Below are 144,179 nucleotides of genomic sequence, written 5' to 3'. Positions count from 1 at the left end.
TTGTGTCATTATTTAAGGGTATGACTCTTGGAACATCAGTTTGAGTTTATTACATATGAACACATTCCTTGAGAATTTAATATAGCTGTTGATTCATTAGCAAACTGTGTTAGATTGGAATCTGTCTCATTCATTATAGATACATGTATGAAAGTAAATATTTACACAGTTAAAAATTTACAAAAACACTTAAAAAACATTTACATCATAAAAAACATTTACATTTACATCTATATATATATATCTATATATATATATATATATATATATATATCTATATATATATATATATATATATATATATATATATATATATATATATATATATATATATATATATATATATATATATATATATATATATATATATATATATTGAATCTAGTCTTTTACTTCAGAAAAGTTCCCAAAACTTGGGTGTTTTAAGTACAAAATGGCTACTAAGCCTAGCTATAAACACCAGATCGATACACCACACGTCTGCTAACAGAGCCTATTGCTCATGAAAAGACAACATTGCTCTAGATATCCTCTGAAGAAAAACCAGAAACCAGCTGAGGCACACCAATTGTGTGGCTGCATATGAGCGGAGATCTCCCTCATAGGAAGGGGTCACACCCATTCTCAAGCCCTCCAGGTTCCTTAGAACCTCCTGAAGACTCTCAGCATCACCCCCACCTTCAGGTAGGTTGCGTCCACGCCTGCAGGTTGCACCGATGCCACACCTATGTTAAGCAAAAAGCTTCATGTCAGTACTTGTTCAGCCATAAAATCAATAAAAACATAACATAAACATTCAAAAGCTTAAAAATACTTTAAGTACTCTCAAATAAACCTTCTTACCTTGAGGCCCCTAGTTTGTACCAGGCGGAAAAATCAAGTCAGGGTCACCTGTGAAGTCCATGCCCTCGTAGGCATAGTCGTCTATCATCACAATCTAACCACTGAGCCATTCGAAGAAATCTTCTTCGAAAAAATGTCGGATGGGTCCTCCTCCTATGTGAGGATCAAGCGATGCCCATTGCCTCTGTCTAGGCTCCCTCGGATCGAGGGGACCTAAGCTCATCCGTGGGCGCATAACTGGCACCCTCTCAAGTATGAAGGAGACAATGAGAGTGCCATACCCAAAACTCTGTTGGGTTTGGGTCTTACATGTAGTCAACTCTACCTTCAACTGACGAAGCACCACCTCACACTAGTTGAATATCTACAGCTGGACACAATCAACTGCAAGCAACAGTTGGGCCTTTGTTGCAACATGGGGACTTTTAGACACTAGCAAGCGCACATTTATCAATAAAATGGCCCTCATAGATCTGGATATAATCCTCTCTATAGGGACTCTGTGTCTGACGAGTCTGCTCTCAAGGATACAGTAAGCTCGGACTATCTCTAAGGTGGATCGAGGATTAGGCCTACCACTGGTCAAGTTTTCTCGTGCTCCTCTACACGATAAACCTATCAAGAAATAAATATCATCTCGGTCAATGGCCAACTCATGGTCCCCAATCCAAAACACCTGTTCGTGTTCATCCCAGAATATTCCAGCTCAAAAGGTCCTCCTAACCTTTCATCAAGTCCAATTGAGTATACTTCATCAAACCACATCGGCGCAATGCAAGTATGCAAGCTGGATCATTTCGCATCAACAATTCTTGTCAATCATGGGCCCGTTCTCTCCATAGACTAGTCATAATGGCTCAAAACCTGTACAAATCAACCCAAAAATCAGTGCAAATGGGGCAGAAAAAAGCACACGAAATCACTGCCTAGGGTTTTGGGGTGTACCCTCATGCACTAATGCCCTCTCCCAGGTCGTAAAGGGTGTTTTATGCTCCTTACAAGCCTGGAAGGGGGCATTAGGCGTAATAAATGATATAGGGCTCCCCAGATCTCCAAAAATCCACCCCAAAAGTAGCTAAAAAAGGTTGAATAATGCAATATTAGGGTTTTGGCATCTACTTGGGATTGACAACACGTCGAATGGTCGCCCGGATCTCCCACAATTGTCCGTGGAAAATCTGCTCCTCTTTAGCTCCAAAACTCTCTCATAGCTCTCAAATGATGCAAATGGTGAAAGTGGAGGCTCAAGAACTCCCTTATAGTCACTTTGGAGACATGACTTATCTTAATTGAAGTCATTAAAGTAGAATTAGTCCATTTCCTATGATATTTATCATGCGCCATGACCCCATATTCGCAGAAATTGCTCATGTTTTGATGAAAGAACTTTCAGGATTGAATGATAGAAATGACCATGTTCGATTCTAAATGAACGCTTTCTTTAATAGGATGTTTCATCACTCTAAAACTGAAAAATGTCTGATTTTTTCATTGTCGGGCTCATTAAACAATTACAATGATGGTCTGCGCAACTCTTTTTCTAGCTCACTAAACTGAAAAAGATCGACTGAGCGTTCTTTTTTGGGACCTTTTTCTCGCTCATAAAATTGGAAAAACCTTGAGTTCCTTCTTCAAGCTCGTTAAAAACATATGAAGAAGCTTCGAGCATTCTTTTTAGGAACTTTTCTTGCTCGTTAAATTAAAAAAACCCTGAGTTTTCATCATTGGGCTTATTAAACACTTATGACGATGATATGAGCGCTTTCTTTTTTGGGACTATTTCTTGCTCTTAAATCAAAAAACCCGTGAGATTTTCCCTTCTTTGGGCTCATTAAATCTATGAAGAAGGAATGAGCAGTTCTTTTACCTCTTTTTCCTCGCTCATTAAACTGAAAAGATACCTTGATTTTTCTTCATTTGACTCGTTAAAATTCGATGGAGGTCTATTGAGTTTGTCATCGTGTGACTCATTAAAATTTCATGACAAGTATTGAATTTAATCCATTTCCTCATACTTGTAACAAATGAGGCAAACATATATTGAGCATATGTTTCTCTTTATCTGGACTCATTAGATTAACTTACGGAGAATGAACTATTCTGGGTAGAATATTAAACCTTTGTTGCACTCAGTTAAATACTATGGCAAAGGTACCACCTTGGAGTCATTCTTTACGATGTTTTCAGACTCTTGAAATATGAAAAGACCACCGAGTTGTCCCGTCTGGACTCATTAAATTAAACAGATGCGGAATAGAGTCGCTCTTTTTATGATCCTTTTTAGACTCTTAAAACATGAAAAGATCGATGAATTTGCTTGTCTGGACTCATTAAACTAATCAGATAGGGCATAGAGCCACTCTTTTTACGATCCTTTTTAGACTCTTCAAACATGAAAAGATCGATGAGTTTACCCATCTGGACTCACTAAAATAATCGGATGGGGAAATTGGATAATATAATTTCTTTGTGTTCAGTATTGTGAAAAGAGTTTTTTGGTAGCAGTCGCTCCCTTGAACATGGCACTCCCTCATATAAACCTTCCTTGTGACTGCCTCTCAATATGAATCTTATCATCCTATGAGTTTAGCCTATATACCTCGATGTTCTTGCATCTTTGTATCCTAACACTCTTTGGTGTTCATGAGTTTAGTGCTGCATGGTTAAAACTGTTGTCATGCCTTCCATTTTTCAAGGGAAAACCTTTATCTTCTGTTTCCTCCATCAAACGATCAAGCATATCCTATCATCATGCCCTCTATCGCTTTGACCCAATGCTCAAAAGATTCCTAAAAAAAAATCATTCTTGTTTCGTTTTGTGTCAACTGATGTAGGATACCTTATTGCCTACCTTTCGATAGGTCTCTTCCTATCGAATTCAACATTCTATCTAGGAAGAGGACCCATAAACACTTCAGTGTCTTGGTAGTTGCAAACATCAGTGGCAGGTCACCTTGTGTTTGGTTAGGGGTTTTCATTATTGGATCTTGTTTAAATGATTCTACAAGTGTTCGACAACAAAAATATCATTCACACTCGCTATATTTTACTGTGCATCTTGGATACCATCACCATTATCGGTGGCCATCTTCGCATCTGTTAACGGTCTCCATTATTGACTGGTAATCAGACGATTTCATGCATGTTCGACCCCAACACCTATATTGAAATGTATCAATCTACGTTTTTGCGATGAAGTGGAAATCAAGACCTTGGGTATAGGCTCGCATCACTCAACCTTGTTTCCTCTCCCAAGTTGCATTTATTTTTTTTGGAGACAGCTCATCAGAATGATCCTATTATGACACAGGTTCTGCATTATGCTTATTGGTGGCCAACATCATCATATCTCTTTATTAAGAAAATCACTCTGACATAGCTACTCAGCATGGGAATGGCTGACTTAGGACATGATTTTAGTTGTTTTTTTTTATATATGTGTTATATCAGGTTTCTCGTACCACTCGAAGCTCCGATCCTCTCTCTCTCTTTTCCAAAAAAGGACAGTTAAATATAAATTATTTTGGCCATTGTCACAGCCTCTGATATCACACTTTAGGGGGAATCTATTATACAGGAAGATGACCTCCTCACCAGCTCAGAGGAGAAATACATGATGACTAAAGGACTAGCCAAGTTCATAGGCCTACTTGTCAAGCTAATGTTGTCTAAACACTAGAAACCTGCTTTATAAAGCTTCCTAGCAAGGCTAAGGGTGCATTACTGCCTAGAGTAACTCTGTCTATTACCTCGAGAAGAGTGTTAGTGAACCTTAATGAGTTTCTATGGTTCAAGGGAACAAGTTGACTGAGAAATATCCCAAGATTCTCTCATATGTCAGCTCACAAAAGCAAGGAAACATCAAAACTTGACCTGTTTGGAGGAATTACTAATTCCTAATGGAGTCTACAAATGGGAAAGAGAACAAAGGCATGGAAACATCACTACTTTTTCCTAATGGAACTCATGAAGGACTTGGAAACCCTATCCTCACATGCTATATATGCAAGGCTAGGGCCATTGTGAAAGAGGTCAAACCATGTGAAAGGATTTCCTATTTGACTGTTGAGAAGGGTATTAGACTAAGGAATCATAAGAGGTTAAGAAGGGAGAGAGAGAGAGGAGCTAGAGGGGTAAGGGAAGGCTGATAAAACCAATGGTTGTAATCACTCTTTCTACATCAATATACAACTGCAATTGTGTTGTCCACTCCGTGGTGTTGGCAGTGTAACTTGTTTATATGTTTATGCAATATCATTAGCATGAGTGGCTTAGATATGTGAAACTAGATATATTTATATGTTCATGCATTGTTTATCAAGGTTTTATGATGTGATATTACACTTGTCTTTTCTATGTGTAGGTTTTCATCTGGAGCTGGCTCAGGGGTCTTCTGCCTAACTACATTGCGCTTTCCAGCAACACCACACTAAGACTCGAGGTAATAATTCCTTCTTGCTTTGATATTCATTTGTTAAGCATAGATGTTCATGCATCTTTGTGAAAACTGCAACTAATCTGACTATCTGCCAAGGATCCCGGGAAGATCCTTGAGGATTTCTACATCACCAAACACCCATGCATTAATCCCTATAGCTAAGACCTAGATGAAGCTCGTTGCATATAAGGGAGGTTGAAGGCAAGAGTATGACAACTGGTGTATTTATTTGGGTCCATTAAGGCAAATGGACGATGACAGAAAAACATGGCAAGTTTGATAACCTGTGGTTTGGACCTTTAGCTATTGTTGAAGTAAAGGGAAACAACACTTTTGTGCTACTAAATCTTGAGGGACTATATTCCACTTATCATGTTAATGGAAGGTTTCTCAAGCATTACATTCAATACTGAGAATTTGAAGTAGATATCATTGTAAAAACTCCGGTTTATTTTAGTTTTCAAGTTGTCAGTGTGATTTTTACAGCAAAGACTCCATAGCTCGAGGATAAGGTAGATGGATCTGCAGGTTATCTACATTCTACGGGAGAAATCAATCCCCAGTTGGAGCTGATGTTGTAGCATTTTTTTTTTTTGGTAAGTTAGTATAAATTAGTCAAAAAATGAAAATATATTTCAAAAAAATGTTAAGTTAGGATATGGACAAAAATAATATTAAATAAAAATTGTTAGGGATATTTGATGAATAAGTCCATATCAAATGAAATGCTAGAATAGATTCCCTAAAAAATGAAGGCAAAAATAATATGTTAGGATAGAAAGAAAAGAAAAAATAATAAACTCTAAAAGTGTTGCAAATCCAAATGCCACTACTCTTAGTCAATTTTATTTTTGCAAATAAAGTTTGTGTGCAGATTGTTTAAATCCCACACTAGTTCATACAATCCAATTGTACATTTTAATCATGATTGGATTTGATTTAAATTGTTTTTCAATAGGTAGCAAATAAAATTGGCTCAACAGTTTAATCTAAGCCAATGGAAGAAATAAGGGATAGAAGTATATTAGTCATTAAAAGGAAAATATTGAGTTGCTAGTCTAAATGCACTCGGAGAACTAAGTGGGAAAATGTTAGGAAAGATAAGGGTACGTAGTCAAATGGAACACAATTGGAGCATGAAAGGATTTTATCCTAAGTTATAACATTGCAAATATGTGAATATGGTATGGGCTTTAATTAACCATAATCCTAAGTACCAATGTAATTTTACGAATATTCTAACTTCATTCATTCATTTTCCCAAAACACCAAATTGTCACATCCACCATAAAGCTTGACCCCACCATCAGTTTCCACTTCATGATGTTAAATCCTTTTCATCTTACCTTACATCCCGCACACTCCCCGAGATCCGATGGCCCACATCGCTCCATGGCCCTCATTTTCTGTTCGAACTTTATCAATGGGCCGGGGGGCGGGGGTCGAAGTGGGTAGTTTTTGAAACTGCCCTCCGAAACTGCATCTCCCCGTCCTAGTCTTTCGAGACTTAAAATATTGAAACAACTTTCCACCTGAAGTTGCTCCCAAACGTTGTTTACATTTGACCGTTTACAACCGCTCCAATGTCACTGTCCACGTTTGCTCCATGTCACTTCCTCCATCCAATCATTTACTGCCTATCCATTATTCATTTAATTCTCACTCCCATGAATTTATTCCCCATAGACCCGTTTATTAATACCATTGGATTACTAATGAAGATTTAGTCGTTCATTAAAAACACTCCCGGTCCATTTTTTCCATTAAAATCCCTTTTCCTTCATGAAAACTCTTACACAATGCATTTCTATAACTAAATTGAATACTGAAGATTTCCTCCTTGCAGCTCAACGATGGTTCACCACTTAAGCAGTTACTTTTTCCTATTCATAGGAAAGCTGTCATCCAGGTCCACTTGTCTCTTTTTAGTCATATTTTTTTTACTATTATCACTTAGTTTCAAACCGATTTTTTTTCCATTTCCATCATTTTCAATCTGCAATTCATTTGATAAGATGCCTCCTAAGGGAAAATAAATTGCATAAATCCTAAATCCTCTTATTCATCCGTAAGTTGACTTCCATCATACTCCCCTAGTCGACAGATATTGTAAAATCATTGAGTCTTCTTCTCAATTTGATTTATATGAAATTTACTGCTGGATGGAGGATCAATTAATTGATTATAGAAATCAAATATGAATTTGGGACTCCCACCTTCCCCACTAAATTTTCCCTTAGATACACAGAGCACCTAAATTTGTTTGGTAATGCCATGAATCCTATGATTCCACTCAAATAGCAATCATTTCACCCACAAGATAAATCCTTTGTTTCATCAATGCTGAGTCCATTGAAAAAATGTTGCAAGCCCCAACTATTGCACCAACCCATCCTTTTTCTCATGAAAGCCTAATAGAAGCTTATCAAAAGATAGATTTTACTAAAAGATCCCAGACTCTTGAACTTTTCCTAGCTATAGATAGTCCTCTGCCTAAAAGAAACCCTCCCTATGATTCATCCATGTTCCCTGACAGAACCAAGCAAATCACCACTATTTTGTCCTATCTGCTTGGTTACAATTATGATCAATATGTTAATGAAGCCATCTTAGGTTTCTTGTCAATATTTTCTGTTGATTATAAACCCACTGTTCTTTATAACTTTAGGCAATTCCTAGCTGAAGCCATACATGAGAAATTTGTCGAGATTAAAACTGAAGAAGTATTCAAGTATGCTTTAGTACTCGTATAACTTTTTATATATTTTCAAGGAGACAAATTTCCATTCACCTTACAAAAGCTAGATGAGGAAGGCAACTAGTAACCGGTGACCTTTTGGAATACAATGGGGATGAAGGATAAAGAATAATATACATATAAACAGTTCATATAATTGTTTATTCATCCAGCTATTAGTCTTATGAGAAGCACTCCAGTGCCAAGAATCAATGATGAAATTATGAAAGTGGTGCAACTAGTTGATCAAGCCACAATAGGAGACTGGTATCTTTACCAAAACTATACAGAAATCAAGGTTTATGGTTGCGAGCTTCCACCCTACAAACTTCCCAAGTACCTCCCCATCAGAATCTTTGCACTGGAATATATTAGGCAGAGGTTAAATGCAGATGAAGCACGCTTTGTGGCTGCAAATAAGAAATCAGAATTCAAGATAAAAGCTCAGGTCAGTCCATTCATCTACAACACTGGAGCAGTAGGAGAAGAAGCAGACATGTTATTAAAGGAAATGAATTTTGGTCTCAGTTTCACATGGTATTATGACCCAATGGGAGTGATTTCTAAACCCAGGGTTGAAAATAAGTTTATTGCATATCACGACACAACTAGACCTAAAATAGAGAAATACAAAAATCAGTTGGAATGGAAAGAGAACACCCTTCAAGAAGCTGAATAGCAAGGGGTTTTTACTTAAAATGTGCAAACTTCACTTGCACAAGAAAAGACAGCTAAAAGAGGAAGGGAAGAACAATCATCCCCTACAACTAAATCATCAAGCCAAGGTTTTAGGATTGTGCATAGAAAGAAGAGACATAGGATCTCTGTAATTGTTGGTGCAACAAATGAGTATCAAAAAACAACATTTGATGGACTTGGAGAGACTATGCTCTATACACAGTCTGGTGGATAGTCTACCCAGTCCCCAACTCATTCCACTACTTCTCAGGAACAACAGGTAATTCAAACCAATGGAAGCATTCAGAAGGACAAGGAGGAGGACATCTTTCATGTTTTCAATGAGATTAAAAATAAGAATGAACAATTGAAATTGAACACATATACCCAATTCTAGAAGCATTCCTCCAGATCTCAAGCTAGACTTCTTTCATCCTTTGACTCTGAGAAGGGAAAGATGAAAATGGCTTTCTTGCAAGCTCAAATTCCATAGCCCAAGACTCATGCACATTATCAGAAGCAATCCTCATTTAAGTTTAATGTAAAGGATGTGCATCCAATTGATCAAACTGAGATGCACAAACAAACTGGTCAGATGATTTCTTCCACTTTAACTCATACTGCCATGAGTTTGTCAAAGTTGCAAGTCACCTTCACCAATACACAATCACAGATCAAGTTGGAAAAATTTTCCTCACTGGAAAAGGACACCAAGATCAAATCCTTGGAAGATCTGGTGCTAAAGATGGGATATGATCCCTCAAACATAAATGCAACAGAAGAACTTGTTAAGAAGAAAAATGTTGAGCTCTCAGCATTAAGGAAGCAACTCAAACTGCCAGCTTCTGAGGATCCAATGGCCAAGGAGATTGAAGAAAATGAGACTCGTAAATCTAACATGATGAAGCTCATCATGGAACAAAATCTGCAAATAAATCAGATGGAGGGGAAAATGGATAAGTTTGTCAAAGAGAAAGAAGAAGCTGTCAAGAGGACTGAAATTCCAATGGATGTAGTTCCTATTTCAACAGTCCCAATAACCATACTATCTACTTCAGGCATAATATAAACTACATCTACAACAAAAGGAGTTGAACAACTTGCAGAAGCTGTTCAAAATTTGTCCATTCATATAGTTGAAATGAAGAAGTTGTAGGATGAACTGAAGGAGTTAAAACATATGAATTCAGTTGCAGACAATTCACATGCAGCGGAGTTGCAGAGGAAAAAAAGTCAAATTGAAGTTTTGTAGAAGGAAATCAAAGAGTCTTACCTTGGAAACAAACTAGGTTTGGCAAAGGAGATTCTATGGGAAGAAATTATTGAATCAGTCAAGGATATCTGGCCCTATATCAAGATAGTCTTTGATCAAATAGACCTGCTGGAGAAAGCTTAGGAAACTGTTGAAATTATTTCTAAAGAGCTTGAGGACATGCCAGAAATTGGTTTTGAAATAATCAAGTTCCTAAATTCTAAAGACAACTATGAGCTTGAAGAATTGGGTATAAATTCAAGGACAACAACTATAATGGAAGTAAAGAAGATCAATACCAAGAAAAACCTCATCCTTCAGTTGGAGGAAAAGTGCGGTAGTGTGAATAATATAATTCAAATATCTTTCAGTAGGTTAGAACCCTTGACTAGCAAGGGTTTGCCGTCTATGCTTGTGATAAATGACAAATTAATGCCCATTGAATATTATGTTCAAAAGCTTACAGAGGTGAGTAATAATGCAGCTTCAGTTTCAAACATAAGAGGTGCAACAACACCAAGGGTTGTGCTAAATGCACTTAGAGATTCCTTTTTCATTCTGAATGAAATCAAACATATATTTCTAGAAAAATTGATTTCTACTAAATATACAGAGATGGATGAAGTTTATAGAAGGGTAAATAAGTTATCTATCCCATATAAGAAACGCTGGGAAGAATTAACTGATTTACTTGACTAAAGGGTGATCAAACAATATTTCGTATTTTTAGTAACAGTCATCACCATCTCAATAGATCTTAGTTTTTCCAACAATAGTCATCAACAACTCAGCACCAAAATAGTGACAGGTCAACTATCAGTTTATATTCTTGATTTTGTATTTATCTATTTTCTTAGTTCTAAGATTGTATAAATAACGCTCTTTCACAAGTTATTAAGGGTTTCACTCTTGAAGAAGCATTTCTAAACATTGAATGTACTTTACTTTTCTGAATCATTAATACAAAAGAAAATGGATTCTGAATTTTGATTCATACAATTTCCTTTTTACTATAAGATTTTCTAGTTTTATTTCACAGTGTTTTCTTCATATTCTTATGTTTTACAAAGACAACCAAAGAGGAGTAATTGTGTTTTAATTATTCCTATAAGCTTCTGAAATGATTATCTATAAAGACAATGAATTATATAAACTGTTTGTTTTATTAATTCCCTCAAAATCATAAAATCATAAGCATCTTTTGTAAGCTTAAGCATATTTTGTTAAACCTTCTAAACATAGTTTAAAGGTTTTCTTACTTATGATTATTTAATTTTCAATTTGAAGACTGTCATAGTCATACCATCTCTCTATTTCTTCTCATCACCATGCAAGATATATTACTTTGTGAATTTTAATAGCAGCCCTATACTTAAATATTAATACTATTCAAAAGGTTAGGCATCATTTTTTTAAATATGTTTCATAAATTGGTCCTCCAAATTAAAACAAAACCCCCAAAACAAACATCTTAGATGCCCTGCAATGATAGTTGACCATTATCATCTCAGAGATACAACATCAATCTAGCGTCGTTGCTGGGGACTCAAATTTCATCAAGTTTTCTTAGGCCAACGATATAAATCCTATTCATTTAAGGTGACTAAAGGTCTAGATAGGTCAAAATCTTTCACTTGGAAACTCCACTGGGGAAAACTGGCACCTTTTAAGCACACAAGATCCCATTCTAAATCTGACATAGTTAGTCCTCTGTCAGATCTAGAAAGACTTCTGGGAAAGGCTTGTTACAAAATAAGACATCAACCATCTTCTTCCACTTCAACCTTGCAGTCTGAAGATATATTACATTTTGATCCATATAGTGAAATTCCATCCAATCTAGATTACACTAACCTATCACCTAGGGTTGTTGAACTCTTAGATAGGGGAGTTGATTTCAAATTAGCTTTCCTTATTCGTTCACTTGAATCTCATCGAGAACCCCCACTTCCACCAGGATAACCTAAATTTGAGTCTGACTTGGGTGTTCATCTACCTGAATACAAACCTACAGACTTTATATCCCCTAATACTTATTCATTTCATTCCACCTCTAAACCACCATAATCTTCTACTTCTAAACAACCTGAAGGGACCTTTGTTATATATTCAAATCCACTTTTTGAAACTGAAGAGGATATTCATTCTCAGGTCCACGAGTTTGTTATTAAAACTCCTTTCAAATCATTCAGGAAGTCTCCACCTTCTTTATCTCCTCCTTCTTCAGCCCCACATACTAATTAACCCCTTCAATCACCATCTTCCTCTCCCCTATCATCATCTCCAGAAACATCCCATACATCATCTTCTACTATGGCATTCCAACCCATTATAAAGGCAAGATATGCAACTTTAGTTTTACCTCCAATCCTTGATGTTTTCCCTAATGGATATTTAAGGCACCTTTCTAGATATAATGGAGAAACTAGTCCCTATGTTGAGGATCATCTTCAAGCATTTCTAGACTTTGTAGGTAATGTGAACATAGAATAAGAAAATATTTACATGAGGTTGTTTGTTCAATCTCTTGAGGGAAATGTGAGGACTTGGGTTAGGCAGTTAGCTGCAAATTCCATTAGAAACTGGGAAGAACTAACAAATATATTCAAAAATCAATGAGGAGTGAAGAAAGATTCTCTTTAATTTTTAACTGAGTTTGAAGAACTTAAAAGAAACTTTGGTGGACCTGTCTCTAATTTTATCAAAAGGTTCAACAAACTTTATCATAAGATGCCCCTTGATTGCAAATCACCTATAGTAGCAACTAAATCTAGGTTTTCAAAAGCTTTTGAAAATGACTTTGTTGTGATGTTAAGAGAAATAACTTCAAGGACTCTTGAAGACATGCAAACTAATGCTATAGAGGTGGAAGAAAATAGGTTTGCCTCAGGCACTTTAAAAGCTAAAGAGGAAAAAGCCCAAAGAAAACTTAATTCAAGTCAAGACTCTAAAATAGATGAGATAACTTCACTTCTTAGAAATCTATCTAATAGAATTTCCAAGATTGAGACTCAACGTAGAACAGTTCAACAAATAGCCACTCGACCCCAAAATCAAAATCAAGGTCAATACAAATTAAATCCACCACTACAAATTCTTCAAAGGTCTAGTAATTATTAGCAAGTTCCAACTCCTTTACTGATACATGATCAACAACCTGATGACGACACTATGACTATCACTGAAGATATTAATAATATGGATACCTCTTTTGGTCAGATTGCTATTATTCCTCTATCACAACAAAAGCAGGTTCAACACGATCAAGACTCCCCACAAGCTTCCAAATACCATGCCTTCTTTGAATTCCTAATTGTAGAACTAAGCAAAAGATATGATCTTAGGCCTATACCTGGTCCAGGAAGACCTTCGAAGGAACCTCCAACAATTGAACCTCGTACTAAAACTGTTGAAACTCAAACAACTATTATTCGACTATTAAATCAGTCAATTGATACTACTCGAAATGAAAAAAACTCTTTTAACTGCATTTAATGTTGAAGAGGAGCTAAAAAGAGTTAAAATACCTATACCACTTTCAGAACATTCCAAAAACCTTGGATATAAAAATCAAGTCTCCAAATGGATACAAAACACCTCGGTTGATGCTGAAAGTGATATCATTAGTCTTCAAGATGAAAAACTAGTAGTTGTCTTTAGTCCTAGCTCAGATATGGTAGATGAAATGGTACCCCCTTTCTATGTGACTCTTAAACTATATGTTATACAATTGTATGCTTGATTCTGGAGCATCACATAATATTATGCCAAAAACTATCATGGATCAGTTAAATCTTGACATAACTATATCCTATCAAGATTTGGACATCTTTGATTCGAAAAGGGTGCCTTGTATATGATTGTTTAAGGATTTAGCAGTCACTCTTGCCCAAATCCATGTAAAAAGTGTAGTGTTAAATATATTTGTCATAGATATCCCTCCCAAATTTGGAATGCTCCTTTCAAGGTCTTGTTGTGCCAAATTAGGGGGAACTCTTCAAATGGACATGTCTTATGCCATTATACTAGTTATGGTGGACAGAAACTTAGGTTGTATAGAGAGGTAAGATTTGTTCACATTGTTTGAAAAACATATCAACCAAGGAACCATCCCATTTATGCAATTGATCAAGATTTTGGTTGTTTTTAAATCTCTTCAAGCCAAACACATGAAACTAACATAAAAATTGAATATGGAATTGAGAGTCTTGTACCAAATCAAACTGATGTATGGAAGTTGTTCTTTGATGGTTCTTGTACAAAGGATGGAGCAAGAGCTGGGGTAGTACTAATCTCACTGGAAAAAGAAAACATTACACAATCATGCAAACTTGATTTTGAAGTTACAAATAATGTAGCTGAATATGAGGCTTTCCTTTTAGTATTACAGTTAGCCAAGAGCTTAAAAGTACAAAACCTGAGTGTTTTTAATGACTCAGAGCTGGTTGTTAAAAAAGTTACAAATATCTGCCAAACAAAACATCCTAGGCTTAGATCTTATCAAAATGATGTTTGGGATTCAGTTGAAAATTTCTTTAATGCTTTTAATTTGACTTATATCCCAAGGGATAAGAATATTCATGCAGATTCCCTAGTTGTTTCTGCCGGTTCATTTAAAATCCCTGGTCAAACTAACGTGCTCTACCAAATACAAGTCAATACATGCCATCCATATCAAATAATCTAAAATACTAGCAGATATTTGAAGATGATGAACAGTTAAAATATTTTCTGCAGGTTATAGATGAATTTTCAGTTCTACAAATTGATGAAAATAGAACATAAACAATTGAGAATTCAAATGAAAATTATAATTCAGATTTCAACTCAAAAATTTCTAGTCATGATATCATTCAGCTGACTAACAATTTTATTCCCAAAGATTTCATTCCTTTAGAGAAATTTTTTGATCAAAATGATGTCCTTAGAAACCTGCAGTCAATCTCTCCACAAGATGACATAGAGGAGGTAAATATTAGAACAAATGATGACATTAGGAGCTTCAAAATCTGTGCATCCTTAGATCCTATAATTTAAGCTCAATAACTTAATTTATTTGAAAAATACAAGGATGTTTTTTCATGGACCTATGCTGATCTAAAAACTTATGACACATCACTGATACAACATAAGATTCCTATAAAACTAGAAGCAAAACCTTGTCAACAGAAACTTAGGAGGATTAATCGAGCACTTCTACCAAATGTAGAAAAGGAAATTAAGAAAATGTTAGATGCCCAAATTATTCTCCTGATTAGATACTCTAATTGGGTTTCTAGTTTAGTTCCTGTCAGACAGAAGAATGGGGAAATCAGACTTTGTGTGTAGTTTAGGAATTTGAATAAGGCATCGTTAAAGGATAATTACCCTTTACCCAAAATGGGTCAGTTACTTCATATGGTTTCGGGAGCACAAAGACTTTCCATGCTTGATGGTTTTTCAAGTTACAATCAAATAAATGTTGATCCAACAGACAAAGATAAGATAAACTTTACTACACCCTAGGGTACCTTTATGTATTCTAGAATGCCCTTTGGCTTATCCAATTCTGGAGCAACGTTTCAAAGAGCTATGGACATAGATTTTGTGGGTCAGGTAAACAAATTTGTAGTCATTTATCTTGATGACATAACCGTTTTTTCTAATTCTGATCAGAAACATCTAAAGCACTTGATGAAGGTTTTTGACAGGTGTACGAAATTTGGAATATCCTTAAATCCTAAAAAGTCTTTGTTTGCTATCAAAGAAGGAAAACTGCTAGGCCATATAATCTTAAAAGAGGGAGTGGGGATTGATTCCAAACATGTTTCTGCAATAAAAACATTGTCATTACCTAGAAAAAGAAGGAGATTCAAGCTTTTCTAGGCAAGATTAAGTTTTTAAGGAGATTCATCCCAAATTATGCTGAAATTTTGAAAGACATAACTAAAATGCTTCGAAAGGATCATGAAGTTAAATGGACTGTCTCTTCTAGGTATGCATTTGACTAAATCAAGAAAGCTATCTCTGAAGCCCCAACTTTGGCCAGTCCTGATTATACCAAACCATTCAGTATCTTTTCGTTTACCTCTAAAACAACCCTTGCTGTTGTTTTATTACAAAAGAATGAAGATTACCATAACCAACCTATAGACTTTTTTAGTAAGGTTATGGGAGATGTCGAGCTTAAGTATGACATAATTGAGAAGCAAGCCTATGCCCTTATATAGGCCCTGAAATCATTCAAGATGTATGTCTGACATTCACCTATTACTACTTATGTTCCTAACAGTGTTGTGAAGATTTTTTTAACCCAACCTGACACTAATGGGAAGAGAGGTAGATGGATCACTCAAATATTGGAGTTTGATCTAACTATCAAAACTACAAAGCTAGTAAAGGGTCAAGGATTAGCTAAGCTTCTAGCTGAGTCCAACTATAAAGTGCTCGGAATCAATTTTGTTTTGGAAATATAAGGGAAGAATTCACAAGAACCTTCTCAAAGTTTAGATAAGAAGAATCCACAAGAACCTTTTGTTCTTGCAAAAGGGGATAATCCACAAGAACCTTCCAAAAATTTGAATGAGGAGAATCCACAAGAACCTTCCCTTCATCATGAAGAAAAGAATCCACAAGAACCTTTACCTTCAAATCAGATTATCCCTTTACACATTAATGAAAAAATTCTCTTATCAAATTGGTATCAGGATATTGTAAATTTCTTGATCCATTTTGAGTGTCCAGCATCATTCTCCAAAAGTTAGTATAAAATTGTCAAATTTAAAGAATTCAAGTACTGTGTCATAAATGCAAATCTATACTGGAAAGACTCACTAAATATTTTGTTATTATGTTTAACAGTATCATAGATTGAAGGAATCATTGATCAGTTTCACATAGGATTTTGTGGAGGAAATTATGCTTGGAGAGAAACATCGTATAAGATATTAAGAGTGGGATTTTATTCGCCCACATTGTTATTAGAAGTAGGAGAAAAGGTCAGGATTTGTGTCCCTTATCAGATGTTTACTGCTAAGCAAAAAAAAACAGCTATTCCACTAATCCCAACAATAGTCTCAGCACCTTTTCTCTAATGAGGATTAGATTTTATTGGAGAGATTCATCCTACTTCAAGTAATCAGCACAAATGGGTCCTCACTGCAACAGACTACTTCACCAAATGGGTGGAAGCAATTCCAGTAAGAAATGCTACTGATTCAGTAGTAATCAAATTCATTGAAGGAAACATTTTATCTAGATTTGGTTGCCCAACTCAAATTGTCACTGACAATGCCACAATATTTTCAAGTGTTAAAATGATTGAGTTTTGCTAGAAGTATCAGATTCTACTACATCATTCAACTCCATATTATCCTCAAGGTAATGGTCTTGCAGAATCATCAAATAAAAGTTTGGTAAAAGTGATCAAAAGGACTTTAGCAGATCAGAAAAAGAGTTGGGACTTTCATCTAATTTATGCAGTCTGGGAAAACAAGATTACTCCAAAGAGGTCTACTAGAAAATATCCTTTTCAGTTAGTCTATGGGAAAGATACAATGTTCCCTACCAACTTGGCCTTTCCTGTTTTAAAGTTTTTGCAGGATTTAATTGATGAACTTGATGATTTTTCAAGGAGAATAAATCAGATTATTGAACTAAATGAAAACAGAGATGAAGTTCAATATAAATTGAAAAAGTATTTGAATAAGATGAAGAGCCTGTTTGACAGAAGAGCCAAGGAAAGGGACTTCAGGAGGATGATCTAGTTCTAAGATGGGATTCCAGAAGAGAAGGTAATGAAAAACATGGCAAGTTTGATAACGTGTGGTTTGGACCTTTAGCTATTGCTGAAGTAAATGGAAACAACACTTTTGTGCTACTAAATCTTGAGGGACTATATTCCACTTATCCTGTTAATGGAAAGTTTCTCAAACATTACATTCAGTACTGATAAGTTGAAGTAGATATCATTGTAAAAACTCCGGTTTATTTTACTTTTCAAGATGTCAGTGTGATTTTTACACAAACACTCCATAGCCCAAGGAGAAGGCACATGAATCTGCAGGTTCTCCTCATTCTACGGGAGAAATCAGTCCTCAGTTGGAGCCAATGTTGTAGCATTTTTTGGTTTTGGTAAGTTAGTATCAATTAGTCAAAAAATGAAAATATATTTTAAAAAAATGTTAAGTTAGGATATGGACAAAAAGAATATCAAATAAATTTTTTTAGGGATATTTGATGAATAAGTCCATATAAAATAAAATGTTAGAATAGATGCCTTAAAAATGAAGGCAAAAATAAAATGTTAGGCTAGAAAGAAAAGCAAAAATAATAAACTCTGAAAGTGTTGCAAATACAAATGCCACTACTCTTAGTCAATTTTATTTTTGCAAATAAAGTTTGTGTGCAGATTGTTTAAATGCCACACTAGTTCATACAATCCAATTGTATAGTTTAATCATGATTGGATTCGATTTAAATTGTTTGTCAATAGGTAGCAATTAAAATTGGCTCAAAAATTTAATCTGAGCCAATGGTGGAAATAAGGGATAGAAGTAGATTATTCACTAAAAGGAAAATATTAAGTTGCTAGTCTAAATGCACTTGGAGAACTAAGTGAGAAAATGTTAGGAAAGATAAGGGTAGGTAGATAAATGGAATACAATTGGAGCATGAAAGGATTTTATCCTAAGTTATAACATTGCAAAGATGTGAATATGGTATGGGCTTTAATTAACCATAATCCTAAGTACTAATGTAATTTTATGAATATCCTAGCTTCATTATTCATTCACCCACAACACCAAATTGTCACATCTGCCATAAAGCTTGACCCCACCATCACTTTCCGCTTCACGATGTAAAATACTTTTCATCTTACCTTACATCCCGTACACTCCCCCGAGATCGGATGGCCCACATCGCTCCATGGCCTTCATTTGTCGTTCGAACTTTATCGGTGGGGGGGTCTGAAGCGGGCAGTTTCTGAAACCAACCTCCAAAACTGCTTTCCCCATCCTAGACTTTCAGGACTTAAAATCCTGAAACAACTTATCACCTGAAGTTGCTCCTGAACGTGGTTTTCATTTGACCATTTAATACCACTCCAACGTCACTGTCCACATCCACTCCATGTCACTTCCTCTGTCCAATCAGTTGTCACCTATCTGTTATTCATTTAATTCTCACTCCTACGAATTTATCCCCCATAGACCCATTTATTAATCCATTTGGATAATTAATTAAGATTTAGTCGTTCATTAAAAACACTCCTGCTCCATTTTTTCCAAAATTCATTTTCCTTCATGAAAACTGTTACATAGTGCATTTCTGTAACTAAATTGATCACTAAAGATTTCGTCCTTACATCTCAATGACAGTTCAACACTTAAGTAGTTACTTTGTCCTGTTTAGAAGAAAGTCGATATCTAGGTCCACTTGTCTCTTTTTAGTAATACTATTTTTACTGTTATCACTTAGTTTCAGTCTATTTTTTTTCCATTCCCATCACTTTCAATATGCAATTCATTTGATAAGATGCCTCCTTGTTACACTAAAAAATGTCACCATAGCTATTTACAGTCGGTATGGCTCTATCAACAGTCATACTACCCTCTTGAGCAAGTCTTATGCCTCAGCTATTCATGTCAAACTCCAAGAAAGAGAGAAAGTCTTTAAAAATATGTTTATCTCTGGGTACGCAGGTTCTCTCAAGCCTTGCCTGCGGGTACGCACCTTTTGTTCATAAGGTCTGCGTCCAAGGATGCTTTGTATCTAAAGGGGCAGGTGCGTCCCTCTGAAAAGGTTAAAATGCGCAAGTTTTATCTTCAAAAACTTACTTGTGGTCATTTATAGAGCATTCTAGAAGGTTGTTTGATGTGTATTGAGCGCCTCCAGATGGTTCATGCACTCCTATCAAAGAGGAACTTATCCCATCAATAAGGGAGTGATCCCATCCAAAGAGGGGACTATCCCATTGATGGTGGACCTGATTAACTTCCTCTTGAGCACTATAAAAAGAGGCATTGAGCCAGAAGGAAGAAGGTTGAAAGCTATAGATTTCTAAGGGTAAATGCTGTAGGAATTAGGACTCCCATTTAGAAGCTTGTGAGGAGAGATTGTCATCTTTACTTGTTCTATTTGGAAGTGGGTGAGCTTTGTCAAAGTAGAGGAAGACTCTTGTGGACCCTGGAAGGAGCTTGCACAACACCAAGGCTCAGGTTGTAATGGTTCCTTTTGATTACCTTTAATGCAAATTGGTCCATTCTTCTCAATAACTTGTTGTTAATGGGTTATTTCATGTACTCCTTGGTCTATGTGTTGAATATGCTTTGTTTTATGTTATAATCAGGTGTTATTTAATTGTTTGACTGTTGGTGATTGCAGGTTTTGGAGAAAGGGAGGAGCTCATCCAGATCAACAAAGCTTGGACTTCTACAACAGCGTTTGGACAAAGGTAAGAACGAAACACTTGATTTCTCATATCATAATGTATGTTTAGAGAAGGATAGCTCCAGTTTGTTTTGTTTGTCATTAGAATGTCTTAGACTTCTAGGAAGGTCAGCTGTGTCCGCACCCTTGACTGATTCCGTGTGACACTCCTAAGGGAAAAGAAATTTCAGAAATCCCAAATCCTCTTATTCATCTGCAAGTTCACTTCCATCATACTCCCTTGGTCGACAGAGACTGTAAAATCATGGAGTCTTAATCGCCTTTGAGTGTTTTTATTTGATCTTTGGAACTCTCACCCAATTTTCTCGACTTGCACTTGATTGGTTCTTGGATTACATTAGAATCATCTTGTGTTTGAGAATTCTCTTGCATAGATCACATTTGCATAATTAGAGTTCTCATTTTCGGAATATGAATGAAAAATGTGCATAGATTACATTTGCATACTTTTCAAGTGAATTGTGCATAGATTACAATTGCATAGTTTACATTCTGAAAAATCAATTGTAGATTTAGATCAGCTTTCTTTGATTTGAATTTACACAAAAATAAAAATAAAAAAAGGGTTTGGAATTGATTTGCATTAGTTTTTCTTGATGAAATTAGTGCATTAGAGAATTTGTTATATTTTCTCTTAGTGATCAATTTTTTGCATTGTTGGAAGTGAATGGAAACTCTCTCCTTACTCTAGTTAGGATTCATCGAATTGAAAGGATTGCATTATCATATTCGATTGCATTCAGTTGAGTCGGGTCATAACACCATTGGTTTCATATCCATTTACCCATTTGAGTAATAACAGCCTTAATAACACAGCGCTTAATTAAAATTCATCTAGTAATTTTTACATTTCTAGGGCTCTGAAGCACCAACATAGCTTAGGCTAGTGTCTTGGAGTAGGTGAGTACTTAACTCTCCAAGACAGTAAAACCAAACAAGTAGCTGATCTTGTGATAGAATCAAATCCAATTGTTACATTTACACTCTGGGAAAGCTCCTCTTAAAGGAGAAGCACGAGCTCGTGTCCGAACCAGTGAGGGGATCCATCCTCCCTCATTGGGAAAGACGCCAGACACGCACGTATTACAAACGGTAAACCTCGGATTAACCATTGTCGAGGAGCCAGGGGTCACTTATCGGTAAACCTTGGATTACTGTCAAGGAGCCGGTAAGGGGATTGAGCTTGCTACTCTGCCCTTGCGTGCTGTCGGAGTTTAGACTGTTCCCCCAGGTGTACTTGTGGCCGTTGGTAACCTTAGTGACCATAATCTTTAGGATTCTACCCAAGGTGACGGTGGAGGGAAGATCCCACTGTACCTGGAGCAGACGTCGGTTATACTCACTTGGATTTTCCGGGGGGTTCGCTTCACTTCGAGACGGTTAAAGTGGAGGAACTTGTGCCGGTCTATTCATTAAGCAGGTTGCCGGGGTAACTGTTCCACCCTCCACTTCTATACTGAATTCGGCGATGTTGGATTTCATCACCAACTAGTGTTTTCGGTCCGGAAGGCTACTGTTTGTGTATGGTTTGACTTCTAGATTTGATAGCACGTGTTAATTTGTTTGTTTTTACTTTTAGAGACCATAGGTGTGAATTGTGAATTTTAATTGTTAAGTGTGAATTGTGAATTGTTAATTTTAGTTTTAGTTATAAATTGTTAATAAAATTCACTGAAGTTGAATATAATGGCAAATGTTCCGGAATTTATCAACCTAGGAACCCCTCCTAATGAGAATCCTAGTACTTTTCCTTACTTTGGAAATGTTGGTCCTCCTTATATGGCTACTTTGTCATTACCTGGATTTACAATAGGATTACCGATATGGTTGTTTTCAACTTCGTTGGCCCAAAGTACTCCAATTGTTCCACCTCAACCAGATGCTTCACCTCAACAGAGTTCACCATCTCAACATCACCAACTTTCAGTTGACCCTTTACCTTCTTCGCCTAATTTTTCTTCCTCCATTTCTTCCTCTTCGCCTGGTAAAAGCCTTGATGCTAGTAACCAGGAGGCTAAGAAGAAGAAGAAAGGGAAGAAGAAGAAGAAGAAGAAGAAGCAAGATAAGAAAGAAGTCAACCAACCAACCATGGCTGTAAGTGTTAGTTGTGTTGAGGAAAATTCCGACATGCACCGTAAACCCAAATACCCTTGCAGGCTTTGTAAGGGTGACCACTTCCTTGTCAATTGTCCTGGTATACCAAAGGTCTTGGAAGTATGGTCAGAAAAATCCCATCAACTTTCCATTGATCCATCAACCAGTGATAGTCAAGTTCCTGGGAAAAAGGGTAAAGTTAGGTTTCCTTGTAAGTTATGCAAAGGGAGTCATCAAACTCACATTTGCCCTCACATGGATGAAGCCTCAACATTGTTGGAAAACCTTACTGTTCCACAGCAAGAATTTCCAACTGGTTACCGTAAACTTTCTCCCAACCTACCGTCAACTGACGCAGTGATTGATCTAAATTCAAGTACAGTCAATCACACTCTTCCATTGGAGAGTGAAACTCATGTCACTCAGGTTGATGATCCATTAGTTGATCAGCTGGTCGATTCAATTTCACATTCGGTCGATCCCACTTTCCGTTTAGAGAGTGAACTTCATACCGCTCAGGTTCTTCTTGTTACATCAGATCCTTCTATGCCGGGGGGCATTTCACCTGTTTCTACAGAACCCCCTCCAAGTACTGAGGTCTTTTCCTTTGATTGGAATAGACTGACAGAACCTCGACTTCATTCCTCCATCCCTTTCCAAATCATTATCAAGGCTGGTAGTAGGGACATACATCGTACTCAGGTAGATGAAGGTGCTTCTGTTAGTATTTTATCCTCAACTGTTTGGAAAGCTTTGGGTTCCCCTCAGCTTGCGCCTATTACGCAGAATCTGAAAGCTTTTAACCGAACCATTAGTGAACCTTTAGGGATCCTTCCTAAGTTTTCTATTACCTTGGAAGGTAAAACTGTCTGTATTGATCTTATGGTAGTTCGAGGTCCCTTGGATTTCAATTTACTCCTTGGGCGAGACTATGTCTATGCAATGAAAGCTGTCGTATCGACACTTTTTCGCGTGATGTCTTTCCCTCACAATGGACATATTGTGACTGTAGACCAGCTTTCGTTCCCTAGTCTTGTTTCGACTACCAATAATATGACAGCCCTAAATGTTCCTGATTCTAAAGTGGTATCTACCCTGCCACGGGTTAATTATGTGGCAACCGGTCCCATGTTTTCAGTTACCGATGTAAGTGAGCCTCTCACTGTTGATTTAGATCCAGTAATTGACATGGAAAACTCTACGGGATTATTTGAACACAATGTTCTTATCCCTTTTGATTCCCTTGACGTGTGTTCCTTCCAAAAAACTATTCTTCCTTCGGATGAAGACCTTTTGGAAGCCATGATCAAGGTGTGTCCATTGACATGTCTTTCTTCCAGTTGGAAGCCGTGATCAATAGTACGAGGATAGTTTGTTCCTCTCTCAACCTCGTTAAAAAATGAAATTGGATGTTACGAGGAAAGTTCCTTTTACTGTGTCGACCTCGTTAAAAAATGAATCAGTGAGCATGAGGATAGTTCTTTTACTGAGTCAACCTCATTAAAAAATGAATCAGCTAGATTTTAGGATATGTAGTTAGATTGTAGAAAGTAGGGTTTTGAGGATAGTTCCTGTTACTGAGTCAACCTCGTTAAAAAATGAATCAGGTATGAGGATAGTTCTTTTCTTGTGTCAACCTCCTTAAAAATGAAACAACTCCCTTTTCAAGTTAAATATTGAAAGTAAACCTTCATTTCATCCAGCCGGTTGAATGCAATGAAGCCTGGGGGGCATGTACCTCGCTTTGCATCATTATGCTGGGGGCATGCGAACTTTTTGAGCATAGTTCCTTGTCTTGTGTCAAGCTCGTTAAAAAATGAAACAAGGGTAGGTTAAGTAGGTAGATTGTAGAGAGTAGTCATGAGCATAGTTCCTTATCTTGTGTCAAGCTCGTTTAAAAAATGAAACAAGGGTTTTGAGGATAGTTCTTTTCCTGTGTCAACCTCACTAAAAAATGAAACAACTCCCACAATTCTTTCCAAGTTCTTGAAAGTAAAGCTTCATTCCATCCACCTCATTGAATGCAATGAAGCTTGGGGGGCATGTACCTTGATTTGCGTCGTTATGCTGGGGGCATGCGAACTTATAACAAGCATAGTTTTTCGTTTCAAGCTTGCGTAAACATGAAACCGAATCCGAGCATAGTTCTTTTCCTGTGTCAAGCTCGTTAAACAATGAAACAAATCCTCCTCTACTTAAGTCGAGAGTTTGACTAGATCTCGTAAATGTTAAGTTGTATATTTAGGTTAGTTATGTCAGTGTTTTGTATAATTTTCTTACAGTTTTAGGTCGAGTCTTTCAAACGATCTCGTTCATGAACCTTCATTTCATCCAGCTTGTACATAGTTGAATAAAATGAAGCTAGGGGGGGGCATGCACTCTAGCAGTTATGCTTAGGGGGCATCAAGCACAGTTTTATCTCTGTTTCAAGCTTGTGTAAAAATGAAACTACTTTGAAGCATAGTTTTTATCTGTTTCAAGCTTTTGTAAAAATGAAACCTATTTCGAGTCAATTTTAGTTATTTTCAAGACTCGTTAAACTCATGAAAATCCCGAGATTATTTTGCTATCTTTCATTCTCGTAAAACAAATGAAAATGCCGAGTTCTTTCCGTCTTTTCCTACTCGTAAATTAAATTGAAAGTCGGCCATATGAGTACATTTTTATCATTTTTTCGAACTCATTAAAATTTACGAAAAAATGAAAACCATGAGTACATTTTTATCCCTTTTTCAAACTCGTTAAAACTTACGAAAAAGTGAAACCTCATAGTCATCTTTTAAGCTCTTTTCTGACTCCTAAAATATGAAAAGATTGCCGAGCGTTTCTTTTACGCTCGTTAAAATGGAATTAAAAGACGGTCCCCTTATAGCCCTTTTCTGACCGTAAAATCAGGAAAAGATTGCCGGGTTTTTGTCGTTTCAAACTCGATACGGAAATAAAACGACGTGTCCTTGATCGCTTTTTACTTTTCAGGTCAGTGGCACTAATTATTAAAGTACTCATTGGTCGCAAGATCAAGCGGTTCCCCCAGGTATTATTTTATACTTTTTCGGGCTTGAGGGACACAAATTTACGAAAAAGTTCAACTTGGAGTCTTCTTAAGTTTTTCAGACTCTCTAAAAATTGAAAAACGCCGAGTTTCTCCTATACTGGACTCGTTAAAACTTCACAGTAAAGGACCTGTTCAATTACAAACAGGAACGAACCACTCCTTCCTAGGGTTCGAATCAAAACTAGGTTGGACTCATCCGAAGGATGAGCTTATAATCAAGCATATGTTATCCTCCTCAAGCTTGTTAAAAATAAAGAGGTACTTGCCAGAAATGGTGGGGGAAAAGAGAGAATAATGAGCCTATTTGTTACCTTTTGTCTCAGAAGAAACTTTATTACCACTCTTGGACACGACACTTTTCATTCACCTGGTTTGGGAAATCCTTTACCTCACAATTGATCAAACCACTTTTGAAAGTCTTCAACCGGGTTCCGGGGATTAACTTTGAGTCGTTTATCACCAAGCCATCTGTCGTGTCGTTATGTGTTCAAGAGGTCTGCAAGAAAAAACTTTCATCTGCAAAATACTTGTCATCCATTTGACCATCCCTGAGTCAGTCCTTACAACAACATTTCTTCAACTTGAACAATGATTTCGTGTTGTGGGCTTGCCTGCAACGGGTCACTTTCTATCGACATCAGCACATTACCTAGAGAGATGACTTAGAAATCGTCAGTACCTTGAAGTCTGCATGCATCAATGGCAGGTTTCTCGCCTTTGACGTCAGTTTACATCATTGACTTTCGATCGAAGGATTCCGTGAAATGTTCGACATCAACTCATTCATTCACATCTCATGGATTGTACTGGGTACTTTGAGAACCATTGACATTACTGGTGGTCTCTCTCACGCTTGTTAACAGTTCACATCATTGACTGGTAATCAAGTGGTTTCTACCATGTTCGACATCGACTCATTTATTCGCATGGTTAGAATCGTACCAATTCGAGAAGTAGGAATGAAGACCCTGGATCGAATCTTTACCATCCAGGCTGTGAGGAGTTTTGTATTCATTATCTAAGTAGACTAACCATAAACAGATGGTTGCGCCCATACTGTGTCTACAAAAGTCTATGATTATGATGTACTGCAAAATCATTCCTGTATCAGAGTAGTTAGTCTGTTAGTTAAAGTTTCAATCTAAGTATGGGAATGCCTACCTCAGTGATGATATAATCTTATACATGTATTTTGTGTTGAAAATTGCAGGTTTTGACCAGGTTCTCCACGAGATAATCCTCGAAATGATAAAGCGCTTCACCCTTCCTAGATAATACAAAACCCTAATCTATTCCAGGTTTCGCACTTTAGGGGGCAATCTGTTACACTAAAAAATGTCACCATAGCTATTTACAGTCGGTATGGCTCTATCAACAGTCATACTACCCTCTTGAGCAAGTCTTATGCCTCAGCTATTCATGTCAAACTCCAAGAAAGAGAGAAAGTCTTTAAAAATATGTTTATCTCTGGGTACGCAGGTTCTCTCAAGCCTTGCCTGCGGGTACGCACCTTTTGTTCATAAGGTCTGCGTCCAAGGACGCTCTGTCTCTAAAGGGGCAGGTGCGTCCCTCTGAAAAGGTTAAAATGCGCAAGTTTTATCTTCAAAAACTTACTTGTGGTCATTTCTAGAGCATTCTAGAAGGTTGTTTGATGTGTATTGAGCGCCTCCAGATGGTTCATGCACTCCTATCAAAGAGGAACTTATCCCATCAATAAGGGAGTGATCCCATCCAAAGAGGGGACTATCCCATTGATGGTGGACCTGATTAACTTCCTCTTGAGCACTATAAAAAGAGGCATTGAGCCAGAAGGAAGAAGGTTGAAAGCTATAGATTTCTAAGGGTAAATGTTGCAGGAATTAGGACTCCCATTTAGAAGCTTGTGAGGAGAGATTGTCATCTTTACTTGTTCTATTTGGAAGTGGGTGAGCTTTGTCAAAGTAGAGGAAGACTCTTGTGGACCCTGGAAGGAGCTTGCACAACACCAAGGCTCAGGTTGTAATGGTTCCTTTTGATTACCTTTAATGCAAATTGGTCCATTCTTCTCAATAACTTGTTGTCAATGGGTTATTTCATGTACTCCTTGGTCTATGTGTTGAATATGCTTTGTTTTATGTTATAATCAGGTGCTATTTAATTGTTTGATTGTTGGTGATTGCAGGTTTTGGAGAAAGGGAGGAGCTCATCCGGATCAACAAAGCTTGGACTTCTACAATAGCGTTTGGACAAAGGTAAGAACGAAACACTTGATTTCTCATATCATAATGTATGTTTAGAGAAGGATAGCTCCAGTTTGTTTTGTTTGTCATTAGAATGTCTTAGACTTCTAGGAAGGTCAGCTGTGTCCGCACCCTTGACTGATTCCGTGTGACACTCCTAAGGGAAAAGAAATTTCAGAAATCCCAAATCCTCTTATTCATCCGCAAGTTCACTTCCATCATACTCCCTTGGTCGACAGAGACTGTAAAATCATGGAGTCTTCTTCTCAATTTGATTTATATGAAATTTACTGCTGGATGGAGGATCAATTAATTGATCAGACAAATGAATAGGACTTTGGGACCCCCACCTTCCCCACTACATTTTCCCTTAGATACACAAAGCACCTGAATTTGTCAGGAAATGTCATGAATCCTATGATTCCACTCAAACAACAATCATTTCACCCACAGGATAAATCCTCTATTTTATCAATGACGAGTCCATTGAAAAAATGTTGCAAGCCCCAACTATTGCACCAACCCATCCTTTTTCTCATGAAAGCCTCATAGAAGCTTATCAAAAGATAGATTTTACTAAAAGATCCCAGACTCTTGAACTCTTCCTTGGTATAGATATTCCTCTTCCTAAAAGAAACCCTCCCTATGATTCATCCATGTTCCTTGACAAAACCAAGAAAATCACCACTATTTTGTCCTATCTGCTTGGTTGCAATTCTGATCAATATGTTAATGAAACCATCCTAGGTTTCTTGTCAATCTTTAATGCTGATTCCAAACCCACTATTCTCTATAACTTTAGCCAATTCCTAGTTGAAGCCATACATGAGAAATTTGTCCAGTTTAACACTGAAGAAGTATTCAAGTATGCTTAAGCTTGTATACCTTTTTATATATTTTTAGGGAGACAAATTTCCATTTACCTTACAGAAGCTAGATGAGGAAGGCAACCAACAACCAGTGATCTTTTGGACTACAATGGGGATGAAGGAGAAAGAAGAATTTACATATAAACAATTCATAGAATTGTTTATTCATCCAGCGATTAGTCTTATGAGCAACACTCCAGTGCCAAGAATCAGTGATGAAATTGTGAAAGTGTTGCAGCTAGTTGATTAAGCCACAATAAGAGATTGGTATCTTTAGCAAAACTATATAAAAATGAAGGTTCATGGTTGTGAACTTCCACCCTAAAAACTTCCCAAGTACCTCCCCATCAGAATCTTTGCACTAGAATATATTAGGTAGAGGTTAAATGCAGATGAAGTATACTTTGTGGCTACAAAGAAGAAATCACAATTTAAGCTAAAAGCTCAGGTCGGTCCATTCATCTGCAAAACTAAAGTAGCAGGAGAAGAATCAGATTGGTTATTAAAGGAAATGAAGTTTGGTCTCAGTTTCACTTGGTCTTATGACCCAATGGGAGTGATTTCTAAACTTAGGGTTGAAAATAAGTTTATTGCATATCACCACACAGCCAGACCTGAAATAGAGTAGTACAAAAATCAGTTGGAATGGAAAGAGAACACCCTTCAAGAAGCTGAAGAGCAGGCAGTTTCTACTTCAAATGTGCAAACTCCACTTGCACAGGAAAAGACAACTAAAAGAGGAAGGGAAGAATAGTCATCCCCTACAACTGAAGCATCAAGCTAGGGCTTTATGATTGTGCATAGAAAGAAGAGACCTAGGATCTCTGTATTTGTTGGTACAAGAAATGAGTCTCAAAAAACAACATTTGATGGACTTGGAGAGACTGTGCTCTATACACAGTCTAGTGGATAGTCTACCTAGTCCCCAACTCATTCCACTACTTCTCAGGAATAGTAGGTAATTCAGACTAGTGGAAGCATTCAGAAGGACAAGGAGGAGGACATCTTTCATGTTTTCTGTGAGATTAAAAAGAAGAATGAAGAATTGAAATTGAACACATATACCTAATTCTGGAAGCATTCCTCGAGCTCTCAAGCTTTACTTCTTTCAGTCTTTGACCCTAAGAAGGGAAAGATGCAAATGGCTTTCCCGCAAGCTCAAATTCCATAGCCTAGGACTCATGCACATTATCAGAAGCAATCCTCATTTTAGTTTAATGTAAAATATGTGCATCTAATTGATCAAATTGAGATGCACAAACAAACTGGTCAGATGATTTCTTCCACTTTAACTCATACTGCCATGAGTTTTTCAAAGTTGCAGGTCACCTTCGCCAAGACACAGTCACAGCTCAAGTTGGAAAAATTTTCCTCACTGGCAAAGGACACCATGATCAATTCCTTGGAAGATTTAGTGCTAAAGATGGGATATGATCCCTCAAACATAAATGTAGTAGAAGAACTTGTTAAGAAGAAAAATGATGAACTCTCATCATTAAGGAAGCAGCTCAAACTACCAACTTCTTAGGATCCAATGACCAAGGAGATTGAAGAAAATGAGACTTAGAAATATGACATGATGAGGCTCATCATGGAACAAATATGCAAATAAAACAGATGGAGGAGCAAATGGAAAAATTGGTTAAAGAGAAAGAAGAAGTTGTCAAGAGGACTCAAATTCCAATGGATGTAGTTCCTCTTTCAGCAATCTCAATAACCATAGTTTCTACTTAAGGCACAATATCAACTACAGGTACAGTAGAATTGTTTCTGGGAAAACTAGTATTTCTAAGAAATGCTAGCCCTATAGGTTTGGTAGCTAACCTAGAAACAACAGTCAACTCAATTCACTATCTTTCCTATGAGTGATAGATAAGAAGGAGATTATGAAAGACCAACCTGTAACTTTCACTTGAATCCTCACTTGATCCCCCTCAACTTTGGCCGATCCTGTAACTCATCCCCGTACTTAACATGCTTGGAGAGTACCTGCACAGCTATAGAAACAAAGACCTGTCAAATAATAATGATCCATCATAGAATAAACATCATAGAATCACAAATATGATAAACAAATGAATGTATTTACAGTTAACACAATCAACTGGGAAAACTATTGAAGAACTTTATTGATAACAAGGAGAATTACTACCCATAAGAAGTCTGATCCAACACCATCCTCCCAGCTTCAAGCCTTTTTCACCTCATGAATCAGCAAGAACATACCAAAAATAACACAATGCTCTTACCTTAATACTGAAACTAGCAACACTTCCTTACAACTCAGAATAATTCAGCCTTCTGATCTCTTGGATGAGAGATCCTTTTATAGATGATTACAGGAGGTTGAGTCATCAATGGGGATGATGAATGCCTTTCTATTTTTAGGAATTGGTTCCATGAAAGAGGGGAATTGGAGATGGTTTCCTAATTCCTTTAGTCATCCTTGGGCGAACTCAGAGGGGCAGGTGGCATAGGAAAAGTTTCTAGAAGTTTCCATGAGAAACCAACTCTCAAACTCTCCCAGAATTTTGTCCTACCTCGCCCATCGCACCTTCTAGAGGGCCAAAATTTGATGCATAACACTTTGATAGTGTATTACCTACTATGCATAGCACCCTAACATAGGGCTTTCAGCAATGATTCATTTTAGGCACTTTCTAGATGATTTTTGAGATGGAACTTTTGGGGAATGAGGCATTTAGATGACTTAGTTCCTTTAGGGCATAAAAAAACTATTTTAGGGGTTGATGAACCCTGATAGATTGACATGTGAGTTGGGGTTGATGTGCCCAAATATGTCTATAATAGTTGCCCCCTAAAGCATGAGGTCATAAATGTTCATGTCAGATGAAATGCTTTATCATAAGGATCAGAAGTTTCGAACTGGAAGGTGACCTGCATTAATTACAATACAATACATCATGATAATATGAATTTTCATGAACTAGCTGAGGGAGGCATCCCCATGCTCAACTTTATAAACTTTCATTACATGTACATAGATCAGATAGTCATCTGCAGATATAGACTTGTAATCCATGATTAGGATGACCATATGTGTAAAGCCTGTGTATATTTGATGCTTTTGGTACTCCTGAATATATCGTAGCCCAGATGGATGAAACTAGATCTAGGGTCTTCAAACTCGTTCAATCTTCACTCAATGTACAAGTCTAACCATGTGAAAATATGTTCTGAGGTCAAACATGGAGATACATTGCCTGATTACCAACCAATTATGTGAGCTGCTAACAGGCGCGAGAGGGATCACCGATAATGATGATGATCCTCAAGGTACTACAGTACATTTCATGTGGTGTGAATAGATGATTCGATGTCGAACACCATGCAAAATATTTCGGTTGAAGGCCATTGATGTCAACCTGTCGCCGGAAGAGAGAAACTTGCCATTGATGTATGCAAGCTTCAAAGCACTGAAAGGGTGTTTCTAAGTCAACTTCTTGGATGATGAGCTGATGTCGACAAGAAGCGACTTGTCGTAGGAGGGCCTTGATGTATCCCACATCTATGACATGAAACGAAGTAAATGATTTTGGAGATGAAAACAAACTGACAACACAAGGTTCAGGAATGGCGGTCCTGAAAATGAAGGTTTGTGATATTGCAATGGATGAGACTTCAACTAGATGACTTCTCCTGAACCGGCTACACTGAGATGAATTGGTAGTGTTAACCCAAAAATATGGATGGTGTGATAGACCAATGGTATGATGACCAGCAAACGGAATAACCCAACCTAATTCAATCACGGAGATGAAGTGAAAGTGTCATGTTCAAGAGCGACTTGCTACCATAAGTTTTCAAGTTTTTCCCATTTTCCCCAATCATTGCTGACCAGTACCTATTTATTTTTTATCAAGCTTGAGGAGGATAACATATGCTTGTCACATAATTGGCCCTTCGGGCAAACCCATTGCTATTTGATGTTTTAACAAGTACAGCAACAGTGAAACTTGGTCTTGTCTAGATGGAAAAGTTTGTCGCTATTATTTTAACGAGTTCAACAACAAGGATAACTCGGTCCTTTTCATGTTTAGAGAGTTTGAAAAGATACGAAAAATAAAAATCCATAAGTTATTTTTTGTAAAATAATCCCTGAAGTCCGAAAAAGGATAAAATAATACAAAAGGGATGTCATTTCCAATACTTTAACGAGCTGGAAGAGACAAGTGCTTGACTATATTTTCTTATTTAAAGAGTCTGAGAAGAGTTTAAAGAAGAATCTATAGTTTTCTTTTCATTTCTAAAATCAAAGCTCGAAAAGAAAACAAAAAGTTTTCTTGGTGGTCAAATATGCACAATTTACCGTCAGCACCTCAGATTTTGTTCTCAGTTGTTCATCCTGCTCAAAACTCCATCAAAATGATTAAATATACATATTTATGGATGAAAAGTGATATCATTAGTCTACGAGATGAAAAACTAGTAGTTTTCTTTGGTACTAGCTTAGATATGGTAGATGAAATGGTAACCCCTTTCTATGTGACTCTTAAAACAAATGATTCTATGTTATACAATTGTATGCTTGATTTTGGAGCATCACATAATCTTATGCCAAAAACTATCATGGATCATTTAAATTTTGACATAACTAGATCCTATCATGATTTGTACACCTTTTATTCTAAAAGGGTGCCTTGTCTATGATTGATTAAGGATTTAGTAGTCACTCTCGCCCAAATCCCTATAAAACGTGTAGTGTTAGATATAGTTGTCACATATATCCCTCCCAAATTTGGAATGCTCCTTTCAAGGTCTTGATGTGACAAATTAGGGGGGAACTCTTCAAATGGACATGTCTTATGTCACTATACCCGTTTATGGTGGAGAGAAACTTAGGTTGTACAGAGAGGTAAAATTTGTTCAAACTGTTTCAAAATATATCAACCATGGAACCATCCCATTTATGCAATTGATCAAGATTTTGGTTGCTTTCAACTCTCTTCAAACCAAACAAATGAAACTCCAGTAAAAATTGAAGATGTAATTGAGAGACTTGTACCAAATAAAACTGATGTATGGAAGCTGTTCTTTGATGTTTCTTGTACAAAAGATGGAGTAGGAGCTGGGATAGTATTAATCTCACCAGAAAAAGAAAACATTACACAAACATACAAACTTGATTTTGAAGTTACAGATAATGTAGCTAAATATGAGACTTTCCTTTTAGGATTGCAGTTAGCCAAGAGCTTAAAAGTGCAAAACCTGAGTGTTTTCACTGACTCAGAGCTCATTGTTAAACAAATTAGAAATCTCTACCAAAAAAAAAGTCCTAGGCTTAGATCTTATCGAAATGAGGTTTGCGATTCAATTGAAAATTTCTTCAATGTTTTTAATTGACTTATATTCCAAGGGATCAGAATATTCATGCAGATTCCCTAGCTGTTTTTTCCAGTTCATTTAAAATCCCTGATCGAACTAATGTTCTCTATCAAATACAAGTCAAATACATGCCATCCATCATAGATAACCTAAAATATTGGTAGATATTTGAAGATGATGAACAATTAAAATATTTTTTGCAGGTTATAGATGAATTTTCAGTTCTACAAATTGATGAAAATAGAACAGAAACAATTGAGAATTGAAATGAAAATGATAATTCAGATTTCAACTCAAAAATTTCTAATCATGATATCATTCAGCTGTCTAACAATTTTATTCCCAAAGGTCTCATTCCTTTAGAGAAATTGTTTGATCAAAATGATGTCCTAAGAAACCCACAGTCAATCTCTCCATAAGATGACATAGAGGAGGTAAACATTAGAACAAATGATGACATTAGGAACCTCAAAATCTATGCATCCTTAGATCCCAAAATTTAAGCTCAATTCCTTAAGTTATTTGAAAAATACAAGGATGTTTTTTCATGGAACTACGCTGATCTAAAAACTTATGATACATCACTGATACATCATAAGGTTCCTTTAAAACCAAAAGCAAAACCTTGTCAACAAAAACTTAGTAGGATTAATCCAGCACTTCTACCAACTATAAAAAAGGAAATTAAGAAAATTTTAGATGCCCAAATTATTCTCCCTCCTAGATACTCTAATTGGGTTTCTAATTTAGTTCCTGTTAGAAAGGAGAATGGGGAAATCAGACTTTGTGTGGACTTTAGGAATTTGAATAAAGCATCATTAAAGGATAATTACCCTTTACCCAAAATGGATCAGTTACTTCATATGGTTTTGGGAGCACAAAGACTTTCCATGCTTGATGGTTTTTCAGGTTACAATCAAATAAATGTTGATCCAGCAAACAGAGAGAAGACAACCTTTACTACACCTTGGGGTACCTTTATGTATTCTAGAATGCCTTTTGGCTTATCCAATTCTGGAGCAACGTTTCAGAGAGCTATGGACATAGCTTTTGTGGGTTAGGTAAACAAATTTTTAGTCATTTATCTTGATGACATAACCGTTTTTTCTATTTTTGATCAGAAACATCTAAAACACTTGATGAATGTTTTTGATAGGTGTACGAAATTTTGAATATCCTTAAATCCTAAAAAGTCTTTGTTTGCTATCAAAGACAGAAAAGTGCTAGGCCATATAATCTCAAAATAAGGAGTGATGATTGATTCCAAACGCGTTTCTGCAATAAAAATATTTTCATTACCTAGAAATAAGGAGATTCAAGCTTTTCTAGGCAATATTACTTTTTTAAGGAGATTCATCCCAAATTATGCTAAAATTTTGAAAGAAATAACTTATATGCTCCAAAAGGATCATGAAGTTATATGGACTATCTCTTCCAGGTATGCATTTGACCAAATCAAGAAGGCTATCTCTGAAGCCCCAACTTTGGCCAGTCTTGATTATACCAAACCATTCAATATCTTTTCCTTTGCCTCTGAAACAACCCTTGCTGTTGTTTTATTACAAAAGAATGAAGATTACCATGACCAACCTATAGACTTTTTCAGTAAGATTATGAGAGATGTCAAGCTTAAGTATGACATAATTGAGAATCAAACCTATGCCCTTATATAGGCCCTAAAATCATTCAGGATGTATGTCCAAAATTCACCTATTACTACTTATGTTCCTAACAATGCTGTGAAGATTGTTTTAACCCAACCTAACATTGATGGGAAGAGAGGTAGATGGATCACTCAAATACTGGAGTTTGATCTAACTATAAAAACTACAAAGCTAGTAAAGGGTCAAGGATTAGCTAAGCTTCTAGCTGAGTAAAACTATAAAGTGCTCGGAATCAATTCTATTTTGGAAATACAAGGGAGGAATTCACAAGAACCTTCTCAAAGTTCAGATAAGAAGAATCCACAAGAACCTTTTGTTCTTGTAGAAGGGGAGAATCCACAAGAAACTTCCTAAAATTTGAATGAGGAGAATCCACAAGAACCTTCCCTTCATATTGAAGAAAAGAATCCACAAGAACCTTTACCTTTAGATTAGATTATCCCTTTACACATTGATGACAAATTTCTCTTATCAGATTGGTATCAGGATATTGTAACTTTCTGATCCATTTTGAGTGTGCAACATCATTCTCCAAAAGACATTATAAAACTCTTAGATTGAAAGCATTCAATTATTGTATCATAAATGCATATCTATACTGGAAAGACCCACCAAATATTTTTTTATTATGTTTAACAGAATCAGAGCCTGAAGGAATCATTGATCAGTTTCACATAGGATTTTTTGGAGGACATTATGCTTGGAGAGAAACAACATATAATATATTAAGGGCAAGATTTTATTGGTCCACTTTGTTCTTACAAGTAGGAGAAAAGTTCAGGAGTTGTGTCCCTTGTCAGATGTTTACTGGTAAGGAAAAACTAGCAACTCTTCCACTGATCCCAACAATAGTCTCAACACCTTTTCTCCAATGGGGATTAGATTTTATTGGAGAGATACATCCTACTTCAAGTAATCAGTACAGATGGATCCTCACTACAACATACTACTTCACTGAATGGGTGGAAGAAATTCCAGTAAGAAATGCTACTGATTCAATAGTAATCAACTTCATTGAAGAAAACATTTTATCTAGATTTGGTTGCCCAACCCAGATTGTCACTGACAATGCCACATTATTTTCTAGTGTTAAAATGATTGAGTTTTTCCAGATGTATCAGATTCTGCTACATCATTCAACTCCATATTATCCTCAAGGTAATGGTCTTGCATAATCATAAAATACAAGTCTAATAAAAGTGATCAAAGGGACTTTAGTAGATCATAAAAAGAGCTCAGACTCTCATCTAATTTATGTAGTCTGGGAAAACAAGATTACTCCAAAGGGGTCTATTGGAAAATCTCCTTTTCAGTTAGTCTATGGGAAAGATGCAATTTTCCCTACCAACTTGGACTTCCCTCTTTTAAAGTTTCTATATGATTCAACTGATGAACTCGATGATTTTTCAAGGAGAATAAATCACATTATTGAACTAAATGAAAACAGAGGTGAAGTTCAATATAAATTAAAAAATTATCTGAATAAAATTAAGAGCCTATTTGACAGAAGAGTTAAGGAAAGGGACTTCAAGGAGGGTGATCTAGTTCTAAGATGGGATTCCAGAAGAGAAGATAAGGAAAAACATGGCAAGTTTGATAACCTGTGGTTTGGACCTTTAGCTATTGTTGAAGTAAAGGGAAACAACACTTTTGTGCTACAAAATCTTAAGGGAATATATTCCACTTATCTTGTTAATGGAAGGTTTCTCAAGAATTACATTCAGTACTGAAAAGTTGAAGTAGATATCATTGTAAAAACTTTGGTTTATTTTACTTTTTAAGATGTCAGTGTGATTTTTATAGCAAAGACTCCATAGCCTGAGGAGAAGGCACATGGATCTGCAGGTTCTCTGCATTGTATGGGAGAAAGCAGTCCCCAGTTGGAGCCGATGTTGTAGCATCTTTTGGTTTTGGTAAGTTAGTATCAATTAGTCAAGAAATGAAAATATATTTCATAAAAATGTTAAGTTAGGATATGGACAAAAAGAATATTAAATAATAAATGTTAGGGATATTTGATAAATAAGTCCATATCAAATAAAATGTTAGAATAGATGCCTTAAAAAATGAAGGCAAAAATAAAATGTTAGGATAGAAAGAAAAGAAAAAATAATAAACTCTAAAAGTGTTGCAAATCCAAATGCCACTACTCTTAGTCAATTTTATATTTTTTGCAAATAAAGGTTGTGTGTAGATTGTTTAAATGCCACACTAGTTCATACGATCCAATTGTAAAGTTTAATCATGCTTGGATTTGATTCAAATTGTTTATCAATAGGTAGCAAATAAAATTGGCTCAACAGTTTAATCTGAGCTAATGGAGGAAATAAGGGATAGAAGTAGATTAGTCATTAAAAGGAAAATATTGAGTTGCTAGTCTAAATGCACTTGGAGAACTAAGTGAGAAAATGTTAGGAAAGATAAGGGTAGGTAGACAAATGGAATACAATTGGAGCATGAAAGGATTTTATCCTAAGTTATAACATTGCAAAGATGTGCATATGGTATGGGCTTTAATTAACCATAATCCTAAGTACCAATGTAATTTTATGAATATCCTAACTTCATTCATTCATTCGCCCACAACACCAAATTGTCACATCCGCCATAAAGCTTGACCCCACCATCACTTTCCACTTCACGATGTTAAATCCTTTTCATCTTACCTTACATCTCGCACACTCCCCCAAGATCCAATGGCCCACATCGCTCCTCGGCCCTCATTTTCCGTCCGAACTTTATCAAAGGGAGGGTCCGAAGTGGGTTATTTCTAAAACCGCCCTCCAAATCTGATTTTCCCCATCCTAGTCTTTCAGGACTTAAAATACCGAAACAACTTACCACCTGAAGTTGCTCCTGAATGCAATTTACATTTGACTATTTACTGCCGCTCCAAAGTCACTGTCCACGTCCGCTCCATGTCACTTCTTCTGTCCAATCAACTGTCACCTATCCGTTATTCATTTAATTCTCACTCCCACGAATGTACCCCCCATAGACTTGTTTATTAATCCTCTTGGATAATTAATTAAGATTTGGCCATTCATTAAAAACAGTCCCACTCTAATTTTTCCATTAAAAGCACTTTTCCTTCATGAAAACTGTTACACAGTGCATTTATGTAACTAAATTGATCACTGAATATTTCCTCCTTACATCTCAATGATGATTCAACACTTAAGAAGTTACTTTGTTTTGTTCAGAAGAAAGCCGACATCCAGGTCCGCTTGTCTCTTTTTAGTCATACTATTTTTACAGTTATCACTCAGTTTTAGACCGATTTTTTTCCATTTCCATCACTTTTAGTCTACAATTCATTTGGTAATATGCCTCCTAAGGGAAAAGAAATTGTAGAAATCCAAAATCCTCTTATTCATCTGCAAGTTTAGTTCCATCATACATCGACAGATATTGTAAAATCATTGAGTCTTCTTCTCAATTTGATTTATATGAAATTTACTACTGGATGGAGGATCAATTAATTGATTAGACAGATGAAATAAGACTTTGGGACTCCCACCTTCCCCACTACATTTTCCCTTAGATACACAGAGCACCTTAATTTGTTAGGAAATGCCATGAATCCTATGATCCCACTCAAAGAGCAATCATTTCACACACAGGAGAAATACTTTGTTTCATCAATGCTGAGTCCCTTAAAAAATGTTTCAAGCCCCAACTATTACACCAACCCATCCTTTTTCTCATGAAACCCTGATTAAAGCTTATCAAAAGCTAGATTTTACTAAAAGATCCTAGATTCTTGAACTTTTCCTAGCTATAGATAGTCCTCTACCTAAAAGAAACCCTCCCTATGATTCATCCATGTTCCCTGACGGAACCAAGAAAATCACCACTATTTTGTCCTATCTACTTGGTTACAATTCTGATCAATATGTTAATGAAGCCATCCTAGGTTTCTTGTCAATCTTTTCTATTGATTCCAAACCCACTGTTCTCTATAACTTTAGCCAATTCCTAGCTGAAGCCATACATGAGAAATGTGTCCAGTTTAACACTGAAGAAGTATTCAAGTATGTTTCAGTGCTTGTATACCTTTTTATATATTTTTAGGAAGACAAATTTCCATTCACCTTACAGAAGTTAGATGAGGAAACCTTTTAGACTACAATGGGGATGAAGGAGAAAGAATAATTTACATATTAAAATTTCATAGAATTTTTTATTCAACCAGCTATTAGTCTTATGAGCAGCACTTCAGTGCCAAGAATCAGCGATGAAATTGTGAAAGTGTTGTAGCTAGTTGATTAAGCCACAATAGCAGATTGGTATCTTTGCCGAAACTGTACAAAAATCGGGGTTTATGGTTGTGAGCTTCCACCCTACAAACTTCTCAAGTACCTCCCCATCAGAATCTTTGCACTAGAATATATTAGGCAGATGTTAAATGCAGATGAAGTACACTTTGTGGCTGAAAAGAAGAAATCACAATTCAAGCTAAAAGCTCAGGTCGGTCCATTCATCTACAACACTAGAGAAGCAGGACAAGAAGCAGACATGTTATTAAGGAAATGAAGTTTGGTCTTAGTTTCACTTGGTCTTACGACCCAATGGGAGTGATTTCTAAACTCAGGGTTGAAAATAAGTTTACTTCATATCACCACACAGCCAGACCTGAAATAGAGCAGTGCAAAAATCGGTTTGAATGGAAAGAGAACACCCTTCAAGAAGATGAAGAGCAAGAAATTTATACTTCAAATGTGCAAACTCCACTTGCACAAAAAAATACAGTGAAAAGAGGAAGGGAAGAACAGTCATATCCTACAACCGAATAATCAAGCCATGGCTTTAGGATTGTGCATAGAAAGAAGAGACCTAGGATCTCTGTGATTGTTAGCGCAACAAATGAGTCTAAAAAAAAAACATTTGATGGACTTGGAGAGACTGTGCTCTATACACAATCTGGTGGACAGTCTACCTAGACCCCAACTCATTCCACTACTTCTCAGGAACAACAGGTAATTCAGACTAGTGGAAGCATTAAGAAGGACAAGGAGGATGACATGTTTCATGTTTTCATTGAGATTAAAAATAAGAATGAAGAATTGAAATTGAACGCATATACCCAATTTTGGAAGCATTCCTCCAGCTCTCGAGCTAGACTTCTTTCAGTATTTGACTCCGAGAAGGGAAAGACGCAGATGGATTTCCAGAAAGCTCAAATTCCATAACCCAGGACTCATGCACATTATCAGAAGCAATCCTCATTTGAGTTTAATGTAAAAGATGTGCATCCAATTGATCAAATTGAGATGCACAGACAAACTGGTTAGATGATTTCTTCCACTTTAACTCATACTGCTATGAGTTTGTCAAAGTTACAGGTCACCTTCGCCAATACACAGTCATAGCTAAAGTTGGAAAAAGTTTCCTCACTAGCAAAGGACACCAAGATCAAATCCTTGGAAGATCTGGTGCTAAAGATGGGATATGATCCCTCAAACTGCGAGCTTCTGAGGATCCAATGACCAAGGAGATTGAAGAAAAGGAGACTGAGAGTTTTGACATGATGAAGCTCATCATGGAACAAAATATGCAAATAAAACAGATGGAGGAGATAATGGAAAAATTGGTCAAAGAGAAAGAAGAAGTTGTCAAGAGGACTCAAATTCCAATGGATGTAGTTCCTCTTTGAGTAGTCTCAATAACTAGAGTTTCTACTTCAAGCACAATATCAACTATAGGTACAATAGAAGGAGTTGAACAACTTGCAGAAGTTGTTCAGAATCTATCCATTCATACAGTTGAAATGAAGAAGTTGCAGGATGATCTGAAGGAATTAAAACATATGAAGGCAGTTGTAGACAGTTCACATGCAATTGAGTTGCAGCGGAAAAAAAGTCAAATTGAAGTTTTGCAGAAGGAAATCAAAGAGACTTACCTTGGAAACAAACTAGGTTTGGCAAAGGAGATTCTATGGGAAGAAATTACTGAATTAGTGAAGGATACCTGTCCCTATATCAATATAATCTTTGATCAAAAAGACCTGTTGGAGAAAGCTCAGGAAATTGTTGAAATTATTTCTAAAGAGCTTGAGGACATGCCAAAAATTGCTTCTGAAATAATCAAGTTCTTGAATTCTAAAGACAGTTATGAGCTTGAAGAATTAGGTATAAATGAAAGGACAACAACTATACTGGAAGTAAAGAAGATCATTACCAAGAAAATAACTCATCCTTCAGTTGGAGGAAAAGTGTCGTAGTGTGAATGCTATAGTTCAAATATTTTTCAGTAGGTTAGAACCCTTGTCTGGCAAGGGTTTTCCCTCTATGCTTGTGATAAATGACAAATTAATGCCCATTGAATATTATGTTCGAAAGCTTACAGAGGTGGGTACCAATGCAGCTTCAATTTCAAACATAAGAGATGCAACAAAACTAAGGGTTGTGATGAATGCACTTAGAGATTCCTTTTTCATTCTGAATGAAATCATACATATATTTCTCATATAACTGACTTTTACTAAATATACAAAGATGGATGAAGTTTATAGAAGGGTAACTAAGTTATCTATCCCAGATAAGAAACATTGCGAAGAATTAACTGATTTAGTTGACTAAAGGGTGATCAAACAGTATTTAGTATTTTCAAGAACAATCATCACTAGCTCAATAGTTCTCAATTTTTCCAGCAACAGTCATCAACAACTCAGCACCAAAATAGTGACAGATCGACTATCAGTTTAAATTCCTGATTTTGTATTTATCTATTTTTGTAAAATAGTTTAAGATATTTTCTCTGTTCTAAGATTGTATAAATAAATCTCTTTCATGAGGTATTAAGGGTTGCACCCTTGAAGAAGCATTTCTAAACATTGAATGTAATTGACTCTTTTGAATCATTAATACAAAAGCAAATGGATTCTGAATTCTGATTCATACAGTTTCATTTTTATTGTCAGTTTTTCCAATTTTATTTCACAGTGTTTTCTTCATATTCTTATGTTTTACAAAGATAACCAAGGAGGAGTAATTATGTTTCAATTATTCCTATAAGCTTCTGAAGTGATCATCTATAAAGAGAAAATTATATAAACTGTTTGTTTTATTAATTCCCTCTAAATCATAAAATCATGAACATCTTTCATAATCTTAAGCATATTTTGTTAAACCTTATGAACATAGTTTAAAGGTTTTCTTACTTATGATTATTTAGTTTTCAATTTGAAGACTGTGATAGTCATACCATCTCTCTATTTCTGCTCACCACCATGTAAGCTATATCACTATGTGAATATTAATAGCAACCCTTTGTTTACATATTAATACTATTCAAATGATTAGGCATCACTATTTTAAATTTGTTTCATACTTTGGTCCTCCAAATTAAAACAAAACCCTAAAAAAAAACATCTTAGACACCCTAGCATGATAGTTGACCATTATCATCTCAGAGATACAATAGTGTGCATGCAGTGTTGTGTATATATAGTGTGTGTGCATGCTTTTTATGCAACACTATGTACAAATGGTGTTGTGTACATGTTGTTTATGCAATACTATGTACAGATGGTGTTGTGTACATGTTGTTTATGCGATGTTTTGTATAAACAGTGTTGTGAAAATGTTTATTATGTAGTGTTGTTTATAGATGGTGTTGTGTACATATGGCGTGGTGTGCATGTTGTACATATGGTGTTATGTACATGTGGTGTTGTGTGTATGATTTTACATGTGGTGTTATGTGCATGTGGTGTCTTGTACATGTTGTACATGAAGTGTTGTGTACAGGTGGTGTTGTGTACATGTCATGCATGTGATCCTTTTTACATGTGGTGTTGTGTACATGTCATGCATGTGATCCTTTTTACATGTGGTGTTGTGTACATGTTGTGTAGATGGTGATGTGTACACGTTGTGCAAGAGGTGATGTGTACATGTGGTGTTGTGTACAAGTCGTACATGTTGTGTTGTGTATATGTGGTATTGTGTTACAAGTATTGTGTAGTTGTGGTGTTGTGACATACGTATTCGTGGTATTGTAGAGTGTGTACGTATATGTATTATGTTGTACACCATGTGTAGGTGTATGTGTCATGTTTTACACGGGGTGTAGGTGTATGTGTTGCATTGTACACGGTGTATGTGTATATGTTGTACAATGTAATGAGACAAGCAAGTAAAATATTGTTCGAGCCTTATTTTTTCTATTAAAGGTTGAGGTGGTTTAGTCTTGGGATACCCTTGTTGATATTAAGGGCTTAATTGGTTTAGTCTCAGGATAATCTTATTGCTGATATTGAGGGAGGAGGTAGTTTAGTCTTTGGATTCCCTTGTTTCTTAAAGAGAAGGCATTGGGTGCTTGTTAGGCTTGGCAACCGATTCACTGTGTGTATGGAAAGGATAAAGAACAAAGGAAAAAGTAAATAATCATTTGAAAGATAAGTATACGTATTTTATTTCAGTTTTTAATTACGCATGTGATCTACAATTTTAGTTTATGATGGTTGTGTTTCAAGATAATTGGATGTGATATGTTTATACATGATGATTTTATCAAACAACTAGTTTGACTTGTTGTGAGAAGAAATGAATAGAATTACAAGTGTACCTTATTGATGTGCCACCGATGAGGTATGATGGGAATTTATTTAAATTTATTTTGAATTTAATGGAAGTTATATGCTTGGTGTAGAAGAGCATGAAAATTTATGGATGGGTGATTGGAACTAATTGCAAGAATTAGCAGTAATGGAAGGAATTGAAATAGGTAGTAGTATGTTGGTAAAGCATTTTAAGAACAGGTCCATTGTGGGACACTGGTACCCAATAGTGTCCATTGATTTCCATGAGCATGATATGACCATTATGATGGTTTTGAGGTAGGTATATGCCTTGGTTGTTTTACCTTCTTATGTGAGGAAGCCTTTCCAAAGGATGGATCACATGAGAAAGGGGATGCTAGGGAACTTGGAAGGTGAGTGACTGCATGGAAGGGGGTGACCAAATTGCCCGAGGGAATGTGTAGCATAGAAGGGAAGGTTGGGGATGGATTTGTTTTGGTCATTAGAATTTCTAGATGGACTCAAATGCACATTAGGATTGTGCCTTGGAATAATGAGCCAGTAACTGTTCACTAAGAGGACAATAACGTAGCATGGTAGTGCTGGACCTTGGATGAAGATTTGACTTTGACAGTGGATTATGGACTTCCTAGGAAGGAGGTGAGTCCTATTATTATTTTGAGGGTGGAGGTGTGAGCCTCTGGACTCCCTTGTTGTTCATATAGGCATCATATATTTTTATTGGTTGGTTGTAAAAATGTGCATATGTATATACATGTTATTATTGTAAATATTGTAATGATATGCGTTTATAAAGCTCCATAGATAATATGGTTATTTGTTGGTTAAAGAAAATGTGCATGAGTATATGTGGTTGTAAATACTGTAATGAGTTGTGTTATAAATCTCCACTAAATGGTATGATTATCATGTTTTAGCAGGTTGTTCATTGTAAATACTACAACAAGTTGGGTTATAAAGCTCCATAGGCAATATGTTTTGCTTTTCAACAATTTTGTTAGTTATAGGTGTCATTGAACATCAAGAATAGTGTTCCCCTAAGGGGGAGAGGTCTATAACAACCTTAGCTTAAAAGTTCATATAATAAAAGATAATAAAGGAAAAATAAGACCACAGTCAAGGGAGATGTATTCCATGTTGAATGTTGGGAAAAGACATCATAATGGGTGTTCACTTTGGTTTATTATGGCTAAGGAAATTGGCAAAGGCAATGGAAAAGGCTTTGGAAAGGTATGAGACATTAATTGGAATTTTATTTATGAAACAAAGGAAATTAGGAGAAAAGGAAGGTGAAAGGTCACATGTTACATGTGAGGAGGAAATTGAAGGGAAAATAGAAGAAATTGAAGAAAATAGAGGCATCAATGATAAAAAGGATTATGAGGATAAGTTCATGGGTTTTTCTACTTTAATCGTTTGTTAGTTTAGTTTTTGGATTAGTCTTAGAGGGGAGAAGAGAACCAAGAGGAGAAGGAAAGCAAGAAAGCAAAGGAAGGACAAGGAAAGCAATGATCAAGCAACGAAAGGTTGGATCAAGAAGCTGCAACAACAATACTTGCAGGTAATAGGTTGCATGAATGATTTCCTAGTTGGTTTCGACATGCATGATATGTAGATGTTGGTATTTGGTTCTTTTGTTTCAATTGGCATGGGTTTTTCTAGGTTTGGATAGTGGATTTTAGCCTTGCCTTTCCATTTCCAGATAACCATGGTGTGTTGGGATTTTTCTCAGTTTGAGCTTTGGATTTCCAAAATATTTTGGATCTGGGTAAGGTGGTCTCAGGAAAATTCCCAAAGGCCTATGAATCCATTGATCGGTATTGGCGAGATACATGGTAAATATTGAGGTGGAGATGGGAAATTCCTCAAGGTATTGGAGAAGAAATTCTGACGCATCCAAGCTCGATTTGTTTTTGTGATCCCGACACCATTTTAGGTGAGATCATGGTATGGTGAGGGTGGATATGGTTTAACCTTTGGATTCCCTTGGTTGTTTATGGATTTGTTTATCCCATGAGATCCCACATTCATGATTGGAATTTGGCACGGGGGTGATTCGATGAAAGAAATATTTGGTTCAACCAATCTATGGTTGGGTGGTACATGGAAGTACCAAACCTAGTTCGATTTTGCCTATGTTTTATAAGTGATAAATTTATTTTTCTTTTATGATTAAATGTACTTGTTATTATGTGAATTTTATGGTTTTTCTATCATTTTATTTATCTAGTAATATGTCGGTTATATGCATGGTTATTTAACAGATCTTTTAGTCATAGCCCTTTTCATGTTTCTACTTGTAAATGAATGGAAAATGTATCAATGACCTAATTGTTATTATGATAGCTAATGCTAGAAGGTATTGATCCTTATTGTTAAACCTCAAATAAGTTTTCAGTTCCTTATGTTCATTTTTGCATTCATGACATGTAGGGTGCATGTTTACCAAGTGTTTGACGAAATGTCAATCCTGGTTGGGGAAGTTCAGGTAAATTCCTGGTTCCAGGTTTGGTTGATAAGAATTGTTTCAATGTTACTTATCATTTTTGAAAGTTTCACTGAGTTCTAGGCAAAATCCTTAGTCCTGGCCTTGAAAAAGTGGCTCAGAATTCAGGGTCATTGGCATAGAATTGAGTATAAAAGTCCCTAGTCACTGGCAGGCATGCCTATGGGAGAAAATGGAGATATATTCGCTTTCATGCATTGTAAATGGAGCAACTAAGGCTCTAATTTAGTGAAAAAGAGAGTTATCTCAGGGGTTGGACACCTAGAAGGGTTAGTTTTCTCCTAGAGGTCTTGTTGCACCTGAGGGAAGTTAGTAAGGTCTTGAGTTATCGAATCCATTTCCTTAATGTCATATAGGAGGTTGAGTCTTATCATAGTGACCCTCATCTCATGTTTACCTCAGGCAAGCCAGTGAAATTGGGTAAATGTGGGAGGAGGCAGTTACAACCTGGTGCAAATAACAAGCTTCTGTATCATAAATGCGGATAATTCTTTCAACAATTTATATGTTTCCTATTATTATTGTGATAATTATGAGATACAATATGTCATAAGCACAAATATTAATTTCTCTAAAAACAACTACAATATGAAACACAAAAAATTGATAAATGAGACTTGATATTGTATATGGCTTTGATATTTCCACATTTACTCTTTGCATCCAAAGAGTAGTTCTGTAGTCATTCCAACAAAAAATATAGAGTGCAAAGTTCTTAGTATAGAAAACCTATTTTCACTTAAGAGCATAAGAGCATAAACTTAAAGTTAACATGCAAAAAATCTATGAGCTCTTATATTGTTATTTAACTATGCAAAGCGAGCTCGAAATGTGGATGTATGTGGGTGTGAAGGTTTGTGTTCCCTGTTCCACATACCATCCTTCCACACATATTTTAAATTGTTGTATTGTCATTTCAAAGAAAGAAGGTTGACTTATGATCCAATTGTAATAAAAATTATTTAATAATAACATTGAATCTAATGACTATTGTATTCAGCATAAGTTATACGAAGGTGTATTTATTCTCATATGATTACCTGATAACCTAGTGTTGACAGTCCTGTACCTGCCAACATGTCAGGGGATCTCCCCGATAAGAAGTCTTGTTGACATTGATGGACCCACCAACATGTTAGGGGATCTCCACAGTAAGAAGTCCCAATTAGACCTCGGACCATTTGGTGTAGGAGTCCCAGCAGTGGGTCGTATGGTAATTCCTTGACCATGATTTCACACAGAGGCAAGTAAGATAACTCTATTGGTAGCAAGGGTATGATAGCTATAATGAGTCAAGGAAGGTGCATGAGAGGATCTAACACATGGGGGTTTAGATGAGCGTGCCCCTTGGAAACCTGTGATAGAACTTGGCTTGGAAGGGAACACACGAGCAAAGATACATCACAACATGGAAGGCAAGTTAATGATTAATCCAAAATCATGGTTAAACCAACAACACATTTCAGAAAGATTCATACATACTTATATAGAATATTCTATACATGCATGCGTAAGAAAACCAATACATATATCATTTAGAGTAAACTAGATAGCATAGAATATAATACAACATATGCATGAAACATTCTGGCTCTTATTATATAAAGAAGTGTAAGTTCCAGTCATACAATACATCCATGTACAACCACTAGTTTCACTAGTGGAATGTAACAACCACATCCGCTTGCTCCTCCAAAGAGATGTACTAGCTATGCATAGTGGAGAAGCCAAGGCTTGTTACAATATTGTCCAAGCTCTCTCCAAGGTAATCTTATCGGAAGCTTGGATGACCAATAGCCTATACAATGAGTTATGAGGGACTATTTATAGCAAAGGGTGGGGTGACCCTTGACATTCCCCTTTGTGATAGTTCAACTACCCTCATGATTGTTCATCTACTCTACAATTGCTACATCCAACTATTAACACTTGGCTTACACTTGACAAGACATTACATTACAATGCACATGTACCCATGTGAAACAAAATGGCTTGAGCAAGCCATGCTAGACATCACTCTGACTTAGACAACCATGGAAGTCCAACTCCTCAACATCCCCACGTTGATCAACAGTAACATATTGATGCCAAGATCAGTAGTCCTTGATGGTGTCCATGTGCTCCGTAGTGAAATTTGTCTGGAAACTAACTCTTACCTCCATAACATCTAGATACACTACTAGGGCTCCTTTGTCCAACTCGTCTAAAAGCATGTGCATCATTGTCTTCTATGTGGTTGGACCAACAACATACTTGTGCATGATGTCTGCACTAATGGGCAAGTCTGGGCTCATGGCAATGCACATCAACTCTTCGAAGTACGAGTCAAGCTCTAGTTGGACCTGTTTCTTAGTCTTCACCTGGGTGAGAGTTCCAATAGATGGGATCACATGTGTGCACACAACAACATCCATACTCTTGGATACTCCTACATGAGAAGACTATATTCTAGTGATGAGTTGCGGGAGCTCTTCATAGTTTCAAATCTAACTCTGGATACATGCCTTCAGCTCAACCGCTTTAGCCCTCATCATCTTAGGAAAGTGAAGCAGGGCTCCCTTGTATTTCATTGTCCATGTGTGCATATCGTCAACAACAACATGCTAGTTCATCAAGATACGTGCTATTTTATCACATCAGTGTTTCCATCCATTGAGATGGATGACTGCCTTATGCACTGTACCAAACTTGGAGTACAACACTCACATAACTATGTCAAGGGACAATACTTATGTAGTATTGCCTTCTTCAGTTCAGCTCGGGTGAACATTGTCACCAAGTCTCCTCCTTGCTTGGCCATTTGGAGTTCCTTCGCCATTTTCTCATTATCAACTATTAGAAAGTGAACACCTGAGCTAGTGGCTTCCACATACACTCTGGTTGCATCTGGCAAGGCTACTGGATGTTTACGCACATCATTCATGATCACTCATTCTTCAACTTACGCAGGAGATGTATGATCCTCCAGATTTGCCACTATGTGAGACTGCAGAAATCTATGTTGAGATTCATCGAACAAGATGTTGTGCATCTCTCCTTCCATCTGAGCTCCAAGGATCTTTTGTGGCCACCAAAAACCCCCCTCTTTGTTTGGTATTAGTGATAACACCAAGCAAATGGGGACCCTTAATAAAAAATCCAAAAAACATTTTATCAAAATTTTTGTATTTCAACTCCCTAAAACTGTATCGCATCGCGAGAAGAGAGTGAAACATTTTCCTTTGCGCATAATAAGCTGTGAAGAAGCGACGCGAAATTCATCGCATCGCATACATTATGAAGCACTCTTAAATGAAAAAACTTAAGGAATCTCCGACGGCCGATATGCGACGTCGCAGATCGCAAAATCGCGTAAGCAGCACACAATGATTGGATGACTAATTGCGATCTGCGATGAATGCGATCATCAATTTCTGCGATGACACATCTTAACGACGCGATCCTCGATACTGCGATGCGAGTCGCAGAAATCACCCATCGCAAAATTTCCTCGGCACAGTATTCAAGGAAAGCTGTCTGTAGACCAAAATTGGGTGCACGCCTTAAAAGAAATTAATGATTGTACGCCAAAGTATCCAAGAAGGATTGTGTTGTGTTTTTCGAAGAGTCAGTTCGTTATGGGTGTCATGATTATGCATTCATTAGAGCTTAAAGCTTTCATGTCAATCTTTATCATCATTACTCTTTTACTTTGCATAAACTGTAAGACAGAAAATAACATAAAGCAATGTGCAGGAAACATCTAAGGAAAAGGGGAAAGCGTCAATGCTCGAAGAATAGAGAAGAGATGCCTTCACAAACGGATGCCGCATGCAACAGGACCACAGATTCCAGAGTATCACTCAACAAATACTGATGTCAATAGGCCATCCAAAACTCAGAATCAAAGGCGCACAAAAGCAGCATGTTTGCAAAAGATCCTGAAGCTTATGCCCGGTAAAGCAAAAAGAAAAAAGGCGCTAAAGAAGGAAAACGCACCAGAAAATTCCGGAACAAAGAACGGAGACAGTTTTCAATACATAAAATTGTTCAGAGAGCAAAGTCCCTAACTTATTCAGTCATTCGCAAGGCCGGAAACCGAAATAGCAAAAGCAGAATCAATTTGAGAGGAATTTGGGTTATTACCAAGTATACACACAGTGAATACACCCAGCCAGAGGAAGATTCTCGAAAATATCTTCTAGTTTACCAGAAAGTGGTGCCAGCGCTTGTTATTTCTATTTTTGTAGCTCAAACGAAAGGAGAAGATGACCAGCCGACTCTTCCCAAGCGAATGTTGCATGCTTGCAGCACTAAGGAGCAAATACAGAAACGGTTAGGAATTAGATTCAATTTTTAGAAATAATTTTTCTTTAGTAGAATGGCGGTCATTTAAAACCGTATCCTAAATTTATGTAATTAAGTTAATTAGTTAGCAGTATTTAAACCCTTCTCAGGCATTTGGAGAAGGGTCCAGAAATTTGTCAAAAAACTTGTCCTCAGAACATGCACTTTTGCACCCTCAGAGGGGGTTTTTGATGAATGGTTGGATCGAGATTTATCAATGTTTGCATTTGATATCTGCTACTGATGTTGCACTTTTGTACTCTTATTAGATGTTAGAACAAGTAGAGATAAATCGTTGTTGCTTGAAGCTTATGAGTGGAATCAGTCATAAATGGTACTTTTATCTCTTGACCATTTCTTCTTATATTCTTAAAGTGATATATAGTTTTCAGTTGTTTATATGTTACTGCGTGAATGTGTGAGTTACCATTTGGCACTTTTGTACGGTGGAGTCATTCATTTATGTTTGATATATGAATAACTTATTATGCGATATGTTGTTCACAACTGTTTTGCTTAACTTTTTATGCAAAGTAGTTTATCTTAATTGATTTCTATTCTTATGATAGCTGAATGGTCTTTATTACCAGTTATTGTTTGAAATCTCTTTAGATCGCATAATAGAAGAAATACACCCCGGGTTAGCGTAGATTAGATATGTTGTTTCTCATTAGATTACAATAGCATAGAGTTAGTTTTAGAAGTTTGAATTAAATTAGCTCTAAGTACTCTTAGATCAACATCATCCAACTCTACACACACACACACACACCCCTTAGATTGGGAAACTAGTCCCATTATCCCCAGTCGGACCCGCTATACCAAATGGATAAGGAGCTGCCAACCAAGGTCTGGACCGGGTGGGTATCCCCCTTGTTGTCGACTCGATTTTCGGGGCTTCAACAGGATCTCAGTTCCTCCTTGGTCACTTGAGACTTGCTCATCATCTAGATGCGGTGAAGTGGGTAACTTGACCTCTTGGTGATGAGGCATGAGGTCGGTGTCCTTTTCCAACTCCTACTACTCCATGTCTGCATCCAATTGTTGAAGTGCTTGTTCTATCTCATGAGTGAAGTATATCTCTTGTGATGGTTCACCCTGTCTGCCTAATGCTGGATGATCTGATAAGTTCACTACTTGTACCAACGTTGTTTCATCTGTTTGCACATGTTGCAACCCCTGATGTATCTGTTACTGCTGCGCTTCCCTCTCCTATTGTTTCAACTCATGTTCCTTTCAGAGTTGCTCCCTCAACTCATGAAACTCCTTCTATGCTTCTTCCATTCTTCTCTTATCCCTCTCCCTTTGCGTGATTCGTATGTCACACTGGTGCCTCTTTGCCTCTATAGCCATAAATTATTTCTCTACTAATGAATCTTCTCAGTACTTGCAACTCTGCTCTTCCTCCATGTGATCGACAATCTTCCTCTTACCTTTGTCATGCATTGGTATGCTTTCCTTTGTTGCTACTACTATTGTTGGTGGTAGTGCTCTCTGTGATGCTACTTCATGTTGCTTCGCTAACCACTCCATAGCAAAGCCAACCTATTCATTGGGTTTGGAAAAAATATAGCAATATCTCCATGGGTCCTCCTTAGCCCAATGAAATGCACCGTGGATCTAGTTGAACTGTACTCTCGTGCATTGATCCTTCATAATGTAATGTGGGTCGTAAGGGTTGTAACTTCGGAGGTCGAATGGATACTTCTTCATCAGTTCTGCTCCAACATCCGCTTACTTGATACTCTATGTCTCATATAACCCAATCTGCAATGGAAGAGCGGGCCAAAGTGCCTTCTTCTTCCGGTGCAATCTAGCTGTCAATCCTATCGAGATGTGATATGCTACTTCCTGCATGACAAGTATGTCCAAGGAAAACTTCGGTAGAACACGCAAAGGCTTCTCTGCATTGAAAATTCGGATGAAGGTGCCAGATGGTGAGGCATACTAATCAGAAATGTTTATCATTGCCTCTATTGCTTCATTTGACATGCAAGGTGGATCTTGTTCAAAATCATCTTGTAAACCAGGGTGACAAAATGATCAGACAACCGTGTGATTACTCCTACGAAGTTGCTGTAGAAATTTTGAATAATAAACACATATTCAATGGAGATTATCCTGATCATGTACTATTGTGGAATACATACACAATACATAAGCTCCTCTACGTTGATCATCAATATAGCAGCATCAATAACAATAAAACATCAAGAGCATTCACACATTAACACAGTATGTAACCCAGGGAAAGCATCTCGTTAAAAACCCCACACTATTTGTATATTAATGATTGATAACATGTAACATTACAAAGTAAAATGCTTATCACAAGCAATCCAGTACCAGCTCCACCTATTACACACAATACAACTTAGATCTGATCTCCAAATCTATTCCACTGCTTGCCTGCCTCCACTGCTCAATACCTGCTCAAGAATGAATGAGAATGGTTTACCAAACTCGTATTTACCTCCAAAGAATCACTCACACTGGGAAAGACGTGAGCAGAGGCTATAATCACTTGGTATTGGCCAATTCATTGGCATACTCAATCCCTTTGATTATGCAAATCCTCATGCACAACTATAGTCACAACTGATAGCAATCTGATCCTCTAACACCTGTCCCTGTTGAACTGAACATGCAATGACATGAAACTGAGTTAAATGATGTATTCTATAGTTGCATTATGAGTTAATAATTAGTTTAACAACTCATCATTAGTCTATTTGCAGTTAGACTAATTACAACTAGTTTGACCAAGTCAAACTGAACACAACTCCATCAACTCTACAATCAACTCCACCAAACTCAACTGATTGAGTTCTAACTGAAGTCATGCATGCAACAACTCAACTGACCCACAAAGAAAGCGTACTTCCTTCTGACAACTGCATGTGCCACATCTGTAGCTCAAACTGAAGTGCTCCAAGAGAATAAGGTCAAGTTTATAGTCCAAATATTATTATGAGACAGTAATATTTGACTTTTCTATTTTGGACAGCCAGTCTAAAAATAGACTTTTATCACTCCTGCTGTGATCACTCCTGCTGTGGTCACTCCTCCTATTATCATTCCTGCTATGATCACTCCTGCTGTGATCATCCCTACTGGGATCCAAAAATAGAACTTGTGCCATAATTTGCCTGCGGGCCCACTTAGTGAAGGCAACTCTTTTCACTAAGCTCCATCATCTTATTGCAATCTCAACAGTTGCATTCAGAAAACAACTTGAAATATGTGTTCACAAGAGTCTCCACTAGTGACCATGCCCACTCCAAGCCTGAGAACTCCTATCGCGCACAAATTGCATATAAGATGTAGGCAGACATGTAAATATCTACATTCATACCTCCAGATGACTGTCAAGCCTTCATTACTCATTCCTTCAGCTGATGAACCAACATGATAGACCAGTTACATGGTTTTCTTTCCCTAGCTAGTTGGTCTAGCATGATCACCCAACTCTGTGGGAAGGTTTCTGTGCTTTCTTGGCCATACAGTCGACATGCCAGTATGACCAAGCATTGATATGCCTTTTGTAGTATCTTCATCTTATAGATTTGGTTGGGTGTCAACCTGAATCGATCCAGTTCCTTTACCTAGTTCTTCAGAATGTCTCTAGAGTTAGCACTACTGTTGAGTAAACTGAAGGGAGTCTTCATGATAGTCACGGGTTCTAACATCTGATACATATCATCATAATATCATGCCCAGAAGGTTGCAATATTTTTCCCATTGAAACTGCTCAAGGTCATTGTCTCAGGATCAATGTGAGAGACGATCCAGTGTATCATGTCTGCGCATGGGAACGTGGGGTATCTGCATGAAATCCTGTACAAGCCAGACTTTTTAATCCTTACTTGCATCTCACGGAATTCGAGGTCTTCCTCAAAAGTGCCTGCAAATGCTTCATTGACCTCTTGCCACTTCAGATTGATGTCCTTGTCTAGAAACAACTTTGTATTTTCATAGATCAGTAGACTAAAGGACACTCGCTCAACTATTGCTCCAACTGCATTTCCATCAGTGTCTTGTGATCCTGCTGTCTTGGAGGCCATTGATCCTATACTACTGAGAGGAAGATGAACACTTGAAATATCTGGAGACAAGCAACATGCATGGCAAGAAATCTATCAGTGAAAACCAAAGAAAATTTGAGGAATGACATAGCACATACCTGGGGAACTAATAGGAAAGATTGCATAATTTCTTCTAGGAGGCTGAGTGACTAGCTACCAGAACTACGTAAAAGGAAGTTTGGGCTACCTGGGAGGCAAGTCTGGCTACTGGATTTGCGCAATGCGCAATCCAGACTGGATGTTGGCTATTGGGATTGCGCAATATGCAATTCCAGCTGGGAGTGACCACAAGCTCAGGGATTGCATTGAGCAATTTTCTAGGTCAGCAATAACTATCCCTCAGAAATGTGAAAAACAATCCTGGAGGATAGTGCCTAGGAGGAAATGTGCATTTCTGGAGAGGAAGAAAGAGCTTTCCTTCCCCAGATTGCGCAATGTTGTCTCGGTGAAGGCAGAGCCAGGGCCAAGGTTGGCCCAACTCGCCGACAGGAAACTGAAAGAAAGTATGAAAGTGAATGCATGGCAACACTAAGTGAAAGAAGAAGTGATTGACAATGCATGCAAACATGAATGAAATATTAAGTAAATAGAACAACATGCATGTAGGTGAAGCGAGTCGCCGAATCAGGGACCGTTCGTGAAAAATAGTTTCATGCATGTGACAACAGTGAGATAGCAATGAAAATTGAAACAATGCTAGGATAAGCTAGTATGCATGTAAATGACAGCAAGCATCCAAAGAAGCCAAGTAAACAACACTCACACAAGCGAATACACAAAAAGCGACAGAAATGCTGAAAAAGACAAGTTAAGGCCACTTACCGTGAATAGTTGAGCCGGATTTGTTGAAGAGTCCTGGATGTGTTGTGGGATGTCAGAGCTCCAATATTGATGTGAAAGAATGAGCTCTAATGTGTCAAATAAATAATTTTTGAGCTCATGACACACATGCCACAAATCGAGGAAAAAGCGACACTTTGAGGAGAGTTTCTAAAACAACTTTGCATGTAACCTCCAGCTTCTAAAAATAGCTCCTTGAATCATGGGATGACTTTTGCATGTTTCCTTTTGCTATTCTGGGAAAAAGCAAGCCATGCATGCAAGTCAAGTTTCCTTGGTCCCAGGTGGAACTGTTCAACCCAAATGCTCATGCATGAAGCCGCTCAATTGCTGGAAGGAAATGCGCATTTCTGGCTGAGAGTTGGGTTGGTTTCCCAGGAGATTTGTGCAATTTCTGGGCAGAGATGCTGACTATTGCCCAAATTTGCACAAATTCTGTGCTGAGCAACCCTGCCGATGAAAATTGCACAATTTTCAATCTAAGGGTTGACTGGTAGAACTATGCAATTCTGGAGCCCAGCAGGCTTCCAGATAGGATTGCACAATTTCTAGAGGGAAGGCTAGTTCCCCTCTAGAATTGCGCAATTTCTTGGGTGAGCTACTCAGCCTGTAGCTGGACCAAGTCTAGATGAATAACCTGTGAGGGGAATGCATCAAGCTATGATCGATAGGCCGCCTTTGTGAAAGAAAAATACTGAAGCTTGTGTACTTGACAAAGCAAGATAAGGTGCTGTGAAAAGTTGGTAGGGAGGATCCAAAACAAAGCCAAGGCAAAATTTTGGAGGGTGGTTGTAGATGCTACAACACTTGGTGACACAATGGTAGAACTCCAGCTCTCTGAATGGACCTTGTTCGTGAAAAGAAAATCTAACACCTCCGGAAGTATTGTTCAGTTCTCAGTTCATCTTGGTTTCACACTAGCTTGATTGTAAGATGTAGCATCTGCCAAGCTCTTTGAAGATTGACACACATTCCAAGCCAAGGAAACAAAATTGTTTCAATTAGGGTTGAGGGGTATATTGGTGCACAAGCAGTATAGTCGTCTGAGTCTCAGATTCATCTCTGGTGTTGCTTCGCTACCAGCAGGCCTGGAAAGTACCCTGACAGAGTCACATAGGAACAAAAGCATGGATCCGCTGCCGGTGAGCCTGGTCAGTACCCCGACGGAGTTACTTGCATCACCTCTTTGTGTAGGAATCCTTTCTCTTCTTTCGCCTTATTCATTTTGAGTTTTGAGTTTTTTCACTTTTCATTTTTTTCATTTTCATTTTTTCAACCGTGCATAGCACTTATTCATTTTAGAGGCGGAAGAGGGATCTCTACTCATTGAAAGTAGAAGAGGTTGTTCTAGGAGAGAAGTAGTTTATTATACCTTCTGTTAGAGTCGGTCTGGTCAGCCCTCTGTCAGAGATCAAAACTCTTTATGCATTTCTTTTTTAGGTGTCCTGCTCCATTCACTCAGCTACATTCCACTAGGGGCATGCCATAATCTAACGGAGAAGGTCATGCTAGTCATTTCCCTCTTGTCTGGTTCCTACTGGCTTAAGTCTTTGTGTCAAATAATCAAAAAGTCCATAACAGTCAAGGTCTGGTCCTTCAATGGACAAAAGTCATTTTTGGTCATTAGGTCTAGGAATTGATCAGTTTGGTCTTGAAATATGCCCAGTAAAGCCATGCAGGCCAGAGTGATGCTCTTGCAAAGTAATGATCCACAGCTTTCCATCATCTTATTGATAAAAATCGACGGTTCTTCAAAACTCTGTTTTGAAGAAAAGTCCAACAGTGCTATTGGTGACAAAATTTTCAAAAAAGGGTCGACAACTGATTTCTTCAGGTGCAGTCACAATTTTCGTGGCCAAAGTTCTCTGTTATGCAATCCCTAAGAAAAGTGTTGAAAATTTCGTCGTTTGAGCCCAAAATTCAAAGAAAAAGTGAAAATCAGGGCGTAATAAAGTCAGTGAAAAAAGTGTTGAAACAAGACATTAGAAAAGTGGGTTTTTGAAAAAGTTAATTTAAAAATGACCTCCAAGACTATATACACAAATATCACCATAAAACACGCTCATTGTGCAAGCAAGGCGTTGGAAGAAGGGTGCAAGGTTGTGAGTTGAAGAATTGGAGCGATTTGGAGCAACTTTGGGTACTCTGAGAGCGCGCGGCGCACACAGACAGGAGCACGACACACTCATCGGGCGTGGTGCACACAAAGCTTGCCCACCGTTTGAAATTATCACTGGCGCAGCGCACTCAGGGCGTGCAGTGTACTGGGCATTGCGCGTGGAGCACAGGGGTAAAATGCCCAGAAACCACCCAATTCGCCCAATTTTTTTTGTGGAGCTCATCCAATTGAAAGGTAGGCAACCTACCTCCACTTTTACATCAAATTTGAAAGGAATAGCATGGTTTTATGATTATAAATCAAATGCAATTTTTTTTTATAAAGCAAACAAAAGAAGACATCAAGAAAACCATGATGCTAGGGTTTGTGCTATAGTGATATTGCTTCCAAGGTGTTTTTCATACCCTACCCCTATTACTCATTCCCCTATGCCATTTTCCCCTAATCACTACCCTAACACTACCAAAATAATACTCCCTTCCCCCTCCTCCTATTTCTCAAATAAACCAAAACCCTACCTTGCCCACAACACAAAACCCTACCCTATCAAAATACCACAAAACCCCTTGTATATCCCTAAATAAAATTTTCCTATAAACCCCTATTCCCATTATATTATCCCCATCCTAATGCTCCCTTTTTAATTGTCCCCTTGGTGGCAGATTGTCAAAGCAACCTCCAGCTTCATTAAAATCAAAGGGCAGCCTAAATTCAAACTTACAAAACAGCAGTCATGGCATCAGAAGTTTCATTAGAATATGAGGAGGAGACCCACAATGACACAGCTTTAGGAGAAAGGGCCCACAAGAGACATCACCGGAGTGGCAGACATCTTAGGGATGAGCCAAACACCCTCACTGAGTTACAAGCATGCCCTCTTGCTATGTATTGTTTCCAGCACTTAGCATGTTTGAATTTTGTCAAAGGGTGGCAAATGTCAGAGTCCATCATGAGTTGGCCCGTCTTTTTGCACTTCACCTACATGGAGGTCAGTCTATCTTGGCTGGGGTCACTTTCACATTGACACCCGAAACCATATCAGTGGAAACAGGCATACCGAACATTGGAGAATAGTGGCATAAGAAGAAGAAGGTGGAGAGGCATCATTATGAGCCTTACATTAAGGCAGTTGTTTGAGCCAGCTCACCAAATTTTTTCCATTCAGATTTTTGAGAGATGAGTATGCTCCGCTCATGAAATTGATCATGAAGTACTTCAGTTGTGAGGGGAGGTTTTCTCGCCTTTATGCCTATCACATCAGGTTGCTCATGCACTTTACAAGGGTGTGGATGATGAACCTCCCATTTTTCATTTGCAGTAACATAGAGAAGATGAAAAACTTCATGGAGCACAAGACCCCTCGACAGCAGCTAAACAGTGTTTATCACTTTGCTCTTATCCGGATTTTGGTGGACCATCAGTTGGGATTGCAGGGTATTACTTGGGAGGACTTCATCTCCTGTGACTGCTTCAGCACTCCGTAGGTAGTATCAGAGGCAGAGCATGAGGTAGGTGGTCCTTCACATCAGTATGACCACCATGAGACTGCTACCACGCCAGTGTACATCACCTACCAGAAAGGCAGTAGACCTTTGTTTGCAGCAGCAAAGCGAGTGTTATCTCCACCAAGGGTGGAAGGGGCCTCACTTCCTACATCAGCATCACAGGAGTAGGCCAGAGGTAAGGAGCCAACGCATGATGAGGGGCCTTCAGGAGAGCTATCAGGTTAACGAGAGACCGAGTTCGTTCTCCTTCACGATGATGAGACAAACACAGAGCCGACGCATGTAGAGCTCAAAGAGGTCATCTAGGAACAGAAGTCAGAGATTGAGGCCTTATCCCTTGACTTGGAGAGGGCCAAGTGGAACATGAAGTACCTGGAGCAGAGAAACAAGCATCTTGTGGACCAGCCGGCGATCATGGAGCTGCAAAGCATTCGAGAGCACCGCCAAGCTGCTCAAAGAAGAAGGGTTGAGCTCACATCCTTGGAGCAAGAAATCAATGAGGATCGGGAGGCCAACCTTGAGATGGTCAACATGCATTTGGAGAGGCTGTTAGACAAGGCTAATGAGGACCTTTCTCTATTGAGACACATGGCTTTTCATTGCAGGGCACGAAACATGAGCGCCAAGGCCCGAATAAAGAGTTTAAAAGCAAAATTGAGGAAAGCAACAAGGAAGGAAAAGGAGGCAAAAGAGCAAGATCAGCTTCGGATCTTGGCTGAGGCTTCCTTGGCTTAGTATGGCACCCCATAGAGAACCTCCAGCCCAAATTTCAAGAAATTTGGGGAATTTTTGGTCACATGGTAATTTTTTGGGCAAAAAACAGGGATTTTCTCGCTGTGCGCGGTGCCACTGGCGCGATGCTAAAATTCTAGAGCTCCAAATTAGGAATGGCTTGCAGTTTTGGATTCATCATGGAAAACCACGACTACTGGTGTCCGGGCAAGAAATTTGGGCAAGATCTGAGCCTCCTAGAGGTCAAAAACATCCAAAAAATGGCCTCTCTGCCACTTTTTTGACACACAGAAAATAGCCTTGGGAGAATTGAGATTTGGAGGGGCAAATGAGCATGAAATTCAAAAATTCTAGTTGGGTTAGAAAGTAGACAGGACAGGATTTCCAACAAGCCCACTTGGGAACATTTTGGACACTTGCAAGTGCCCCAAAACAGGCTCCAGAGTAGCGCGACGCACAGAGGAAAAATTGCCAATTTGCTCCCATTTCGCGAAATTTCAGTTCGCGACTTCTCCAAGTGGGCCCACTCATCTACACTTTGGTTTTTTGGCACCAAAGGAAGCATTTAAAGTGCTTTTTCTCCAGATTGGCTTCTATCCAATTGGCGAAGGAAGGCAAACGGTCACCCCAGCCAAATGTCATGTTTGTGAGTGCTACACATGTAGCTGATGGTTGGCTCTCCATCTCCATTTTGTAATGATTCAAGTAACTCCCCAACCCTTGGGTGTTCTATCTCTTCCTCACACATTCTATATAATGTAAGCAAGATATTTGCAAAGGGTTGGTTGGCTTGTAACTTCTGGGAGACTGTGGGAAAGAAACTCTGTTTCTTCACTGTGTATTTTTTGCAGAGAATTAATGAAAGGCAGCGGCTCTCTTTCATGAGATTCTTGTGGTTGTGAGTGTAGCAAATGTGTTTCTTATGTTTTCATGAGTATTTTGTTATGTTTCATAATTCAATTCATGCTCATTTCCAGTGAAATTTTCTGAGTGAGATTAGGTAGAATTTAATTTTATTGCTTTCCCTGTGGAAAAATTTCATGTTCAATGTTATTCTTCTATTGAAAATGATCCATGTGACTATGCCCTTTTCACTTTCTTCAACAATATTTTCATTCCACGTTACCTCAAACTAAAATTGCTACACTTTCCGCCTGCCTTGCCTCACAGTATAATCTGTGCCTTCATATTAAATTCTCTGTTCCATCGAGTATCGTCAACTCATCAGAAAATAAATGTTTTTAGTGAACTCTTGTCCAGATATATGCTTCGGAGTCAACACATTGAGTCAACATATGGTTGAACCTCACCACATACATTGGATTGGTACCAATGATATGTTAAGATATCTTCATGGCACAATTACATATGGGTTAAGATACACTGTCGGAGATGTGAGACTACTTGGATACACTGATGTTGACTGGGAAGGCAGTGTGGTGGACTGTAAGAGAACTTCCGGGTTCTGTTTCTCCTTGGGATCTGCTTCGATATCTTGGATGAGAAAGAAGAAAAAGTCGGGGCTTTGAGCATCGCCGAAGCAGACTATATTACTACTAGCATGGCCTCCTGTGAGGCAGTCTGGTTACGAAAGCTCTTCAGTGAGCCGTTTGGATTTACATTAGATACCACCGTGATCCTTTGTGATAACCAGAGTGGGATTCGTTTATCAGAGAATCCCATATTTCATGATCTCTCCAAGCATATTGATATCAAGTACCACTATATTCGAGAGATGGTGCAGCGAGGAGCTATAAGGCTCCAACATATTGGTACAGATGAACAGGTCGTCGGCATTCTGACAAAGCCCCTAGAAAAGGTCAAATTCCTAACTTTCTGAGAATAACTTGGTCTCGTTCAAAGACCCTCTGATGAGGGTCCTATATGATGTATTTAGCTCTAGGAGCTCCAGGAGAGGGGGGGAAGGTATTTCTTAGAGTGACATATGACCACAGGGTGACTCACCATCCCCTGGTGGTGTATTTATATAGGGTAAAAGAATCAAACTTTCCCTGTGACACCCCATGGCGACTGTATAGCAAGGTGATTAGTTCTCCTGTGAGGCCTGGATGAGGTGTTCTCCATGACGATTGTGTAGTAGGATGATTGGTTCTCCAGTGAGGTCTAGATGTTGTGTTCTCCATGATGATTGTGTAGTAGGATGATTAGTTCTCCTGTGAGGCCTGGATGATGTGTTCTCCATGGTACCTATGGATAGGATGATTCACTCTCCTGTGGACAAGATGATTCTCTCTCTTGTGGGACAGGATGATTTGCTCTCATGTGGACAGGATTGATCAGTTCTCCTATCAAGGTATCCTACCCATGCAGTCTGGGACTCATGGAAAGTACCTATCATCTGATCAATGAGTAGGGAAATGAGGATAGGGACCATAGTAGTACCGATGGATGCATCGTTGTATCTACCATTCTCCCTATGCTTGGATGCCTTCATCGATCTGGGATCAATGATACTGGTCTGGGACCAGTGTAGGAGTTGTACCCTCTATGACACTGACTTTGGGTCAGTTGAGGACTAGTCTGGGACTAGTGGTACACACTCTGAGACTGACTTTGGGTTAGTGGAGAATGATATGATACATCCTCGATCATTTCTTCTTCTTCATAATTCAGACAAAGCATAGCAGAACAAAACAGAGCACAACAGAGCAGATCAGAATAGGCCAGAACAAATCAGAGCAGAGCAGAGAGAATAGAGTAGAGGGGAGTACGGGTCAAGCTGTATAGGGTAGTGCATTTGATGGATGAATAGTAGCGACCAACAGACGAATTATAGATGGAGTTCTCCCTAGTTGAGAGGGAGTGTTAAAATTGGAAACTAGGGCCAAACTCCATGTGGGTCATCTTATTCATGGCTGATAATATTTTTAATAGACTCCTCTTGTAGAGAGGTTTAGGATTGATCTAAAGATCATCCAATTCCGATAAGTATTTATGGAGATATGAATTTATTTTGATTATGGAATAATTATCAAGCCGACTAGCAACTCATGTAGGCTCAGAAGCCCAACAGTCGCATCTATTCAACCCCAACAGTTTCATATAAATACAGGAGGTCTTTTCCTCATTTGGTCACTCACATCTCATCACATCTCTCTCTCTCTCCTGCGCAGAAAAGAGGCTCTTCTCTCTCTTGCGCAGAAAAGGCTCTCTCTCACACATGTGGAAGGAAGGACACAGATTTTAGGGCTGCAACTGCAAATCAGAAGTTTGACCAGCATTGACCATCAGACTCTCTCTCAGAACTGCATTGTAGGTGGAACTGACTCTCCTCTGAAGGCCACATTTTTTTTGTGAAATTCTCAAGCCGATCTGACGGTCGGTTTGCAAGATATTATCTGCCCTAGTTTGATTGATCTAGGGTTTGCTGCTGTTGATGTAAATCAGATTTATGTACCATTTCTCTATGCTAAATTATTGAAGATAAAAGAAGATTTAATCAAAGGGTTTCCCCATATTGGGGTTTGTCCTTGGCTAGCTGCCACATCTTGTGTCTGTTTTCTTGGCTTGTTTTCTATCGATCGTTTAATGTTCTATCTGCACTTTACTTAATGTACATGTGATTGCTAATATGTGGATAATAATAATAAAAAGAAGTAAACAGCTCTAAGCATAGAACATACCATAACTGAACACTTCACCTTCACCATCATACGTGTAAGTGGACAAGTGATCGAAAGACTCCCTCATGATGGTGACATTCATATTTCAAAAAAAATCGCGGAGGGAGAAGAGTGCAAGAATCCATGAAAGGTATGCAAAGGTTCAAAATAGGATGACAGGACACACCTTGTCATTCGGCCCTCCTTCTAGTGCCATAAATGTTGACAGTGCTAGACCTACCAACATGTCAAGGGATCTCCCTGGTAAGAAGTACCAATTCAACCTCATACATTTGGTGTAGGAGTACTAGTAGTGGGTCATACGGTAATACCTTCACCGCGATTTCACATAGAGGGAAGTAAGATAACTCTGTTGGTAGCAAGGGTGTGACAGCTGCAGTGAGTCAAGGAAGGTGCATGAGAGGTTCTAACACATAGTGGTTGAGATGAGTGCACCCCTTGGAAACCTGTGATAACACTTAGCTTGGAAGGGAACAAACGAGCAAAGATACATCACAACATGGAAGGCAAGTTAGCGAGCAATCCAAAGTGATGGTTAAACCACTAGCACATTTCATAAATATTCATACATACTTATATAGAATAGTCTATACATGCATGCGTAAGAAAACCAATAAATATATCATTTAGAGTAAACCAGATAGCATAGAATACAATACAACATATGCATGAAACGTGCTAGCTCTTATTATATAAATAAGTGTAAGTCCCAGTCATACAATACATCCATGTCCAACCACTAGTTCCAATAGTGGAAAGTTACAGCCACATCTGCCTGCTCCTCCAAAGAGATGTACTAGCTCTGCACAGTGGAGAAGCCAAGGCTCGTTACAAAACTGTCCAATATCTCTCTAAGATAGTCTTATCAGAAGCTTGGCTAACCAAAAGCCTATACAATGAGTTATGAGTGACTATTTATAGCAAAGGGTGGGGTGACCCTTGTTGTGGGGGAAAGTATCCAACTCGGAATGACCCTAACCCACTCTAAGGGTGACAATTCCTTAGCAACAGCTGAAAGCAAAGCTATCTAAAGTTTCTTCTTTATGACATGCAAGAGATAAAAAGGATAGATCCACTTACCGATGTCTTGCGCAAATGGTCGATCCTATCTCCTTTGTTGGCCGCTTGCTCCCAGCTCCAAGTCTTTTCACGGGCCCAGCTACACGAGATCCTGCAAATAAGACAAGAAAAGGAAACTACAAGAGGCATGCATGCATAAATGATTCAAGGATTAGCATAAATCAAAGACGCAAGTAAAACAATTCATCATTGAAACACATGCGAATAGAAGAACCTTAAATGCTTTATTAATATATGGAAGTAAGGTTCAGGCGGTGATACAACCATGCGAGGTCCAATCCAGCATCACCTTCCCGACGGAGAGAAATCTCTTCTTCACCTCCCTCAAGCAATCACCCAATGCTCACAACTGTAAACCAACAACAATTCTTTGCGCTAAATTCCGACCCTCCCAGATCCCATGGGATGAGATCCTTATATAGAGTTTTGGAGTGAAGGAAAGTCATGTTGATGTGTGACTTGCTGTGCTCTTCAACCCCAGTTGTTCTTCAGTCCTTCACTTGGAGTTTCTACCTTCCACTTGGAGTTCTAGAAGCTCTTAACTCATTATTAGGCGAATCTTTTGATCACATGCCTTTCTGGAAGCTTCCTGGGCACTGGCACTTTGAGAAAAAGATTCCTCCCCATGTCCAGTTACGCCCAACGCAGGTAGCCTTTGTCCTACCTGCTTTGCAACGCAGGTAGCCTTTGTTGCACCTGCTATGCAACGCAGGTACCCTTTGGAGCAGCTACTTTGATCCAAAATTGACCTGTTTTGAGTGTTTTTTCAGTGGAAGACTGATTTGCAGAGCTGTGGTTTGCTGACCATGTTCCTCTAAGGGTAAGAACAACATGTTTGGGGACTTTGGATCCCTCAGATTATTGACATTTCATGCTCCATGCCGTGAGGCACAAAAATGTCTATAACAGTTGCCCCCTAAAGTATGAGGTCGTTTATCGGGTGAAATGCTTTATTAGGAGGATCCGAAGTTCATTCAATCGTCGGGAGGTGACCTGTAACAAAATACAATACAATACATCATTTTCTCATACTTTCTTTTCATGATCTAGCTGAGGCGGGCATTTCCCATGCTCAGCTTTATAAATACATTTGCTGTACATAAACAGACGATCGTCTGATAGTAGACTGATAATTCTCTACTTTTTTAATTATCATCCTTTTAGTAGGATGATCATCTGCTGCACATGTCTATGTTTTTATCTCCTGAATATATATCGCAGCCCGGATGGATGAAACTAGATCCGGGGTCTTCAAACTTCCGATCTTCACACTAAGTACAAGTCGATCCATGTGAGAATTTCTTGAAGTCGAACATGGAAAGACATCGCTTGATTACCAGTCAATAATGTAAACTGTTAACAAGCGCAAGAGGAATCACCGATAATGATGATGACCCTCAAGGTACTACAGCACAATTCACGTGGCGTGAATATAGGATCTGACGTCGAACACCACGAAAAGTCTCCTGGTCGAAGGTCATTAATGTATACCTATCGCCGGGAGTGAGAAACTTGCCATTGAGGCATGCAAGCTTCAAAGTACTGAGGGGGTGTTCCTAGATCAACTTCTTAGATAGTGAGCTGATGTCGACAAGAAGCGATCCGTCAAAGGAGGGCCTTAATGAATCCCACATCAGTGACACGGAACGGAGCTAGTGATGATGGTGAAAACAATCTGTGAAATATGATTTAGGGTGGCGGTCATGGAAGGATGAAAGATGATGTATGGTAGTGGATGGGACCCGGTTGACACTTTCTGAATGACATCTCTTGAACATATAACGACACTGATGTGATGGATCGGTAGCATTACCCAATGTATGGATGGTATGGCGAGACCATGGTGAAGGGACCGGTGAATGATAATAACCCAACCCGATATTTACGGAGGCAAAAGTGTCATGTTCAAGAGCGACCTGCTACCATTAAGCTTTGAGGTTCTCCCAATTTTTCCCCAGTCATTTCTGACCAGTACCTCTTTATTTTTGTCAAGCTTGAGGAGGATAACATATGCTTTTTCTATAACCTGCCCTTCGGGCAAGCCCATCACTATGTTTTTAATGAGCCTAGCGATAGGGAAACTCGTTCTCGTCTACAGACAAGTTTGTCGCTTTTTACCCCTTTTAACGAGCCCAGCGACAAAGACAGCTCGGTCCTTTTCATTTTTAGAGAGTCTGAAAAGGGTACATAAAGTGGACTCCAAAGGTCCTTTTTCGTCATCTAATCCCTTAAGTCCGAAAAATTATAAAACAATACAGAAGGGATGAATGTTCGATAGTTTTATTGAGCCGAACTAGACAAGCGCTCGATCTTTTTGTGCAATAATCCCTCAGGTCCAAAAAGATTAAAATATAGAGGAGGGATAGCTCTTCCGGTATTTTAACGAGCTGGAAGGCCAAAACTCGGCAATCTTTTCATATTTTACGAGTCAGTTGAAAAGAGCTTAAAGAAGACTCGTCTTTTGAGGAACGAGTGATAAACAGGGATAGCTACAGATTCCAGGTACGGGTTGGAATTTTCCAATCACGGCAGTATTGCAAGGATGGCTAGGTGAAATCACTCTTTGCAGCTGTTCCTCAAAATAGGTAAACAATCAAGTGGATGTGAATGATCGGCCAAATGACAAGTGGAGGTGACGGTGCACAAACACGACCAAGGCTTTTATGGCTGATGGATTTACGGTCTCAAATGGTTATTTACCGGTTCATTTTTTCTGAATGAGCTTGAACACTGGGGGAAGCCTGCTCACAAGCTTATGTTTATTTTTTAACGAGCATGAATTTCCGCATTAAAACTGCTCGGATCTTGCGTTTATTTTTTAACGAGCATGAACTTTATGCTAAAACTGCTCGATTTTACCAGTCATAATGTAGAAAGGTCTCGTGTGAGATCTCTATTTTTTAAGGAGCTTTATCTCACGAAGCTATGCTCCATATCCTCTTTTTGTGCAAGCCAGGTATCGACTTATCTACGGGTTAGTGGGTTAGTTCTACCTAAAACTAAAAGTCGCCTATGCTTTCCTTCCAAGAGGTTTGCATACCCCCAGGTGTAAGTCTAATTTCAAGGTTACCCCTCAATTTGCAGGTAAAACATTTGTTTTACCGGGAGAGGCCTACCTCTTTCTGGTTACCCAAAGATTGTTCTGTTAATTCTTTTAAACAGAATATTTCTTCGGCGATGTCTATTATTAGGTTAACCAAAGATGGTTACAATTTGTTGCAGCAAATAGCATCTCTTTCTTTGGGGGCTGCCCCTACTTATCCTTTAAAACATTTGTTTTAATGGGTGAGGCTGGCCTTTTACCCAAAGACGGTACCTACTTGCTGCCGCAAACGGATCCCCTTCTTTGGTAGAGCCTACCTATCTAGACAAAGGTGAATGACATTTGTCAAACAAGTAACCTTGACAGAAGAATCCTATTCTAGAACAACCCCACTCCTAACAGCCCCTTCTAAGATTCCCAGTCTCTCTTTGTCTTCCTGCCCTTCTTCTTCCTTTCGAAGAGGATGGCTCAGAGGAAGATTCACAAAGATGAAGGAGGGGACGGGGTACGGACTAGTCATATTCTCCCGCGGAAATTCTACTTTACACCCAAGGTTTTTTCTGCCTCCAGAGCAGACCAGGATGCATGCCCCCTGGGTTCCAGCCTTCCTTTCCCGAATCACTCGCCTTCATCAGGAAGAAGAACCGGAGGTAGAGACCCTTCTTGATCGAAAAGACCATTGAGGATAGGTATGTGGCTATTCGCGATGCGTGATCCCGGAAGTGAAAGTTGGTCTACGAGCTTGACCATTCTTCCTTCGTATGGAAAACACATTATTCGAAAGAGGGAGGAGACTATTGCTTCCATGCAATATATGTAGTCCCGTCCAAGGAGTAGGTTATAATCCAAGGGTCCTTGGACGACCATCAAATTTATCTTGACGGCCTTCCCTTTCAAGGTAATAGGCACATTAGGTAGAATCCCTAATGGTCGACTGGTTCCTCTGTCAAAACCCGAGAGATTTCTTGTCTCAGGCAAAAGCGCCAGGAAACCCAGTGCTTTCCAAGCAATTGAGGACAGAATACTCACAGACGCCCCTTCATCAATGATAGTTCTAGCCATGACCATTTTGTATATTTGGACAATAATTCTAAATGGTATACTGGCTGGTAACCGGGGTCTGCCTAGTTGGTTCCAATCAAAGGACACAACCAGGTTGCTTGGTGGTGGGACCGAATATACGGCCGGATACGATCCTGACGATGCTCCTTCCTGCGATAAAGGAGTGGGCACATTGCCCTGATGTTCATCAGAATCGGTGTTGACGAAAAGAATATGGACGGTGTCATCCTTACTCTCCTCGGTGAGGGCGTCAACTGAAGATGAATCCTCAGTGACTGTGGTGTGTGAAGGTGAAACTTCTGAAGGGAGAACCGGGTCAACTGCCGTTTCGACCTTTGGACTTTCGTCCGGTCCGGATTCAGTAGGTTCACTTTCAGCGACTGACACTTCAACTGGCCCTATGAGCGGGGCAGCTGTATTTTCGACCAACGAAGGACTTGGCGCGAGTTTTTGATATCCAGGAGGAAGTAGCACCGGTGTCACCGGTTGATCTTCCAAAACTCTCTTTGCTTCGTCTAAAAAGGGACAACGGCAAAGGGTGTGATTGCCTTCACACAGTTCGCAAGGGGATCTCATTCCCCTTCGTTGTCTAGAACCTTCACTTTCACTGGTCGACGGTAAGCATTCAACCTGGTTGTCAGAGGTTGACGCTTCCGAATCGTGCAAACGAGGGGACCAGTCCCTTAGTATCCGGGGAATACTGGGACAATCACTGTGGAAGTGGTTCCCTCTACATATGACACATGGCGATTTGGGCCCGGTCCGTGCTGTGTGTGGGTTTTCGTTAGATACCTTCTGCTTGCCCCCAGGTGCCTTTGGCTCCTTCTGCTTCTTTTCTTTCTTCTTCTTTTCCTTCTTCTTTTCTATGGGAGCTCCGCTTTTGGCGGCTTGACCTTTCGAAGAAGAAGGATCGGAGGAAGGCGCATAAGAAGTGGAAGGCTGGAGGGTAGCTCTAGACGGGTCTAACTGTTGACTCGACTGTTCAGGAACCGTGGTGGTCTGAACTACAGCAGTTGAGAATAGCCAAACTGGCAGGCCAATTGTCAGTCCTGGAAGCGACAACGTGGCCATGTGGGGCGCACCAACTTCTCCCCAAGAGGAGAAAGGGCTAGGGGTCCCATCATGTGGAATCCCTTTGTTGGTGTGTTCCATGTTCTCAACCTTAAGATCAACGTAGGAATCAGGGGTGATTATGTTCCGTTTAGAATGAATTTTATTATGACGACGCTTTAGACACAACTTGCTTTTTCACTTTTTAAGAGTCGAGAAAAAGCTAAAGATGACTCTAGTCTCCTTCGATGTATTAACGAGCCCAAAGTGACAAATGCTCGGATGGACTTTTTCAGTTATAGAGTTTGAAAAAGGCCAAAAGAAACTACTCTGGACTTCTAGGCAAGGGTGTGCCAAACCTTTCGCGAAACCACAGAATACGTTTTACGGTACGAGTGGTCGATCTTCGTGAATGTTGTGTTCACTGCATCGCGATCAGTAGGGCGGTCGACACGGCTTCCTATGGATAAAGGCTTTGTTCCTATAGGGGTCCCCCAATATACGCGACGGTACACGGGGGCACAAGTCCGTATTAGTGCTATCGTCCCTCAGGAGGAATCACCCACCTTCGTAGAGATCGACAGTCACTATGTTTAACGACGCCGGTTCACGTCTCTACCTAGACCTCTATTGTGTTTCGTTATGTTTCAAAGCGTTGTTAGATAAATTCAGTTCTTTTTAGGTTGATCTTGTTTAGCAGTTTGCCTTTATGGATCACCACGTGATGTATATACAACTCCTAAATGCAGTCTAAGAATGATAAGCAAGCTTTTTCAATTCTTTCAACTTATGAAAACCTTAACTACTGAAGGAAAAGAAAGACATCATCTTTTCAAACAGATCATGGAGCACACACTAATACACTTTCCCTAAATCGACATGCAAACTGTCAAAATGCACATGCACAATGCAAGTATTTCTTTTCTTCTTTCTTAATGTTGTGTATGACAAAAAGAAAGTTGTTGTACGATTTCGAATTCAATTTCAAGCGAAAGCACACGAGTATTGTCCAACAATCAAAAGAACACCTTAAGATTTACTCATTTCCACACAAGAAATACTGAAATTCGAACCAGAAAACGAAAGCAAATGCTCAAGCAGCTATGAACAGCAATAAACTAACTCTTAGGATCAAAACGACACTTTCTCAAAGGTCTAGATCTAAGAGGTCACAGCAAGACTAGCTCACTTTCGCTACGGGAAACTGTGGATGAAAGCAAGAAATACAATAAGAACAATCATGGTTTCAACATACAACCGAGGCGGAATGAGGGCAAAGAAAAGTGGTCTCAGCTGGGTATACAGGTTGACAGCAGGCTGCAAAAACAATAGTGAAAACTGGGCAACAGATAGTGGGGAACCCCAATTGCACAAGGAAAAACTGGATCAGCGCAGGTACTGCACTGTCAAACAGGGATGCAGCGCAGGTAGCCCCTTCGGGACCTGCGTTGCAGTGCAGGTAGCCTTTGTTGCAGCTGCACTGAACGAGACAACTCTCGTCCTTCCCAGATTCCGGGTCACAGTTTGCTCAAAAATCAACGGTTTTTGCTCAAATCAGAAGCTATCAGTCAAGTATACTCTAGAGGATGATTAAGGAAGATGAACACTATCACAAAGAGCTAAAAAGAGTCCTTGTGGATCAGCTCTTCAACTCATAAACATGCCCAGCACTGGGCTAGAGTAGCTACCCTCTACTTTGCATTCGAAGAACTCGAATGCAGTTTTCGATTCGGTACTCTTTTGTTTAAGAAAAGAAAAGCAAGAAACACAAGCTACCAACAAGACACGCTCCCCAGCAGAGTCGCCAGTCTGTTGTGGGGGAAAGTATCCAACTCGGAATGACCCTAACCCACTCTAAGGGTGACAGTTCCTTAGCAACAACTGAAAGCAAAGCTATCTAAAGTTTCTTCTTTATGACATGCAAGAGATAAAAAGGATAGATCCACTTACCGATGTCTTGCGCAAATGGTCGATCCTATCTCCTTTGTTGGCCGCTTGCTCCCAGCTCCAAGTCTTTTCACGGGCCTAGCTACACAAGATCCTGCAAATAAGACAAGAAAAGGAAACTACAAGAGGCATGCATGCATAAATGATTCAAGGATTAGCATAAATCAAAGACGCAAGTAAAACAATTCATCATTGAAACACATGCGAATAGAAGAACCTCAAATGCTTTATTAATATATGGAAGTAAGGTTCAGGCGGTGATACAACCATGCGAGGTCCAATCCAGCATCACCTTCCCGACGGAGAGAAATCTCTTCTTCACCTCCCTCAAGCAATCACCCAATGCTCACAACTGTAAACCAACAACAATTCTTTGCGCTAAATTCCGGCCCTCCCAGATCCCATGGGATGAGATCCTTATATACAGTTTTGGAGTGAAGGAAAGTCATGTTGATGTGTGACTTGTTGTGCTCTTCAACCCCAGTTGTTCTTCAGTCCTTCACTTGGAGTTTCTACCTTCCACTTGGAGTTCTAAAAGCTCTTAACTCATTATTAGGCGAATCTTTTGATCACATGCCTTTCTGGAAGCTTCCTGGGCACTGGCACTTTGAGAAAAAGATTCCTCCACATGTCCAGTTACGCCCAACGCAGGTAGCCTTTGTCCTACCTGCTTTGCAACGCAGGTAGCCTTTGTTGCACCTACTATGCAACGCAGGTACCCTTTGGAGCAGCTGCTTTGATCCAAAATTGACCTGTTTTGAGTGTTTTTTCAGTGGAAGACTGATTTGCAGAGCTGTGGTTTGCTGACCTTGTTCCTCTAAGGGTAAGAACAACATGTTTGGGGACTTTGGATCCCTCAGATTATTGACATTTCATGCTCCATGCTGTGAGGCACAAAAATGTCTATAACAACCCTTGAGATTCCCCTTTGTGAAAGTTTAACCACCCTCATGACTCTTCATCGACTCTATGACTATTACATCCAACTATCGACACTTGGCTTACACTTGAAAAGAAATTACATTACAATGCACATGTGTACCCACCTGAAACAAAATTTAAATGGCTTAAGCAAGCCATGCTAGACATCACTCTGACTTAGACAACCATGGAAGTCCAACTCCTCAGCATCCTCATGGTGATCAACAGTAACATATTAATGCCAATATCGGTAGTCCTTGATGGTGTTTATGTGCTCTGCGGTGACATTTGTCTGGAACCTGACTCTCACCTCCATAACATCCGGGTACACTGCTCGAACTCCTCTGTCCAACTTGTTTGAAAGAATGCACATCATTGTCTTCAATGCGGCTAGACCAACAACATACTTGTGCATGATTTCTACATTGATGGGCAAGTCTGGGCTGGTGGCAATGTGCATAACCTCGTCGAAGTACGAGTCAAGCTCTAGTTAGACCTATTTCTTTGTCTTCGCCTAGGTGAGAGTCCCAATAGATGGGATCACATATGTGCGCACCACAACATCCATACTCTTGAATACTTGTGCATGGGAAGCCTGTATGCTAGTGATGCACTGCGGGAGCTCTACATAGTTTCATATCTGACTCCAGATACATGCCTTCAGCTCAACAACATTGGCCTCATCATCTTAGGCAAGTGAAGTGGGGCTCCCTTGTATTTCATAATCCATGTTTTCATGTCATCAACAACAACATGCAATTTCATCAAGATACATGCTCTTCTAGCACATCACTACTACCATCCATTGAGATGGATGACTACCTTATGCACGGTACCAAACTTGGAGTACAACGCTCGCATAACTGTGTCAAGGGACAATACTTCATCTAGTATTTACCTTCTTCAGTTCAACTTGGGTGGATGCTGTCATCAAGTATCCTCCTTGCTTTCTGTTTGTAGTCCCTTTGCCATTTGCTCATTTTCATCTATCAGAAAGCAAAGGCTTAAACTAGTGGCTTCGACATACGCTCTGGTTTCATTTTCCAAGGTTGTTGGATGTTTCTGCACATTAGTCATGATAACTCATTCTTCAACTTGTGCAGGAAATGTATGATCCTCAAGAGTTAACACTTTGCGAGACTACACAACTCTGTATTGAGATTCGTCGAATGAGATGTTATACATCTCTCCTTCTAGATGATCTCCAACAATCTCAATTACTCCTTGGTCACTTGATATTTTCTCATCATCTGGATGTGGTGAAGTGGGTAAGTCAACCTCTTGGTGATGAGGCATGAGGTCGGTGTCCTAATCCATGTCTGCATCCAACTATTGAAGTTCTTGTTCTATCTCATTAGCGAAGTCTTGCTCCTATGATGGTTCACCCTATCTTCCTGATGCTAGATGATCTGATAAGTTCACTACCTGTACGGGAACGGTTTCATCTATTTACACATGTGGCACCCCCTTCTGTATCTGTTGTTTCTGTTCTTCCCTCTCTTATTTGTGAAATTCTTGTTCCTTTCAAAGTTGCTCCCTCAACTCATGCAACTCCTTCTCTGCTTCTTCCATTCTTCTCTTATCCCTCTGCCTTTATGCCATTTGCATGTCACGCTCTATTATGTACCTAGGGGGGGATAATATGGGGTACCAAGGGAGGTACCCAAGGTAATAATGTAATAATGGGATGGGCCATAGTAATAAATAAGGTGGTTAACCCATGTCATGTAAGGGACCACAAGTAGTTAATAATAATGTAATGGGCCCATGGTATTAGTTGATGGTATGAGGAAACCATGGTAATGATGCATGGTATTGTATGTATGAGGCCTATATAAAGGCTAGAGACTCCACATATGAAGATGAAGAGAAGTATTATTGTATGAACATGCATATGGCTTGTGGAGTGCTCTCCTTCCTTAAGGAGTGAATGTATGGTGTTGCCCTACCATAAGGGTTTTGAGATTAATAAAGAAGAATTTCTATCTATTTTGATCTTGTTCTTTCTTGGGTTTATTTCTGTTATCATATATCTTTTGGATCAGGTCTACAACAATTGGTAACAGAGCCACAACAAGTGGTATCAGAGCACTTTCTTGGGCAAATAGTGGAGAATTTTTTATTTATTTTTGCAGGGTTTCGGGGGCGGCGACTTTGCAGGTCAGATCTGTACATTTTGGTGAAATATCTATCGAATCTAATTGAAAATCTGTATTCCTTGTGAAAAAATACCCAAATTCAAAAAAAAAATCAGTTGAATCGGAGTCCGGATGAAGGAGATATCGCTGATCTAAAAATCAGTGGGGTTGTAGACAATTTTCAGGGCAGCGAGTTTTGAGGCGCAGATCTAGAAGTCCTGGTGCCAGATATTCAAGATCTAATTGTAGATCTGGAATATTTGAGAAAAAACACATGATTTCAAAAAAACAATCAGTCAAATCGGAGTCCGGATGAGGGAGATATCGCTGATTTAAAATCAGCTCTTTTTGCAGAAATTTTGGGTGACGGCGGGAGAGTAGCAGCGCAGATCTGGAATTCTAGTGCCTGGATCAGGATTTTTATCATATGGGCAGATGCAGAATGATTGTTCCATTTCCAAAAATAGGTTATAATAGAGATTCTGAGCAATATTGACGGATTTGTGGCCATTTCAAATTTTCGCCAAGTTTTTTCAAACCCTCTTCATGGAGAAGCTATATTTTACAGGAACAGATGATGGTCCTACTATTGAAGAATTTCTACAAAGATACAAGTCCGAATATGGGATATGTTGGAAAATGATAGTACGGTTTGATTTGAGAGATGAGGCTCTAAAATGGCTTTCATCACTTGACTACCAGCAGTTGATCAAACTTTCAGATGCAGAATTTGAAAAAGTCCTTTTAGACAAATGGTCTCGTGCTAGAAAAAAGGAGAATGAGACACATAAGGGGTTAATTGCTACGGGTGTCTCCTTATTGCAGGTTCATGGATTGATTCAGAAGGAGAAAATCATTGTGTATATAAATCCGAGTTGCAAGCAAAATCTCATAAATATCAACTTAATAAAGAAATTGCAAGTCCCAGCAAAACAAATTGAACATACACAGGTTGATGATAATGATGTTCAAATCTATAAGGATTTGAAGCTTTCTATGGATAAGTATGTGTTTCATGGTGATTTTTATGCTTCAGAGATGGATAATATCGATGTTGTTTTGGGATATCCTTGGATGGAATCGATGGGTACTATCAATATTAATGTGCAGAAGAAATTCCTGAAGCTATGGTATAAAAAGAAGAAAATTACATTACAAGATATTTCCATCCATAAACAAGTAGAGCACATGGAGGCTGAAGCAGAAGATGTTCAAGGGACCGACATATCAGATGATGAGCCTTTGATGACCGACAATCAAACACAAACAGAGGCTGCAGAAGAAAAGGTTACAGGTGATGATACATCAGAGGAGGGCTCAGTGGTTGAAGTCATATTGACAAAGAAGACACCACAACAGGAACCACAGCAGGGTGAAGTCAAGCAAAAGCCATCGTGGGTTAAAACTTCAACATATCATCACCCACATCACCCAGCGAGACAACCATCAAGATGGAAACCAAGTCGTCACATGACGGATCGCGAGGAGAGAAGATCCACCCACTGCACATCAACACAGAAGAGCTGCCACGGTCAACTTCCATCTCAAGCGAGCGAGGCACCAGCGAGATCGAGGGTTCACCTTTCTCTTGGATGGCTAGATGCACATGCATGGTATCAGTGGACTACCCTTTTGAGTAGATCTTATTATTTATGTTCTTCCCATGTTTCGGGGACGAAACATGTTTAGGGGGGTGGAATGTTATGTACCTAGGGGGGGATAATATGGGGTACCAAGGGAGGTACCCAAGGTAATAATGTAAAAATGGGATGGGCCATAGTAATAAATAAGGTGGTTAACCCATGTCATGTAAGGGACCACAAGTAGTTAATAATAATGTAATGGGCCCATGGTATTAGTTGATGGTATGAGGAAACCATGGTAATGATGCATGGTATTGTATGTATGAGGCCTATATAAAGGCTAGAGACTCCACATATGAAGATGAAGAGAAGTATTATTGTATGAACAGGCATATGGCTTGTGGAGTGCTCTCCTTCCTTAAGGAGTGAATGTATGGTGTTGCCCTACCATAAGGGTTTTGAGATTAATAAAGAAGAATTTCTATCTATTTTGATCTTGTTCTTTCTTGGGTTTATTTCTATTATCATATATCTTTTGGATCAGGTCTACAACAATTGGTATCAGAGCCACAACACGCTCATGCCTCTTTTCCTCTATAGCCACAACTTCTTTCTCTACCAATGGATCTTCTTGGAACTTGCAGCTCTGCTCTTCCTCAACACGATCGACAATCTTCCTCTTACCTTTGTCACACACTACTATGCTTACCTCTGCTGCAACTAGTGTTACTGTTGCTGGTGCTCTCCATGATGCTGCTTCATATTGCTTCGCTAACCACTCCACAACGAAGCCGGCCTATTCATTGGGTCTAGAGAAATTGTAGAAATATCTACATGGGTCCTCCTCAGCCCAATGAAATGCCCCATGGATCTAGTTGAACTGTACTCTTATGTAGTGATCCTTCACAATGTAATATGGGTCATAAGGGTTGTAACTTCGGAGGTCAAATGGAAATTTCTTCATCAGTTCTGCTTTGAAATCTACTTGCTTGATACTTTATATCTCATATAACCCAATTTGCAATGGAAGAGAGGGCCAAAGTTCCTTCTTCTTCCAGTGCAGTATAGCTTTCAATCCCGCTGAGATGTGATATGCTACTTCCTCCATGACAAGTATTTCCAAGGAAAACTTCGGTAGAACATGCAAAGGCTTCTTCGCGCTGAACATTCGGATGAAGGTGCCAAATAGTGAGGCATACCAATAAAAAATGTCTATCAGTGCCTCCATTGCTTCCTTTTACATGCAGGATGGATCCTGTTTGAATATCAACTTGTAAACCAAGGTGAAAAAATTATCAGACAACCATGTGATTACTCCTCTGAAGTTGCATTCAGAGAACAACTTGAAATATGTGTTCACAACAATCTCCACCAGTGACCATGCCCACTCCAAGCCCGTGAACTCCTGTTGGGCACATATTACATCTAAGATGTAAGCGGTCATGTAAATCTCTACATGCATACCTTTGAGTGACTGTCGAGCCTTTGTTACTTGTTCCTTTAGCTGATGAGCCAACATGCCGGACCAATTACATGGTTTTCCTTCTCTAGCCAGTTGGTCTAGCATGATCACCCAACACTGTGGGAAGGTTTTTGTGCTTTCTTGGACATATAGTCAACATTCCAGTATGACCAAGTATTGATACACCTTCCACAGTATCTTCATCTTATATATCTTGATCCTTTACCTAGTTCTTCAAAATGTCTCTAGAGTTAGCACTACTATTGGGTAATTCGAAGGGAGTCTTCATGATAGTCATGGGCTTTGACATCTGATACATCTCATCATAATCTCGTGCCCAAAATGTTGCAAGCTTCATCCCACTAACACTGCTCAAGGTCATCGTCTCGGGATCAGTGTGAGAGACACTACAAGAAAAAAGGTCATTGGTGAGGGTCATGCCTATGATGGACCTTTAAGGTCCGTCACCAATGTTGCATGTGGTCTGTAAAAATGCATTGTTATAAGTGTATATAGTGATGGTCCTTTAAGGTTTGTCACCAAAGCCATTTTCAATGACACTTTTGGTGAGGGTCATTAAAGGCCCATCACTAATTCTCTCTTTGGTGACGCTTTTGGTGAGGGTCATTAAAGGCCTGTCATTAATTCTCTCTTTGGTGACACTTCTAGTGACGATATTTTATTGACTATCACTAATAATATTTTTGGTTACTTTTGGTGATGGTAAATAAATGTTCATCATCATTGATCATTCCAATGAGCTTTTGATGATGCTTCATGCCTGTGATAGACCTTTAAGGTCCATCACCAATGTTGCATATGATGATGGTCTTTCAAAAATTGTTTTTGTAAGTGTATATAGTGATGGTCCTTTAAGTTTGTCACGAAAACCATTTTCAATGACACTTTTGGTGAGGGTCGTTAAAGGCTCCTCACTAATTCTCTCTTTGGTGATACTTTTGGTGAGGGTCATTAAAGGCCCATCACTAATTCTCTATTTGGTGATACTTCTTGTGACTATCTTTTATTGACCCTCACCAATGCTCTTTTTGGTTACTTTTGGTGACGATCAAAAAATGTTCATCATCATTGATCATTCCAATGAGTTTTTGATGACGCTATGTACCTGTTACTATATTTTTTTGTCAAAGGATAACGATTTAAGACCATTGTTGTGGAGTATTTTTCATTATGTGTCTAAGGTAATAGTGGTTATAATAGTCAGTCAATTTGTTAAGAAGTAATTAGTGTGTATCATTTCCCTCAAGTCATAAGAATATAGTTTTTGTATGAGTCAACACATTATTCATCTCTATTAGGATTATACCTATCAAATTCCCTTTAAATAAAGTTCCACTAGTGTGTGTAGGAACTGTATTATTAATAAAGTTCCACTAGTGTGTGTAGGAACTATATTATTAATACATAATCAATCTTTGTCAATTCTATTAATGAGAGAGACCTAACACTCCTCAACACTCATGGCACATCTTAACATGCTTTGGAAGAGTACACTAACATTCCTTGGCACCTCACATGTCTTGGAACATCTTTGTACCTAGAACATATTGCCATGAGTAGGATGCCAAACCACATGTTAACATGCCCTAGCATAGCATAGCACTCCCCTATCATGTGTTGGCATGCCTTGTAGTCCCTAGAAAGCCCTGGAACACCTTGGCATAATATCGAATTGATAAAAATTACCACTTGGCACGCATTGGCACTTGTCATGTATTGGAGCATATTATTAGTGTGCCTAGCATGCCCCTTTGAAAAAGATAAAGTCCCGACTTTTAACCCTCTTATGTGTTCATTTCCTTTCATTTTAGCTTGGTTATTCCTTTTGTTTCCTTGAAACTCCTTGACGCATATTGGCATACTTTGGCACTCTACACATCCTAGCATGTCCTAGCACCTGGGGTGCCTTGGCACTATTTGGCGCATGTTAGCACACCCCGGAACTACCTAGCACACTCTAGAAATTCTTGACATTCTCTAATATTCCTTGGCATGCCTTACCCGTGCTTAACATGCCTTGTCACTCCCTCCTTGGCATGAAAACTAGCACTCATTGAGACTCCTCGACACACCCTCATATTCATTCACTTCCATGCATTTTTACCTAGTGCTCCCTTGTGTTGCCCTAGTACTCTCTAACACTCCTCAACATGCATTGGCACTCTCTAGCACACCTTAACACTTTTCAATATGCTATGTCACTTCATAGCATGCATCACACTCCCTGGTGCACATTGGAACTTATCACTTGTTAGCACTTGGAAAGTCTTAGCATGTTTGGCATGCATTGAGATGACTTGGTATGCTTTGGCATGGTTTAATATTAAAGTTATTTGAGATCAATTATTGGAAACTAGATGAGAAGAAACGGAGGAAGATTTGGCACTTAGAATGCATTGACACTTGGAACCTATTGACACCTAATGTTGGTGTGCCTATCATGCCCCTCATGGAAAAGGTAAATTGATGACTTATGAACCCTATTATGTGCTCATTTCCTTGTAGTTTAACTCGTTCCTCCGTTTTGTTTCCTTGACAGTCCCTGGCATGCATTGTCACACCCTTGTACATCTTAGCATGCCTTAGCACTTGGCACATCTTATCTTGTTTGACATGTGTTCATACTATCTGGCACATGTTAGCATGCCCTAGTATTCCCTAACACACCTTGGTATTCATGACCTCACAACTAGCATTACATTTTTCCATGACTTGGGAACCTTACATTCATTAGAACACCTTGGCACTCCCTAGTTGTCATGCCCTCTGTTATCCTCCACAATGTCTGAGACTGATGAGGAGAACGATAGAGGTAACCACATACCAAAATTTTAGTTTAGTGGCTAGCCCTACCAAACCAGAGAGGGCTCTTTTATGAAATCACAACCAAGAGATGACTAGAATGTAAAGGATTCTAGGGGAGTTAAAAACAACTTCTACAATTAACTTTGACTCCAACATCTCTTATAAGTGAGGTCAAATTTACATCAAGACAACTTACAAAGACTAAACACCCATTATTTACATTTCATTTTACCCCTCACTTTCATCTACTTCACCCTTTTGACTTTTACCAAAGTCAAACTAGGAATTACAAAAAATTACACAGTGAAAATTTTACAAAAATCTCATAAATTTCCAGATGTGCAATGGGTTGTTGGAGGCCACTTTTGAGTGCCTTTCTGAATCCAAATCTGAAGCCTTTTCTGGAAACCTGGGAGAGTGTAGATGTCTTTAGAGTATTTGTGCACTCAAAAAGACCCATTTTTGGCTGAGATGGCCACTCTCCCAAGGTGTCTCCAGGGGCGCAACGAAATGGAAAAAGAGTGGTAGAAAGGTGATTTTGGCCTCTTTTTTGCAAACTTCTAAAAAACTGAGCCCCATACCAGGAAAGTGGGAAAATTGGTTTTGAGAGGGGGCCATAAGATTTACAAAAATGCTAAGTTTCCATCATTTTGATCCCTGATGAAGAATCACAGCGTGAGCTCGTTGCGTTCCTAGACAGAAAATTGCCAAAAAATTTGCAAGATTGCACCAGCCTGCACCAAAACACAAAATTTTCTCCAAATCCTCCCAAAATTTGTCTAGAGATACCTGATGAGGAATTTTATGCAATCATGTATGCATCAACAATAAAATCTAACTTACCCTTCTCCTCTTGGCTGATTAGGGTTTCCTTGAGTTTTTCCTCAACTACTTGATTTTGACCTTGGCAACCTGATTCCTTGTGTAATAATGGATGGCCATTTTCTTTTGAAACTCGTTATCCATGTTTGCCTTGTCAAGGAGCTTCTCAAGGTGGAAATTCAATTTGTCAAGCCAAAACTCCCTATCCTCATTTATTTCCATGTCAATCCTCTCTTCAAAGGTCAATTCTTCCATTGGTGGCTTTTGTCATCTTTCCCTCTAAGGTGCCTTCCTAAGACCCATTGTCCTTGGTCTCTTCCTTGCCACATTTCCTTCATGTTGCTCAGTGTCTGCATGGTCCACCACTGCCTTGCCTTTCATCTCTTGTTTCTTGTCTTTGAATTGCTCTTTCTCCATGACTAGTTGTTTTTCCTTAAGTTGACTATTTTCTTCCTCAAGAAATGAAATGATAAATTTGGTCCTTTCCAAATTGTCCTAGAGCTCCATGATATGAGAATACTTCTCTTTTATTAATTTTTTCAAGGTTTGATGCTCATCATGTGCCTCCAAGTTAACTAGATTATATTCATGCTTAATGGGCTCCTCATCATGCAAAGAAGCCTCATGATGTGATGGTGATCCTTGTTCTGTTGATGTAGTAGGCTTGGCCCCTTCCTCAATTTGAGGAGAAAAAACAAGGCTTCTGCCTCTCTGATATGTCTTGGTCACCTCAGGCCTAGGTGCCTTGGAAACCTCATCATGTTTTCTTGATGACCCCACCTCCATGGGTTGTATTGACATGGTTTGGTGCTGGCTTGGTGAAGTGGTTGTATGAGTTTTTAAGTTTGCCTCAATGAAGGTGTCCCATGTTATGTTATTCTCTTTCAACTGATGGAGTGTTATAACCTTTATCAGGCCATGGTCAAAGAGGTTTGGATAATTCACTTTTCCTTTCAATTGCACCCTTTCATACATTTTGGTTAGGCTCCTATACACGTAGCTAGAGAAATTTAGAGACTTGGCAGTAGTAAAGGGAATGAGGAGTTTTATGTGGTATTGAAATAGCCTAGAAATTTTGCCCTCACATGTGAATAACTTCATGACAAATTTCATCAATGGTGCATATCTCTCTAGCAAGTATTTGAATACGAAAACCTGTGAGTGAGCTCCATTGTGATTTCATGTAGGGTTTGTACTCTTCTAGGTCTAGGTTCATGCCTTTGAACCAGTTTTCACCATGGTTTGGTATGCCTGTAGCTTGAGAGATGGCATCCACTGAAAACATGAAATTAGTCCTTGCAATGGTGATCTTGTCTTCCTTCAAGGTGAGGGAAAATATACCTATGAGATGCTCATGGTAACCTACTTCCTGCACTCTTTCAAAAAACCCTAAACAATTAACATCTTCAAAGCATTTCATGGCAATTGGGGATGAGGTGATTTCATTGCAATTAGAGGGCTCAAACCTCATTATCTTTCCCCCCGTACTTCCTCTTCTATAATAGTGATGATCCAAGTGGATGTTGGTGGCTACCTGCCTATCCCACTTGGACCCCCATAACTGTTTCTTTTAGTTTTTCAGTTTCCTTAATTGTAGCACAATTTACTATTTTTAGTAGTTTTTCGGGTCCTAAACATCCATAGCCGTTTTGAGGCCCTAAAAGACCTTTCTTTGGCAATCTACTACCAGGTATTTTGTAATAAAATCATCTTTTTCGTCATATTCCTCAGAGAGATATTTCCAATGGGATATCATGTACGTCAAACAGAGATAATATGACCAAGTCACGACCCCAAGAAATTGGTTGTCCAACTAACCCCAACGGGGCCAATAAACTCTTGTTGTTACATCTCCTCGGGTTAGGGTTTTGGTTTTTTAAAGTTTGCTCTTATTGTTCAATAATAAAAAGGCCCTTGAGCCTCATTGGAATGCAGTTCAGAGGCATGTAGCTGCCCCATCTCTCCTTAGAGATAAGCTACCATCACCCGAGCTAGTTTATTTCCATTTCTGTTTGTAAGCATATTTCAGTATTTTACATTAATGAAATGAAGTATTATTTCTACTGCATCTCTGTATTTATGGTTATCCCTGTAATTTGTTGCGTTTCTGTTTAAATTAAGATCAGTGGTACGAGAGCCATCTGCTCTTTCTCTGTTTTTCTTTGCATGTCCCCAACGAGGTTGGGATATAAGGAGTTGGGGCTTGAACTGGTCGAAACTTTGCAAGACCAACCTCGCAAATCCCAATGGCCTCCCATGGCGGAAGAAAAGAAAGATGAGGGGGCATGAGATCTTATAAAAATCTTGCTCGAAGAAGCCCTCGAGCGACAAAGGAATGCGATGATGGACAACTTTTCCCAGATTCTTCAACGGTTACCTGGGGGCAACGCATCTACTTCCAGCAGCTACGCTGGAAGTGCCACACCCATTAAGGTACAAGTTAACATTAACATTCCCATATTTGAGGGTTAGATAGATGCATATGCTATAAATAAATGGTTAAATATGCTAGAAGGATATTTTTCCATTCATGATTTTCCAGCCAGGAAAAGATCAGTTTTGTGCTTCTAAAAGTAGCCCCCCACGTCAAGGACTAGTGGGAAACCTATTGCGAGCAAAAGGATGAAAGTATGGCCTCACTGTTTTCATCCACACCCACTTTCTCATTTTGGGATGCTAGCAAGGAGAAATACTACCCTGTCAGAAGATATGAGGATAAATACATAAAGTTGACCACACTGCGGCAAGGAAGGGACCAAGACATGCCAGAATTTACCAACATTTTTCATACCCTTTGCGCAAAGTTGGGTATCAAGGATTCTGAGTGGAATTTGGTACTCAAATACCATGGCTGCCTACATAGGTACATCCATGATAAGATGGAGTTCCTGGACATCTCCTCGCTCGACACGACATACCGATACGTTGTTAAGATCGAGCATAAGTTTAAACAGAAGAAGTAAGACTTGGGATCCACGAATCTGAAGCAAGGGAAAGGCTTCCCCAAACCGTAGAACCAAGGACAAAGCTAAGATAGTGTGACCCAAGACAACCTGTCGAAGCTGCAAGAAAAGAAAAACACCACGAAGTCAAAGAAGGACACACGAAAGTGGTGTGAGTTCCATAAGAGCCCCACTCACAACACGAGTGTCAGACCAAGCAATCGCTGGTGGCCGAGTTGAAGGCTTCAGAATCATATGCATGCTCCAAACTTGAGCTAGAAATTGACAAGGGGAATGAAAAATGGAAGAAAATCATTGATGCAAAACCCAACACCACTGTTGCCACCACCAAGTTCCAGTAGAATGAGCCCAAAGATGTAGAGGAGGGGGAGCGTCTTTTCCAATCACAAATGTGGATGAAGGGTTTGCTGCTGCAATTCATTGTCGATAGTGGCAGTCAAAAGAACCTCATTTCAGTAGAGGTTGTGAAGCGGTTGGGCCTAGCGAATACACCACACCCACAATCATACATCATCTGGTGGCTTCACCAAGGACAAGATCTCTGAGTTTGTTAGCAGTGTCGCCTTCCCTACAACATCAAGCCCTTCATAGATGAGGTATTGAGTGAGGTTGCACCTCTTGATGTTTGTGATGTAGTATTAGGCCAACCATACTTGTGGAAGCGAAATGTTGTGTATGATTCAAGGCCTCACATGTTATTATTTCTTTGGGTACTTCATTATACAGGATACCAGAGGTAGCCCCACCTACCACCACCTCTTTGACCTCTGCGAAGAAATGTAGTAAGATCATCTCCCAGACTAGGAAATTCATTTTCTTTTTGGTTCACTGTCAAAGTAAGGGGAAGATCATAGCCACATCCATGGCCCCCCAGAAGGGTTCCTCCACACAGTAGAAGCAAGTGGATATGGTCATGAAAGAATATAGGAACATCTTCTCCTCGCCCATAGGGGTACCATTGCACTGTCAGCTCAAGCACTCGTTCGGTCTGACTCTCGGAGCACCTCTACCCAAAAGGCCTATATATCACCGCTCCATTTTGGAAAGTGCCAAGTACAAGCAATGACATTATCAACATCGGTTACCACATAAGTTTCAAGTGGGTGACAAAGTTTGGTTGCATCTGCAGAAAAAACGCCTTACAAGAGCCCATCAGAAGCTCATACCACTCTGATATGGTCCTTGCACCATTACCAAGGCTATGGGAAACAATTCATTGGAGCACAACATTCCCCCATTCCTTGGCTTGCACCAAGTGTTCAATGTGGACCGCACTTGACCATGCTTCCTGCCATTCATGGACACATCAGAGATTGTAGAACAACTCACTAGGGACTAAATTTAGTAGAAGTTTCCCCATCTCATGGAGGCACTCAACGCAATGGGGACCATTGCTTCCTAAGGGGGGAGGAATTATCTAGGTAGATGTCAGTGGCCACCTGCCTATACCACTTGGACACCCAAAACTGTCTCTTTCAGTTTTTCAGTTTCCTTAATTATAGCATAATTTACTATTTTTAGCAGTTTTTGAGTCCTAAACTTCCGGAGCTATTTTTAGGCTCTAAACAACTTTTTTTTGGAAATATACCACCACAAATTTTATGTCAAAATCGTCTTTTCCATCGTAGTCATCAAAGATATCTTTCCAAATGGATATGTTGTGCGTCAAATAGAGATAATATGACCAAGTCACGACCCCGGGAGGTTGGTTGTCCATCTAACCCCAACGGGGGCCATAAACTCTTGGTGTTACATCTCCTCAGGTTAGGGCTTTGGTTGTTTAGGGCTTTCTCTTATTTTTCAATAATAAAACGCCCCTTGAGCCTCATTGGAACACAGTTCAAAGGCATGTAGCCACCACATCTCTCCTCAAAGATAAGCTACCATCACTCGAGCTAGTTTATTTTCATTTTTGTTTGTAAGCATATTTCAATATTTTACATTAATGAAATGAAGTATTATTTATACTGCATCTCTGTATTTATGGTTATCCTTGTAATTTGTTAAGTTCCTATTTAAATTCGGATCAGGTGATGAGTCAGGCTCCAGACTTCAAACCCTAGGTGAAAGGCAAGCAAAAACAGTGAAATTTGCTGCTGTGAGGGAATTAGGTGGTATGATGGACTTAGGAGTTGCATAAATTTGTAAGGAAATTTATGAGGGTAGGGGATGATGTCAGTGAGTAGGGGAAAAAGGAATTTTGGGAAATGAGTGAAGGGATGGGGTAGAAAAGGCCACCAACACAGATCTATCCTAGAAAGAGATATGGTAGATTAGGGTTTAGAGGAGAATGATAGAAAATGAGGGGATAAGGCTTTGTGATGGATGGAAATGGTGTATTATCTACAAACAAAAGTGTAGGGACAAGGAATCTAGGGTTTAGGGCAGCAACTCATCATTTGAGGATCAAAACCATGAAAATCATGTAAACCCTAGAAGAAGAAGTATTTGATCATTTTCTTGACATATGAGGCAAAGAAGGGCATGAAAATGGTTAAACTTACTTGTTATAGATCCTGAAGGATGATATTATTGAAGAGGAGCTTTGAAAATCTGAATTTTTGTGGTCAAACAACAATTTTGGAAAACTCTGCCCCGTGCACAGCAAAGGCTTCCTGTGTGCAACGCATTGTCTAGGTGTGCAGTGAAGGCTCTCTATGTGCAGCGAGAGTCAATTTTTTCTGGTGAGGGCTATGGAATCACAATTTTTTGCAAAGTAGAGGGAGGAGATTGATGCTAGGATGGTAGACAAGTGCAAATGAGTGTGAATGATCTCCTCCTTGTTCTTTTATAACTTTCTTTTGGTGTATAAGTGATTAATGAGGTAGGATGGCCCACCTCACCAATTCACTTTCTTTTTGAGTTTTGTAACCTTAGGACCTCTTCTTGTAACTTTAGAACCTTAGGAACATTATTACATCTAGAAACATAAATTACATTTGAAATCAAGTGTTATTGAATAAGGTTACTTATTGCTACTCCTTATTTGTCGGATTTATACATGAAATGACTAATTTTGTAACCTTAACCCTAATGACCTAATGGTGACACTGAGCATAATGGAGATCATGACGATGCGATTGAAGTTATATTAATGATGTTTTCATGATGGTAGACTCAACTGAGTGATGAAAGTGACCGACATATGAAATTCTTGAGAGAGTGGAAATAGCCCTAGACACACTAGCCAGTGACCAAATTTTTATTTGAAGACTCGCTAAAATTACAAAAATTTGACTTGACACCCTAACAACACTTTGTAAGAGCATATTTGATCATTGGTGATAGACTGAACTGAATGACACTAACACCCTCACAAATAACCTTACTTTTTTGTGACTTGTGAACCCAACCATTTCATTATCAAAACAATATTGTGCCCAAACCGAAGTCTCCCTTTCTCTGAAATTGCTTTGTCCACGCCTTATCACAACCATAGGATTGCCTCCTGCAAGTCCTATTCTAAACTTCTCCTAAAACACTTCATCCTTGGGATGCCTGGAATTCGCTAACACTCCTTGGCACACACTCTTATTTGTTCATTCCAAAGCATTTTGACCTAGTTCTCCCTTGTGTTCCCCTAACTCTCCCTAACACTCCTCACATTGACACTGCCTACCATGTGTTAGCACAAATTTTCATTCCTTGGCATGCTCTGGAACTCCTTATCTATCATGCCCTCACAACTACCCTTACTTTTTTTTAGACTTGGCCATAACCCAACCAAGTCCTGCCCCGACTACAACAAGTTAACCAAGTTATAGCTATTACAACTAGACTATGCCTTGTTCACCTAAGAACTGCCTATAACACATCTTATGCTACTCATGTCCAATATCAACTCATCCCACTTAACAAGTTACCAATTCAAGACTCGTGTGCAACCATGGCCATAAAACAGCTAAGAAACACAATTTACATCTTGACATGCCATAGCACATGGCACATCTAACAATCCCTTAGCCCTATGTGGCGTGTGTTAGCATCCCCTACATTTATTGGTATGCTTTTCACTTCCTAGCACACCCTAGAACTCTCTGACATGCCCTGGCACTCTAGAATTCCTTGGCACTACCTAACATAGAACCTTTTCACTCTCTCCTTAGAACACTTGGAACTCATTGACACTCCCTATCACACACTCTTATCTCTTCATTTCCATGCATTTTGAACTAGTTCTCCCTTGTGTTTTTGTGGCACTCCCTAACATTCATTGGCACACATTGACACACCCTGGCACATGGAACATCTTGGTATGTTTCCTTGGCACTCTAACATTCCTTGGCACTACCTAACATATCTTTTTGCTCCCTCCTTACCACACCTATAACTCACTAATACTCCATGTCACACACTCTTATTCATTCATTTCCATGTATTTGAAACTAGTGATCCCTTTTGTTTCCTTGGCACTCCATAACACTCCCTAGCATGCATTGGCACACCCTAACACCTAGCACATCTTGGCATGTTTCCCTGGCCTCTAGCATGCCTTAGCACTGCCTACCATACCTTGTTACTCCCTTAGCACACATGTATCTCACTAACACTTCCTGTCACAAACTCCTATTTGTTCATATGCATGCACTAATTTGACCTAGTGCTCCTTTGTGTTTCCCTGGCACCCCCTAACATGTCCTATCACATGTTGACACACCTTGACACCTAGAACATATTGGTTGCATGTCGCCCTAGCAATCTAGCATGACTTAGCGCAACCTAGCATACCATGTCACTCTCTTGTTAGCACACTTGGAACTCGATGACACTCCCTGTCACACACTTATTCATTCATTTCCATGCATTTTGACGTAGTTCTCCCTTATGTTTCTTTGGCACTCCCTAACACTCCTTACCACGCATTGGCACACTTTGGTGCTTGTCACATCTTGGTATGCTTCCTTAGCACTCTAGCATGCCTTAGAAATAATTCATAGCATACCTTGTCACTCCCTCCTTAGCATACCTTGAACTCACTGACTGTAATGTTCCAAACCAGGAAAAATAGTGCAATGCAAAGTGGAGAATAAAAATAACACCATAAGATTAAATCAAACCATCATACTACAAAACTTTCTGGCATGTGTTAGCACGCCTTTTCATTCCTTAGCACGCCTTGGCACTCCTTAGCTATCATGCCCGCATAACTACCCTTACATTTTTGCAACATGGGAACCATAGGCTTACCTCTATGAACTTCTCCTTGCACACTTCATCCTTGGGACACCTAGAATTTGTTGACACTCCTTGGTACACACTTCGATTTGTTCATTTCCATGCATTTTGACCTAGTTCTCCCTTGTGATGCCCTAACACTCCCTAACACTCCTCACTATGCATTGACATTGTCTAGCATATGTTAGCATGCATTTTCATTCCTTGGCATGCCTTGAAACTCCTTATCTATCATGCCCTCACAACTACCATTAGTTTATTTGGGACTTGGGGACCTAACCAAGTCCCTCATCAACTACAACAACTTAACCAATTTACAGTTACTACAACTAGACTATTCCTTATTCACCTAAGAACTTACTATAACTCATCTTAGGCTACTCATGTCCAATTTCAAATTATCCCACTTAACAAGTTACAAGTTATCAAGTCAAGGCTCATGTCCAACAATGGCCATAAAACAACTGAACAACATAGTTTACATCTTGACATGCCATAACACCTTGCATGTTTAACAATCCCTTGGAACTATGTGGCACGTGTTAACACTTCCTGCATTCCTTGGCATGCTTTGGAACTCCCTAGCACACCCTACCACTCCCTGACATGCCCTAGAACTGCCTAACATATAACCTTGTCACTCCCTCCTTAGCACACCTAAAACTCATTGGCACTCCCTATCACACATTATTATCTATTCATTTCCATGAATTTTGAACTAGTTCTCCCTTTTGTTTCCATGGCACTCCCTAACACACATTGACACTCCCTAGCTATCATGCCCTTATAGATAGCCTTACATTTTTTATGACTTGAAAACCCAACCAAGTCATTGAAAAAACAATGTTTTTCCCAACCCAAGGTCTCCCTTTTCTTGAAACTTCTTTGTCTAGCTCCTTGTTGCAACCACATACTAACCTCTTATCATTCTTATTTTTAACTTCTCTTAGGACAATCAATCCTTGACACACCTGGAACTCATTGACACTCCCTAGAACACACTCTTATTCATTCATTTCTATGAATTTTGACCTGGCGCTCCCTTGTGTATCCCTAACACTCCCTAACATGCACTAACAGTCTTTGACACACCTTCTCTCTCCCTAACATGCCTTATCAACTCCATAGCATGCCTTATAAATCCTTGGAACATATTGTCTCTTGGCACTAGGAGGAAGCTGACAATTCTTGGCATGTGTTGGAATGCCCTAGAATGCCTTGCCATGGTTTAAGATAAAATTTATTTGAGATCAATTATTCACAATTAAGAGAGAAGTAATAGAGGATGATTTGGCACTTAAGACACACTAGCACTTGGCCCTTGGCATGTATTGGTACTAGTGTTGGTATGCCTAGCATGCCCATCTTGAAAAGGTAAGGTCCTTACTTATTAACCCTCTTATGTGTCAATTTTTTGCATTTTAACTTGATGTTCCCTTTTGTTGCCTTGACACTCCTTGACACACTTTTGCATATCCTAACACCTAGCACATCTTATCTTGCCTTAGCGGATGGCATGTCATGGCATGCCTTGGCACTGCCTAACATGCCTTGTCACTCCCTCCTTAGTACACCTAGCACTCGCTGACACTCCCCGACACACCCTCTTATTCATTCATTTCCATTCATTTTGACTCTATGATTTATGTTTGATGGGGTGCATGTATAGAAAGAGTTCCTTTAAGAGAATAAAAAATGGTCACACCATTACTGACATAAGTAATTATGAGATTCTACTTGAATGACATTAGGAAACTACACAAGGTATTTTAAGAATGACATTTTTAGGGTTTGTTTTATGGTGTGGGAATGGTAAGAAGTGAGTGGTCAATATTGTGATTTTATTTCTCATTAAAGTGATTATCCTTATGAGAGACTCATCTTGAGAAAATGACACCCTCGTCATGCTTACCCTCAAATTCCTAATCTTCTCAAAATAAAGGCCAACTTGCACAGTGAGGGAAGGCATGTTGGTCTGTGGTGTGCTGAGTGACTAGGTGAGAGTGTTAATGTACTATGAGAGGGACTGAACCATTTAATTTGTGTCATCTATGGATGACATGTTGTAGGTGTGTGTCATGGGACCACATGGCCATTAGAAAGATTGTGTAAGATATAACCCAACATAATCAATGCCCTAAGAGAAATCTGTGGAGAGGGATCAAAATAAATTATATTGGTGAGTCCACCAAAAAATATTTACTAGAGAGTGAAATAATGGTGATCAATTCCACACATGGAGTCTTTTGAGATAGGCATTTCTTTTTCTAAAAATTTGTTTGGAGTGTCACTGAATTGGTGGAATTCTCAAATTCATGACATTGTAAATTATGTAGGAAATTTGTTCTTTTGTTATAGAGGCTAAGGTTTTCAAGGAGAATATAGGGTTTGTAGGGTCTTAGGGGAAAAGAAGCATCAATTTCTAGCTCTTTGATATACCAAAGAGTTTTTGATAATAATATTTGGTCAAATCTTCCATGGCACTAACTAAGGAGGACAAATAGTACCCTTAGTTGTACTACTCAATTCCTTGGTATGCAATATTGATCTCCTTAGATGTTTTTCTTGATGTATTATAATAATATGGTTGATAGGATTATGTTATGCTAGTTTCAAGTGTTCTTCAGGGTCTTCCACTATCCTTAAGGACATGCAGAAGACAACTCTATATACAAGTGATGTTTGTTGGGATACTACTTAAAGGCACACCAACAAAGGTTAAAAGGGTGTCCAAACAAGTGATGCTAACAAGATGGATGATATGATTATGTTAGGTTGGTTTCAAGTGTTCCTACGGGGCTTCCAATTTTCCTAAGGATATGTGGAAGACAACTTCATATACAAGTGTTTTCCGATATGATACTATGTAAAGGGGTACTAATAGATGTTAGAAAGGTGTCCAACCAAGTCATGTCACTTGTATTTTATATGTGTATTCTTCCCCAACCACTGGTTTACCTATTAAACAACAACATCGTGATATTTAGAGACATCAAAACACATCCTTGCTCTTTTTTTTTCTCTAAAATAAGAGTGCATGCTAGCACAACAAAGTGCTATGATACCACTTGTGGTGTTCCTTATTTGTTGAAATATAATAGTTAGAGAAAAATAGACATAAATATAATTGCAAGAAGTAAACAAAACCAAAATTGGGAGATAAAAATAGTAAGAAAACCTTTATTAATATTCAGAATTGAATGAAATGTTCAATTGTGTCCTAGAGGGGGCAACCCCAAACATAAATACAACTCCAAATACAATAATATTCACATGGAAATTGCTTACATAGATTCTACTAATATATATATATATATATATATATATATATATATATATATATATATATATATATATATCTATATATATATATATCTATATATACTTTATAATTGACCAAAACCCTAACCACTTAGTGGAATTCTCTTAGTGAGGCCTCAACCACTAACTAGTGGACCTTCTTCAATGAGACCACCTACAATTATTGATTTGACACTCTACTACCTCATGATAATTATTCAATAAATATTACCCTAATACATTAAGTGATAGTCTATTCTCCTAATTAGGGGAGTTAGTCTGGGATCCTAAACACATTATAATGAACAAGTCAAAATTACCCAATGCATAAACAATATATATTATTTATCTATTCAACAACTATTGTGCATATGCTTCATGCTATTTATTACTTTGGCTCATAATCCAAATACCAAGAAAAAAATAGATAGCCAAACATAAGAACATCCACACACCACATTACACAACATAATAAGGTTTTCACTGGAGAGCGCTCATAGGTAGGAAACTCTAGGTCATATTGTGAGTTTGTCAATCCAATGATTGACAATCATTAAGAATGATTTCATTGATCTTTAAATTGTTGTGGATATTCTATTAGAATAGTTTGTCACGCTAGTTCTTACATTGTTTTGAAATATTTTATTACGTAGTTTATTATCTTAGATCTTAGATTAAATATTACTAGTGTATCACTCCAAATTATGGATATATTTGAAATCAAAATGGAAGAAACAAGCAAATAAACAAACCATCCACACAAATTAATAGAATATATGACTTGGGAAACCTAATACAAGAGAAATCCTAGCTAGAAGGCGAGGCAACTGCTCTATTCTCACTTTTTAAATTATGAAATATAAGTACAAAGAAAGGGTCACTCACTATGGAGTGGGCATGGACACTGTGGCATGAAATATTACTACAAAAATATTATTCCTCTTATGTTATGCTTGATATCCCATTCTTTGATTCCATCCTCAACTATGGAATAATAATAATGCCAAAATAATGGAGCCCCTTCCTTTCCTAGTAACCTAGTATAACACAACTTGTAGTCATTCAACATCAAGGTTAGGGTTTTTGCATGCTTCAATCTTCAATTAGTGTTTCTATTTTGGAACACCCCCACATGTGTGAGTAATGGGGGTTGACATGGAATCCACTCATTTCCATGGTGGTCAATAAGGTATGTCAACTTGCGAGAGACATAACTTTCACATACGAACTTCGTTTGAGGTGATTTTCACAGAGTTGGAAAGCTTCCAATGTCTAGAGTAACATCAAAGGGATGGAGCTATGTAATCAAAATGGGCTCCCAATCAAATCTACAAGACCCCAAATCACTAATGTGGAACCTGACTCTAAAGTGGGCCCTACAAGCTTAGTAACTCCATATGCATGTATGTATCTTCCATTCTTAGTTATATATCTATTACCAATCAACTCCAAGTAAACCACAATTGTGGGGGAGAACCCAAGGCACTCCTTCTCAAAGATAAGTTATAGAGTGGGGAAATAAAGTCATTACAAGTCATAGGATAGTAGTGAATATGCTTCAAATTCTAAATATTTTGGCAAAATACATTGATTGCAAGATACATTCTAAATCCAACCCAAAGGACATGTTAGGGAATGTGTTAAAGAACATACTTAACAATCTGATAGGTAGGAGGACATAAATAATTTGAAACATTAACCAAGGAAATGATTCTTGAACTTACCTATGCATGGACCAAGTTGTTGGAGATGATCTCCACCTCATTGAAGATGGTTTTGTATTCATAAAGCCATAGAACACAAGGATCCAATTCTTGTAGAAATGGGTTATGTCTTCCTCTCTATATGATATGCTCATTAGGACCATGGAATCTTAAACTACCAACTTGAAAGTCTAAGTGGAGTACAACACTTAGCTAAATTCCTTGAATGAATTTGGTGTTATCCCATCACTTCACTAATGTTTTAGGGGTCATTGGTTTCTCTATAATCTTAGGCTTTCATTGGTAGCTCATGGTGTCAATCCATTTAGAGAGCTCAAATCTACTTACTCAGTGTGACCTGCTTTTGTTATTAACAATAACATTCCTCCATGGATGTCAATAAAGAGGGAGCACATAATATTGGCAATGATTGTTCTATGTATTTGTTTAGAATACCTTGAAAGGCCTTATTCATGAGCAAGTTAGTGAAAGATAAACATTGTAGACTTTTACAATATTGAACAATTGCTACAAACCCTTCAAGTACAGGTTACTTATCACATGATCTAAATTTTTGGGATCAGTAATACACAAGAATAAACAAGTGAGAAGAGAGTAATTTAGTTTATTGTAATAGTAACCAAAGTTACATTTGTCATTTGACAAAAGAAGTTAGTACATAGGTGAGCTTAGGCCAACCCCTTAAAAATAGCCATACGACCTTCCTCTTTTGCAGCTCCTTGACCGTAAGGGTCTAATTGAAAAACACATAGTTCCTTTAAATATTTGTAGGTTGAGGCAACCACTTCAAGCCCTTGAACTTGAAGATAATCCAATATTTGCAATTGTTTACAATAATAAGTCCATTATACACACTCCTCATCTTAGAGTTGGCCAGAGAGGGAGAATACTTGATTGATGCCAACCTTGTAAATGAACAACCTTTCCTACTCATTGGTTGGACTCTCCATCACTAGTTGAAGGAGTATATGTGTCGTGAATCAAAGATGATATCTTAGCATGAGTTATCGACACTTGAACATACTTGCCATGGATCTCATGGAAAAAATATGAAGAGACTCTTTGAATATTAGGAAACATGTGCTCATACTCTACTTAATTTGTAGGTGGTAGCGCTTCAATTTTTTCCATTTACTGGGAAATCTCACCCAAAAAGTCAACTTTTGAAGAATCAATCCTATGCTAAATCACTCCTACCTTCTCATTGTTAAGATCTTTGTGAGCTTTCACCTATGACCCTTAAAGTTAGTGCCCTTTAGCACCTCGAATGGCAGAATAAGAGGTGTTGCAATAGGAGGTAAACTCCATTCCCCTTCACCTTTGTCGAGACCTCTAGATGCACCTACAATCTATAACCCTCCTTTGACTCAACACGAAATTTTGTTATTTTTTCACTTCCTTTACATACCCTCCCTATAGGGGCATCCTCATAGGAAGAGCTTGTGGTTGAAATATTACAACAACAAAATGGGGCACACCATCTCTTTATAGGGTTTCAAGGGAGGGGTATTGGAAAATAACCATCTTATCCCCTATAGCCCTTAAGACCTTCTCAACACATTAATGAAATGATAGATTGATAACTAGATGCAAAGATAGATCCCAAAGTTCAAGGCCAAACCGAGATAGAAAGAATCACACCATTTATTAAGCATTGATATTGAGTTTTGGTAAAATCAAGGACCTCCTTTCAAGATCTTGACCTTGTTTTTAGCATTCTCAAATGGAAGGTTTAAAACCCACATTAAAAAGGGGAGGTTTGCACCTTAGCCTTTGCAACCTTTGTCCAAGACGAATCTATCTAATGGATTGACTTGGATATGTGAGGTCTTGATTTCTAGAGTACCCAATCAATGTTTTTGAGGCCAACTCCCTAGCTCCAACTAAAATTTAGTCCTATTGAAGAGGAAACTTGAAAAATCCTATTATTTGGAGATATTTTTCCTTCCTTTTAATTGATTTACAACAAACCTCAGTGCCTCTCCTTTCTCACCTTCAAAAAATAAATCATTAATCATATATCATAAACACTTTATCTCATCTTTCTCTTCCTATTTCCAACAAAAAAAATCATTAATCATATATCATAAACACTTTATATAAGTAAACATTGCAATCATTTAGAGAGTATATTTATCGGTGAACCCATGCAACAACCCATTGCAATCTAATATGGTTCTAATTGTCTCCTCAAAACACACCTTAGCAAACTCTTACAACTCTTGGCTTCTATATCGAATTAGTGTAACTGCAGGGAGGGAAAGCCTATCAAATATTATTGTTATTTTTATTTCGGGATGGCACAAAATGTACAGGTTGAATTATGGTGCCTTCATTTGAAATCAACCATTACCTTCTGATTCTGCATGTGCACAATGTCTGACTATGAGGTAGGGTTTTTCTTCATTTCTTTCATTTTCTTCAGGTTTTCTGTTGGGTGGGGAAAAGCCCGTCAAATATTATTGTTATTTTTATTTTGGGATGGCGCAAAATGTACAAGTTGAATTTTGGTGCCTTCATTTGAAATCAGCCATTACCTTGTGATTTTGCATGTGCACAATGTTTGACTATGAGGTAGGGTTTTTCTTCATTTCTTTAATTTTCTTCAAGTTTTCTGTTGGGTGGGGTCATTGATTTCATGGGACCTCCTCTGAGGTAGGTTTTTTCTTAATTTCTTTCATTTTCTTCAAGTTTTCTATTGGGTGGGGTTGTTGATTTCATGGGACCTCCTCTGGAGCCTCCTTTCAACAACAAAAACAACAAACCCCTCCACCTCGGCAACAATCTAGGACTCCTAGCCTACAAACCTCTCTTTCCCTTGCATCATCTGAAGCTTGTGGATCAACAGACCTACGAGGGCCTATTTCCTGTCTTGACAATGTGCATGAGTCTCCCTTAGAGAGTGAAAGCTCACGGGAAACATAACATACTGAGCATACATGGGTGGAGGTGGTAGCAAAGATATTGAAACAAACAATGAACTCTGCAGAGATCCCAAATCCTTTAGGTAAACTTTTCAAAATATAAGGTTTTTTTTTTTTTTTTTCAGAAAACATTTGACATTTATACATTAACAGGTTGGGAAACTAGAACGTTCATTGAGAACTGTCACTGAGAAATACATGGGATATTTATACATTCAAATAAATATCTGCCATATATAATGAACACAAGGCAAGCCATAGCATGGCGGTCAACCGAACAGACAGGAGCCAATACTTTTAGCATTTGGCTCCATCCATATAAAAGGAAGCACCATGAGGATTTAGACTATCCATGACCACAAGTTGCATATCCTCTAAAGGTTTTCAGTGGCGCTTTCGCTGGTTTATGAACCAATTATTTATTTGTTTATGATCCAAACCAGTACTTTCAGCCAAAGCAACCTTGTCTATTTCCAAAGGATATGGTCACTTGTAATGTACATTCCACCACTCAAGCAGCTTCTGCCTTGCCTCCATCGGGAGTTTTCCTTTCTTTTTCTTCTTCAAAAATTCTTGCTTGAGACTGCTGAAGTATCCACTATACTTATGAAGAAGTTGATATTTGGTAGCTTCGAGCTATGGAGAAAGAGCCCAAAATTTGTTAAGGAAGAGAGGCCAAGTTTTTATCTTTTGGAAAGACGAGTTTGCACTGCAAAGAAAGGGTTGTATTGCTCCAAAGTCATTGCTGGTCGAGTTGTTGGAACTAAGGACCGAGTTTACTGAAGCAAGGGGTCAAAGATCATTCTCATTTTGGTGGGATGATTTATATGAATAAAACAGAGGCCGAGTTTCCCATTAAATATTAAATGAATTTTGCGTTCCTTTTAGTAGCTGGTTGAATGTATAAATACTTGCTGAAGGTCGATTTGGGTGTAGGAGTTAAGTTCCCGAGCTAGTGAAGGCCAAGTATCTTACTATTTGTTTGTTGGACGTGTATTCTTTATTGAGCGTGGTCCTGTAGCTTCTAATGGCTATGGTACAGTTTGCAACATTAAGAAAAGGAGAGGCTGCTCACTAAAATTTTCTCTTGCTGAAGTGTATAAAGGTTGGTTATTACACAAAGCTCGAGTTTCCTTGCTGTTCTACGTGTTATCAGCCTCCTGGAATATTTCTTCAAGCTATAGTGAGCTAGTAGGAGCTGATATAAAAGCTGGTGAAAGAGCATGGATGTTATTAAGCTTATTCTTTGACTCCGTGTTCCACTATGCACTCATTTTTTGAGTATGGTTCTGTTATATATACACTTTAAAGTGTTGAATATTAATATATCCATGCTTTGTAAATTGTGGACTGATATTTAATTAAAAGAAATAGGTTTTATGCTCAGATTTTGTGTTGCCCATTTGGTTATAGCTGTGACACTCATTCCAAAGTGTTGTTGTTATCCCCAGCCAGGTTATCACTTAGTTGGTGCACGTGTTAAGCATGGTCCCTAGTGGTTTTGCATGATGATACTCTAGCTACATTCATACAAAAGAAATAGGTTTTTTTTTTTTTTTTCTTCTCTTCTTTTCTTTTCTCTTCTTTTTTTTTTTTTTTAAGTTTGAAAGTAAGAGTGTTTGAATTGTATTTTTCTGTTAGAAATAGATTCAATATCATCAAAAAAAAATTGGACATCCAAAATTTTGAAATTGAAAAATTGTAATTCGATTTTTAAAACTTTCCATAAAATTTTATCAAAATGGTAATAAAATTTCCATTATTTTCTAGGCAAAGATAACACCTGGTTATCCAGAAAATCTTTGATGTAACAAGTATAGGGTCTCTAGCAGCAAACCTTACCAAATAAGGATAAATGTAAAGTTGTTAGAGTGAGAGAAAAGCCTTCACTAATTTGGTGTTGATGAGGTGCACAGGGACCAATATAATATGCATGCTAAGTCCTATGGATGTGGTGTAATGGTTAGGAGGGAAAGTTTGGTCTTGCAGATCTTGTGGTCCAATCTTGGGCAGAAGAATGTATGCCTGAGAATAGAGGGTACAACTTCTGCAATCTAGGATAATAACATTTCAAGAATCAGGTTGATAGATTAGACAAGTACATTGAGTTTCGAAATTGGGTTGGACTAGGTTTTTATATTGGTTAGTAAATGTTTTTTCCTCAAAAAATCCACTGTTTCGTTTAGTCTAATAAACTGAATTGGATAACAAATTTAAAAAATTGAAAATGAAAAATCATAGTAACATAATGCCCTCAAGCCTTACACAATCTAGATAAGAGCATCAGAAATCATAGTAAAACAAAAATTATTCAGTGAATGCATATGGTTTCCAGCCTTGCACAATCTAGATAAGAGCATCTTGCAATTGGACATATGGTTATTGTTATATTCAACATTGAAATGGACAGAAAATATAATTGAAAGATCAACTTCCTATTATATTCAACATTGAAATGGACAGAAAATACAATTGAAAGATCAACTTCCTGTTATATTCAACATTGAAATGGACAGAAAATACAATTGAAAGATCAACTTCTTCGTAAGTACAGTGGGAGGGCTTGATGTAATTGAAGATAGAATTTCTAGAAGATCTAGAAGTGGAGCTTTGGGTGATCCTTGAAGGCAAAGGAGGTCTTCAACACAGGGAAGAATTTTCCCTTTTGCAAAACCTTGTATAAGGCAGGAGTGATCACCTTGTATAAGGCAGGAGTGATCTTACACCTATGTCAATGTCCAGGGCACACATTTAAGTTACCTATAAAAATAGGGATTCAAGCCTTTTTGCATCGAGATATCAGTGTCACTCAAACAGTCCTCATTGAGATCTCTTCCCACAAAGGATGCAGAAATATAACATGTCAAAGTCAACTTCCTGCAGATGATTGTAGTTGTGAAATTTGTCGCACCAAGAGCAGATTCTGTAGCCTTTGCATGTGCATTATTTGCAGCAAATTTGACTTTGAAGTGAATACTTGTCGATGAGTGGGCTGTGACACTTGTTTCCACTGGACACACACAAATTGTGTAATCCGTGCCAGACAAATAAGCATAGGTACCAGTATTTTAACCATTTTTTGGGAGGAGATAAGAGTTCGTAAATCCTGTAGGTTTTCTGTGTAATTTTATTTCTGGTTTTTGTTAATCTGGTTTTGGAGAAGAGTTTTAAGCTTAGTGTCTTGTAATTATTGATCTGGTGGATATGAAGCATATCCAATTGGGACTGAAAATTATGCATCACAAGTTTCTTAAATTCCATGGTATTTAGTATCAATCTTATTTGTTGAATTTATAATTTTAGAAGCAGTTGAAAAACATTGAAAATTGAAATGATGCTGAAAGATTATATATATTTGTTTTATAAAGTTTGACAAAATTTTCAGAATTTTAGGTTTATCATATTCTAGCTAGATGAGGATTTAAACAAATTCTAGTATTGCCAATGTGTTAATAAATTCTAATACTGTCAATATGCCTCTTTGTTGTGATATATTTAGTTGTTTAAAATAAGTGTTGATTCTTTTTAATATGCATATCAAGATGTTATATGTTGACTTATTGACTGTTCAGGATATGGGAGTGTGGTATAGGGTCATCTGAAATGCTTTTCAGGTGCAGGGCCTGTAAGAACCTTATACTAAGAGGCAAAATCCTTGGGAACAATTAAAATTATAATTTATATTGGTTGTTCTGTTGCTTATGCAATTTGTAGATTTTAGAGTTCTAATTTGGTTTATCAAACCAGGTTATAGATGAAGTATTTGGTGTAATTGATTTGCATCATTATAATTAGATATAATTAGAAGATCAAGGTACAAATCAGGAAGGGAACCAACATATCGTTACCTAAAAATGAACAGATGCATTCAAAATTACAGTCTAGAGCCTCTGTAATCCGTTATGTCAAATATGAGGACGTGGAAGATTGTGACTAGTTGGAATGACACAATCGTGTTATTTGATACTTTTTTTGACGTCATGATTGATTTCTAAATGGGCAGGTTGTGCAAATGCTAAAATCTTGATAACTGGAATTTGACCTTTTTTAATGCCCATGAGGCTTTTACCAAGCTTATTGAACTGCTATTTATATTTCACTTTGCTTTTGTTTAAAAAAAAAGCATTTCAAAAATTCAAAGTTGGGAATAAGTAATAAGATTGACCTATCATAGGTAGCATAGACTTTGGATACTATCTACAACATATTGGAGCTAATTGGGAATGATAGTCCATCCTGTGGTTGTAGTAGAATGGTAGTTTCTTCCCTGCAAGGAAAAGCTCACTGGGAAATCCTTGGGCACTTCCTTGTAAGGAAAACTTCACTCGGAAATCCTTGGGCACTTCTCTGCATTTTGTGGATGGAACCTAGTGTAAACCTGTAGGTGCCGATTACAGCGCCTGACCTGGCAGGGACTTCGTGGGAGGCACATAACTGAGGCATCCAGTTGGGGAATCGATTCTGAGACCTCCTCCATGGACCTTAAAGCTCTCAACAATTCGAGCTAACCCACTGGGCTTGTATAATGGTAGTTATCAGAATAGCCAATACTGTAGAGTTTTTCCTTGGCCACAGTCCATAATTACTGTGGGACCTCAGGATGATATGTATAAAAGGAGTTGTTGGAATGAAAACACTGGATTGGAATTAGAGCATTCAGGATTTTGCAAGCCCTGGACTTTACTGCTGAGTCCTGACTCCTGACACAAAGTGAGCGACACTGTAGAGTTTTTCGTTGGCCACAATCCATAATTATTGTGGGACTTCAGGATGATATGTATAAAAGGAGTTGCTGGAATGAAAACACTGGATTGGAATTAGAGCATTCAGGATTTTGCAAGCCCTGGACTTTACTGCTGAGTCCTGACTCCTGACACAAAGTGAGCGAGCTGAACTTTCTGCGCAGATAGAGTCATCTCTGAAAATCTGTGTGAACTGAATGATATATGTGAAAGTCTAGTTGTATGGTGTATGATATGTATTCTTCTACAATTAGTACTTATGATAATTAACCTATAGGTCCCCAAGGATTGAAACATGAAAAGTGAAATGAAAGTATAAGGGTAGTAGTCTGTGTAGGAAACTACGTTACCAGAAACAGGACGGCAGTTTTCGTTTCTAGAAAAAAACGTACAGAAAATGGTACAGCACGGAAAACAGCGTTTTGTACGGCCATTTTTGTTTCTCGGTCCAAGAAACTATTTCTCTAGAAACGAATACAATTTTCTGAGAAACTTTGTTCTGGTTCTTTTGTGATGTATCGAGGTTGGTTTTCGAAGGCAGTTGCATTGTCTGCTATTAGAAATAGAACAGGGGAAGTCCAATTTTGGTCGTTTTGTTTTGGAAACGATGAATCATATTATATAGCGATCCATGTTTAGTGAGTGCCAGTATTTAAGATGTGGCAGTGATTAAAGACTGACTATATATCACGGAGGCAGTGGCCGAAGGTGTGTGGCCGTAATCTTGATGAGAATCTGAGCTCGATTTGGGGAAGAAGACTTCAGTTTTGCTGGAGAGGCAATGCTTTATATTGCCTAGGGTGTATATGGCAAAGGTGAACCATATATAGCCGAGGAATTCTGGTGGAGCTGGATGAGCCTATGAGAAATTAAAGTTGTATAAAGGCACTTCTCTCATAAAATTGACTTCGAAGGAAATAGTGGTCATTAAACAGGTGTAGTGAATAGAAGTTGGGTGAAAAGATATTTCCATAACAATATTAATTATTTAGGGATTTCTTTGTCAAAGTTATGTTATTTTAAATACCGTCATTGTTATGATTTTTCATTTTTTTATTATTCATTTTTTCAATTTTTGTATTTTTCTTTTTAAAAATACATTTAGTGTATGGTTTCATTGTATTTAATCTTATACAAAAAATGTGCGTGTTACATTATATATAATTTTATAAATTAGTGATTAAATATAAATAATAATTTAGTAAACTTTATTTACAAACAAAAATTTTTTATATATCAATTTAGTATTTAATTCAATTATACTTTTAAAATATACTATTTTTATTATTATAAAGATTAATTTACTATTATAATAGATTAATAATAAAATTTCGAATTTGGTATCTAGTTTAATTAAATTATATTTTATATATATATATATAACAATTAATTTATTATTATAATGGATTAATAATAACATTTTGAAAGTTTAATAATAACTTTGTTTAGGTTTTCTCTCTAAACACTAGTTGTAGCCATGGAGAAAGTGGCACACTTTTTATACTAAGTTTGTTGGAGGTGGCAATAGTTCCCGAGAATCCTCTACTTCTAACTCTATTCTCAATGGAGATTTGCTCAATCTCCACAATCTTGTTACCAAACCATGGAAACGAAAACCTATTAAATGTCTTCTAAATGCTACAATAGACCCAAATTTGAAGTCCACTCAAGTTACATCAGAGAATATATACAATATATCGAGAAGTTTCTAGTGATCTGGGCTTCAAAAAAATCACACTCTCAATAGGTCCAAATCAAGTGGAAATGCAAAGGCCAAAGCAAACTTGAATTCAATACCATGGATTTCTTCACCATTGTATTTTCCATTCTAAAATATCAAACATGGATATTCTATAATAGCCGATGTGACGAACTGAAGCTTTCTTTCTCACTCTGACCATTCGAGAATGGTCCATGTAAGCAATTGAAGCTTATGAGCAACTCACTATGAACCTTAGTACTAGAGAATGTTGATGATGAATGTTTTTTTTATATTTTTCATATTTTTTTTTGGTTTTTTCTCTCATTGTTTTATGAATGTGAAACCTCCCAAATTCGTTTCTCGTCCCATTATGGTTTCTCGTTCCATTTCCCGTTTGTCGTCGTTTATAGTAATATAGATAGGAAAATAGATGAAATGCAGAAACACTATGAATTGGTTTCTGGAAACAGGAACAAACATTTTCAAACAAAATCTGCCTTTAATGCTCTTCTTTTTACTGGTCTGCTTCTGTCTATTGAAAAATCAGAAATGAGAGGTTTTTCCCATTTCAATAGTTTTTATTTTAGGGTTAGTGGGTACTTTTAGGGAAAGTGTAGGATCTTTTATTTTTTATTTCTTGTTTTGGAGCTTTAAAAGAAGTGAAAAATTGGTGGAAACTGTACCAGTTTCTGGAAACATTCAAGAAACTGCAACAGAGTTTTCTGAAAATCGCTGGAAAGTGGAAACTGCCTCAGAGGTTTCTGGAAAATGTTGGAAACCGCTGAACAGTTTCCCAGTATTGCTAAACACTTTTGGAAATGGTACTCGCTATCTGGCAACTGGAAATGTTTGGGACACTGGAAATAGGTTTACAGTCTACTGGGAACAGTTTCCTGGATTCATTGATAATTGGTAGTTGAAAAATTACAACTAATAACAAATTGCTTGACTTAGTTTTATATTTTGTTCTGATAAAAGAAAATTATGGGCAGCCTCTTGCAATAATTTTGTAGTGTGCTTTATTCTTTTTTAGTTATCTAACATTAGAAGCCATATTTCTACCAGTATTGCCAGACTTTGGTTGTATCTAAACTGATTCTGTGCTGCTTGTTCAGGTTGTAGCTATCACAGTGTTTTTCGTGCTGGCAATTGCATTCTATGCATTTTTTGCACCATTTTTAGGCAGTGCTACATTGGAGTATGCAGCTATTGCGGTTTACACTCCTATGGTTTATTTTTCCTCCTCTCCTTTCTTCTTTTAGAGCAATTTTTAAAATTTATATAGTAGAAAGATTGTTGATACCTTTTGCTTCGTTAATGCCTGAAACTATCTAAAATCTGAACCTTTTGCAGGCATTAGCTGTTTTCCTTCTTTATATTCGTTGTTCTGCAATTGATCCAGCAGATCCTGGAATTTTATCGAACTTTGGTCACAAATATTTTGAAACAAAGGGGAAGAGACAAGAATTTTCATCAAGCACTTTAATTTTAAATGGAGGTCAAGGAGTTAAGCAATCTCCAGCCTTATCCTCTGGTGGGAGCTCTTTTATACAGTCTGGGAATAGACCTGAAGCTGGGAGAATGACATGGATGAGCCCTGAAGACACTGGGAAGAAGAGCTTCGTGAAGGTTGTTGGATGCTTACTTTGTGGGTGGTTTGTTAAAGATGATAACTGTCAGAATGAAGCACTTCCACCACAAGATGCAGAAGATGATGCTTTGTTTTGCACGTTATGCAATGCCGAGGTATTGTGTTGTAATTTTCTTTAAGGTTCAGTTACTGTCCATTTCATTATTCAAGGTTAAATTTTATTTTCTAGATATCTAGGATTGTATATTTTAGTGCCAGATATATTGCAGGATAAACATCTGTAAAAAAATGCAGGTAGTTGTCTAACGTATATAGATGAATCTGCGGAATTGTACCAGGGACACTTCAAAATTCAAATAGGTTTCCCATATGGTAGTGCTTTTAGATTATGCTGTTGTCACACTACATTATATTGGACTCTGTAGAGAAGTCTGCGATGTTGCCAAATGTATGAATAGAATCACATTGAGGTGTGGATCTGTAAACTAATTCTATCTTATGTCACATGGTTTGTGCCAATGAAATTTGGATAAAATTGTTCCGTTCATAAAATTTGGAAAAAAAACTTACCATCGAATTTGTTCATACATATATTTAAATTTTTAAAAGAAGTTTAATAACTTTAAGTTATTAAAAATTGTGGAGAGCTTAAATTTTTAAAAGAAGTTTAATAACTTTAAGTTATTAAAAATTGTGGAGAGCTTTATCTAACACATAGATGTATAAAATATTGATAAACTATGAACCAATATGTATTCTATGAATGATGATAAACTAGTAAATGCACCATAAACAAATTGATAATGAACAAATATGAAGCATGATAAATAGTAAAAATGACCAAGGGCTTTGAAATTCAGTGAACATGAACAAATTTCAACACATACCTTTAAATTCACCAAATTTCAAATTTGGCAACGAAATTCGGTGACTCATCATTCATGTTACATAGATTCTATCTAATGTCTTGTGATCAGGTACTAATTTTGTAATTGAAAACATTGACATCCTATGTATGCGAAATTTGTTCTGTTCCAGAGAACAAAATTTGCATATGTAACACTGTTTCCTGTGATTAATCATGGGAAAATACTCAATGCATGAAATGTGTCTGCCACGTTAAAGTTGAATTATCATGCTATGTTCCAATGAGTGTTTGTTTTATTATGCACTTGATGTGTTTTTATTAACACTTGTTTTCAATCACTCATTCTTTCAGGTGTATGTATGTATGTATGTGTATGTGTATGTATGTGTGTATGTGTCTCTGTGTGTGCATGTATGTGTTTATGTGTGTGTGCGTATGTGTGTATTATGTGTGTGTATGCATGTATGTATGTGTGTGTGTGTTTATGTATGTATATATGTATGTGTGTTTGTGTGTGTATGTGTATGTATGTCTGTCTGTTGCCCCAAATGTCCATATACTAACCGGATACATACAAAAAGGTCTACTAACCAAGACTTCATTATGCAAGACATTATGCCACAATAGTGGCAAATTCCGAGTGAAGTAGAAAAACCATAAGTTAACTGAAACCATCATGAAGACGTATAGTGCCTGGAATGGCTGGATTGACTAGAGTGGAGGATTTGGATGTTGCAGAGCTACTCCTCAATGCAAGCCAGTTATTCATGTTCTTCCACCCTCAGTGGGTTTTTTTTTTAAGTTTTTTCTATGTAACAAAGCAACCCACCCTTGATCCTATAGGCAAGTGTAAGATATTCTTCAGGGCTCAAGGTTGTTCATCAACAAAACCATAAGTTAACTGAAACCATCATGAAGACGTATAGTGCCTGGAATGGCTGGATTGACTAGAGTGGAGGATTTGGATTGTTGCAAAGCTACTCCTCAATGAAAGCCAGTTATTCATGTTCTTTCACTCCCAGTGGGTTTTTTTTTTAAAGTTTTTCTATGTAACAAAGCACCCCACCCCCAGTGGTTTTTTTTTTTAAGTTTTTTCTATGTAACAAAGCACCCTACCCTCCATCCTATAGGCAAGTGTAAGATATTCTTCAGGGCTCAAGGTTGTTCATCAACAAGGTTCGAAGCCATTACAACAATATACTTGATATGAGCTCAACATGTCACTTGCAGGAATTGAACCTATGTGGGGAGGAGAACAATCATTCTTTCCAACCACTCAAGATAAACCCAATTGATGTCACACATGCCTAATGATTTACTAAAGCATTCAATAAAATATAATAGTTAGTGTTTTTCCTTTTCATATTTGTCGCATATTTAGCATGGAAAATATGGTGAGAGTAAGATTCTAGTTTTTTAATGCTATGGAACTGAGTGGTTTCCTTTTCTCATATTAATAATGAATGAATATGCTTAATGATGGCAATTGTAGCTTCCTTACCTTCATTAAAGTTTTGTCAATGTTTATAATTACTCTTGCGATGTTCTGTAGCTAGATAGTGTTATTTTTATATCAGTCATTCTTTATGCTTATGTAATGCAGGTGCGCAAGTTCAGTAAACACTGTAGAAGTTGTGACAAATGTGTGGATGGATTTGATCACCATTAACTACTGCCTGTAATGATAGTTGCACAATGAAATAGATTGTTCTTTAATTGATGCACCATTTTATCCTTTCCCATCAATGATGTTAATCCCATTTCATTAGGTCCAGCTATCTGTTTTTTTGAGGTTCAGATTGGTCTTTCATTAACTTGTCATTAGGTTCAGAGAATTGATACTTAGGGATTATATTAAGCTTGTTTGATAATGACTCTTTGGGTTCAGAATCTTGGTGTTTGAGAGACCACCTTTATTTTGTTTGCAGTGGTTGAATAACTGTGTTGGAAAGAAGAACTACATAACATTTTTTGCTCTTATGGCTGCCAGTCTTACCTAGGTGAGAATAAAAGCATCTACTTGAAGATTTCTAAAGAGAAATTCAGTTGTTCTAAGAAGTATTTGGAAGAAATATATTTGCAGTGATCACAATTTTTATATTTCTGTGCATTCTCCATTTCTGATTCTGGCTTGTAAATTGCAGCTTCTACTTGAAGGGGGAATAGGAATTGTTGTTCTGGTGTGTTGTTTTGTTGATAAAAGAGGCATTGATATTTAGATAACAGAAAAGTTGGGTGATGTATTTTCACGGGCCCCATATGCTTTTGTTGTAGTATGTCTTCATACAACCCAATATAATTAATAGGACTGTATATTTGAATGTTGTTAGCTGCCCAAGTTGGTACACTTTTTTAATTTCATAATGATAAGCTGAATTTAAGCTTTTATCTTCTCAAGCTTCTAGACTTTTTAATTTTATAATAATAGGCTGAATTTAAGCCTTTGGAGTGCTATGTATTCTTCAATAAGTTTGCATAAGTGACAATTCAGGATGCATTGAAAAGTTTACTCATTAAAATTTAAATATTTTATGTATTTTTTAGTCAATCAAGTCATTGAATTCAAATGGGTCTAATCTATGGCTGAGTCCGAGTTGACCCTCGACTGATTTTGAGGCTGAATTAGAGTTTTAAAACAATGCTAAAAATATACATGCCAAAAATAGCAATTATGACTCCTACAAACCAGGAGTTCCAGAATATTAAAATAATTGCTTTAGTTACTAAAAACAAGTCTTGATACAAATCCTTACTAAGAGGACATCAAAACTATTAGGGTGGGTGAAGGATGTGTTTCAGCATTGTGCCCCTGATTGGGATAGGGAAGCCCTCATGAAGGAATTTGATTGTGTTTGGAGGATATTTCATGGAAGTGAGAACTCTAGGGGCAGAAAACTGTTTTGGAAGTCTGAAGAATTATTGGAAAGTCTGAAGACTGGAGCTACTCATGAGGCTGCAGTTTGCAAAGTGTGATGCAACATTTCTTTCAAGGTTTGGTTTCTCCAACACATGGCAATTTTTTTTGTTATATCAATTATTTTGATGCACAATATTCAGTTGGTAAGGCTACCATGCCATCTAATGGTGGTAAGAGCTTATTACAGATAAAGAAATGATATTTTCTTTGAATATAGGGCTGACTATATTTGAAGGTTAATTGTGGGTAAATAGGGTTACAACAGACATAAGAGAGTCCACTAGAGAAGAGTATTGTGCATTTCTATGGTTTCAAATGATGCAGGAGAGAAATGGGTGTAGGATTGGAGGAAGCATCATATGCCAATGTTTCCTTAACATGCATTAAATAGAACTGACAAAATTGTGGGTGAACATTGGTTAGAGTTGTGACAAAACTAGGCAGAGGGGTAGCTAAGTGCGTTAGGTTTGCAATATGGAAAACATAAATGGTAAAATGCTTAGGTGTAGTTTCAACAAGAAAAATTGACATGCATAGAGAGGGCACAATTTTGGTGAGGGTGCCCACATTAAGGCCACAAAACTAATGGCTTTCACACATTTAAGTAGGCTAGAGAGGAACCTACAATGATACTAGGTCAAACACACAAAATTGATAGAAAATATTTGAATAACTCATGGGGATTTATTATATTCACAAGATGTAAATATTAATACATAGTTTTATGACCCTTGGTTTTCATCTTCCAAGAGGTCACTTGGACTTCAATGACTATTGGAATTCCATCCCACCAACCCTAACAAATTAGGAGTCTCACAAAATTTTATACTAATGGATTCAACTTGCATCTACATGAAACACAAAGGAGGAATCCAACAACCTTTTTCATAACCCACTTAATTTTTTTAGAAACTCGACAGTAATACCATAAATGGTTGCAAACTACAAAATGCTTTTACCATTTTATCAACAACTCTATTTGAAATTGTTGGAAATTTTTATTCGTCACACAACTTCAAATTCTAAAGCAATTCACTCACAAAAATACAAGGAATCAATAAATACACTTCAACTTAACATGCTCATCAAAACACATAGGGAGATACACAATAGAAACACTTGACATTTATGACTTCTTATCATAGCAAGGGAAGACTTAGCTACTCGATCGATCATTACAGATAATAAGTGACTGAGGCTATCGGGAATTAGGACTTGTAATTCCATCTAGCTGACTCTACCATCTAATAACTTATTGTAGTGAAATACAGAAAGAGGAAAACAGCAAGAGAACCAATAGAAACACTCAACATTGTTCATTCAGGGAACAGTATAGAAACAACACAAACACATAAACTATGAAACTATCCACTATTGAATTAACTATCAATGAGACCTATAAACTAACAGAAATAACTAGATACAAGCTCTATATACGATATTGATAGAAAAAATACAACCATCATTTAACCAACTAACATTGTATCATATAATAAGAGTTCGTCTGGTGGGAACAAATATCATCATCTATCGAATCAACAACACATCTCATGCTATCAATGCACTAATCAAAAGTACGATCTTATCATCAATCCCATCATCCACTTTCAAACCCACCTTTACCAAGACAAACATCTCTCAACACTTACATACAACCACTGAGGCTCAGATGAACATCAAAAACTCAGGGCTAGACTCTAAGATCAATTACGCTACCCCTACCTTTCTTATCCTCTTAAATCATCCTAAGGAAAACATATCTCATGATTAGCAAAAAAAAAAGCAATCCTTAGGAAACCAAGCTTGTAGATATAAATAACTAAGGAAAGTGAGAAAGTTGATATAGAAATAATCCACGAGAAATAGATACCCTGGTATCAGGACCTTAAACCCAACTCGACACGTTTTGATTTTGAAAAGCACGGATAAACACCATATCACTAGGGATTACTTACTTACAGTAATAGAGTAGCTTAATCTTTATATCTATATATTTGGCTTATCCCTTTATTATATCTTTGACACCCATACACAATATATAGGAAGTATCTTTAGACTTTTTACACACCTTACATAGCAGATTTTACCAGCTGCACTAGATTCATTCCTAGGAGATAGAAAGTCTATTTATCATATTTCAAATCTTAAGTGACGAGGTTTGGCTCTTTACTCTATGCTCACCTTTTGCTATGCTTATGGATCTGAAACACCAAGTTATGGTTAGAATGTTCAATGATGGGTATTATTGTGAGATTATTTTCCCATCATGCTCCTACTAAATTGGAAATAGTTTTGTTCTATTTATTGTTTGGGCCAAATTTTGTAACAACAACACTAGTGCATTAACTATGCTAAAATGTCACTTTCTTTTTAATTTGACCATGAATATCTCTTTTACAAATCAATATTTCTTAGCTCTGTTTACCTTAGTGGTTTGATAAGAACATTTCTACAGTCTCTTCATTGAATTTCTTAAAGTTTTTACATTTATGCTTTTTGACAAAAAAGGGCTAACATTTTACTGGTTTGATAAGAACATTTCTACAGTCTCTTCATTGAATTTCTTAAAGTTTTTACATTTATGCTTTTTGACAAAAAAGGGCTAACATTTTACCCTGGCTAAGTAAGGATTCTTTAAATTAGCATTTGCACCCAATGTTGCAAAGGAAACGCCGTAAGGCATAAATTGCATAAATTACGGCATAAATTGCATAAATTGAATTATGCAAATACAACAAAAAAATACTTTGATAAAGAATAAAAATATATTGAATGCTCACATCAATGTCCCATTACATTATGTTATGTTATGTTTTGTTTTATTTGTTTTTTTGTTTTGGCAGAAGATACAAAAATTATTTTTATATATCAACTATATTGGAAAAAAATGTGGTTGTATATATGTTTCATATAAATCTTCAACATTTATTAATCACATTGGTAAATATAATTATGCTAGTACAAAACCAATCTAATAAAAAATTTCCCTAATCATTAATAAATAAATAAATTTATATATAATATAAAATCAAATGTAAATTCTATATGATAATCAAACAGTGTATTTTATTATTACACATACAATTCAAAATTTTATATTACCATAGAACTAGAAACTCAAGCAGTCAGGTCTGGTTGTTTGATATTCTGAATTAACCTTCGTATAAATGAAATGGTCCAAATTATTTACGGTACGCAATATTTTCGTTATTTCACTTAAAAATTGTATACACCACATAAACTATTTGTTTCATAATGTGGCTCTTATTATTTCTCTCATATATATATATATATATATATATATATATATATATATATATATATATATATATATATATATTATCCTGGAAACTCACGTACTCAAGTAGTCCTCTTCGACTATTATTTCAGAACTTCTCTCCCACCCACTAGTACACAGATTTACTGAGAAATGAATAAACAGTTGTCATTGCTTTGGATGACGTATCTTGCAATGATCCAGCACACTCTTCCCTTTTAGTCCCTGGTTGAAGAAAAGTTGCGTGAATTCTCGAAACTCATATCCTCTGTACTGAGCCGGATGCTGTTCATCCACCATGGACGGCGCAGGCGCAATAATGGCGTCCTCTGAAGGTCCATAAGATGTAGGGATCGATATACGCGCAGTGTATGCATTCGTTATTGCTCGGTGCTCCACACTCCTGAATCTTCCATTGCTCACCACCTATTCATATTCATATTCATTTCAAATCACAATATTAATACCATGATTAATACATCTCAAAGCCAAAATATAATATTATTGGATCGCGGTTCTAATTAATTACCTCCAGCTGGTCTCCCACATTGATAACAAAGGCATTAGCAATGGGTTCTACAGCAACCCACTTCCCTTTTCTAAGTACTTGCAAACAGCTGACATCGCCTTGCATTAGAACAGTGATTCCACTTGAGTCTGAATGGCTTCTTAAACGAAGGGTAACATCTGGGTTTGGGCATGGTGGATAGTAATTTACAAGTAACAGCTGTCTGTGTTCCCCAAAAATATTGTTCAAGTAATCAAAGTTGAGTCCTAGAGCTTCAGAAATTGTAGCCAACAACCTTAAACACAGTGCCCTCACCTCCACAGCGTACTTGCCTGCAATTTCCCTGTAACAAAAGCTTCAATATTATATTAAGCCAAACGAGTTATGATTTCTACTTTAATGGTTGACATAAGGTTTAATGGCTACCTATAGGCTGCAAGTTTTTTAGGCCAAGAGTCGATGACTTCGTGTAATGGAAAACAAGGGTGCCTCAGATAGTCCCTCCAATTAAGGACCTCATCTTTGTGAATACTGAAGCTTGTAGCAAGCCGAGCCAATTGCTATGGATCGTTTGAGTAGAGGTATGCACGATCTTCCATCGACATTTCGAAGAATTCTTTGGCGATTCCCATCATGTTTTTCATCACCCTCTCTAGTACCCCATGGTTCACCATCTGATCATATCATGCTTCAACTATATTAATACTGAATTTTAAGAGAAAATTTATGAAGAATTAATGTTCATAATTGAGGCAGTGGACCTATGGGTAGTTTATTTGGGGCTATCATGGGATTGAAACTTCAAATCCCTATGAATCAAGAAAAAAAAATTATCACATGGGGCAGTGGAGATTGAAGGTTGTACCTGGAAAAAGCCATCCTCCTCACATGCACGTTGGATTTTTTGGATGACAATGGTCTTGTTAGGGCCATCCAGGTGTTTCAGATCCACCACTGGAATGTTGTCGCAGAAAGATACCTGAGACATGTTGGGTTGTTCATGGGGAGGCAAAATATATTTGTTCTGCACCTCAACATTGTTTATTCCATTGCACAACAGTTTCTCAACACCATTAGCATTAGTCCCATTGTGGAGATCCATTCTAGAGGACATGCATCTTTCTTTCCTTTTGATGTTATAGAGGATACAATATGGGGAGGCAAAATATATTTTTTCTGCACCTCAACATTGTTTATTCCATTGCACAACAGTTTCTCAACACCATTAGCATTAGTCCCATTGTGGAGATCCATTCTAGAGGACATGCATCTTTCTTTCCTTTTGATGTTATAGCGAATACAATATTTTTTCCATACGGATCTTGCACGACTTCTAATGGAAGTTAGAAATTGCACATTTGCATTGCAAAGATTGCAATCCGTAGAGCTCTGAATGGAAACAAAGGCGACGTGACCAAATGGGAGTAGAGCCGAGAAATCCATCTGAAACAACAAAATTTTTATGAAGGAATAAAAATTTAGAAAAGAGGCAGCCTTTTATTGCCAAAATCCAGATTTTTTGTGGCAAAGGCAGTTGAAGGTTGTTGTAATAGTAGACCCTTAGTACAACACGCAGGCGCAAATGCTCCTTTACTTAACGAATCCACTCGCGGATTTCCTCTTTCCGCTCCATGGAATCCAACAGATCCAGGAAACACCTCTGCTGCTTACTCACTAGGCTCTCCAAGAGCTCACGAATAGCATCTAGGTCCGTCGCTGAGAGGCCTCTGGGCGTCATTTTTCTCTACTTCCCAGCAGGGGACCCTTCTTCTGTCATCTCGTCGTTAGTCAGAAAATTGCTGGGAGTCTTGGTGGAAATAAACTGCAAATAAAACATAATGGGTTGGGGGCACTGTAGAATTACCTCTGGGAAGTTGCGTGACGGTTGAAGCCGTTGCTACCACAGAGACTATGAACATGGCCATCAACCAATATTCGTAACTACTTTTTCTTGATCGAACCCCTGTGTACATGGCCATCAACCAATATTCGTAACTACTTTTTCTTGATCGAACCGCTGTGTTTTTCTTAATCGTCTAACATCTAATTGTATGGTGTACAAGGATGACACATCAACAAAGAGGGGAGTTGATTTCAGAGGGAACGCCTTACGACATAATAATATTCTAGCTTGGTTCCTTTTTGTTCCATCTAAGCTTGGAAAAGTGTCATGAATTTACATTGAACAATGTAAGAATCTAGCCTTTTCCAGAAACAATCAAGCCAACTCTTTCATTTTGCAAATTACCTACCAGTACTGGACATATTCTTTGAAATTTCAGAATCTATTCTTTTCCTGAAACAATCAGGCCAACTCTTTCATTTTACATTTTACCTACCAGTTGTAGACATATTCTTTGAAATTTCTATGCTGAAGGTGTTGGATTTAGGTAAGTGATGCAGAATGCACACCTATAGTTCTATTGTTCACCTATTAGACCAATGCAAATTATAGGAAAACTTGGAAGGGTTGGACATGACTGTTCCAACCATACTCTTATTGGCCCACAATACATATATTCATAACACATACCTACAATACTATTGTTCACCTATTCAGCTAGTGCATATTGTAGGAAAATTGTTAAATGTTGGACTTCGTTGTCTCAAGTTCACACACCAGCACTAAAGATGCAACGTATTGTGTGCATCCTTAGATATGTTTGAGATTGCAAGCTAATTGTTTAAATAAATGCATGTATAAAACTTCTATATTAGCAAAATAACCATCAATATTTTTTTTCTACCATTTTGGGCAAAATTCACAATAGTATGCTAAAAAGTGTCATTTCAATGTCTGGAAATTAGGATATATAAATGTGAGATATATACTCTACATCTTTGGGTTATCTCCTTTTCAAATCTGAGCTTTTTTAGGCTACATGTTAATTGTTTGAACTTTGAACTTTGAAGAAATTCCTGAATGGACTTCGTAAATACTCAAATGAATGGACTTCGTAAGGTAGTGGTACCATAAATTGTGTTATTTCAAAGATTTGACTTCCATATTTTCACAAAATACAATGTCCTCAATAAATAATTATATGTATAGATACTTATGTTTAGGATTATATATGTGTTGGAGCGGTTCCTTTATGTTTTACTATAATCCTGATGTTGACAATCTTTAGGTGACTTTCATCAATTTTTCATAGAATATGCAAAAGATTTCATTGTCAAAATGTGGCAAAACTTACATTTCTCCTGATTTCTTTTTTTATTGTTCATGACAAGATAATCATGTTGTAGGAATGAGGTATCCTACTATGTGTTTCAATTTGTGGATTTTTTTTTCCTCCCATCTTTTTACAAGGATGTAGATTTCATTTTCATGTTGATGGTTTTTGCATGTATCTTATCTAGCCCCAAATGCTGGTAATGGAGCAGATCTTGAGAAGTAGTCATGGACACAGACTATCAGAGTTTAATGCTACAATACCATTTCCACCTGGTATCAGAAAAAAGTTTAATGGTCTATGACATAAAGAAGAGTTATTTAACAACGGGGTTGAAAGGAAAACCTCATGTCTTAGTTCTAAGTCATTTATTTGCGTTTCTTAGCTGTGAGTCATCTGTTTTGATTTTGAGCTTTATCAAATCAATTATTTCACTAATCCAATATGCATGGCCTGTGTTTCTCACCCAATGTTAGTTACATGACATGGTTGATATAACATTCAATTCTAGGCCACTTTTATTTGAAGTCAGAGATTTTATTGATTAAAAGGATGTTCATATTTTGATTGGCTTACTTGGAGCTTGATTTAAAAAAGCTTTGTAAATTCCATGCGGATGTTATTTTTTCAGGGTGAGCTCTTTTGCACCAGTAAGGTCAAATGAGTCCTAGAACATAAGTAAACAACAAGCACATCCTTGGCCTTTGTTGTGTATCTGTTATTCTTTATATCATTGATGGATGGTTATTGATGATGTAAAACAGAGGATGGGAAGGCCCTGCCAATTCTCTTGACAAAACAAAATAAAATGGAGTAATATAATTGTGTTTTAAAGGGTGAGCCATAAATTAGTACTTGAAATGTAGAACTTGAGAATAACAAGCTATTTGATATGGATCTAGAGACACAACAGACCGTGGAAAAAAATGATGGTATTAACGAGTCTTCTCGGCAAATAAGTTCTAACTGTTAGACCACTACCTAAATTTCAGTTATTTGCAATGGAAATAGTGACTCTAGCTTTATTTATATGAATAGCAACTTTGGCCATTCTCCTATTCCTTTCCTATGAATGATTTTGATTTTCAAACTCCAACTAGTTTGTTGTTAAACTAATTAAAGCTTTGATGACAAACTTATAGTTTTCAAAGCTCTTTTCTAAATCTATTTTCTTGAGCAAATTTGTCTTTTTACTTTAGGTACTGTAGATTGCTACTGTGTGACATGCTATGATATAATTTCCTGGAGAAATAGACAGAAGCATTGTACAACATAGTCTTTTTTAAATCTAAAGAAACAATATTTTCAAATATAAAGTTTATTAATTAAGAACATCTTTTAGACTTCTTAGCTAAGTTATGATTACATTTCAATAGGGGATTTTGTGTACGTTGATATTGTTTTGTCTCTTTGGTTTCTTTCAGGTAAAAATTGTTAATAAAGAATGTGTTCTTGAGCAACATGCACACATCTTATTCTACTATCAATAGGAAACTCCATGGTTTTCAGGCATGGAAACAAAAATGCAGATGTCAGTGGGATATCCAAAGTCCGTGTTGGATGAATTTAATACTACCGATGATTTTGATTCCTTGTCAAACAAAGAATGTCACAAGTCAAATTCAAATAAACAAAAGCAGCTCAAGAATGAAGGAGAAGTTATTGCTTTCTGTCCAAGTCATTTTTTTTATTTGTTGGTTGCTATCATGTTTTGAGTGTGGACTTGTGAAATTCCAAATTGCCTGTTGGTTTATGTGAAGGAGATATATATATATATATATATATATATATATATAGTCATATGTCATATGTCATTCATGGTTTCCGAAGACCCGTGTTACATTTGCACATAACTTTAGATATCATTTAGATATCTAAACACCAAACAACAACATTGAGATTTTTCTTTCACTCAACCTATAACATATTGCATCTGTCTTCATCAATGCTCTTCTTCCATATGCTATCCACTTATGACATTTCCTTTGCAATATTTGGTGCATTTTCTAGTTATAGGTCATTTATAAGCTATAAATGTCATTAGAGTTTCACTTCTAATTGAGTATTCAAATGAACATATTGATGCTCTTATACATAACTGTTTTTCCCACAACCCACTTTTCATAACTTCCCTAACCATTAGGTAGGGACCTGCAACTTCGATGTTTCTTTCTTGTTTAATAAAATATTGTCGAGACTTTAATTTATTGAAAGTTGTAGAATTTACAATTTATGAAGTTTCAAAGTCCAATTATTTAAAGGGTGCTAGCTCAGTGGAAGAGCACCTGCTTTACAAGCAGGAGGTTGGTGGTTCGATTCCATCGTGCCCTGACATCCATATGGAATGGTGACAATCAATTTTTGGTGACGGAGACTCTTTTGACCATCACCAATGAGCTTTGGTGACATTTTTCGACCCTCACCAAAATATGAAATGGTGATGGTCAATGAACGGCACCATATATACGCATCAGTAGTGACAACCCTCAAATATCCATAACCATAAATCATTGTTGTTGATATGAAATGGTGACAGTCATTGTCCGTCATTATAGTCATTATTCGTGACAGATCTTGAATGTCACCATAACACCTATACTTCTGGCAATGCGGATTTTGGTGACGATCAACGAACGTCACCATATATATGCACCAATAGTGACAGCCATGAAAGATCCATCACAATAAATCATTGTTGTTCATATGAAATGGTGATAGTCATTATCCTTCATTATAATCAGTATTCGTGACGGACTTTGAATGTCACCATAACACATATTTTTGGCGACGCCACCTTTGGTGGCATTCATTTTTTGGTGACCAAGGCTATGGTTCATCACCATTGCTCATATGAAATGGTGACGGTCGTTATCTGTCATTATAAATCATTATTGGTGACAAAATTTGAATGTCACTACAACACCTATATTTTTGGCGACACCACCTTTGGTGGTGTTCAGTTTTTGGTGACAGAGGCTATGGTCTGTCACCATTGCTCATATGAAATGGTGACAATCGATATCCATCATTATAAATCACTATTGGTGACGGACTTTGAATTTCACCAAAACACCTATACTTTTTGCAATGCCACTTTTGGTGACGAAGGCTCTTTTGACTGTCACCAAAGAGCTTATGGTGACATTTTTCGCCCCTCACCAATGTCCTTTTTTCTTATAGTGGCTACTCAACTGCTGGAAGGAAATGTGCATTTCTGGTTCGGAGCTAGGTTGGCTTCTCTAGAGATTTGTGAAATTTTTGGGTAGAGCAGTTGATTGCTACCGAGATTTGCGCAAATTCTGGGCTGAGCAACCCTGCTGGGGAAAATTGCGCAATTTTCACTGTGAGGGTTGACTGGTAGAATTGAAAAATTCTGGAGCCCAACAGGCTATCAGACATGATTGTGCAATTTCTGGAGGGAAGGCTGGTTTCCCTCTAGAACTACGCAATTTCTTGAGGGAGCTTCTCAGCCTGCAACTGGACCAAGTCCGGATGAACAACCTGTGAGGGGAATGCATGAAGCTATGATCAACAAGCTGCCTTTTTGCAAGAAAAACACTAATTTAGCTTGTGTACTTGACAAAGAAATACAAGGTGTTGTGAAAATTTGGTAGGGAGGCTCAAAAATGAAGCTAAGGAAAAATTTTGGATGGTGGTTGTAGCTGCTACAACAGGTCCCAACTAGAACTTAGACCGTTTGGTGTAGGAGTCCTAGTAGTGGGTCGTATGGTATCGCCTTGACCATGGTTTCACACAGAGGCAAGTAAGATGTCCCTATTGGTAGAAAGGGTGTGACATATGTAATAAGTCCAGGACGGTGCATGAGCAATTCTAACACACGGAGGGTGAGGTGAGTGCGCCCCTTGGAAACCTGTGAAAGCACAAAGTTAAGAAGGGAACACGTGAGCTAAGATGCATCACAAAATGGAAAGCAAGTGAGCTAGCAATCCAAATTGATGGTTAAACCAACATCACATTTTGGTAAGATTCATACATACATATATAGAAAATAGCTTCACATGCATGCGTAAGAAAACAGATACATATATCATTTAGAGTAAACAAGATAGTTGAAATACAATACGACATATGCATGAAATGTGTTGGCTATGTTATATTAATAACTGTAAGTTCCAGTCATACAATACAACCATGACCAACCACTAGTTCTGACAACGAAATGTTACAGTCACTGTTGCCTACTCCTCCAAAGAGATATACTAACTCTGCACAGTGGACAAGCCCAGGCTCATTGCAGTATTGTCCAAGCTATCTCTAGGATACTCCTATCGGAAGCTTGGATGACCAAAAGCCTCTACAATGAGTTATGAGGGACTATGTATAGAAAAGGGTGGGGTGGCCCTTGACATTCCCCTTTTTGACTGTTCATCTATCCTCACGACTCTTTATCTACTCTATGACTGTTACATCCAACTATCGACACTTGAACTTCCATTTGACAAGACATCATATATAATCTACACATGTACCCATGTGAGACAAAATAGGCTTGAGAAAGCCATGCAAGACATCACTATGACTCGGAAAATTGTGGGAAGACCAACTCTTTGACATCCTCACGATGGTCGACAGTGGCAAACTGATGCCATGCTTGGTAGTCCACGATGGTGTCCGTGTACTCTGTGGTGACATCCTTCTGGAAACAAACTCTTGCCTCCATATCATCTAGGTACACTACTCATGCTTCTATGTCCAACTAATCTGATATCATGCACATCATTATCCTGAGTGCAGCTGGACCAACAACATATTTATGCATGGTGTCTACATTGATCACCAAGTCTGGGTTGGTGGCTACGCGCATCAACTCCTCAAAGTACGAGTCAAGATCCAGTCGAACTTGTGCCTTTTCCTTTGCCTCGATGAGTGTCCCAATAGATGGGATCACATGTGCACACACAACAACATCCATACTCATGAATACCCGTGCATGGGAACCCTGCAAACTAGTGATGAGCTATGGGAGATCTTCATAGTTCTGGATCTGATTCCGGATGCGTGCCTTTAACTCGACCACTCTAAGCTTCATCATCTTGGGCAAGTGTAACGAGGTTCCCTTATATCTCATTGTCCATGTTTGCATGTAATCAACAACAACATTCACATTTGACAAGATACATGCTCTCCTAACACATCGTTGATGCCAACTGTTGAGCTGGACAACTGCCTTATGCACAGTACCAAACTTGGAATACAACGCCTGCATGAATGTTTCAAGGGACAATACTTCATCCAGTATTGCCTTCTTTAACTCTGCTTGGGCAAATGCTGTAACCAGTTCTCATCCCTGCTTGGTCGTCTGTAACTCCTTAGCCATTTGCTCATTTTCAACTATCAAGAAGCAACCACTTGAGCTAGTGGCTTCGGCATATGCTCTGGTAGCATCGGCCAATGCTTCTATATGCTTGCACGTGTCAGACATGATCACTCGTTCCTCAAACTGCATAGGAGATTGGTGATAATCCGAAGTTGACACTCTATAAGATTGCACAACTCTACGTTGGGACTCACCGAATGAGATGTTGTGCATCTCCCATTCCGGATTGTTTCTAAGGATCACAATGTCTCCTTGGTCGCTTGGGACTTTCTCCGCTTCCGGATCTGGTGAAGCTGGTAAGACGACCTCCTAGTGGTAAGGCATGAATTCTATGTCTTTCTCTAACTCATGTTGCTTCATATCCATATCCATTTGCTCAAGTGCTTGTTCAATCTCTTGAGCGATGTCCTACTCCTGTGATTGTTCACCCTGTCTACTTGGTGCCAGCTGTTTGAATGAGTCGACTACCTATACGGGTGCAATTTCATCTATCTATACATATTGCGCCCCCTCCTATACTTGTTCTTGCTACACTTCCTTCTCCTATTTATGCAACTCTTGTTCCTTTCGGAGTTTCTCCTTCAACTCATGCAACTCCTTCTTTGTTTCCTCCATTCTCCATTTTTCTCTTTGCCTTTGCATGTTCCTCCTATCGTTTTGTTGCCTCTTCACCTCTATTGCCAAAGTTGCTTTCTCTACAAGTGGGTCTACTCAGATTTTGCAGCTTTATTCTTCCTTCATGCTATCGACAATCTTCCTCTTGCCTTTGTCACGTGCTGGTATGTTTACCTCTGCTACTGCTACTCCTAGTGCTCTCTTAGATGTTGCTTCACGCTTCTTTGCTAACCATTTCACAGTGATGCCGACCAGTTCATTGGGCCTGGAGAAGCTGTAACAATATCTCCATGGGTCTTCCTCCGCCCAATGACAGGCCCCATGGATCCACTGAAGCTATACTCTCATGCAATGATCTTTTACAAAACAATGTGGGTCATATGGATTGTAGCTTCAAGCGTCGAATGCATACTTCTTGATCTCCCCTTCTTCGACGTTTGCATGCTGAAATTCCATATCTTGTATAACCCGATTCACAATGGAAGAGCGGGCCAAGGTGCCTTCTTCTTCTGGTGCAACCTAGATGACAGTCTTGTCGAGATGTGGTATGATACTTCCCGCATGAAGAGCTTGCTCAAGGAAAAGTTCGGCAAAACATGTGGAGGTTTCTCCTCATTGTACATCCGTATGAAGGTGTCGAACGGTGAGGCATACCAATATGTTATGTCGATCAGTGCCTCCGTTGTTGCCTTCAACATGCAAGGTGTATCCTTCTAAAATATCTTCTTGTACACCAGGGGTGAAAAAATGATCCAACAGTTGTGTGATGACTCCTCTGAAGCTTCATTTGGACAACATTATACAATACATGTTCACAAAGGTCTCGATCAATGTCCATGCCCACTTCAAGCCTGGGAACTCCAACGGGCACAGATTGCATCCAAGATGTAAGCGAACATGTAGATTTTGTTTTGCTGACCTTTGGGCGGTTGCCAAGCTCTTGTCACTTGTTCCTTTAGCCTGTGAGGCAACATGTCAGACCAGTTGCATGCTTTGCCTTCACTAGCTAGTTGGTCGAACGCGAGCACCCAAATATATGGGAAGGTTTTCGTACTCTCTTTCCCATACAAGCGACATGCAAAGACGACCAAGTATTGATACGCCTTCCGCAATATCTTCATTTTGTAAACTTGGTTGGGCATCATCCTAAATTTGGCTAGCTCCTTTACCCAGTTCTTCAAGATATCCGTAGAGTTGGCATTACTGCTGGGTATGCTGAAGGGTGTCTCCATGGTGATCACTCACTTCGACATATGGTACATTTGTTCATAATCCTATGCCCTAAAGGTAGAAATCTCCTATCAACTGACGCTACTCAATGTCATCGTATCAGGATCAGTGTGCGAGACGATCCAATATATCATGTCTGCGCATGGGAACACGAGATACTTGCATGCAATCTGGCACAAGCCAAACTTGTGAATGTTCACATAGACTTGGACGTCTTCGAGGTCTTCCCCAAATGTTCCTGCGAATTCATCATTGACCTCTTGCCATTTCAACTTGATGTCCTTGTCTATAATCAGCTTGGTGTCTTCGTAGATCAAAAAACTTGTAGACACTCGCTTAACTCCTGCTCCAGTTGCGCTTCTGTTAGTGTCCTTTGATCCTCCTCTCTTGTATGCCATTGATACTGAACTACTGAGAGGCAGATGAACACCTGGTAGATCTGGAGACATGGTTACATGCATGGCAAGAAATCTCTCGGCTAAAACCAAAACAAACTTGGGGAACGACATGCAACATACCTGGGGATTGACTGGCAAGGATTGCACAATTTTTCCTAGGAGGCTAGAATACTTGCTGCCAGAACTTCGCAAAAGTAAGTCCAGACTACTAGGAGGTTGGATTACTACTGGAATTTCACAATGCGCAATCCAAACTGGCTTGCTGGGTGCTGGGATTAGGCAATGCACAATTTCAGCTGGCAAGGGTTGTAGAACCAATGACTGCATTGCACACTTTTATGGGCCAACAATCACTACCTCTTAGAATTGCATAATGCAAGACTGGAGGACAGTCACTGGGTAGAAATGCACATTTTCTAGGAGGAAGTCAAAGCCTTCTTTCTTAGGATTGTGCAATGTCATCTTGGTGAGGTAGAGATTGGGCCAAGGCTGCCTAGACCCGCCGACGGGCAACTGAAAGAAAATGTGGATGTGAATGCATGGCGATACTGAGTGTAAGCAAGAGTGAATGATCATGCATGCAAATAGTGAATGCAAGATTCAGAAAATGGAACAACATGCATGTGTGTGAAGCGAGTCGCCAAATCAACGATCATTCGTGCAAAATAGTGTCATGCATGCGACAATAGTGAGATGCTAATGAAAACTAAAATGGTGCTAGTACAAGCTAATATGCATGCAAATGATAACAAGCATTCACAGAAATCAAGCAGACAACACTCACACAAGCCAAAACACAAAAAGCGACAGAAATGTTGCAAAAGACAAGTTAAGCGGACTTACCTGGAAATAGCTGAGCTAGATGTGTCGAAGACTCCTAGATGTGTTGTGGGATGTCAGAGCTCCAAGATCGATGTGAAGAAGTGAGCTCTGAAGCATCAAATAAATAATTTTGAAGCTCATGACACGCATGCCACAAATCTAGGAAAAGTGACACTTGGAGGAAAGTTTCTAAAACGATCTTTGCATGTAACCTCCAGCTGCTAAAAATAGCTCCCTAAAATCTAGGGATGCTTTTGCATGTTTCTTTTTTCTATTTCGGGGAAAAATCAAGCCATGCATGAAAGTCAAGTTTTCTCGGTCCCAAGTGGAACTGGTCAACCTGATGGCACATGCAACAGCCTGCTTGCCTGAGGGAGAAATTTGTGCATTTCTAGGAGGGAGATGGGCTAGCTGCCCAGAGGGATTATGCAATTTTTGGGCTAAGTAGCTGACTGCTACCTAGAATTGCGCAATTTTTGGGTTGAGCAGTCTTGCTGGGCCAGATTGCGCAGTTTTTACTAGGAAGGTTGATTGACAGGATTGCACAATTTCTGAGCCCAGTAGGATCCTAGTCAGGATTGCGCAATTTCTGGAGGGAAGGTTGGTTCCCCTCTAGAATTGTGCAATTTCTTGAGGGAGCTGCTCAGCCAGCAGCTGGACCAAGTCTAGGGAAGCAGCTTGTGAGGGGAGTGAAATAAGGCATCATGCATAGGTCGTCCTACTACTAGAAAACCACTGAAGCTCATGTACTTGACAATGCAAGACATGCTACTAAGGATGGTTGGTAGGGAGGCTCCAAAACAAAACTAAGGAAAAATTTTGGAGGGTGGTTGTAGCCGCTACAACACCTAGGTTCTATTCAAAGGATGTGTGTGTGGAGGAAAAATGCACATGTGAACTTCACGCAACATTAAAATTGATAATTAATATTTGATATTGTATATGGCTTTGATCTTTTTGCACTTACTCTCTACATTCAAAGAGAAGTTCCATAGGTGTTTCGACAAAAAATACAATTGCAGATTATTTAGTGTAGAAAAAAAAAGTTTCACTTAAGAGCATAAGAGCATAAACTTAAAGTTAACATGTCAATACTCCATGAACTCTTGTGTGGATATCTCACTATGTGGAGCAAAATCGAAATGTGAATGTATGTGCGTGGAGAGGTTTATGTTCCTTATTCCACACACCATCCTTCCACACATATTTGAAATCATTATGTTTGCCAAAATCAAATAGTTTAAAATTACATGTGTCTGTGTGGAATAACATTTGCACTGCATCGTAAATGTGTGTCAAGTATCAGGAGGAATATATGTGCCAGGTTATTTGTAAATTAAATTTGGCTCGGTTTTACAAAGTAGTGGGAGGTTTATGTTCCTTATTCCACACACCATCCTTCCACACATATTTGAAATCGTGACGTTTGCCAAAATCAAATAGTTTAAAATTACATGTGTCTGTGTGGAATAACGTTTGCACTACATCATAAATGTGTGTCAAGTTTCAGGAGGAATAGATGTGCCAAGTTATTTGTAAATTAAATTTGGTTCGGTTTTACAAAGTAGTGGGGCCAGTTGTCAATTCGATTCATCGCAGAGAGTACCTGAATACATGTTCGCATAATATATATTTGTGAATGTCATTGTGCACTTTACTATTTAGTTATTATTGATGATGTTCTCTAAGCTACAATTTCACTAATATAACAAAATTTTGTATGAGATTCAGAGGAAAAAAATGAAGGAATCTAACCCCGAGAGTGTTTAATTGTGTTTTTGATGGTGGAAAAAAATTTCTAACGAATTTTATCAAAATATTGTAGGAATTTCCATGATTTTCTAGGAAAATTTGAAGGTTGGTTAGACCACGGTATACATATATCGACAACATTATAACAATAAGAATTTCCATAGTAAAAAAGCAAATAATTTTTGAATTTCAAGATTTATTTTACCAGTTACCGTTAATGTTCCCTTCAAAATTTTCAATTGTTATTTATTGAAAGTGTTAAATGTGTCGATAAATCTATAAATCATATTTGAATCTCACAACGACTAAGGAAAAATGGTGGTGAGTACTATTGGCATTGTACTAATACTAATAATAATAATAATTAATTAACCTTTGTCAAAAATCATGAGAAAATGTATACATAGCCAGCTGGAATGCATTATGGCAATTAGCTTTGTACCATGATATTGAAAATTGTGTACCCTTCATCGTTTTTTGTATTACACTATCAAAATAAAACAAAGGCATTAATGATTGAGTGGTGGGGGCCAGCTCAGTAACTAAATCAATTCATGATAGAAACAACTATTGTCATGAGCTTTATTATTATTATTATTATTACTGCATATATGCACTTAGCCATTTCGAAAACTTGTACAACTATCAGGTTGTGTAGAAATTTCACCCAGAATAGTTAATCCAACAAATCATTGACATATTTTGCACAATTTATGCTGAAAATTTCAGTGGAAAACCTTTCAAAATGTAGTACATATAGACAATGGTCATATATTGTATCGCAAATTCTATTTGTATGACACGTATTTCAATAATATTAAATTAATACGAAAATACACAATAATTGGACAAGATGGTTTTGCAATATCAATATTTATTTCCATTACTTCCTGTAAACGTTGGCTTTGATATTTTTAATTGCTATCTATTGATAGTGTCATATGTGGTAGTTTTTGCACGAATAATAGAAACAACTAGTGTTTGGTACCGAAGCAACAAATTGCAAAATGGAGACAAATATAAGTGGCAGATAAACAAAGAAAGTTATTTATACCTATACAATCAACCAAGCAGTATTTGAATCTGTAATAAAAAAAGAAGAGAAACATAGACATTTGCTTTGGTGATATACTTACTAGTTTCATATCTTAGTGGATTCAACATTATTCAACAGTTCATTCTCTCAATTGCTCCAGTGCTTATGCAATTTTCTCTACAACACATTTTTTTTTTTCTGCAAAATTGGTTAGGGATTTGTATTTGCTCATTTTTCACTTTATGAACACAAGAAATTTAGCAAAATTCTTAACACGTGCAATAGTCACTGCATCTTATCAATTTACAATTGCTTTCTCTTTTTCCTCTTGTATTTTCATGCGCTTTTCCCAAATAACCTAAATTGCATCTAAACAAAGAACCAATGCAATTCAATGCAATTTTTGCATGTGATACTGTGTAAGAAAATAGTGTGAAACATAGACATTTGCACTACCGAATACTTTCTTGATCTCACATCTCATCCAATTTAGAATTATGAAACAGTTCATTTTCTCAATTGCCCAGGTTCTTTTGCAATTTTCTCTACAATGTATTTCTTTTTCTACATAGTTGTTTAGGGATTTGTATTTTCTCATTCCGCACTTCATGAACACAACAATTTTAGCAATTTTTTTAACATAGATAGTAGTCCTTGCATCTTATTAATTTATTATTGATTTCTATTTTACCTCTCATATTGACATATTCTTTGCACTAATAACTTAAATTACATCGGAACAAAGTAACTATGTAATTTTTGCATGTCATAATGTGTAAGAACATAGTGCCTTTAAATCTTTGTCTAATTCAAAATATGTTTACACAACATGTAGTTTATTAAATTTGTAGAAAATAAAGTATCAATTATCGATAATGGGCGTGCAAAGAGTAGCTGAAGAAAAACAGAAAGAAAAATCCATGGATCATGCACAATAGTCTTCACCTTCCACACCTTTTACTGATGCAACATTATTCACAACTCAAGGAAAGAGGAGAAATCTTGGTTCTTGAAAACTGGTTATTGGTGACTCAACAAGTCATCGAGATGTGCAAGATAATTTTCGCAAATTCTTTCCAGACCAGATGCATACAGTTCAAATATCCAAGTCCAAAACTATTGTGAATAGAGAGAGCATTCAATGAGCTATAGACGTGGAAACTAATAGTAATGAACCACCAAACTAGGTTTTTACTCGTTTAACAGAGAATCAAAAAATAATGGAGCAAATTGTAGAAGAGGACATTATTTTTGGTGAACGCCTATTTGATTGCAAAAAGAAAAACATGCCAAGACCAAAAAAAAATTGAGAGTTGAAAAGATAAAGGTTGAAAAAAAAAAGGTTATTGATCAATAACACATGGATATTGATATATTTTGCATTGACACGATGGGGCTCATGGTATTGCAACAATCTACCAATGATGCAATTACTCAAAATGTTTCCAGTGTGCTTGCAGAAAATCATATGCTAAAAAATAATTTAAAAGAACTACAAGATATCGCAATTCCATTTTCTTTGTTAACGACTCCATTGGAAGTATTGTCACCTTCATCGTCAAGTTTTTTTGTTGCAATACTACAAAAATATAACAAGGTTGTGAATCTTCTTAATGTAGTGAAGGCATATATCCTCAACAACATATGCCAAAGATTAGAAATTATTCATGATGCATGGAAAGAAGTTTGTGATTTAACGCATTTGCAAAAGAAACTAATGATATTTACGAACTTGGTTAATAATAATATTACAGAAGACAAGAAATTCATTGACAATGAATTATATACTTTTAAGCAGAGGCTATAACTACTCTCTGCTTTCTAAAAGAAAAACTAACAGCTACTACATAGTGAACTAGTGAAGTAACTGGAAGTTGGATGGGAGGAAAGGGTCACTACCCTTAAGAATATCAATTCTTCATGTAGTGACCTATGTAAAAGGAAAGTTAGTGCCTATCTCAGGGCAATGGATATTATAAAAGGTGTAAACGGTCTACACATGTTGCAGGATTCTGAGTTAATTTCAAATGACAAGTTACAAACTCGATTGGAGGAGAAGAAACATAAAATGGTAGTAGAGTTTGATAACACAAATGATTTAACTGTAGAACATATTGACACATGTATAATTAATTTTTCCAAGTTCAATAAGCAAAACACTAATTTGGTTGTCGAGGTGCAGGAAGAAACTAGGGAAATTGAAAAAGAGATTCTCACTAAAAATGTGAAAATGGAAGTTACAATTTCCCCCAACATAGACTACATTAAAAAAATGGTGCATTCGTTTCTTCAACGAGTCATGGAATTTTAATGCATGTTACATATTTTTGTTTTGTGACTGCGGATACCATTTAAGGAAGTGAAAAACTATTTTTTCCTACAACAAGTTACAAATCCATCTACTTTACAATTTTCTTTGCACAATTCTGATTCTATTCAGCAATTTTATCTTTTAAGACTATGTTTTGAATATAAACTCGTATAAATATGAGATATGGTCATGGTCATGGTCATTAACATTTTATTTTCACTATAATTCTTATTGAATCTGATTCTATGTCAATGTTATGACAGTGGTCTCTATAACTTTAAAAAAAATGCTTTCATCTTTTTTATTACATTGTATTGTGTTGTTTTGTTGAACGAATTGAACATTTGGAAATGGTTTTGAACCTTATAAATATATCTTTTAATAATAGGATACGAACACAATGTATTGAGACCTGCACGAATTTTAGTCCACAGAGTAATTAGTTAATTATGTTTCTAACACACCCTTTTTGCGCACAGTGAAATAACTTTCGGTTACTGTGTTATATAGTTCCTTGTATGGATTTATCATAAGTTTCTTCCATAGTGAAATCTCTACATAAAGAAATACTGTATGGTCACTGTCACTGAAATTTTATTCTAAATATAATTCTTATTGAATCTGATTAAAAAAAGAAAAAAAAAAACTTTCATCTTTTCTATTATATTGAATGTTATGTTATTACTTTAAATGAAATTGAACATTTGACAATAATTTTGCATCTTTGACATATATCTATTAATAATAGAATATTTGCACGTCTTCAGACCTACATAGATTTCATTTGGTGGAATAATTAATCAATTATGTTTTCGATACACCTCCTTTGCCTATAGCGAAAAACTCTCTATATTAGAGTTTTGATCTAGTTGAGATTTGTTTGCTGATTCTATGTTATTTAGTTCCTTGCACAAAGCTCTCATTGTACAAATTAGTTCCCATATTTACAAATTGAACTACAGGAACTATTCCATTTAAAACTACTTGGATGTATCAATTTTATGATAACGTTTTTTATTTGTATTCGAACACATGCTCTGAAAAATTGTTTTATATCTCATACAACATTATTGATTAAGAAAAAAATAATGTTTAACAATAGTTTTGTCCCCAAGGCATAGATCTCTTAAGAATATAATTACTAACTACAATTCATCTGAGTTAATATTTGATTCTTCCATTACAACTTTTAATCAATTAATGAGTTTCGTTTACTAATTCTATGTTATTTGATACGGCTTAGTTCCTTGTACATAGTTGTCATTGTCCAAAGGTTACAATGAAACACTTTGCTCTGAAGAAAAATATTTACTCGCCAGAAAAACTTCTACATAAGGACTTCCCTACTTAAAAATATATATATATATATATATCTAAAAATCATAGATATAAATTAAACTAAATTTTTTTTATAACAAATTCAAAATTATTTAATAATGAGTTCTATTCATAGTTCTATGCAAATTGACTACTGAAATATTCATTGTTTATTATTAACAATATGAACAAAAGTTCATAATCAAGATTCTTTTGTGATATGGTATATTAAATTTGAACCTTTTCGTGCTCAATTTCCTCAGTCGAACAAATCTTTTAGTCCCAACTACTAAAATGTTCAATGATATGGAAATTGAATTTGAAAACAACACATGTCAATAATTTAATACTAAACTATTAGCAATAAAATCTTTTAGTGCAAAGTTACATAGATGCACACAATGAACATTTTATTTATAACTAAAATAAAATGAAAACAAACTACATAGATATGCATTATTTATATCTAAAATATTATCAATAAAATCTCTTAGTGTGAAGTGCGGAATTCTACATAGTAAATTTTCTCCATACAATGGAATTCCTCTGCACTTCTGCACAAGAGCATGAACAAAGATTCATCAACAAAATCTATTTATCATTAATTCCACTGTGTGGGTTGAATTCATGGCGATTCAAGATCCAGAGGTTCCACAATCAGCGAAGGCATGGATCACGGAACCTAAGGTTGATTTGTTTCCCTGGGGTATATATATGTGTATTTTTTCCCTGCTCCTGATTTGCCGAAAGCGTTTACAGTGCACGACACAATCCTGTGCACAAACATTGCCGAATTGATTACACTGATGATCTATGCGGTCATGATGGGTAGAAGCCGTCAGAAAATCATGTCAGAGATGGGTAGAAGCCGTCAAAAAATCATGTCAGGGAAGATCCATTTAGCACTCTCTTATTCTTTTAATTCCGTTAAAAAGAAACAACATGAGTGCATTGAAGATCACGCATGGATTGTGGTTCGGGCTTCGTGGTTCTTTGCCAAATCTATTTTTAGCCCAATGGTCGGTTTCATCCTCGCATTCTGTATTATGGTGTCAAATGTGGGATCCAACACTGTCCTCATCTCACACTGCTCAGAGTCCAGACTCCGGCTCCTTGGCCGCAAGACCACGCACTGCTTCATCACCGAAAAGCGTAGCCGCCATTTTCAATCTCAACGAGCTTCAATCGTTGAACATCAATTGCAATTGCAAGGTGACAAGACATTGCGGAATGAATATGATCCAATGGTTATCTGTTGGGTCGAGTCCTCCAATTTCCTTTGCAAGCGAAAGGGTGTATGGCAATGGCACAACAATATCATTTTTAAGATGAAGAAAATGGATTCCGCTTCAAATGGATCTATATCAATTATTTCTAATGCCTTGGAATAGTAGGTCGAAAATGATGCAGAGAATTTAGTTTTTCCAAAGTTGATGAAAAAATCTGAATTTTCTAGAGGCGATGGAAAAATCCGACGAGGTCAAAGTTCAGATCAGGTCTCCAAGCAATGAATTAAAATGTCTAATCTAGTAATGGATGTCTTGTATGAGCTTATTGTGGGTTAGTGTTTATTTTGGGTCTTTCTTTTTCTTCTATTGTGTGAGTTTATGTTTGTGGTAGTTTTCTATTATGGGTATAAAAAGGGTTGGTGTTTTCTTAAACTGGAAGCCCCGGTGTCTGAAACATCAATTCTTGTAAGGTTAAGTTGTTTGATCAACTTTTAAACACATTCAGTATCTAGACCTCCATCCTAGCAACTGACGAATAGCCGAAAGCGAAATATCCAACAGATGGTGGTTGGTCCATAGGATGGTTCATTACTTGATAGCTCTTATCACAGAAGCCTCGATGAGCCAAGGTGTCAATATTGTTGATCTTGCAAAGTTCATCAATGATGGTCAGAGGTGGTTACGTTTTAAATGGAGGTCAAGTGACAGCTCGAAGATGTGGTGGTGAAAGAGTGGAGTTTGCGAGATTCCAGAGTGGATGTGAGTGTTGATGAAGACTAGTGAGACATATATTATCTTTTTTGTTGTAGTATGTGTTGTCCATGTAAGCATTAAGGGAGGGTGTTGGAAGTAATTCTTCCATGTCATGTGCAGTTGTCACTGTGAGTCCCTAGGCGTCAGTCTAGAAGCTGTTGGTTCCTATGTTATGAGTTGGAGTTGAGTCATGTCTGAGTCATAATTTGTTGGAGTTAATGATCAAATTATTATATATGTAAGTGTCTTATGTGATCAATAAAATGGGTTATTTGTGTTGTGTGAACAATCTCTGGCTCTATTTCTATTTTCTAACAGACTCACAACATTATTGAGAGGTGGAGGTGGTTGTGCATACTTATTTTATTATTAATATATTTTTTGGAATCACAGGGGATTCATTGAGGTAACAATACCATACCACGTGCATTCATATTGGGGGATTTATATTGAGGAAATATGACATAATATATTGGGGGTAAAGGGGTTTTATATTCGTAGGTATAAAAAATGGAGTTCAAAGGTAATGAAAATATAAAGGGGTATAAAAAATGTTAATGAAAAAATGGATACCTACAATATCTAGTGAAATTAGGGGTTTTTTAAATTTGGAAGGTGTATTGGGTTTGTATTGGTAAGGGGTTAAATAATGTGATTTTTGGACGTATTTTCCAATATGTATTCAAATTAAGGGTATTGTTTAATATGTCATGAACACATGTGATATGTTAGAGGTTCATTGAGTGAAGCCCCGTGTGTGGAATGTCGAAGTGAATAAAATGAAAGTTTGAGAGATTTATGCAATCCTACAACAAGTAAAATTTATTTTTCTATTTTAAAAATGGTGTATTTATCTTATTTTTTCAAGTGTCAACTTCGAAAATATTATTGTGTGGACAAAAGTTCAATGTGAGGAGGTCGACACAATGAGCTAAACTTCTTCACATTGAACTTCCCTTCATACAATAATCTTCCTTCCCCGCTATCTGCTTTATTTTTCACAAGAGAGCATTACTTTGTTTAAATATCATATCCATATGAACATGTCGATGAAGCTATGCGAAGGTGGTTGTGTGTGAGAGTACAAAAGTTTCTTCCACAAAATGAACTTTCTCCGCAATTTGCTAAACAAAGATTTTGCTCATTGAAATGTGATTTTTGTATATATTTTTTTCATAGTATGCAAAACCTTTATTCAATTGACTATTTTATATAATAACCAGTTCTTGTTCCTACTGAAATTTATCTCGCTTCTATTTCTTCCATCTGAGAGAGCGTAATTGAAACTGCATGCAGTAATATGCTTCTGCGGCAACTGCTCTCTCTTATGGACATATTATTATGATAATTAGTACAAGATATTTGTGTGGAACGTGTGAAGAAAAAAGTATTGTGCATTCAAACGAATGTGTAGAAGGCGTTGTGCAAGGTTTATTAAAATAGTAAAAATACAAGTCTCTTTTTTAATTATGATTTAGGAACATTTGTTCGCAAGAACGAAACTAGTTGTGTAGAATAATTGAAGCACATTATTGAGTATTGATGATAGTGTTGGACCTGCCAACATTCAAAGGGATCTCTCTAATATGTGGTCCCAATTAGACCTCACATCGTTTGGGATAGGAGCTCCATCCAGAATACGACCTAGTTACCATTTTCTTAAATATTTTCCTTAGCTCTAGTTGTAAACACGAGAGAGGATCACATATGTACCTTCAAAAAGTAAGTGAGTATGCTGAGTGAGCATTCAGTTGTAGGTTTGTCGAGAGAGAGGTAATAGTACCACTCTAACAAAGACACACACAAAAAAGGAAAGATTCATCTAACATCCAGTGGAATATTCCATAAATATGCAACAACCATTACAACCATTACAACACATTCTAAATATGATAAGCACTAAAATAACCGAAATAGTTGAACTACTTTAGTACAGGTGAAAACAAACATGAATAAAAAATATTCACAGAACAGTCTTACAAATATTCATAATCCATGGATGAAGAATGTGTTAGCCATCAAGCTTAATATATTAAGTAAATTCCCAATACATATGTATAAAACGAACACCACTAGCTCCAATAGTGGAGCAATGGAGCCACTACTTGTTTGGTCAATTTAGTGTGTTCTAAATTGCTATTTAAAATGTCAATCCGAGAGTCGTAAACTGCTGAAGTAAAGTGCACTGTATATGCAAGATAACCGATTTCTTATTTCTTTGTCGTTTTTGAGTTTTGGTTTGTTTTTGGGTTTATCTTCTTTTGATTCCCTAATGTAAGATGGCAAAATTGAAAGTCAAGTATGGATGGCAATGGTGACTTCTACAATGATTTTCCAAACTTTAAAGTTCTCAAAAAGGTTTCAAAACTTACTGTGATGAAATCAATTCCTAAGAGAAAATAAAAATGTACCAAAACAGTGAGCTAGTGACAATGAAGCCTAGTATCCTTGCTGTTGTATAAAAAAAAAAAAAAAAACTGAACTCAAAGCAATTCAAAGACTGTAAGCAAAGCAAACTAAATCACACTACTTCAACTCATATTCTGACCCCTCACCATTCGACTCGCTCTGGCTATAGGAGGTAATCATAAACAAATTGAGTAATCTGATATCTAAATTGCAGGAAATGAAATTGCATAAAATGAAACTATGATTAAACTACACATTCATATTTCAATCCCTGAAAATGACATGAGTAATCTAATCACTAACTTGCAGAAAAGTAAACTAAATCATACTACATCAACTAATATTCTGATTCCTCACTATTTGAGTCGCTCTGGCTATAGTAGGTAATCATAAACAAATAGAGTAATATGAGATCTAAATTGCATGAAAGTAAATAAGTAAAATAGAACTGAAAGGAATGACAATGCTGGAATTAAAACTCAGAACATAAATCAGCAGAAGGACAAGATGATTTCATGTCATTAGTCATTAAAAACTATGTGAAATTGCCCGAGCTGTCTACAGGAACCTGAAAGAAAATACTGATCAGTTAACAATCATGAGAAAGCATAAAAGAAATTATGGACAATAGTTAACATGAATATCAGAACAGTGTAATATATACAAGCAAATGATTATGGAAGTAGTAACATAATGAAAGAAAGCAAGAAAATATACAGTAGTACAGAGCCTTGGTGTACAGGGTCCCTCTGCAACCTCAGCCAATCAATACTCCGTCACGAATTGAACTTAAGAACACTGTCTTCTCATATATTAAAATGCAGTCATAAGATAAAGATATAGCACGACACAGTGGGCTTGTAAAAACAGTCAAGATTACATATAAAAAGCTAACTATCAAGCGTATGATAACGTGTTATTTATAACTGAGGATGCTACAACTAATTCCTAAATTCTGCGCTGCCAAATAGACACGTGAATAACCACGTCCTGAGATCTAGCAGTATGGTAGCCGTGACAATTAAATCTAAGGAGTGGTGGCTGTTCGATTTGGTTCACAGATCGATCCACAGGTGTTAGCACACCTCTGGAGATTGAGGAACTTGCCACGCAAATCTTCACGTGGTAAAAACAGAGTCGTGCCACCGCAAAACTCTTAGGTTGACCACTGCTTTGACTGTCCTTGACCATGGCTGTTTGTGAGTGATTCGGCTGAACCAAGGGGACACGCTCCATGTACACGTCATTTGCAGCTTGCCTATGTGGTCAGATTCTCCAGTAGACACCTGTAACATGGACTTCAACAAAATGGCTGCAGAAACTTGAGCTGGCTGCGGAAAGTGACAAGTTTTCGCAGCTGATTGAACAAAAATCTAAATCAAACAGCAGTCACAAGACATATTTAGGAAACCATTTTATAAGCTCTTTTTAAACTAATATGCAATGATTTGATGGCTTGGTGGGTCAAGTAACTGGAAAAGAAGGCTAAAAAGGTGTATAGTGAAGATGCAAGTTTGGGACTCAACATACCCCCACTGTGAAGGTGTTGCATGTCCTCATGCAACAAAAATTTTAGTCATTCTCCTTTAATCCATATGTTTTGAAGCCTCTGCTAGTACATCCAGTCCTCTTCTCTTCTTTCTTGGTGCTACCACCATCCTGGGTTTCCTTATCAGACATCTGAATTTGAGATTGATTAATTCTCTGCTCAACTTTCTGCACTTTTTCTTTAGTTTCTTGTTCTTCTTTTGCCATAGTCCCAAATGAGGCATAGTATTATCATGAATAATTTTGTCCACTTTGCTCTACTCCTTAAGTGCTTCATTTTCTTGCTTAATATGCCTGTTTAGAACCTCTAATTCAAACACTTCTTGCTTTAAGGATTGGACTTGTGCATCTTGTGTCATGTGGGGCAGAGTGGTACTCGGGCCTGCAGCTGTCTTTTCTAAAGATTCGAGGTAATCATACACCTCTTGTTGATTTGGATCTATTTCGGGTGTTTTTCTTGGACTTCCTGCAAAGTCTTGTTGAGGAGCAGGACTGCTTTCTAGCTCTGGCCGAGAAGGGCTTTCATCAACATGTGGAGGACTAGTTTCAATAGTTGGTTGAGGATGAGATGGACTATGGCCAGCTAGAGGTTTCTCGGGTGTTTCCCCACCCAAGTCAATGAAGTGAGGTCGTTTTACTTATGTTTTACTCCCCCTTCCTCTAAACCTGTTGCTTCTTCTTAAATACGGTGGACTAGTACTCCCTTCTTCTATGCTCTGTTTTCCTTTTAATTTTCTCTGTTTTTTGTCCTTAGTTCTTTTCTCCTTTTCTTTTTGACCAACTTCTTGAGTTTTGATAATAGGAGAGTCTTGGATTATGGCACTCTTTTCTTTTCTCCTACTCCTTCTTGGTGTCTTAGGTGTACTGCTTTTAGGAGCCTGAGATGGCTCTTGAAAGTAATTTCTTACTAAGAACCGTTCCTAGGTATCTTTGTTTTTCTTCAGTTGGCCTTCAATGAGAATCCTTATAAGTCCATGATGATATCAGTGAGGTTCTATATTTCCTATGTTCTTTTGGACTGTGGTACTCATCTTTTTCAAACTTAGCAGTAAGAAATAAGGCAGATTAAGAGTTTGACTCTCTAAGAAGTTCATCAATAACCTAGCATGATACATGTACATTGAACCAAAGCGTCCTTCGCAAGTGATAAACTTTTGGATGATTAATAGTAGGCTGGCCCATTCTTCCCTCAATGCATGAACAAGAATTCCTTTTGTAAATACAGTAACGTCCATACCTGGGTTACATAAAATGATTCTCCATGCTTGCTCGTCCACACTTTTGTTTTTAAACCAACGCTCACCTTCCTGGGGCAAGTCTGTGGCAGCTGTTACTGAGGCTTCAGTGACCATGAGCTTTAAGTCTCCAATTTCCACCATTTGGCCGTCGAAAGACCGTGCAAAGTCTTTCGTTACCTCCTTGTTATGGCCCTTAAATTTTTGGATGAAGCGTAAGCATTTTGCTTTCTTCAGCAAATCTTTTGCTTGAGGGTAACCTTCTAAATATTTAGGTCCTTCCGGTTCTGCCCTTAGTAATCATCCCATCCTTTCCTCTTTTTTGAAATTCAACTGAAAATTCAATTGCGTGTGAGGGTTTAGCAGAGGTAAGGTGGTTCGGTTGCAGGGTTTATGGAAAAAATACAATGGCTGCAATTGGAGGATAACAGGTAACGGGAGTGTTCCGGAACTGCAAGCGGAAACAAGGGATGAGCAGTCGAGGTGAGTTCACAAAATGAAGTGCAAGCGTATGTAAAGAAGATGGTTCTAATAGAATGGTAAGGAAATGAAGTGAAGTCGGGATTTTGAATTGAACGGCTGCGTACGAAATGTTACACGTTTAATGAATGGTTGCGGAAAATGCGGTGGAGAGGAACTGTAATGAAATAGGTCAGATCTCATGATTACAAGTGGGGTATGAAAGTGCAGTCGACTATGAGTTAAACCCGAAAATCAATCATGAGACCGTTAAGGAATAAATGCATGGTTTGCGGAATAATGTCGTGGGATGTTAATGGGTAATGGAGCTATCATGATAATCATTGCACATAGTAGAGCTTTTATGGTTTGACAACTATGCAAAATTGTGCCTTTAATTGCTATTTGAAAGAAATTTTTGCTCATACCTTTGGAATCCTTGTCATTTGTTGTCCATTAGCCTTTAACCAACTACTCTTTATTGATGTCTGGAGATGCTCCATGTCTTCATAGCATATTCTCAGTCACACCTGCATTTTCATGATTATTGCACTAACATTTTGACTGTAAATTTGAAAAACAGAGTGGTGGTTGCGGAAACTGCTTCTAGCTGCGGAAACTGACACAACACCCACTTGGCTGAACAAAGATAGTTAGATAATAACTAACTGAGTGGAAATGGTCCTGAAAGAGACATTTATTGATGAAATGGAATGAAATGAATGAAATGGAATGAGATGAAGCGGAGTGAAGTGAAATGAAAATGAAATGGAGATGGAGTGGAATGGCAAATGAAGTGGAGTGAAAATGAAAAAGAAGGGGAGAATTTTTTTGGAAAATATAGAGTGTCAGGTGTCCCTGATTTTCACTCTACATTTTCTGTATAAGACCGCCAATCAGTGATTGGTTTTTAGGCTTATACAATTTTATTTATTTATTTATTTATTTTGAACTGAAAGAAACAAAGGTTAGGCTGGTGGGGAAGAAGGATTCTTCTTCACCAGCCTTATTGCAGAATTCTCTTGAAACATTTTGACAAATTCCTCTTTTGAGAGTGGCTTATGATAAATTTTCAATCTGTGGCCATTCACAATAAGAGGAGTTTGAAATTCATCAATGGTCTTGATTCTTACCGCTCCATTGCTAAAGACTTTGTCAATCTCATATGGCCCAAGCCAATGGGTCTGAAATTTACCTTTGAAGTCTTTAAACTTGGAATCAAACAATAGTGCCCAATCTCCCTCTTGAAACTTTTTCTCTTTGATGTATCTGTCATGCCACTTATCTCTTTGATGTTGAACTAGATCAGTTCTTAAAATTGCTTATTGTCTGATCTCATCTAGCTCATTCAGCTTCTCCATTCTGTGCTTTTGGGCTTCTGATAGATTCATCCCCAACTGAACTGCCATCTTGAAAGTCTTGACTTGAAACTCAATGGGGAGCAGGACTTCTTTCCCATAAACTAGTTCATAGGGAGAATGTCCTGTTGTATTCCTCCATGTAGTTCTATAGGCCCACAAGGCTTCAAGAAGCCCTTCTGCCCAATCTCTTCTGTGTAAATGGACAGTTTTGGTGATGATGCTCTCAATAACTTTGTTTGTAGACTCCACTTGGCCATTTGCTTGCGGATGGTAAGGAGTAGATTTTATGTGCTTGATTTTGTATTCTTCCATCAGCTTCTCCATCAAGTTATATGTAAATTGACTTCCCTGATCTGTCACAATTTCTCTTGGGACACCAAAACGAGTAAAAATATCCTCATAAAGAAAATTAACAACTGAATTTTCAGTAGCAGAAAGTAATGCTTTGGCTTCTACCCATTTAGTGACATAATCAGTGCATACCAATATATACTTCTTCTGTTTAGATGGTGGATTAATGGGTCCAATGAAATCTAAAGCCCATTTTTCAAAGGGTTCGATGAGTACCTGTGGTTGTAATGGCATTTCATTTGAAAGAGTTGGTTTCCCTACTCTTTGGCAGCTATCACACCTTCTGACATATTGTTTTGTATCTTTGAAGAGGGAAGGCCAATAATATCCTAAAGAAAGGATTTTATAGGCCGTCCTTTTGTCAGCAAAGTGTCCACCGCATGGTTCATCATGACATGCCTTGAGGATGTCAGGCATTTCATCTTCCCGAACACATCTTCTGATCACACAATCTAGCCCTGTTTTAAATAATTTGTTAGAAATCCATGAATAATTTGAACTCTCCTGAATAATTCTCCTTTTTTCACTAGGAAATAAATGTGGAAGTAGCTTCCTTGTAACCAAATAGCTAGCAATATCTGCATACCAAGGATTCTTAGTAGTTACTGCAAATAAATATTCATCTGGAAACTTATCCTCTATAGGAGAATCTTCGTTAGTATTTTGGATCCTAGACAAGAAATCAACTATTGTATTTTGTTTCCCTGGTCTATTCAACACAGTAATATTGAATTCTTGTAAAAGTAAGAGCCATCTTGTAACTCTGCCATTAGTAACAGATTTTTTCATTAGATATCTAATTGCGGAATGATCAGTATGGACAAAAGTTTCATATCCTGTTATATAATGTCGAAACTTATTGGTTGCATGAACAACAGCTAAGAACTATTTTTCAGTCACAGTATATTTCAACTCAGTGGGAGTCAAATTTTTAGTGGTATAGTAAATGGCATAAGGAACTAAATCCTTTTGACCCAACACAGCTCCTGGAGCTATATCTGAAGCATCTGTAGAAATATGGAAAGGAAGTTTCCAATTTGGTCCTCTCAAAATGGGTGCTTCAAATATTCTTGTTTTCAAAGTTTCAAATGCTAATTGACAATCAGGATCCCATTTGAATTCATAGTCTTTTGTAAGTAATTTGAAGAGGGGAGATGCTATTTTGGTAAAGTTTTCTACAAATATTCTATAGTACCCAGTAAATCCTAGAAAACTTCTAACATCTTTTTGACAATTTGGAATAGGCAACTTGGAGATGACTTCAAATTTTGATCTATCAACTTTAATCCCATCCCTTGAAATATGATGTCCCAAAACAATACCTTCAGTAAACATCATAAAGCATTTTTCATGCTCAATTAAAGGTTTGTTTCTTTACATCTTATAAGGACTTTTTCCAAATTCTCTAATGCCTATTCAAATGAATTACCATAAACTGTAAAATCATCCATATAAACCTCTACACAATCATGGATTAGATCAGAAAAGATTCCTAGTACTGCCCTTTGAAATGTTGTAGGTGCATTACATATTCCAAAAGGAAGCACTCGGTAGGCAAAATTTCCCCATGGACAGGTAAATGTGGTCTTATCTTGATCTTCAGGTGCTACCTGAATCTGATTATAGCCACTAAAACCATCCAAAAATGAAAAGTACTTTTTGTCTGCTAGAGCATCTAATACCTGATCGATAACAGGTAAAGGAAAGTGATCCTTCAAAGTTGCTTTGTTCAATTCCCTGTAATCAATGCATGCCCTCCATTTACCATTCTTTTTAGGTACTATAACCAAAGGAGAAACCCATCGGCTATCTGAAATTGGATAAATGAAGTTTACATTGAGTAGTTTTTGGAGCTCTTCTTTCACTATCTCCCTAAGGTTTGGATTCATCCTTCTCTGATGTTGTATGATTGGTCTACTGTTTTCCTCAATGTAGATGTGATGAATGCAAGTCTTAGGGTCAATACCTTTCATATCAGTATACTCCCATGCAAATGTAGTAGAATGTTTTTGCAAGATTTTGGTTAGCTCTCCTTGTTGTGATTTTTCCAAGTTTTTGTTGATATTCAATGTTTTACCTGGAAAGATCTCAATGGCGGAACTACAAAACTCTTCCATAGAGTAAAGAGACATTTGTCTAGATGATAAATACTCAATGTCAGAATCTAACTGAAATTATGTGTGGTCATATTCTGAAGATGTTTCAAAGTTTTCTAATGTGTTCAGAATTTGACTATCTTCACTGATTTCAGAAATGGTAAAGACAGGTTGTATAGTATCCTCATCATCAACCCATTCATTATCTCCTACTTCTGTAATTGCTTTTGCTGGAGGATACAGATTGAATTTCTTTGTCGAACTACCATCAGAAATATACATATCCCTAGATCTACAATTGATAAAAGCATCAGCTGTGGCTAGCCAAGGTCTTCCTAAGATGAGAGGGTGTCCTCCTAGATTACTCTTGGGAGTTAAAATCATGAAATCTACTGGATATTCCCAAGAATCTAAGGAGACCGAAATATTTTCTAATACACCATCTGGTTTGATAATTGATCAATCTGCAAGTTGCAGTAAAGTAGGTGTAAAAAGAAGATTAGGAAGTTTTAGCTGTTCCATAGTCTGTCTACTCATAATGTTGATAGCAGCCCCTAAATCAATCAAAGTATTTCGAATTTCTACCCCATTGATATGTGTTTTGACAATTGGCATACCGGGATCTACATACTTCTACATGGTAATTTTTCCCATCATGATATTTGCAATTTTTCCTACCAGGTGGATTCTTCTTGTATCTCTTGGTTTCCTTCCTGGTCTTTTGAGACTCAACTCCTTTATTGTTTTTTCTAGAATAGGAATCTCTCTAATGGCTTGTAACAAGGGAATCTTGATACAGACATTCTTTAATTCATCTAGAAAATCATAATCAGGCAACAAGATTTGTTTTTCTACCCCTTTGTCAATTTGTAATCTTTCAGGAAAAGGAGGTGTAGATGAAGATGCAAGTTGCTCAAATATAGGAGTTGTGGGGGTTGACTCTTTTTCTTTTTCTTTTTGAGTGCTTGGGTTTTGAAGAGGTTCTTCAGAACCTTTATTGGCTTCAAGAGAATCTTCCTCAGAAATGCTTTACTTTTGAGTATCTATAGAAGGCTTGTCTAAAACTCTACCAGATCTGAGTTGTACATCATTAAGAGGAACAATCATATAGGTAGGAAATTTTTGTCCTTCTACCATGTAAGCATTTTGAGGGTTTTTATTGTTGGGGTTCGGCAATGGCTGGGAAGGTA

At 37.7% G+C, this 144,179-nt stretch overlaps 1 non-coding gene and 3 pseudogenes across 2 annotated transcripts; 3 read left to right on the top strand and 1 right to left on the bottom strand.

The window, feature by feature from the left end:
- The first annotated feature begins 41,396 nt into the window (after positions 1-41,396).
- On the top strand, positions 41,397-112,919 carry LOC149181691 (OBERON-like protein; annotated as a pseudogene).
- LOC149181692 (putative protein S-acyltransferase 20) lies at positions 102,183-109,449 on the top strand (annotated as a pseudogene). The gene is made up of 7 exons (XR_016257383.1): positions 102,183-102,828; positions 105,508-105,621; positions 105,746-106,138; positions 108,455-108,529; positions 108,780-108,851; positions 108,996-109,124; positions 109,396-109,449. The product of XR_016257383.1 is annotated as a putative protein S-acyltransferase 20 (transcript).
- A 294-nt stretch (positions 112,920-113,213) lies between the features above and the next one.
- LOC149181690 (protein DMR6-LIKE OXYGENASE 1 pseudogene) lies at positions 113,214-115,291 on the bottom strand (annotated as a pseudogene).
- A 3,697-nt stretch (positions 115,292-118,988) lies between these two features.
- TRNAV-UAC (transfer RNA valine (anticodon UAC)) lies at positions 118,989-119,060 on the top strand. The gene has a single exon. It is a non-coding gene; the product is annotated as a tRNA-Val (tRNA).
- The last annotated feature ends 25,119 nt before the right edge of the window (positions 119,061-144,179 follow it).

This window comes from Pinus tabuliformis, chromosome 3_2 (genome assembly GCF_031772625.1).
Source record: "Pinus tabuliformis cultivar Carrire ecotype Pingquan chromosome 3_2, CPIR1, whole genome shotgun sequence".
NCBI classification, from domain to species: domain Eukaryota; kingdom Viridiplantae; phylum Streptophyta; class Pinopsida; order Pinales; family Pinaceae; genus Pinus; species Pinus tabuliformis.
This window is presented reverse-complemented; position numbering and strand designations above follow the sequence as displayed.